Source organism: Anguilla rostrata, chromosome 6, assembly GCF_018555375.3.
Source record: "Anguilla rostrata isolate EN2019 chromosome 6, ASM1855537v3, whole genome shotgun sequence".
Lineage (NCBI taxonomy): Eukaryota > Metazoa > Chordata > Actinopteri > Anguilliformes > Anguillidae > Anguilla > Anguilla rostrata.
The window spans coordinates 43,381,499-43,525,677 of record NC_057938.1 but is presented as its reverse complement, the minus strand read 5'-3'; the positions used below and the strand labels follow the sequence as shown (position 1 = coordinate 43,525,677).

Below are 144,179 nucleotides of genomic sequence, written 5' to 3'. Positions count from 1 at the left end.
TGCATGCTGTTAATTGCTATAGCAGGACTACAACAATGGCTTGCCTGCATCTGTTTGTAGTTCATTAACAAGAACCGCAAACATCCACCACAAGTTACCATGCATAAGTCACCTATACAGTACAGAACATTACTTATTGATTTCATTTCATTTTCTTCTACTTCAGCACTGCAGGACCACATAGGTTCTGTCAGCATTACCAACCAAAAACAGCAGGGGAAAAATGAATGATGAATTATCGAGTCAACCATCTGTTATTCCTCAATAAACCACCACAAACAACATACTGTACAAATCCCATTTCTCTTCTCTGCCTGTAACTGATGAGCACTGATTGCAATCATTTATCATCATTTATCATCATACACTCATATATCATCAATTTACAGACATGTCATCCGGTAAATTGCATTTCGCAAAGAACTGTGGTGAGAAACCGTGGACACTGTACTGTAAGTCTCTGTGTATCAAGTTTGAAATTGAGCACTGCTTTATTAGCATAATCATTTGCTGTTTTGGAAGCCTTGGATTTATTGGTAAGCAGCACATACTGAGCAGCATAACATGAAATGAACTGCTGCTATTTGGTACACTGAAAATAGAATAGGAATGTGTTCCAAGAAGTGCCAGTCGCATAAAATGTACACCAAATGTGAGAGTGTGTGTTTTGGCAGATCTTTAAAGAGAAGCCAAATGCTTGTTAATTTATTAAATCACTCTGTTGTGTTTCCTTGTTTGTTCTTATAAAATTAGATGTTTAGCCACTCCGGACTGAACGTAGTAGCGTCTGCACACTAGGGCCTAACACCGGGAAACAGGTTCCCGGGAATTCCAACCCCAACTATTTCTCATTTCCCGAGAAATATAAAAACAGGCGAATGGGAAAACATTCTTATTCATTGGCTTACTCCAATGCTGTTATTTTACGAAATATATGCAATTTAATTCCATTTAAACATCTGCAACACCTGATAGCTCATGCCTTAAGAGAGCAGCTTATGCCTTATGCCTATGCCTTTCCAGGTATTCCCAGGACAACGTGTGTATATTCCTAGGAGAGAAGATGTTTTATTTTTGGGAAAAAATATTAATACTTAAAGCACAGTTGCAAATAATATATATAATATGCCCTTTTCGTTTGATGTGATCACCGATGGAGTTACTTCCTTTCCAGTTATTTATATAAAGGACTTTTAGGTATGGAATAAACTCATAAATATGCTCATAGGGTTAACCTTTTATTTGTGGAAGAGTGGCTATCCGCCTGATAAAGATGAGCTTTCAACCAACTCTCTACCGTTAGCTGAGTGCTGAGATCTATCCTCAAACTACTGCGTGTGCTGCAGGTACCTGCTTTATGAAAGACTACAACGGGCAGGCGCTTAAAGTCTATGGGCAACCGTTCGACATCATCAGTCACAGGTTGCCACTCCTAGTGAAAACAAACGTAGGGGCTCAGCATTACTACCTGGCCTGGAGCTGTTCTTCTAGAGGAGGAATGTCACTCGCTAGCAAGCTAGCCACTAAAGAAAGAGAATCTAGGTTTATGTGTTCAGGTTACTTTCCTAGATTCTACTAAAATGAAAATGCCCCTTCACTGTAGTTTGGCTACTTGCAAGGGCACAGCCTATCAATATGTATGCTAAATTAATGCTTAGTCTTTTAATATAATTTTAATATTTCAATCTCCCATTACGCTAGAACGCTTGATGCAGCCTAAATAGGCTTTTTCATAGATAACCACACTCTTATAATCATATTGAAAAAAACATTCCCGGAAATTTATGACATGGCTTTCAAAAATCGTAAACTAGATAAATAGGTCATGTAGCTCTGTGGACGGATTATTCTCAGGAATTGTCTAAAAGCAACACATCTTCCGGACCCAAGGATCTTTTCAGCTCTTCATCCCTCTTATTTTCCATATTGTGTTCCGAGACGTTCGGCAACCAGACAGGCATTTCCGTGTTGTGGCGTGTGCCATTATACCATGCCCAATTTGAGGGAAGAAATATGAAATTATGAAAGCACACACAAACAACAAATAGTAAGCAAGTACGTACAAACAGCATGCTTTTATTTCTCGAATCAGTTTCATATAATTCATGAAATATGTTCACATTTGTTCATAACATGCCATGTGTTTCGTGTTTTTATGGATATAGATATAATTACAATGATTCCTCAGACTTTCATAAATAATATTTCTGCAATTGCTTAAATCAGCATGAAACTGGAAATTGATTATATTGTTGTACAGGTTACAGAGACCAGCTAGATTGACTTGCCATGTTATGCAGATCCCTGTAAACTTTATACAACACAATCAGCCAATGCGTGCATTGAATATAGGGCTATGGGGCTCTCAATGATGGTGACGTCACAGTTAAATAGGTTATTGTGGAAATGTTTACTCCAGTATGTGAATTATAGTTAACTCTGGCATCATCATTAGAAAACAAACCATTCTTTGTTACTTGAGTAGTTCCAGATTCAACATGTTAAACTGGGAGACACGTTCCAAATACCACATCATACTTCCATATTGATTTCCTCCTCATCATCACTGTGGATATAGTAGTCACTGAGAGCAATGTTTTGATGGTGCAATATATTGGCACGAGGAATAAATGCAAAAAATAAAACAAAACAAAAAAAAAGCTGGCACAGTCTTCGCACTGAAGGTCATAAGAATATAAGAATGTTTAACCAAAACAAGTTCAAGACCTTTAGTCAATGCACTAACAAACCCATCCCACCACCCATCCATGCATGCACACACAATTGAGCTCAACTGTATATTCACACACACACACACACACACACACACACACGGTGCACAATGAGTAAGCAGGGCAGATCCGTCTCTTCTGCACCAGCCCCAGCAGTGCTGCATGAACGCTCTGCAGCGCTCAGCGCCTGCCCTAGGGTCCCGCCACTTCCTGTACAGCTGGCCCTGGTGCAGCGTCAGGCAGTCCCACTGGCTCACCAGTACTTTCGCCCCTGTAGAGAAAGCAGACAGACAAAACACAACTGGCCGCCACCCCTCCCACACCCACTGGAGCACTGGACCCGCTTCCAGGTTCTCTCTCTGAGCCTGCAGAACCAGAGAGGTCTGCTTCTCTTCCAGAGTGAAGGCAGCGCTGGCTGGAGCTACTCGGTTGTGGGCGTTATCAGGCTCTGGGGCGTTATTAGGTTCGGGCCCGGGGATGGTCTCAGGCTTAAGAGCAGTCTCGGGTTAAGGGGCAGTCTCCTGTTCTCTTCCTCAGTCCTCCCTCCACTCTGTACATTTTCAGGGGCGGCTCTGACTACTGGCACAGGGACAGCGTGACAGGCTATCAGCACAGTTCCGCTTCTTACCCGGGCAGTGCTCAGAGTTAAAGAGGTAGTTCTGTAGTAGCTCAATCCAGCGAGCTGTCTGCCCCTCCGGCTCTTTGAACCTCAACATGCATTGCAGGCTGCGTGGAGCTGTACTGCTGCTACCACGGCCAAAATAGTTGCGCTCCTCTTTGCTAATCACAGGACTAAAATACGCTGCCATTTTCTCCCCTTCCTCTGTGAGCTGCGATAGCACCCCCGCAATGCGTACTTTTCTAGCATCAGTTCCTAGAATGAATGGTTTGTCAGGGGCCCAGGCAACAAAAGGACTGGTGGCAAGACGGAGACCACTGAAATCTCTCAAACGTTTCAGTAATAGCATAGCAGAGGAGCCTAGCCGTTAGACCACTGCTAGCCGCCATAGGGCTATGGAACAGCAGGAATCGCTGCCTTGGACTGAGAGTGGAAATTAGTAGAAGTACTATCTGCATTGCTTCAGTAAATATTCAGCTGTATGGATTTTATGTAAAAAATAATGTCAGCTGCGTTTTTACTCTGTGACCTGATGGTGAGGTCATTAGGATGTCAATTTAGGCATCCTTGAAATGATACAGCATTACTATCTGCCCTAGTGCAGGATATTCTTCTGTTTCATATTTGAATGTCATGATCTAAGGAGGAAAAACTGTACCACAAAAATCTGCTTTCCATTGTTGTTGTTTTTTTATATATCAAAGTATATTCTTATCAAATTATTTTAATAGAATTAGGCGAAAATATGAAATATCTTGTGTTACTCATATGAAAATTGTTGAAAGCATAAACATATATTAGTTGTTGTTTAGTCTGAATCCCTTCAGTTTGACCAGCCAATTTTTTTCAACACAGCACTGGATTACAGTAGTTTTGCCAAGTATAGATAAATGCTAAACTGTTAGCAATCACATTTTGATGTTCAAGTTCAATACCCAAAATATTTTGTGTTAAAACATAGTTAAAGGTGTGGCTTTAAGTACAATATTTGATTAGAGGAAGGATTTAGCACTTAACTGTATACTATGCTTAATTACAAAGCTACCCTAGAGTTGACCAATTCAACTCATTATACGTCATTAACAACTTTTTACTCAGAAAATCCAGAGGCCTTGAACTCTCATCACCATCGTTGTATTCACAAGCTTTCTGGGTTGCCTCAAGTCAAGTACCCTTTATATAGGCCCAATGGGAGGGGTAGGAGGAATAGCAGTAGCACTGGTCACAGTAATTGCACATATGCTGAGAAGTAAATGGACGTGCCAGGTGCAAAACACATGCAGCACATGTAGACTACCACGGGCGTATTTCATATTTAACAAACATCAGTCATATGAGAGGCCGCCGATCTTGCCTACAGAATGTGAATGATGGCCTCTGTTACCCCAGAATAATTTGGATTAAATAACGGATCAGAACCACTAACTGGTCATCTCGTGTGCCCTTTGACACCACTATGTATGGCATGAAGATGTTAGGTGGATCATGATTGAAACTCTGTGTGGAAATGTGGAATTCTGGTCCGGAAAAGCTGAATGTATTTATCAAAACCCCACAAGTATGCTGAGGATTGAAATGTAAGTTTCAGAAAGGTTCATTTTCAGCAGAGGTGAATATAATATCTTGCTATATCTACATACCGTCTCTATAATGCAAGACAATAAACTGTATCTAAATATTAGAGGGGTTAAATGAGAACCTATTGTGTGGTCAACATTAAGTTTTATAGAGCACCCTTGCAATGATGCTTTTTTTGTATGGTACCCTACTTGGAGGGTGGGCAATGGGTGAGACTGACAACCAGAGGCCTACAGGAAGAGTAACGATCTGCTGTCTCCATTTCAGCGAGTTAACTCGCTGGAGTTTGAATCTAACAAACAACAGCTCACGAGCGGGTTCGTAATTTACATCTGCAATAAAAAAATATCTAACTAGACATTGGTTCACTTCCAGTAAGACAGCACATCTTTTCATTAGTATGGTTTTAATCTTCACTACGATTAAAAAGTATCTGTCATCTGTATGATGGGTTACTTTTCATAAGATGTTCCACATTACCTTCAGACGGGAGCACAGTGACATGCCACATTGTCTCTCCTACAACTCTGGTCAGGGCAACCTTAATGCAGTCTATCAAACCAGTCACCGCACAGCAAGTTTTCCCGGTACAATACAAGCCTTGAGCACTGTAATTATGTGGAAACACACATAGGCCAAAATATTTCCTACAGTTGAAATTGGTTGAAACCATATACTAACTGCTAGTGGAGGTACAGATAACTCACGCAAAGATGAACACCCATCACCACTAACACCCCTCACCACTATCTGAAATGATCCATTCAATTCTCACATTACTTATAAAAATGGCTCCTCTGGTGCTTAGTTTGAGTCTCAGGTTTTCATCCAGTTCTCCATCATGTACTTAAAGACACACCTCCGCCTTTGGCCAGTCCAGCTTATTCTCATCCAAGGTAAATCACGGAAAGAGAGCTGGAAGCCAGGGTGATGGATTTAACAGACGAGGCTCTGTTTGCTCTCTGAGGATAATCTTGTTTTTCCTCTCTCTCTTTTTAATAAAGTCCCGAATTTTAATATTTGATTGATTGGGTATATACTAAAAAAATAATAATAGCATTTGTTAAAATGTCATTTTCTGGTTCTGTTTCATTAAGACTAAAAATATTTAGCCGTATTAGATTTATTTTTTTATTTTTTTATTTTTTGTAGTTTGGAACATTGTGTGAACGTGTTTGAAGTATAAATTATACTGAGGGACAATAAACAGTGTATGTTTGTAAGAATTTTCCAGAGGCAAAGTGCCCAAATAGAATCTGCATTTGCTGTGTGTGTGTGTGTGTGTGTGTGTGTGTGTGTGTGTTTTCCATAACCAATATATATATTTATAGATTATGGTTACATTTCATGTGATATTTGTGCTTAATCTCACAGTAAAACACTTACTGGTAAATTATATAGATGTACAATATTAGAAGCTGTGGCACAGAAGCGTCTGCTTGCCATTTCTGTACTGTGAAATCTTTATGCCACACAAACGCAGGATGGACTGTAGAATAATGACAGAACACCACAGTGACAGTAAGTAAATTATGATGCATGAAGTAGGAATTTGACCAGGCATTGACCCAGCACTGAATTGTTTACTTTTTCAGCTAGACTAAATTACTATTGAAACATGCCTTGAACTCTGAAAATTACAAGTGTGGTATCAGTAATTGTATTTTAAAAATGTTGAAGGGCTGGTTGGTTTTATTCCACTTTTTAACACCTGTTGGCATGAGCTTGTCCTTAGGAATCAATGGCCTTGTGTCGTGGCTCCTGGAGGCCAGAGAACTTCTGGTTCCCCATCCTAGCCCTGTCCTTGTTTCCCCTGCTTAGCTTCCCTTTCATTATTATGCCCCTACCTGCTTTGCTTGTGCCTGGTTGGTTCACTTGTTTCCTTGTTAGTCTTTCTATTATTGTTTTATTGGTTGATTATGTTTCCTCACCTGTGTGTCATTAATCATTAATTGCACCTGATTGTTCTGTGTATGTAAGCTTGCTGTGTTTGTTCAGTCTTTGCTCAGTTTTCATGACTTTCTTCCTTTTTCAGTATGTAGTCTTTATTCTAGGCTTTTGATTGCCTTTGGAGTCTTGTTATTGGCATTTGTCAACATAAGGGCCAGAGGTGTGCTATTGAAAGGAAGGAAGCCATTGACCTATAAAATAAACTGACCCAAAAAAAAAAAACCAAGACATTGACCTATAAAATAAAATCAATTGTTTGGAACACCATTATGAAAAAAAAGAGCACCTATGAGCTTCGTAATCGCAAAAAAACAACCTGGTAAGCCAAGGCAAACCTCTACAGTTTATGACAAAAGGATTCTCACCATAATGAAGAAAAAACCCCAAACACCTACACAGATCAGAAACATTAATCAAGGGGCAGGTGTGGATGTGTTAGTGACTGCTGTCCACAGAAAACTTTGCAAACAGTACTCCAGAGGCTAAACTGCAATATGCAAACTATTTAGCTGCAAAAACAGGGTGGCCAGGTTAGTTTTCTTAGAATTACCTTAACATTCTGGAAAAAGGTTGTGTGGACAGATGAGAGTCATTTGTGTCAGAGTTATGGCAAGGGCTAAGTGTAGATTCCAAGAAGAACTGCTCAAGATCCAAAACTATCATGGGCAAGATCCCCCTCATCTGTGAAACGTGGTGGTTGAGTTTAAGTGAACAGGACCATTGATTTATTGTCTAAGGCAAATGATTGGTCACTATCCAGTACATGACATTTAAGCTTGTACCTCCTCATCCTATAGACTGTGTATTGCTTTGCAGCTGGTCTTTACAGTGTAATACCATAACCAAATTTAAACCTCAAACAGAAGCATGTTTTTCACAAAGGTCCAATGTCACAGTCCCATGACTGAGCAATTCTGTAGACGCCGCAGCGGTGGGATAATAAAACCAGGTATGTAATCTAACTGGTAAAACCATCAAACCCATCACAGTAAAAACTTGCAAAGAGCAAGTCAGTGCATTGCTCTAGTACCTTCCTAGACCTGGAACATGTGCAATGGGCCAGGTTCCAATCTCCCTACAGATATCCCCCCCAGAAAACCAACACAATAAAAAAAGATCTCAATTCATACAAATGCCTTCTTTCCCCTGTTAAAATGTCAGCGCATTTATTTATTGAACACAATGAGACTGCCAATTCCTTCGGTTAAGGCCAAGTAACAAGTCAGTCAGTTCCCCTCATTCCTCCGCTGTTTCTGATTAAAAACAGTAGTCATGCCTGAAAAGGAAAAATAAATAAATCAAATTTTTTTTAAATTTTGCAATGGGAGGAGAGCATGGCCAAGGAAGAGTTCAAGATACTGAAGAAGCAGTGGTTGGGGAATCTGCCACGTTTGGAGCGACTGCATTGTGCAAAGTCAATGTAAAGGTCTATCAGAATAAGTTTAGTTGCCAACAGTTTTTAAGCTTCAGGTACAAAATTGCACAACCAATAGGTTCCCGAACACTATTGTGTTTCTAGTATATTCAGTGCTATTCTTTATTGCATTACATTTAAAACTTTAATGTAAAATCTCCAATGACTTTCATTAGGAACTTGTGGCCATATATTCAACAATTAACATGGTAATTGCAAATATTGATGACTGTCCTGGGCCAAGTATTGACTAGCTAGATAGCTACAGAACTAATATTTCTCTCTTCCTGTGGATAGGGTAACTATGTTATCTTGATGACAAACTGCATTTACTTTCTGAGATGAACTGCCTTTATTACCAGACATTGTAGTTGGTAATATTGACTACTGCTTGCTATAAATTTGTGTTTATCCATATCTATTCATCAATACATTTTCTGTATACCAATCATTTCATAATTAATTATTAAATAATTATTTTAATAATTATTTCATAATCAATTATTACAATTAATATAATACATTTCAGCATCATAATTAATTATCATAAATTATGCAAAATGATGGTACTGAACAGAGAGGCGAAGCAGAGATTTGAATTAAACTCAAATGGCTGGCTGAAAGTGTCTCCCAAATGCTGGAACAATTGAATCAAGCTGCTCTCGATGTCTATCTTTTACAAAAGTGACTGGGCTTGACTGGGCTTGAAATCGTAGCACCATGGGGAACAAACGGACCATAAAATCGAACATTTTCATCACATTTGAAAATGAGAAATATCTAAAATCCTGGGTTCGATAAGAGTGTAGGAAATCGTCAGCACGTGCACGCAAACAGAAGGCAGGACATGCCAGAAGGCAAGGGGGAAAGTTCTTTCTGAAACAGTTCAATAGAGCACGGAGGAAAGGGTGACATAAAACAAGTTTGAGAACAAGGGTTTGCTTGACATTGAAAAGACCTTTTAGTGCACCAGGACAACTATGCGATATGTATTTACCGAGAATGATAATGTGGAATTCAAGATATGCTTTCCAGTGCCTTAAATGCTGTTTTGGCAAAATTTTACCAAATATTCTCATAGCCTTAAGGATATTTGATATGGCGGGCTAGCCTCCCATCACAACTAGGCCGTTTTTACTGAATGTTCAGATTTGGTGACCAGAACTCCCTTAAATTTGGTATGCCAGATAGCCTGCTCTGGTATAGTACTTGCTAATCAGATATGCATTGAGACATGTATCACATGTTGGATCTACAGTGGCTTAGCATCAATTCATGTTTCCAGCATACAGTACCTTCATGTTTTTAATTTTTTAATTTTTTAAATATAATGGCCAGCTAAACTAAACTGCCAGCAATGTGCAAATATATTTTTTAATTTTTTAAATGAACCTGTTCAGTCTCTGACAAGTTACAAATAATTTTAGCGATGAGCATACTTGCGCAATATACTGTATCTGGTCAAATCAAATCTCTAACATGTTTGAGATAATGAGGACTGATAGTTCTTCATTAAATATTCTGTCGAGCAATGATTTAATGACAGGGAAGATAAAATCTTTGATTCCTTGACAACTTCACCTTTAGGCAATATGTCTGTTCATTTACTTTCATGCCATTCATACTGATCAAATAAAATGTATTTTTCTTATTTTGGGCATCTCCACTGAGTGAATACATAGCTATATTGTTTTACATTTTTGATCTTATCGTGCATGCATCTGTGGTTACATTCACACCTGTAAAAGACACAAAGACAGCATAGTTTTTCATTGGAAAGGAATATGAGTCCATCCTTGCCATGGTTGTGCTTGCAAGAACTGACTCACATCCAGTGTTAGAAAATTTGCTGTTTATGGCTAATATCAGTGTCACAAACTAGCTTCTAGGGGGAGCCTGTTCTTAAACAATTTACATCAGAGGAATGAAAGTTTACAATCTCAGATTATATCAATTTAAATTAGAGTGAACTTTATTTTTTAATTTTTTTTTAAAATTGCGGTTTTGTAGATATATTCATATTGAAAAGCCTGCAGTCAGTTTACGGAGGAATATGCATATCCTTCCAAGATTTCTTGATGCTGTTTCTGTGTGGAATTTCCTCTTTTCTAATGCTTGAGCGATTCAAGGGAAATGGGAGGTAGTGAATTTATGACTCCATACAACGTTTTTTTTAGTCTCTATATGAACCTTCAATGCAAAGCATGCATAGGTGACTCTTCTGAAAGATTTAAGACAGTTGAATTTTCTAGTAAGCATGTCAGTGATGAACTTCAATGTATCCAGTATTTTTCTTTTTCATTCATATCAACATTTTTTCTCAATGAGCGTCATTGTTTCAAATGGCTCCCCTCTCACAAGAACAGGCGGAAACCTACACATGGGAGAGAATTCATCCCATTGTATTTCGGGTGTCCTGTTTTGACTCAATAACATTTTTTTTTTTTTGTGAGAAATGCACTGGTCGTTACATCAGCAGCAAGTATTGTTTTGCGTGTAGAATAACAGGGAAAACTTTTTTTGCGATCTTTAGTATCCTGATTATTTGTTCGTTCCTTATTGAGCAGGTGTTCACGGCTGAAAGCGATAAATAGTAGTATGGGCAACGCGTAAGCAGTGTGGGGAAGACGTCGCCGTAACTCCTGGGATCGCTGAACCCCCACTGGACCCTATAGTAAAGAGAGAGAGCAAGATAAACGGAGAGAGAGGGGGAGAGAGCGGGGAGAGAGGGGGGAGACAGAGGGGCGGGAGTGTGGGGCACGTAAACGAAAGAGGACAGGTGCGGTGGGCGGGAAGGTTTCTTACAGGGAATACGCGGAAGGGGATTGTTTGAGGTGTGGTGCCTCCCCTTAACCTCAGCTATTCTAGCTCCATATGTCGTGGAGCACCGTGGACAGCTGTTACATAAACAGAGCCCAGCATCTCCTAGGAGAGAAAACGCTCAGGGAAAAAGTTTTTGTAATTGCGGCTTAACAACTGTAAAAATAATCTGAGGTGAAATTCCATTGTATCCAATAAATTACATGCTGGACTGAAGCAAGGAAGGTTAACACCTGTACTGTAGGTTGCTTCTGAATTGAATATTTACTGCGGTGAGCTGGGCAGCCACCTAACCTTTAGAAACAGTCATGGGCTGGGTTAAGTGTAGCTCGCATTCGAGTAAATGTGACCCTCGTCTGCCTGCCTTTAGAACCCTTCGTTTAAAAAAAACATTTTTGGTAATAGCGCCGCGGAGGAATCTGCTCTTTGATCCAGCAATGACGTCATCCCTGTCGTCCGCTTTTGGTGGAGATAGATACCCTGTTGACGGGGGAGATCTGGTCCTTAACAAATGGCTACCGCGTGTACCTTGTTGTGGCAAATTGCCTTTTTGGAAATATTGTGTTTCCAGATGTAGTCACCCACAAGGTGAAATGCAGTAGTGGAAAAAGCGCATCCCGTCGAGGGATGTGCCTGTTGGAATGTTTTGCAACGTGGAAGGAGGGAGAAGGTCACCTGGGAGGCGGGAAACACAACTGAGGAAAAAATGCGATATGATATCACTGAGCTGATACTGCACGAAAGGCCAATCCAGTTGCTCGGTCTCATCCTTTCCACTGCGAGGCTCTTCCCTGCAAAGCAACAGTGACATCTAGTGGCTGCCCAAGCCATTGGGAGCCTGAAGGAGATAGAATCTGCAATGCCACTTAATGCTTCCTGAGTCTAATACATCATACCAAACAATCAGTGCCCCACTTTAAAATGAGAGCTAAAAATTGTACATGTACTAAGACTTGCATCACACACATTATTGATAATGATGTTATATCAGTTGGACTCACATTGTTTGTGGGATTGAATTTGTCATTGGCATTCTACCCAGTACCTTACCCAACCCAAGGGTTTATTGTTGAATGTGTCTATTTTACATATAAATCAAGTAACAAACCCTTATGTAACATAAATTTTATCTGAATCAATGAATGTTTGCATGGATAGATTGATGAATAATTTATTTATATTTAATTAGTTTAGCATCAGAGGCCTTTGGTGTTTGTAACCTATTATTAACATTGGTTTTTACCTTACATGTACACGGAGGTGGCTTAATTGTGAAGTATAACTCAATGAACATTTTACAAAAAGTTACACTGCCGTTCATTTCCTCTAACCAGATGTCCACTATAATCACCACTGCCACAGAATGAAAAAGCAAGCTTTGGAACCACACTTTGAATCACCTGTATGCATGTACTCATGTGTCTCTCTGGATAAGAGCATTTAATAAATATGAATCCACATAACATTTGCCATTTAGTTAGACTACTTCCTCCCTGAAGTTGCTTTATAGATAACTTGAAACACTTAAAAAAGGGGAACAATAAAGAAGTAATACAAATAATAAACAAGGAAACACACAAAAATCCATTTCCCCATTGAAGACAGGGAAGGTGGTCTCATTGGGTTTCATGTTGAAATTGGTGCTCCAGTCTATTGCCTGTTCCAGTTCAGCAGGGGCTTATTTATTTAAAAATTACTTTTAGGGCTGCCGTGACTAGTACATTTGCATGTTTAGTCATTGAAGAGTTTTTATTTTGGTTCCAGCTGGCATACTTACATTCAGGCTCCCTCTCTTTGAGTCTTTCCTTTTGGCCAGCTAGTATAAAAATGACCAAACAGACATTCCAATCTTTACACAACAGATGAGGAAGTGCAGTTTGTGAGACATTTTACCAGATATATTTAATTTGATTTGTCATCAATCAAAGAAAGTGATTATTTGCAACAGATTTTTATTTTTACATTTTGTATGTGGGTTTCCTTACTCTCTTTAAGATTATTTTCCCTTTGTGGACAATGCTTTCCTGTATGATAATTACTTCCTTTGTGAAGGATTTAGGTCAGTTATGAAATGACTTTTCCTTCATGAATGATTCAAGAATCTAAAAGATACAGATTTGATCCCTTTCTTGTGATCCTGGAAGGGTTTACACACATATTCCTTCTAAAATCATCTGATCTTAATTTCATTCGTTCCCTTAGAGATTCAAAAGCAAGTCTGGCTGTTTATGATGAACACGTAATTCTTTTCTCGCCGCAAACATAGTAAATAAACAAGGTCTTAAGATTCACGTTTCCCTGAATGTGTCTTGTGTATCACACAGTAGACGGGGGTTTTGAATCAGAGTTTAAAGGAGTCAAAGAAGTCTTTCTGAGATGAGTCAATCGATTGAATTGGCGGTTTCTCTTCTCTTATTTTCCATCCCTTTCGTGTCTGGTGCCATGTGTGAGTGAAAGAGTCGCTCTTAGCAACTGACATAACAGCCAGCGATTCTCTGTGACCTATGAATTCTTCAATAGGATGTAGGAGTGAAAAAAAATGAATTGAAAAGCCTACAAGTTCTGGAGAAGTATGTAATCGAATTGCCTTGAGGTCAATGCTATTTGTGTGTTCATTCAAGGAGATGAAATTTTAGAATATTATCTTTCGTGTCAGTCAGATTGTGTGTTCCACATTCCTAAAGTCTTGCACACAATCTTCGAAATACCTCCGTGTTTCCTGTCACGTAGGAGCTGTATCAGATGGCTGCAGAGGCAATCCAACAAATATTTTTGACAGAAATAATAATAATAATAAAAATCTATTCACAATTTCATTTCGAAAAATATCCATGACTTTGTTAATTGTGAAACTAATGTCATTGTACACTTCGATTTGGCCACCCATTGTCCTTTTTGAAGCATTTATAAAGTTGCGTTTTCTCAGTTTTCCCTTTAGTCGGACGAAATGAACATCTGTGTGCCGGCCTTGTGAATTATGCCAGAAAAACACTTCCAAGCTGTCTCTTTGTCTGGTTTGACCTCAAGCTTTTGCAAGTTTTTTGACATGCTGTTGAAAATACGGAACATTGCTTCAGCTTTCTACAGCTAGGAAAGACAAATCCGATTTATACAGCTTCTTAATTGCTCTTAAAATTTAAGCTAAACTGAAAAGTCATTATTTTGCTAATTAATGATTTGCTAAAATGTTAAAAAGATTATGAGGGTAAGCCTGTCAATACAATGACCTTGTGTAGTTCATAGGCCAAATATGAGCTCATATATAAGATCAGACTGGCATTGTGACTGAGATATTTAGTGGAGAGATTTAGCTGAGCTGTAGCATTTGAATATTAATTTGACTGCTGGAGCTGTTTTGCTCCCTGGTCCTGTAAGCTAGTACCACCAAGCTGTAACAGGTGATCAGTAAAGTGAGCTGAGGAGGGGTGTGACATGAGCACACTTGGAAAGATCATTGACAAACCAAGTGAGCATTACTGGGCCTGATGATAAAATATAGCATTGGGTCCCACCAACCCAGACCACCCCATCCCTGCACAAATACAACGGTGGTTGGCTAACTAGCTAGCTGTCGCATGTGCGTGTAGTTTAATGATCAAGAGTGAATTCTTTGTTTTGATGTAACTACTGTGAGAAAGCCAGTTAGGATATCGATGTTGTGTGCTTGGATTTGAACTTGTGCATTTTTAATAATAACACAATAGCTCAATAATGTCCGCTGCCTGGCTTGTCTTTCACTGAAATCCTTACTTTTAAATATTTTAAGGGCCCCTGTCAGTCAAGGCCCTTGAAATTATCCTTACTAACATAATTGTAGATTATGATTCCCTTATGTACATGGTTCTCCGGGAATCTGGATTAATAGATTAAAATTGGTGTGTTGGTTTATTTGAAAGGGTCAAGCATAGATAACATTGACACCAATGCAATTAAAGCTCATCTTCAGTACCAGTTCCTTGATGGATATTGATTGATCATCTTAAACAAAAAAATTGACACATTGTCTCAGTTAAGATCAGTACACATTCAGAAAATACTGCAAAAAATGTTGCAATATGTTGATAATACAAATTCAGCATCACTGCAGCTTGTGATTAGAGCTCTGGTTCTGTTTAAGCAAAGCTTTAAAGAGCAGTAAGTGGTTAAGGCATACATTTGTTTAATGCTGCCAGGTAGAGACTTCCAATGTCATGTGCTTTTAAATTAATTATATAAATATCATTCATCTATTTATTTACATTGCATTACAGATTCACTTCTGCCAATACAAAAACATGCAAATGAGCTTTCCAGTCAGAAATTAAACTACATGTCCCATTACAGAAAATATAGCAGGGTCTTTGGAATCGTTGACTTATACCTCACCACAAACTGTGCAGGGCTTTTCTTCCCAAATACTTTCCAAAGACATAAATACAGTGTATGGTTGTTTTTTCCACTCATTAAAAATAAAGTACTCACATGCTGAAAATTCTGTGTCATCACTATTTTGCCCAGAAACAAAACTACTAAAACAAGTGTTTTTATTGGGGTGTTTTATCGACCACAAAAAAAGAGTTCAAAATTTCAAACTAAGTGGCAGCTCATAGAGAGGGTGGGTCTGCATGTGGGACTGCATGTGTACAAGACATTTTCATGGGGGGTATGTTTATTTCAGCCTGGGTATTGAAGGCTATCAGGTGTGGAAATCTATTCCATGACCTGGAGTTATTTGTTTTCCTAGAACCTGCTTATATAATTATAAACCATGTGACCCTGTTGAGCCAGTGAGGTGAAGCACAAACATAAAGCCCTAACGGACACAATCTAGTTCACCAACAATGCTTTACTCGATATTTAGCCCCAGTTTTAACAAGATAGGTTTGACTGCCTGGAGCTTATTCTGGGAAATACTTCATATGAAAGTGTTTAGCCATAAAGAAACCAAGTAAATAGATATTCATTGTTCTCTAAGATGTTTTAACTTCTTTTAAATCCACAAGCTTAAACAAAAGTAGGATCAAAGGACAGTCACACTCTGACCATGGAAATGGTTGGATTGCACTTTTATTTGTAATACTTGTGGCATATGTTATGTAGAAAAACAACTTAGCAATGAATATGCCATAGGCCAGAATTCCATACAATTTTCAGTGATAATATTTCATGGTGGTCTGGTGGATATCTATATTTAAAATTTTTAACTCATGTCATATTCATGTTCTGTATGCTGTGCTTTGTTGGATTGGTGCTCTGTGGAAGCTTTGTTGACAGAAGCACCACCTGACCTTACACCACATTGTCTGAAACATGTTTCTGCATGCTGCAATTGTTCATTCCATGGACATATGTTTTTTTTCTCTTTCTTTCTTCAAAAGGATAGTGGGGCTGCCTGCTTTCCTTATGTAGCTATTTCTATTTCATTCCAACTGGGCTAAAGCAGACAGGGTTACAGATAGAGATGACGTCACAGTTCACATAGGGATAGCAATGGCAGTGAACTAAACCCTGTGTGCATGGGGGATTTGTATAGGGTTTGAGATTTGGTCATCTTTCAGTTAACCCAATCTGATGTCCCGTTGCACAGTTTTTAAAGTGTTGCATGTATATTTATGCCATGCATAGTACTGCATAATAACTGGAGGAAACTTTCACCTCATATGGGTTGCTGGCCTATATTGCTGATATATAAATGAATGTTGGTTTCCTATATTGCAATTATAAGACGCTGCTAAATGTACAGTTTTGTTTTAACTCAAACAAACACCCCTGTGAGTACATAAAAATTATAGATCGCTGAAAAACAGTGGTAGGCTATAGCATTTGGTAAAATAAATCAACAAATTTAGTGTTCCCATGCCTGATCATGCATCGCAGACTCACTCAGTGGTTTGCACATTTGAAATAATCTGCACGAGTTGTAGCGATTAAGTTAGAAAGTGCATTTAACAAAACAAATATCTCTTTTTACATCATGGAAGCTGACCATAACATTTGTACTGAGCACGGCCTGTTGGCTTTGGCGAGATCTGTCAGCAAATGTTTTATGTTTTCACATTATTCACGGCAGACAGACAGCAATTAGCCACGGCTATTAGCATGCCTCCAGGACCGCGGTACCGCATGACATCCAATGGCCGAATCTGAAGAACGAGTGGGCGGGCCCAGAGTCGCACAAACCAGCCTATGCCTCGCTGCTCAGAATTCTGCAGAGGCCTGTGATTGTCATTCTTTCCCCCGACGAGCTCGTATAATGACTGTAAATGAGCCACTGAGGTACTTTCATCCTTTCCGTTCTGTTTTCAGGGATTGTGATTTACGGTGGGGTTTTGTGCCTCTTGTGGTGGGGAGGAGGTGGGGTCTGGGGTGGGGGTGGGGGGGGGGGTGCAGGGAGCACTCAAAACCCCACCAGACAGACCATCTTCTCCTCTCACAAAAAATGTTCAGCGAGCATCAGCGCAGCAGACCCGACAGGGTCGCCTAACAGGAGCCACTGACAGAAAGATGGCTCCCTTCAGATTATTACTCGCACAGCGAGCACAGGGATGCCTTCAGGTCGGAGATGAGTGTGGGCCGCATGTTTGAGGAACGGCACGTCCTTGAGTTACCCAGCACACTGCCGCAGCTGTGGAGTGAGGCTGCTTTAGCTTAGCGCGCAACACGGTCAGATAGGCAAAAGCCTTGAGAGGACCGTGCGTGCCATGCCACGAACCACTTAAATCTTGCCACTCCAAGAAGCCAAACTGCAAACTGGATAAAGCACCTTCGGCTTATTTTAGCCGTGTTGGGTTTCCATACTCCGACTGCTGTTTCAATATTGACTTTGGATTGTGTGTCTTTCTGTCATCATTTCCCATCAGTAAACACATCTGACTTAGCTTTGCTGGGAAAACAAAAAAAAATTTCCCTATTACTGTTTTTTCCTAATAGAATGGAGACACGTCAAAGGAGGTCTAGAGCTATGACAAATCAGAATGACATTAAAAGTATCTTTAGAGGTCTTCTTCTTTGTAATAACTTGTTAGTAACTAAAGTATATAATTTGTGTAGGGCATGTAGAGGCATGTAGTGGAAGCACAAGGACTTGCTAAGATAAGCTGATTTGAATAAGAGTCACAGTCGTAGTTGAGGGTGTTTGATTATTGTATGAATATTGTAACTTTAGAAAATGATGAATGCATGCTTTCATTTAACACCTGTAGCCCCGAGTCATGGGATATTCTCTGATATACCCTGACACATGGAGTCTTCCATTCTGCTCCACGACACATGCAAATGCTACGACAGCCTTAGTTAATTCATACCTTTCATACCTTAACGCAAAATACAACCCAGTATTCCGCATTTCAGAATAGTTGGATGAATATGAAGGCTTTAAGTCAAAACAATTATACTCATCCCACAAAAAATATCAGGGTGTGCCCTTGAAATAACCTGCACCCAGTATATAAATTATATCATCTCATAAATCATTTGATAGTCATTCAAAACCCTGTAGGACCATTGGACCACTAAAGCAACAGCATTTTGAAATGGCGTGATCATGCTATCTAATTGATAACTCGTCAGCACTATTGGATATTTTGTTCAGAGACTGCAGAAGCAAGGGTAGGGTAGGCTAGCAGACAATTAGCTTCATGAATAGACTGCCGGAGCCTTCTTTTCAGCAGATGGCTCGGGTCATGTGGAGCTCAGATGTCTGAAGTGAGCCATCGAAGGGAAATTCCACAGAGCACATAATTCTGCAGGATCTGAAAACCCTCGGAACGGGGCACGTCATAGGAGAGAGTTGGGAGGTATCTCCCTGGAAACCTCTGCCCAATAGCCTGTCAACAAGGAGTTCGTCCCCTTCCCATTAAACCACACGAGTGACAGAACACTACTCTGGGTCACATTACTTCTAGAACGCAAACCATCATTCACAGGAACATCAAAGTGCAGGATGGGGGTAAGTCAGTGCAAAGAAGACTGTCCAGAGCAAGCCAGTGGGGTATTATACACGTGAAGCCTAATAGATTGAACATAGTCTACAGACATGGCCTTGTGGTCAGAAGTGATCGCATTCTGATTCCTAACTCAGTTTCGGTTGCCATTGTAATGCACTGTGTACATTTGCCCACAGTTGTCTGTAAACTTTCTCTGAAAATCATTCCATCACTTCAACATTTACCAGCCACTGGAAACTATCTGGGTATGTTTATTCACTCCTGCCAGTGTAGTCCTGCCTCGAATTTATGTTTTTCTTGCCTTTTTTTTTTTTTTTAAACAAGATACAACTAAAATAAATAAATAAAATAGTTGTGCTTATTTGAATGTCTTTGTCTGTCCATCTGTTTGTTCGGTTTTCCAGAGCCAGAAATGACTTTGCAAGTTTAAGGCTTCTCAGCTGGTCCCCATCACCACTGCAACAACCATCACCATTATGTCTCTAAGGTCTGAGTAGATGTTTCCTCTCCCCTCTATGCTGAATGTACCTCCAAGGGCAGTTTAGCTTCAATTTGTTCAAGATGGAGAATTTTCTAAGAGGCACCACCATTAATTTTATGGCCACACCTGAGGCAGTCAGGAAAGAATACACAGGTGAGTGTAGTTAAAAGCAATTGGTTTTTTTTCCTTGGAAACCAAACTGTATCATAAACTCTAACATCAAAAGGACCGAGTGAATGATTACTGAGGCGTCAGTTCAATCAAACTCGTTGCATCTGCACTTGATTAGATGAATCAGGACAAACACAGTTTAACTCTTTAGTACTAAACATTTTTAAGCAACATTTTTATTGATATATATTGTGAGATTATTTGTTATTTTATTTGAAAGAAGCAATCAAATAGCCTACTTCTATCTGGAAAAAAAACAAGCTACAATGGTAATGTCTGGCCACTAATAAAGCCAGTATGTATGCCCTTGATATTGGATATACCAGAATATGGATACCCACATCTGGCTCTTAAATGCCATCGCCGTACCCAAGATGCATTGCTTGATATATGCCACAACTGACCACGAATGTCTATTTTAACACGTTCGACAGCACCCCCAGAAATCTCATCCCCCTTCATTAATGGTTAGCATCTGCCAAACAATGTGACCGAACCGTCAGGAGATGCATCACCCGGATTGAAACCACATTGCACGCTGTCTTCCGTATATTCTAATGTGTAAGACGACCCCGGGAATGCGATTGGGAAAGTTATTGTTTAGCTGCCACCGCTCGAATGCCTCCAGCACTGGGTCAGCACATCTGTCATATTGCTTCATTAAAGAAAATAATTTTCCATATTTTCAGTCCTCATATTTTTCTGAAAGAGTATGAACCCTCAGGACTTCATTTGTTCCCAGACTGTCAAACGCACATACATACATGCCCACGCACATATTTGCACACGTATACATATAGTATACGTATGCGCACACACACACACACACACACACACACACATATACACATTCAGTATCTGGCAGGTTTATTACTCTTGTAATGGTCATTTTCTAGAGAAATGTCAGGCCTATCCAACAATTATGTGTAAATCTGTGTATGAATTTGTCATAAAATTTAGATTTTTCCATCTCACTGATGATGCATGCCACAATCACATTCTTTATTTCTTCACCATTAGTTGCTTAATTGTATTCCTTAGTGTGCCTTAATTGGTCAACCTAGAAATTAAATTGCAATCGAGTCTGTAAAAAGCTGCTGAACAGAGAAGGACAGCTTTACTGTACGATAACAGTATAAGCTTCGTTCTCTTAAAAATCAGATTCATGTGGTAAGATCTACACAAAGTCAACCCTAACATGGGTAGTAATACAAGAAACATTAGGCCAGTTTCACAAACACAGATTAAGCCTAGTCTAATAACAAAGCTTCAGCAAGAGGTGCTTTCTATGAATATTTGCTTGCAAGCAGATCTAGAAAGTCATTCAATTATGAATTAATGGCTATTGCAGAAATTTTTCAAATATCTATGATGAGTAAAGTCACACCCAATCTAGCACTAGGGTCATTGCTGTTTAGCCCACTTTAGATTCCACAGTGCAAGAACATAACTTTCCATTGAATAGTGTCTCATTTGTTACTACTAATAAAGTACCACTGGCAATTCCAAAAGTTGTAAATATGGTTCCAAGTACCTCTTTGCTTGGCACACAACATGTGGGCGTATTAAGATAATTGCCCTGTGAAGAACTAGGAGTCACACCCAGGGGGTGAGCATATCTGCTTGGCTGCTTCATATTTGAAGGAGTGGCTTCTCTGACTCCCAAGCCCCCAGAGGCGGCTTACATAACACAGTAACATGGGTTGCCAGGTTGCATTTATGAGTGCTCAGGAGACGCATCTCGGTGGAGTCATTTTTCCCTCTCTGCGGGATTCCGGGCCCTCACACCAGTTCCAAAAAGCAGAGAAAAACAGTGGTTCTCCCAGTGTTTATATTGTTCATATCGTCATAGTGTTCCACATAGTGCAGCGAGCTAAGACCACTGCCCCCCACAGTAAATAAATCAGTAACATCAGGCAATGGGTGTTTCAATGGAAACTCAATTGCCAGAGCCACGTAGTACACTATTCAACAAGACAACTGTATAGGCCTGACACTTCCTTTCTGGAATCAGGATCCATGAAAGCAGGTTTCTTTCATGTTTTAGAGACCCTGATGTATCAAGTAGAGTGCATGACTTGTTCCGGATGAATCCAGCACTAGGGCCCTTGGACTGTCCAAAGTGGCTTTCTCGGTATTCACGCGGTGTAGCCGGGGAGCATGGCACATGGGAGAGATGGCATCACCTGTATTGGATTAGGCTAATTGGCCAGTGTGATAAAGAAAATGTATGGCTGCTATCAAATTTGTACTAGCAAAAGCAAAAAAAAAAAAAAGAGTTAAAAAAAAGAAGAAAAAAGTTCTTCTGCTAATGAGCCCTAATGGGTGAATGGCTTCCTGACAGCTAGCGCTGAACGGCTACAATTAGGTACCAGCACTGGAGTCACTCTCTGCTTTGGTGGTGTCAAATGTGTGGGAGCTCAGATGATCTCAGATTCACTTACATCTGGGGATAAAAGCTATGCCAAACTCACATTCCTCAACAACCAACAAAAAAGTATTTTGCAGTATCTTAAGTTCAGAGATAAGATTTAGGTTCGTTTTAAGTTGGGCTTTTTATCCATTGAGCTTACAAATAGTATTACATTTAATGGAATATGTCACATTGAGATTTCCGTTAGAGCGCAATGGATGGAACTTAATTCTTGAGCCAGGATTGGAAAGAGTGAAGGGAGGTCGATCAGAGTGCCTGTTTGTTCCTGAAAGAAAATTCCAGAGCAAGAAATCATGGTAACAAAAATATGTGTACTCAGCTGTTTCAGGTGTGGTTTCAGATGGTTAAACAACATTTTTTTCATGAAAGCAAAATGATCAGGCTAGGATTTGAAAGATCAACAAATGCCATTTTGGGTCAAAAGGCATTTGGATTCATAGCAAAAAAATTTTGTATGTTCTGAGAGCAATTAAATTTAACTCTGTAGGTAACTGGAAGTCATGCTGTAAAATTCTGAGTTCCTTACATGCTCTCGGTAGTGAAAGTGTGATTGTGGCCAGCAACAAAGCAGGGAATTGTACTGTTGTCCAGATATGAAAAGCGAAACACTAGAACTGTCACAATGGAAAAATAACTTGAAAATGAGAAATATTACAGTGTGTGTTCGATTAGAAGGAAGTAGAAATTAGATAAAGTTATGGCCTGCTCAAAAATGACCAGCAAGTACTAATGTCGGAAGTCCAGAATTTCCCTTTCTCCTAACCCCCTCGCCCCAGACTCACAAACTGGAGTGTGAGCATCTGTGTTTCACACATATACACTCACAAACTAACACCTGGAGGATCCCTACTGCAGTTTGGTTTGGTGCAAAAGTGTTACACTGTTGCAACATGTCATGCAAGCACTGGCAAGAGGCACACTTAGAGGTCATAAACAATTCAGTGTCACAGGAAGACTCACAGAGGTCAGAGGTCAAAGGTGATGCTGTCAATGATTGCAAGATTCTTCAGGCTTTGTTAGTCCGGTGAGGAGGGTTCTCTTTCAGTGGGGGTTTCCCTTAGTCACTTTTCTTGGATGTGATTATTGTGCCCTACCAGACAGATAAGTCGTCATCATCATCATCATCATCATCATCATCATCATCCAGGCCAAAAATGGTTTTTGAAGTTGTTTATTTTCATATGTTTCTAATTCTCATTCTGAGAATCTGTCTAAGTCTGGTGGACGCTGTTATCTGAAAAAGATATTTCACTGGAACAGTATAAATGGACACCGTTTGAAATTTAATCTTGGCAAGATGTCCGGGGTCTCGCAGACTGAAGATGATGGCTGAAATATGAGACCTCCCTAAGAACTGGACACCTTGCAAATCCTGGCAAAGCATTATCCATTTACACAGTTCAGGTGAAATACTTTTCTTTGAGATAACAACAGTGCCTAGCAGGTTTTTGACAGTTGTTTATTTTCATAAGCGTATTCATTTTCGTTCCTAGAAGCTGTTAAAAAATGGCGGTCACTGTTTTTATCTCAAAGAAAGGCATTTCACCTGAACTGTACAAATGGATAATGTTTGAAATTAAGCTGTTCAAGATCTCCAGTTCCAGGGTTGCCAAAGAATGAAGATTTTGTGTTGCAGACCTTGCCATTTGTTTATGATTTGATGTTAATACCTAATGTGGAAAAACAACAAGTGTTGGTAGCAGACGGTGGTCAGATTTGAGGTGATCGTTCCTGGAAACTTGTTCTTAAGGAGGTCTCAAAGTTCAACCATCATCTTCATTTTGGATTTTTATTTATCTGTCTTGTTTTGTTACAAGTGAAAAATATTGACAATCTGTGTTTTGTTAAATAAGCCTGGAGTACAGTACCATGCTGTACTTTTGTCTATGATTATGGCAAAGTAAATATATCCTCAAGTTATATTGAGAAGATTTGTAACAAACAGGTCGACTTAATCTTTAAGTTATTCGATATTAGTTCAATATGAGAATGCTTCTATAAAAGTGAATGCATCTGTTCCCTTGGAGGCTGAAGGAGTCATAATAAAGCATTTCATAACCCAATAAAAACGCATTTCCTCTTCTGTAATGTCATGTTCCATCCAATTAGAATGTTCCAAAAGCAGGTCAGATTTTTCTTTTTTTTTTTTAAGAAAACCTCTGTTTAGGTTATAGACAATGAGATTTTTCACAAACACCTCTGTTTAGGGTTCAGTCAATGAGGCCTTTATGTTTGTATGTTCCTCTTTGTCCCCACGGTAACAAGTCTGACAATATTTCATTTTGTTGTGAGGACATGGACATGACAGAGACTCAGTGAATTTCACTGGGGACACTAGAACACTACAACTGAGTGGCTTCACACTGATTGTGGACTGTAAATAACACTGAAACATGGTGAAGAGGAACAAGTTGGATTTGTGTGTGTGTGTGTGTGTGTGTGTGCATGTGCGTGGGTGCACGCGTTTGCATAGAAAACAGACAACCTTTGTTTACTTATTACTAAGATGTGGGGAGTTATGCTGGCCCTTGGAGACATTTCTAATGAAAAATGTTTCCTTGTTCATTTTTGTGATGCCAGGCTATGAGTAAACAATATATCACAGAACTGTGTGGGCTGGTCCAGTTACCATAGCTTGTTCATTGGATTATAAAAGGAGTGTCCCCTTGGCAGACGCTTGTTTTTGTGACTAGTGACTTCCTTTACCAAATCCTGGGAAAGACTTGATAATCTGTTAATAATACTTTTCATATTTATCAAAATTCCAATGACCTGAAAACTTAGGATGAATGTGCGCATGTGTGTGTGTGTGTGAGAGAGAGAGAGAGAGAGAGAGAGAGAGAGACCTTGCGGCTTCTAAAATTTTTACTTGGGATGAAAAAGTCAGTTTTTCCAAGGAACTCCTTTTGAATTTACAGACTGAGATATATTATTACAGCCCCTGGGGGGAGAAGACCCATACTGCCCCTAATACATCAGACATATCGTCTCTCACACTCTTGGCTGTGATTGTGTGCACTGTTACTTCTCTGGGCTTCAATCCTTTAACACTTGTCACATAACGTCCACTCCCTTCCAAACTATCTGTGAATATTTTTTGTCATTTTTTTTTACTTTTAACCCAAGTCATCAATATGAATAGTCCATACAGTGCATTATTAATCATTATCAGGGCATTCAGTTGAAATATATTATGAAGAAATATATTAAAAAGAAAATGTAATGGTAATGTCTGGTTCTGATCGGTCTTGCACCCCAGTGTATGGAGCAACTCCATTCCAGATCAGGTCACGTAATATCTCTTTGTGGAAACTGGAGCCCTTAAAGGCAAAACTAATTCTCTTCCTGCTTTCCCCTTTGCATCATACTTCTGTTTGAAATTTAGGAAACACCAATCATGTGTGAATTGTTTTCTCCAGCTGTGTATTTTCCACATTCTCTGTGAGTCTATAAAGATTCTTCAACTTCGTTGTCCAGCATTAATAGATAGGCTTGTCTTCAAACCCAACAATCCCATCTATGTGCATATGATTTTTTTCATAGCATACAATAAATTTAATTAAAAAAGAACAATAATAATTAAATAATGTAAAAAATCTCTGGGTACAGTACATGAATTCTCACCTTTCATTTTAGTACTTTGAACCAAGATGGAACAAATAGCAGTTACTGTAAGCAACATATAATATCTATCTCCCGTATTATATATGTGTGATATCTATGGGAGTTAGATACAGAACTGTTAATTAATTATTCAACTCCATAATTGAATATAAAACATTCTAATTTTGACATCAGTCTGATCACTCACTGGCTATGCATGTTCCTTCCAAACATGTCAGAAGGACCTGAACACTTGCATAAAAGTGTGATAATATGATAATCGCCGGTGGCAACAATCATACACACTACAAATATCTTGGAACGCTGGCTTATAAATAGAAGGCTAGATACATAGTGGTATATTCACATTAGCTAAATGGGAGGCTACCTAACCACCACTAAAGCTACATTGTTGTTTTTTCATAAAACTGACTGCATGTCAGTTTCAAACATACAGTATTTTTATTTTAGTTTTTATTTTTGATTGCATTAGCAACCATTGTATTTTGCTCTCATCTACTTTAATAACTAAAAGGCCAAAGAGGTTATCAATCAACAAAACAAACACACTAAAGGTGAAATCTATGGGTAGAAGACTATGTATTGCGATGCAAAGGCGGGAACACTTGGTAATTATAACAAATCAGTCAAATAGACTTTGTTGTACTTCATTTCAACACTGGAGCCGTTGTGAATCTGCAGGCGATGCTCTGCGTATCAAGCCTCTGCAGACACGCCTTTGTGGACTTAAGTCCTGTTTTTATAAGAGAACATTGATTAAAGCAACGTAGATGGATGTATTTGTACATAATGCACCATACTTAAATCCAATAATGCTTTTTCACTTATTGAACTTTTGTTGAATGCGGCGAAGGGCAGACATCCAGTCATCTGTGTGAAATCAATGGTAAGACTCCAAACAGTTTTGCTTTTCATCCCTCATTTCTCTAGAGCTTATTTCTTTGACAAGGTTACTGTCCCGTTGCCAGGAATCACAGTGCATTCAACAATTGTTCATTTCTGACTTCAATTAGCAACAGCTTGCATGTGTACACATACTGTACGTAAGAGGTTCCCTGAATATATTTTTCTCTTGCTTTTATCACAAACTTCTCACAATATTTGAACTGTTAAAGGGACAGTTTTCACTCGGTCCATACAGATTTTATGTGTGATGAAAGATGTTTTTGATATTTTAAGAAGTTGCCACTTGCCCGAATGTGACCTGTCCTGTTAATTTTAATCAACAAGACTTAATCAAGTCTGCCACCTGGTGGTGGGCTTTCAAAAATTAAAGGTAGACCACAAATATGAGGATACAATCCCCAGTACAGAAACAGAAGTACATATCATCAACATCACAGCTGGACCTGTGTCCAGACTAACCCATTCAGTGAAAATATCAAACTGAGCAAGGTCTAAACTAATCTAAACTAAGTTTAGATTGTTGCACAGGGTAGCAATACAACTCGGCCAAATAGACACAAATCCCTGATGGAATGCGGCAATTATAACCTTGAATATGATAAATAAATAAATAAATAAATAAATAATGCAAATGATCTTTGACTACAGCACATGCCAGTCAAGAGAAAAATCTACTAAAATGGAATGGACAGGTGGAATGACATGTCTTTCTGCATTGTTCAGAAAGCACAAAATGATTCATAAAGGCAAGCATGTCTGCATTAGCATTCTTCTAGAGAAGGTTCATTTCCAGAAAGCTTTAAGTACTATATGAAGCATATGTACTCAACAAATGCATGTAGGTCTGAAACATATGGTCTGGGTAATTATATTTGCTACACTTTCTTGAATTGGAGGCTTTACGTAAGAACAACATTTGTCTTCTTTATTTTAATTTATATTCTGGGTTCTGTACATTGTCATAGCCAAGCATTTTCAGTCAAGGGGACATCTTTGTTGAATTATTATGGTCGTAATATTAACAACATAGAATCAAGTGGTCTTTTTTTACTGACTGGTAGTTTTTTATGTGAAGTGACTATGACTTTGAGACATAAAACTGAATTGTGGCCTGTGTAGATAGACTGGTCTCTGCTCTGTAAGCTCCATTTAATGCACACTCATAATATATTCTTATTATCATGAAAAGGTTTCATATCAAGTCAAAAAGTACAGTTGACAGAAAATGTACATTAAAGTGCCTTGCATGCAGTACAATGTGCACAGTGCTGGATCAAGACCTGACAGTGTGGCCAGTGCGGATAAATGGGTCTGTGCACTGCCTCATTGTGCACAAGCACGCAAGCTTTCTCTTGCTGGACAATCTCATAGAACATTCTGCTGGCAAATTAATACATCCCCTCTGGTTCAAATGAGGATTAGAATGCTCTTTAGCATTAGAAGTTGACTTACAGAGTTCTAGCTTCGTACTGCTTGGCCCATCCTTCTTGTCAGAAGAAATAGCTTCACGATGCGCAGACATCGGGAGACTGGAGACTGTCCAGAGTGTTGAACCCATCACAGACCCGAAATCAATCTAGAATGGATACAATTCACAGCACGGCACCCTGGAGACTCCTCAAAGCATGGAACCTGTCACAGATCTGAGTTCAGTCTGCTGGTGTGGTTAACTCTTTCAAGGCCCCAAAGGACAAAAGTTTCCAGGTTCAAGAAGTCAGCTTTCTAGGTCTGAGGAGATAAATGAACCATCCGCTGCAATGCACTTGCTGTACAGTTCCAGTTTCCACAGGAAAATCAAGATTTCCTGGAGGCAAACTAACAACACTCAAAGCTCCAAATTTAACCATCCAGTAACTCCATGAAACCCCACCCCGTTGTCTACACAATTCTTGTGGGGTAATGCGGCACTCTACATGTTGAATAAACATCAGAACCTTTGCCACTGGATCAGAATAATGTTTCAGACAATGCATTGCAGAAATACTGATTTGGAACTCCTTGAAGCAAAACAGTATTTCACATTTTTTGTCCTTGTTTTGTTTGTGAATTGGAACAAATGGTAATGCTAACAGTTCAAAGTGATAATATTAATGCCTGGAACCATGGAGCAGATCTAAAGCAGACAGACTCATCTCCATTGCCTGCTTCAGCTGGCTCTTGAGCTGACACGTAAGAGACTGCAGCTGGCAGCTACGGTAGTGTGCCAAGTCATCACTGATACACAATGGACAGACAATAATGCATGGAACATTGAATTCAATAACAACCACAATAATCCTAAAGCTGGGAGTCTTTCCAGGATGCAAGGATTTACCAATACCAAGATGAAAAAATTCCTTAAAAAATAAACATTTTCTGTGATGAATCTATAGTAATGAGACAATGTTATGGAAGGAACAAACTGTGCTTTTCTACTTGTCTTTTGCTAGACAGACATACTCCAGACCACTGGGGGGCACTCATGTGTAACAGTCCTTATGGCCCTGTTACTTAAATCACAGTCCTCGAGGGCTGAGAACTGCTGGTTTTCCACCCTCCCTTTACCTGGAAGTTAGGTGTGAAGACAGTCTGGCCAATCAGTAGCTCTAACTGTCCAGTTGATGACAGGGGAAACAGAAATCCAGGGCCAGATTTGACTCTCCATGTCCAATGGAGGCATCTTCAATTAACAAACAAGGCCAGATCTGGCAGGTACAATAAAATTACCTTCAAAAAGAACACTCCCTTCTTTAGTATAGTGTTTGTTTGCATTTCTGCACCAGCACAAAATTCACACAGTGATAGGATTCTTTGTAAATATTAGGCCATAATTGCTGCACCTTCACTCTCTCTATTCCACAGCTTTGTTCAAAATTATGATTGATGGGATGACACCATATTTCCAGTTGAAGGTCTATAAGGTTAAAGGTTAATTTCCGGTTATGGGTCTACAAGGAAGGCAATGATATTGAGGGCTCTATCCTTGGACCAATCACGCACATCACTTGTGACACCACTTCAGCTTGTTGAACCTTCATCATCAGTATATACAAAAATACTGACTTTGTGTAATTTCTAGAGAGAATGTGGCTCATACTGTATATATACCTGTTAAGTGTTGCTTTGTGTTACCTATCAAATCATGCTAGCAGGCCAATGGTGAAGATTTACAGAATGAATGTATTGAAGAATGCAAGCCGAGGCAATCGATCATAGATGGCTATAAATGTGTTGTCACAATTTACTACTGCAATAAGTCACCATCTCTCTATTTGTTTTACAATAACTGTAAATCATGCCGTTTTGATATGTTGGAAAAATGTAGCAAAAAATAATGGCACACAGTGATGGTATGCAACCAGGTTGTGTGTAAAAAAAAAAACTGGGCAACTTTTCATTATGGGATATACTGTAGAACAAATAGAGGAACGTTTCCATGCACTGTTTCCATGGTGATACATGCATAAGAACAGCGGACCATGGGTCCAAACGAAGCTCCACACGGGATGGGCAGGATCTCTGTTCTTCTGCCGCTGAAGCAGGCATAAGCTCCCCATAATCACCACAGCTTTGAAGTCGTAAAGGAGTTTTCACTCTCTTCCTGTCTCTTCCTTGCTTGAGTCTCATTCACTTTGCCAGTTGAAGCTTTGATACTTTTGCAATAAAACCAAAAGGACGGCACTGGCATGATTTATGCAAGCCCTTAAAAGTGATTCAAACGGCGCTGCATCCAGATCGACCTTCTGCTCAGGACGGAAAAGAGCCAGGAGAGGGTTCGCCCCACGGGCTGCACGTGTCACAGCAGACTGATAAACGTTGGACAACGTGAACCGCTTTGGCAGTTGGGTTTATAGCACACGCAGAATAAATCAAATTTCATTGTTTACCACCTCTGGGAACCACGCCTGGCAGATATTGTAAAAAAAAAAAGAAGAAAAAAAGAAGCTTTGCTGACAGTCAGAGTCTACTGCTACGTGGCCAAACGTTTAAACCTGGATTCCATAGCAAGCCCGCTGCTCAAAAAAAACAATTCTGACAGAAGGAAGCTTTCATGTGGTGTGTTTATCTTCATAAAGCCACATTGTTTTTCCCCCCATTACATTCAACATTACATATTCTTCACATTCGCAATAAGGGAGAAAGCTTCAGGTACCTTTCAAAGATCTTTTCCCTGCCTTGACATATTTTTATCCAACAAGAGTCTTTTAGATTAGGTTTTACTTCCTATCTGTTTATTTATTGTGCTAGTCAAGATGTTAACATGCTTCATTCATTGTTCCGAAGAATATTCATTGCAATATACATTTAATGAAAGTGCTGAGGTCTCAACAATAAATCATGAAATAAATCATAAAATCCAATAAATCATAAAATCTGTGCAAAAGCAGTTATCTAACGCTGGCTCTTAATGATCACCAATAAATGTAAAAAGAACAAAAAACAACCCTAATTAGAAAAATTAAAATTTTTAAAGTATAAACATGTAAATGTGTATTTCCACTGAAAAAAAATGATATGCAAATTATTTAGACATAAATGTATGTGTATAAAATGACCTTCTATATTACATCTTACAAACAAATCTGATCACAAAATTTACAAATATCTCCAGTGCAAGTAATTGAAACAGCTACAAAAACCAAACAGACTATATAAACATACATAGTCGACCGATTGAACAAATGTTAGACCTAAGCTGTTCTCCGTTCTGTAAAATCACAGGTACCACTCACACAGTAAAAGGTATATAAATACCGCCCTCCTTCCCATTAAAAGGCAGAGACGAGGGAGAGGAGAAGCAATGCTGCGCTGACGTAGGCCGCGCCCTGTGTGAGGGAGGGGCCGCCCGACACTTGGGCGCCCCGCCCGCCGCACTGACTGCAGTCGGCCCCGCAGAAGGAGCAGGCGGCCATCTTCCGCAGGGCCTCGGAGTTGTACGTCCTCTCAGCCTTCCTAACTGGAACGGGAAATGGGAGAAAGCGTCACAGGATCGCAGGCTACAATTGTCTGCTTTGCTTTGAGCGACCGTGCCCCAGAAAAATGAATAACACCAACAACAACAAAAAAAGTTAAACGATCACCCTGGAAACATGATAGTTCATTGAAAGAAAAACATTCTGTCCCAACTGGCTCCTTGGCCTAGAAAAGCTGGCTCCTTGGCCTTGAAAAGCATTAAAACCAAAGACAGAGGTGTATAGATAAAAGAATAGGCCACAACAGAGATAACAGCTGTATAGGCTATGTTAAATGGCAACTGTCAAAAAGGAAGATGAGAAAAATTCCTCTATTGTTATATGTTAACAATGGAATTTTCTGCTCTGTTGTGCGTCAGCACAAATACAGAACAGACAACGTTATAATGCCTTCCATGTTCAGCTAGCTGGTAACATGTCTCCACTCCTGTGATCTTTCTTTGGCAACGTTTGATGCAGCTTGTTACCGTTATGGTGTTTTTTGAAACGATAGGGAACAGAGCATTTTACGGAACTTACGAGGCTCGTAGTAGTCATAAACGAGGACCACAGCATCCTGAACATGTGCCACTTTGAAGTCCCTCATCGTTGGGATGTGGACACACACTGGCGAATGGCTCATCTATGAATGGTTAACACAAAGGGTCATTAGGCAGACCGAAGGCTTTCAGCGGTCATCAGAACCGTTTGACCCGATCTCAAATCTCTGAAGAACGTGTTGAAATGCACATCATATACACATCACAGCACATCATATAGCACAGTGTTACATATTATCCAGTCTATAGGTAATCAGAGCACTAGATACAATTTAGTTAGGAAAATGGCGACCATTCTTGGGCTGAACAGCCTGTTCTCTTCATTAGAAGAGGTGGCACTGCAGTATAATGGGTAAGGAGCTGGTCTTGTAACTTAAAGGTCACAGTTTTGTTTCCTGGGGAGGACACTGCTGTTGTACCCTCGAGCAAGGCATTTATCATGCATTGCTTCAGTATATACCCAGCTGTATATATAGATGCAATGTAAATGCTACTGTATGAATAATTTGTGGAAGTTGCTCTGGATAAAAGCGTCTGCTAAATGCCTGTAATGTAATGTAATGTTATGTATGTTATTTTGTGTTATATAAATTGAGTACTTCATCAGAGTATCTTGCTTCTGCACCTCTACTGTGCACCCTACACTGTACCAAGACACAGCATGTCTCACTGCTTCAGATCCATAAGAACTCAAGCAAGGAAAAAAAGAGGACGCGATCTGCTCGGAAGGGAAACACGTTCACGTACTGAATCCAAGTAAAGCAGGACGCTTCCTGCGGATGTTTCCACTTTCTTAACGAGGTCGCCGGTCTTGACTCCCTCCTGAGCGAGGACAAACCCACTGAGCAGCCCCACATCCATCAAAACCATGCCCGTCCGATTAATGCCAGCGTTTTCCAACAGCCTGAAAGAGAAGAGAAACGCGTTTGCGAATGTAGCCACAGAGATACAAGGCACCAGTTGATTAAACAAATGGAAGAGCAGCCTGTTCACAGATTGATCAGAAGAGAACTTGCTAGAAAAGTTTTTTTTTATTATTTTTTTATTTATTTTTTTTTTATTGTCTCTGTATGGGGGCCAGATGATGAAAGTATTTTTAATGTCAGCATAAGTCAGCGTGTAGAGGCACCTCGTGCACACGACGATGGTGAAGTGGTCCATGTTCCCCGCATCGGCGGTGATATCCACGGAAAGATCAAAAGCTTCCTGTCCTGCAATTTCTCTGGGTCTCCGTGACAACCATTCGCTCTCCAAGTTGTAGAAGACGTTCAGCTGTTTTTCAAAGGAGTAATTAAATGCCACGCTTCACAGCAGTAGCTTTCTGGAGAAGACTGCATCAACATGACTAACATGCAACTGTTAAAGGGATATACAACAATATCCACAAAGGAAAGGGTATAAGGATATCGCAGAGAGAAAGACAGAGTAGAGAGACACAGAGAGACTGAGAGAGAGAGATTGGGGGGGGGCTCAACCTGGACACCAACCAAAAATTCAACCATAGTGCATCACAGGAGAAACTGAAAACAGGATGTTTAAGGCCATTTATAAGAGACTACAACGGTTCAATTAAGATTTAAGATATACTTTTTATTGAACCCCGTGGGGTAATTTGTCCTCTGCATTTGACCCATCCTAGTTACTTAGTAGCAGGAAGGTAGTAGTAAAAGAAGTAGAAGTTATTATGAGACCCTTTAGTAAGATGTATCCAAACAATATGGAGACAATGGTGACTGTATTCCAAACATTAATGGCTTAGCTTAACTTGAAAGAGCAAACATTTTTCCCGTTAGGGTGTGTTTTTGCATACTTTGTTTTGTCCTGAGTGAGTTTTCTGTAGCACACAGGAAGCAAACTTATCATGCACACATGCAGAATGTTGGTTTTTATACACAAAATTGACAATTAAAATCTCTTTGGCAATGGTTATTTCAGAGGTGCTCAATTACAGAACAGTTGCTTATGGGAAGTACCTGAAAAAGGGCAAATCCTCGTCCCTCAGCAAAGACCTGAATGTGGATATCTCCCTCTGCTTCAATCTGAAAAGTACAAAACTCTGTTAAACCTGATTTGGAATGGGAAATCACTACTATTACATTAGATTTGATTGTATTTGAACAGCTTCAGCCTTCCCAGATGCGGCTTTGGCATCATATACGCAACTACAAAACTCATGGTGTATACAAACTGCACTTCACTGCACAATGCAGTGATACAACATTCCAGTTATACGGGTACTGCCATAGTCTGGATGTCATCATGGTCATAAATTGATGGCGTGGGTACAACTCAACAGCCCCACATTGTCACCTTCTTTTCAAGAAACTATAAGTAAATGTCCCATAATTCATTGTGCTTTCATTTTTCACAACAGAGGTTAATGGCAGGGATGGGTTTGATTCAAAGAAAAACTGAAATATTCCTCCTTAAGGCATAATAAAAATCTGCGGTTCGACACATTTTTGTGAACGGCGCAAGGTTTTCGGGGAGAAGTCACCTCCTTGTTCTGGCTGAGCAGGTAATTGGTGGAGTCGACCCGAAATCTGGCCTCCGTGCCGGACGGTGTGCGGACCACTTCCACGGCCAGGTCGATGGCTGCTGAGCCGCTCATGCCGGCATACCAGGACAGGGCCTCCAGAGCGACGATCGTGTCCTGGAAAGGGGGAGGGAGTTCGGCGGGAGAAAAACCACCGGCGCGGTTTGAAAAAAGGCAACGCTCCAAACCAACAGCTGCAAGGAATTACAAAAGGTGGAAGACCACACAAAAAGGACTCGGGATTCAGACAGACCGTGAAGAACGAGGCACGACCCCTTTCTCAACCTCAGGCAAAGTCAACAACGCGAGCCACGTCGGTTCCCTGTATTACGAAGAAACCATCGGCGATCCCAAAGCAACAATTTGATTGAAGACTGAACGCTTAGAACAGACAGCTAAGCCGGACATGGTGACGATTAGCTTAGGGTGAGGCAATGTATTGCGAGCAGGTGGACATGTCGGCGATGGTGGCGCGCCACATGCATCCAGCTGCATGCTTTTACCGCGTCGCATGGAAGGGATTAGCCCTTCCGGACGCATGCAATGGGCTGGAATCGCATCCATGTCTGTCGCAGCAGATGCAACCCTCAAAAATAAAAGGGCTTTAATCCGCGTCTCTGCCCAGCGCGGTCCGTCACGGAACTGCACCAGAGACAGCAGCTGTTCCGTCTCTGACCGCCGCTGTTCCCCCCCCCCCAAGAGCACGGGTCCAGGAGAAAACATCCACAGTGAGTTAGTCGACCTGGAATCTGGAGCGCAGCTTTGAATTTCTGAGTCATATCAGTTCGTATCATACCGCATTAGTTTTTCCCCCTCGTTCGGTTTTATTAACGGGAACTGAGAGCAAGATCTGAACTTCATTTCTGATTTGATAAGTTTTTTTCGTGTACGCGCCAAAGATTTTCTCCATTAGATTAGAGCTTAAGGACAACAATACAGGACTCAATACAGCTGGACACAGAGCCAAGCCAGCTAACACCACCATGATAAAAGTACAGAAGTAAAACAGGGACAAAGTTCTAGCCAAGCCAAAGGCAGGGTATGCCCTACACCAAAGCTTCTCAGACGCAGCTCCTAGGTCCATGAAAGACTCCCAAACAAAATTCAGTAATTATTTTTCCTCTTAACAATATTTGTTTGTTGTACATTTTCAGATTCAATCTGCATCTGATGTTGATATAAAAATACTGTACTCGTACAGGAGTGCCCAATCTCATCTGACAAGGGCTGGTGTGGGTTTAGGGTTTTGTGTTCGCTCAGCACTTAGGTCTTGACTGAAGACCATGATTAGTTAATTAGGTGTGGTAGTGCTGGGCTAAATCAAAAACTCAACATCAGCTTTTTTCGGATAAGATTGGTGACCCCTGTATTGGCATATTAAATTTCCACTGTGGTCTGCCATGGGTGTTGGATACCAGTTTGAAATGCTACCCATTTTATTGAGGTCCCTAGTCACCAGCTCCACCAACTGAAAAACGAATAGTAACCTAACTGACTGGATCTGGTCTAAAACTCTGAGATGGAACCCTGAGCTATCTCCTGCTCCGTATAAGTACACTGCATAGCACAGTCACACATGTACCACAACAGACTGATAGCCTTTTCATAAGACAGAAAATGACAGCCATACCTGTGTGGAGCCGTAACCTCCCAGATGGTTTCTCTGTACGATCAGCCACTTCATCAGCGGGATGGCCTGATCCACCATGGCCAGTTTGAACAGGGTGAGCAGCACGTAGGCGGCCATCTCGATGCCCGAGGAGCGCGGCTGCCACGACTCCGACAGCCCGGAGCTCGAGGACCTCCAGGACATCACGTTATCTGGAGGGGTAAAAATGTGGAAAGTTCCTCATATAATCTGCTAAATAAAAGCTCCTAAGATTTATATAGTAGTCATGTCCCTAGATTGGGCCAGTACCGTGTATATCGGCTCTGTTAATCAGCTCAGTCAGGGCTGTGTTGGCGCTGGAGTGGTTTGTCAGAGACAGAGCGTACGCCACCAGACACAGGCTGTAGTTACTGGAGATTCCAGACGCCAGCTTGACCTCCAGAAAAGCTAACGCTTTGGACACCGTGTCTTGGTACTGGTTCTGAAAGAAAACAACAGGATGTTGGAGGAACCGGTCCAGCGGTCCTCTGAGACTGGACAGACGAAACGGCGACCGCGGACTCCCACCGTGAAGGTCTGCTCCTCCAGCAGGGCGGTCAGCACGTAGGCTGTCAGCGCGACGGGGCCGTCCAGACCGCCCTGGAGCTCCGTGTGAATGACGCTGCCCGGCTCCAGGAAGGCCCCGTCCGGCCTCTGCTGGTCCGCCAGCCAGGCCGCCGTCCGGGACAGCACGCCCGGGTCGATGGAGATGAACGGACGGGCCTGCAGGAAGCACCTCAGCACGAACGCGGACAGCCTTCGGAGAGGGGTGATAAGAGCGCAAACAGACCGTCGCTGGAGGCCCACTTATGGAAGCTTATCCCCTACGGCGAAACGGGCAAGGATCGAGCGGAGCTACGCACCAAGTGCTCCCAGAGTTATCAAAATCTCCAAAAGCGCTGAAGGAGCCATCTCTTCTCTGGTACGAGAGCTCCTGCTGGTAACCTGCACGGCAACAAGGGCCCGATGTTAATAATAAGTTAATAACATTACCCACTGAATACACTGAATGTCCGTAGGGAAAGGAAATCATATTAGAAAGAACTGCAAGCCTCTTAATATGTCAAAGGGTGCAACTAATAAACAGTGAATTTGAGACAGCACCTATGGCAAAGTCTTCAATGAGAGACAGACCTGTGCATTTTACTAATAGAAAGGTAAAAAGGGATAAAACAGAAAAGTTAAGGCAGATGTTAAGGCAGTAACTTGGTGTTCTTCCTGTGGTTGCTCAGTGCAGGCTTAGCACAGTCTACCTTGCCTCATGAAGGATATGGCCTTGCTGCGGATGTCCTCTGCGGCTTGTCGTATTTTGGTCAGGTACTGAAGTACGTAAATGTTGGGGGCAAAGTGGATCATGTTCTGCTCCCCGCAGCCATAGGGCATCTGAATTAAAGACTCCAGACCTGCGATGGACGGGCCCAGGATGTCACCTACAGGGCCACAGTGCAGAGACAGGAAGCAGCGGCCATGAAAAACAAAATTTCAGACTAAGGCTACTAAGGCTACTACTGAAATGAATGGCTAAATGTGCCCCGGAGCTCAACCACAAAGCCCTTAATAGAGCTTTTTACCCAGCCTAGCCTTTTCAAGAGATCTTCCATTTAGTCCAGTGGTCTTCAGTGATCTACTCATGAGTTCAAACCACTGCTAAGGCATTCGAAAGTGATCTACGATGATTTACTCTGGTGAAACAGATGTCAAACATCTCCCTTAAGTACAGTCGTGTCAGAATTAGTGAGAGCTGCCACCTAAAATAACAAACATGTTTACCAGAGGAGAAACTTCAAACAGCCAGGAGAGGCAGCAAAATGGATGAGCACAACAAACACAACATACTGTATCACTTTACGGCTGGAAGAGTCCTAAGCAAACAACCACACAAGTGTTTGTCATTAAACAGCTATCTGACTGATTACCAAAGCTGTCCCTTTCCATGGGAGTGAATGACTTTAGCATCGCTAAAGGCCAGCATAAATTTTCACATCTGTGTTACAAACCAAAGGGCTCTCACTTCCGCAGTTAGAAAAATGAAATGAATGCTCGGATTCACACAAACACATACATACAAATACAAATACACACACATGCACACACAGGCATTCAAACACTCTCCTGACCGCATGCCTTTTAACAGTGTGTGACGGTCGATTTATACATGAAAAAATAAGACGAATGGTCTCACGTACCGACCACAGCCACTTCAGCCCGCTTGCTGCCATGCACCACATTTGGGGGGAAGGTGAAGACGATCTCCTTGGAGAGGCGATGCTCGGTTGGGGCCAGCTCCAAAAATAAAGATTTTGAGAAGGACCGCGGAATTCCTTCAGGCTGAAGCAAACAAACAGTAAATTTGCAAACCTTGGATTGGACACGTGAATCTGTACACAAGTCCTTTTAAGTTGCAATTTATAAATCACAGACTAACTATAAGATATAAATCACGGATTAACTACATGACAAATAAAAGGTCATTTGATGAAGAAGACATATTTCTCAAGAATTAGTCAGAGAAATTAAAGCTAACACTGGGGTAGTCATTACCAATCATTTTCAGGTTCAAATGTGTAGTGGGGCACTGCTCTTGTACTTAATCAGGATCACAACTGATATATGCCACTGTAGAAGGAGTCTTTTTTAATTCAATCTTTATTTTACCAAAAAGTCCCACTAAGATAAGGAATCTTCTTTGCAAATGAGGCCTGGTCAAAATATGCATTGTGTCATCTTCGACAAGGGCAGCTATTGGCTATTAATATTATTGAATCTATTAATTTTCAAAGTTGCATTTCGCCATCTGATTATAAATCTGCACAGTACCTTGACCAGAACTTTCTGAATAACGGCGTCGGAAGAGATGGAGGAGACGGCTTTCACATAGATGGGCATCTCCCCAAGAATTCTGGGTTTTATGGGAAAGAGAACTGTGGTGCTATCCTGGCTCCTGACGATCACTCTCTGTGTACTGGGCATTGACAGGTCATTGTCAAGGAAGACAAACTCAAAGGACTCACTCTCTGCAACAATCACCATGACCTGTGAGCCGAGATAGAGAGAGGGGAAGACAGAGAATCTGGTGTATGTGTATACAGTATGTGTGTGTGTGTGTGTGTGTGTGTGTGTGTGTGCTCTTTACATTGCTACGATTCATGCTCATGTTTCAAAATAAGTGCATAAACACATGCATTCATCATAAATGAAAAGCCTATGTCCTGAAATACATCAAGTGCAATAGGATCACAATTGGATAAAGTCTCAGGAACGGTTCCCATAAAACACAGAGAGTACATGTGCTGAGTAGAAACCCATCATGTAGCCTGAATCTTAACTGAAGTGCACACAAGCTCGTCTGGATTCCAGTCTCCTGACCCGATGGGCAATGGGACTTAGAACAGCTATAAAGCACAAAGTGATGTCTGATGTAACATGGATAGCATTGGAAAACAAGTGAGCTCCTCAGTTTTTCCACTCAAGTAGGAAGTTACACAGACAAACTAAAAAGCATGTCACAATAAACAAAGCAAAACAAGAGTACTGTCTGTTGCTCCTAAGGTCACGGAATAAAGTTACGAACAGAACAGAATCAGTGCATGAGACATCTGAGTGTCAGAGGACAGAGTCATATGGTGCTTGAAGGGAATGAGTCACAGAAAGGAACTGGTAGGCATCATTAAATATCATTTAAAAAGCCTGTGCCAGTGCGTAGCACATGCATTCCTCATAAATTGAAAGCCTTTTTCCTGAAATATTCAAGTGTGATTCAGGATTTCCTTCAAACGCATTTCTCAGGAGTGGCCACACAGAACGGTGGGATTGGGTCACCTCGAGCTCCTGCGGCAGGTAGTTGAAGAGGTTGACCTCCAGTATCAGCAGCTCCCCTCGGATGATGTAAGGGGGCACATTCAGCGACAGGAAGAAGTCCTGGAAGACGGTAAGCTGAAGAGACACCGGGATTTAGCTCACTCTCCTGGCAGCACGGTCGGACCACACATGACCTTCATACGAGCGCATCATTTCCTGCTCTAGACAAACTCCCTCAGACTCAACACAGGGAACCACATTTTCTGAACAATTGAATATATTTTTCAAACATCGTGAACCGTCAGGCTACAAATAAAATCCCACCGAGCGTTTTTTGGAAAAGATGTGCACAACAGATTGGATTGTTTTGGCTTTCCTCATGTCACCCTGTGGCATATGAGACATCAATCTAACAGGTTTTTATTGTTTAGAATTTTGCTGTTTTTCTTATTTCTGAAGACTTTTAAGGACATCATCCTCACAGTACATCTGTGCTAAAACGCAGTAATGGGTCCTGTTGGCTTTCCATTCCTGACATTTTTTTGCATGTTGACTGCCATGACAAAATTCTAGTACAAACCAGAGCCAAGCACTGAAAGGTTGAATATGAAGGGACAATATGGACAATTTAGGGGAAGATCCAGGTAGGCAGGTGTAATCTCCTGAACATCTCTGGCAACATGCTGCTGAACTTATATACAGTAAAATGCTCAGTGTTAAATCAACTCTTAGAGTACATTTGGTCTATTGCACTTATAGCCGATGTACTCTGTTAGTGTTAGAGTAGAATTAACAATGGATATTTTACTGTGTAGATATTTCTCATTTAACTCTTGCGGGAGGTTCCTGGTACTGTATCTCTGCTGTGCCGAGCCACTTTTACACATTCACCGGCTGGGCACGTAACTCAAATCTGGAAACCCAAAGCAGACGACATGGCTATGCCCTGTTTATCTGCCTGGAAAGCTGTCAACATTAAATGGGCTGTTTGGAAGAGGTGAAAAAGAGGCTGCACCTTTGGTGGGGCACTAACGAGCCCCAGGCCTAGATTGTCTGACATCACGAAAGCTGTAGCAGTCCAGGAAGTAATGCTGTCTGGCACCGTGACAGGGAGACTTGCTGTGGTTGAAGCACTGTGAAATATGAAACGAGAATGTGATTACCCTTTATGTTATAGCCATTATAATACAATAAGACTATTAGATATACTGTACATGGTACAGGTTCTACTGGGCACGTTTGCTCCATAATGTTTGGGACAAAGACATTTATTTCTAGATTTAGCTCTGTACTCAACAAATTAGGACTTGTAATCCAACAATTCACAAGTGGTTGAAGTTCAGATTCTCATCTTTTATTAAAGGTTATTTTTATACAGTTTTCTTTCACCATGCAAATATAAATTACAGCACTTTTCAAACATATTCCCCGCTGCTTCAGGGCACCATAATGTTTGGGACAATCAGGCTTCACAGGTGTTTCAGATTAATCAGGAAACCAAAAAGAAAACAAAAAAAAAACCATAAATACACACAGTAACAAGCCAAAAACAGCATCAAATAAATAATAATAAATAAAAAAGTAATAAATAAAAATAAACCCTAGTCGCAAATCATGAACACATTTTTTTTTACCTATTGTGCATGTGTAAAAGAAAGAGAGATAGATAGATAGAGAGAGAGATAGATAGAGAGAGAAAGAGAGAATATATGACTCATAGTGTGCTTGTGTCTGTATTCCTCTGGCAAGTTTCCTAAACTTCACCTAATGTTAGCGTCAAGCCACAACCAGGTCTCTGGGAATTCCTTTCGCACCCGCGGCTGCTGGCCTGCCACTTCTTCATACTGAAAGGTACTGGGTCCCTCCCCTGCTGTGGAACACACAAGGATCAGCTGTCAGATCTGTTCAGAAAACAGGCTTCAGCTGGGCCTGGATTCACCGAGCAAGGGAACGGAACATAAATCTTCTGGCCGCTCAGCCAAGGTAATTTCCCTTATAAAGATAACCAATCAATTTCATTTGTATAGACTTATACTGGCTTGACTGCCAGATACATTCAGCCGCCAGAGAAAAAAAATGCAATCAGTTCAATCATTTAAGATTCAACACAAGAAGAGGCAATAAAATCATTTAATTATGGATTCAATTATCCCAAATAATTTGTAATAACTGATTGAGTACAGCAAATAACACAAATACAAATATTTAAAAGGTTATCTTCCTTTAAAAACATATTTTTTCTCAATTTTCCAGTGTATTAGAAAAACAAATTAAATTGTGAGTCAGCGTTCTAGACAAATTATGAAAAACTAATTGAATCCGTCAATTACAAGAATTACAATATTTTTTTAAATTATTAGACTGATTTAGATGAATGTGGCAATAAGTGTTTCACTGAGCTAACATAATGAGGAAGGGAGTGATTCAAGGCTATAATAAAAAACTTATACTTGATATGAATGGAAGATAAAAGATACTTACGGAACATGGGTATGTATTGCATGTCGTCCTTCACTTCAACTAGCAAGGCATCTGTTAAAACCATCAGGTTACAGGCCTGGGGATTGAAAACCAAATCCCAATGCCAATCCACAAAACAAACAAATCAGTTGATTGTCCAGATAAGCTGTTCCGCTCTGTGTGTCACCCTTACCTTGAAAACGGAGTATGGGTCACTCCTCATAATTGTCCTCTCAGGAATGCTGACCTTGTCCGTGTTGTATTTAGTCAGTTCATCCAGAACCTGAGACGGCCACACCCCCCAAGAATGCTTTTGTTACCGCTTCTAATGTTACTGGCTAAAACAACCCTGAACAGCACAAAGAAGCCAGCTATGTTTCAACCTGTTAGCTCAGGTTTGAAAACCATATTTTATAGGGCTTCTATAGACACCTAACTGATACTAGGGCAGAAATCTGAGGTTTGTATTTCACGGATGTTACAGTTCATGTTTTCATATCCCAAGAAACATACACTTCTATCCATTTAGTAAAAAGAAAAAAAGGCTAACACAAGTGAAATTAAATCACATAAATGCTATCTGAAGTGTGCATAATCACCTTATTAAAACACATAATGAAAATGATTTTTTAATGAAAGCGAGTTTTAGGGCATTCATAGTGACAGATAGTTTAGAATACATGTTAAGCAGTTAGATTTCACAGTATTTGCATCTTATATTTCGCTCCTTCATTAGAAAGATTTTGGTCTTTATTCACCGCTTCCAATGTGATGTCATTCTCCTGCTTCAGCCACTTGGTGGCCTGGTCAACCACCAGAATTCCCACCAGAGATTCGGGCTCCGTCACGGACACCCCGAGGGTCACCGCTTCTCCCGGCTTCGCTGACGCCTGACTCCAGCTCAGAGACACCTGTCAAACAAAGCCCATCAACGGCGCCACAGTTCAGTTCACGGGCAGGGACTAAAAAAACTGCAATTTACTGGCATCATAACATAGTGAGCGTTTACTCACTGAGCAAAGCGAAACCCATCTCAAGCTAGTAAATAACAGACAGGATTTATCATGCCTTTACCTTGTACATTGATTTATCTATTTACCTATTGATTCACTTTATGTCCCTAAAAGCCAGTATTCCACAGGCAGGGATTAATGTGATAAATGTATCAGATAAATAGCCACGGATAATTACGTTGTTCCTCAGCACTTGGGCGATGGGAATGAGCATTGCGTCATTGACGATCTCTCCATTGGTAAGGACAGTGTACACAACCAGGCAGGCCTGAGGGGCCCAGGACTCATCGGGGGTCAGAGTGAGGGAGGCGGAACTCTTCCCCGCAGCCACCACCTGCCCTTTTGACATAACCTGGGGAAAAACGACATTACCGGTCACTACAGGACAAGGTCATGGAAATGAAGAGGCAGGTGGCTATTGGGCAGAACATGTATGTTATACCTTTCAGCAACCCTATTGTAAAATCTAAAACTTAATCAATAAAAATAAAAATGTTTATTTACATATAAAACTTCTTCTGTATGAATGGGTCATTTAACATTTGATGTATAAAACTGTAGAATTCCTAGATTTTTTTTTTCTTTTTTGTTTTTGTAGAGCAAATAATATAATTGCGGCAGGCTGTGAGCAAGTGTTTGAAAAGCCATGTTTAAAAACACTGCAGAAAATTCCAGAATTGGACTCCAAGTCCAATTTTACAATATTGAATTCCACTAGTCCAAATATACAAAAAAGTTAACTACAAACACATTCAAGGCTTCAAAGAAATTTATTTATAAAAATGTTTTTTTTAAATTAAGGCTCTGGTTCACTTAGCACAATTATCAATTGAATCTATGAGAAAAGTTAAATATTTGATAGAAAATGTCAATATCCATCCCATTAAATTTTTTGTTGTAATAATAAATTATTCAAAATGTCTCATAAAGTGCATGTGGGGTGGGATAGCTGGAAAGTGTGGTTTAGATTCAATCAGATGTGTCTGAACTAATTAGCTGACTGTGTGGGATTATACACAGAGGGCTGTGAATTCATATCCTGGAACACATCTGCCGGTGTAAAATATTAGCTTCTACATGTGTGGGACTCCACAAATAATCTTCTTGTAAATAATTCAGACCATGTGGGCCTTTGAGGATTGTGTCAATTCAACATCAGTAAAAGCATCTGGTGAGCAAAGGGAAAAACAGAACGGACATCCTGTCCAGCACCTACCAAATAGTGCACTTCCGTTAATGGAAAATTGCTCTGTGCAGTCAGCCGCAAAGGGACTCCAACCTAAAACGAATCGATATTAATCAACACAATATGCATTTACTCACATCAGGTGCTTTGCGCAATGTGCGCTTTACACAATGTGGTTTCTGCAATGCAAGGCACTTCGTGATTTCCTAGGGTGTCTTGCTATAGCAGAGATTTACTAAAAGCTTTTGGAAGAACACAAGCCTTGTGAAAAACCCTTGCATGTGTTGGGATTCCCAGAGGCTTTCCTTGACTAATGCCATGACAAAAGAAAAGACAGTGCTTTTCACACGCATTTTGTAAGCATGATTTATTGCAATGTAGTCCACACATGGTGATTTTCTCTCTGGGTAGAGGGAAGTTTGGAGATTACAAAAGTTTTTTGATGTCATTTCCACAGTTACAGTGAGGAAACAGCGTTTTTTTTCATATGGGACAGTAAGTTTGAGAAATCACACATAGTTTACGTGCTCAACCACAATTAATGTACCTTGAGGATATCCTTCTCACCCACACCTGATTTACTTTCTTACCCATACCTAATTTAAGGACATGCTTCACAACACACCTCATTTAACCGTTCATCGACACCTGATGTACCTGCTAAATCACACCTGACTTACCTGTGTAGGAGAATGGTCCCTGCGGATCTGGATGTATGATTTACTGGGAGAAAAGTAGCTGCCATACAGCGCCAAGGATGCTGTGTTGTCCTGGAACCTTGCCTGAAATCACCCCAAATAACCATAATTGAGAACAGAGTTATCTACAAACTTAGAATGAGAGGTTACATTACTAAGAGTCCAATAATAATTGAGTCTGAAGTAAGACACAGAATACATAGACCCCGTAGAATTATATAAATATGTTAATACTATAATGCTGGTAGAAAATTAGAGTCGGCAAAAATTCCCAGAAATATTTTGAAAATGCCACAGAGTAATGTTACATTGTGAAGGCGAGTGACCATGTGACATAGCTTCTGGCACCAGTCCACGGTTCATACCTCAATGTGGAGCGTAGCCACGTCATCTGAAAGCTGAATGTGGATGGGAACGACTCCGCTAGCAGGCACAGGGAGGGTCAGGGTCTTGACCACAGGCCCATCTTTCCCTCCGGGCAGAGGGCGTGGATAGACCCGGGCTGGTTTAGTGGGGTCCACGTGGGAGGAGTTTGGGCCCCGGGGCTGGAGCTGGTCCCAGACGTCTTGCCTCCAGCTCCAGGGGCTGTACTTGTGCTGCGTCACGGTCAGGGTCACACTCTGCTTCTGACCCGCCGGGGACAGGGGCTTCATGTCGTATGAGCAGACTTTCAGCTGCAACAGCAAGATACTGTGTTTCTTTGTATTCCCAAGACACTGATGTTCTCTGCTTTTTTAAAGGCACTCTGCACAGGAGAGTCTGCTAAATGGATGTAATGTAATGTCATGCAGACTCGTTCTAAGCAGGACAGAAATTCCGTGGGGATTATTTTTAGTATGGGAAGCCTGGTTTGGGGTCAGTTCCCTTTCAGTTCAGTCAATTGATGAATTGAATTGAAATTCTATTCATGAATTGACAAATATCTACAATATTCCATGAGGATTTTGCAATTAATGAGTTGAATTTCAATGAATTACTGAAGTGTCTGAAGGAAATTGAGCATGACCCTATAGGTAGCACATGCTCAATATCAGATACTTAGTGGGCTCTGCTTCACCAGTAACTCATCTAGGTGGCTTTTTCTCCTGGCAATAGAAACCATTTTCATGGTACCCCTACTCACCAAACACCAAATATACATACTTAATGGCATGTGATTTACCAGCAGTATATCGTCATTTATCCACACATAGCCCATGTGAAAAAAATAGCATTCTGAAGTAGCTATTTTAATGGGATTCTACATAGCAAGCAGTTTATAATGGCTTTTATCGTATGATACACCGACAGATTTCGATAAAGAAAAACAGGGTTTTTTTGCTTGTTTATGTACATGTCGCTATGTTTTAGTACTATGCTTTAGCACTAGCACTATGGAGCCCATGTGTATAGCGCAAAATATAGTTCAGAAATCTAGCATGTGGCAACATACATCTAGCAACCTAGTATCGGAAACCTGATAACCATCAAAAACAACTGAACCAGTAGTGGGAGCATTTGCAAACTTTTCCTTCTCTCTGTTTTACCAAATTAAAAGAATCAAACAAAAATTACCTGCATGACAAACAATTGATGAAACAACTGCAGTAAGCTAGCTAAGCTATATAGCTAACTGTAAGAATCCTTTTTTAGATAGATAACCAGAATTCTCACCTTCCTCTTTGACATTATAATAAGAACTGGTAGATTCTTGTGAGGAAAAATAGGTTCATTATTGTGTCCAAACAAATTGTCTAAATATTTCAGCCTAAATGCAGTTCAGAGGTATGTACTCACTTGTGTTGAGAAATTTAAAGATGGCTTTAATGTGCTGGAATATTCTTGAAATGTTAGCCGAAATTTATTTCTTACAACAGTTACTTCAGTGGTTGTGTTGTACTTCAATCCTTAAACAAAGAAAAAGAACTAATCACTATTTAAATGGAGCAAAATCAACAAGTCGTTCAGGTTATAGTAAATATCAAGAATTGTAAATATCATACTTCCACATAAATACTAAATACTCTTTCAAAGGTATTTTTATATTTTTACATCATCACCACTTTCATTCAGCTAGGTGGAACAAACAACAAATAACAAAAAATTTAAAAAGGATATGAAATTTTGAGTAGTCCACATAAATATGACCAAGCAATTCATTTAGTTTACCTGTCAAGGACTCTGTTACACAGGCTGTGATGGAAATCACTTCCTCGTGTACATTATGCAACGAATACTCATGAAAGTCATCTTTGCTGAAGGTGAAATCGGCGGAGCCATCAATCTGAGAGATCATGTCAATATTATATATTATACAACATTAAATTAGACTATTTCAGATTTCACAATGTCACACTGGGGCTGATTGAAATCAAAACTTTTATCAGAAAATGAAATGAACTCTACATCATTCTATAATGTCACTCTGAAAAGATTATTGTGTGAATAGCAGTCAGATTCAAATGTCAATAACGTGTGTCAAGAGGCGTCACAAAATAGTTCAAATTCAAAAGGCAAGAGCCAAGGGCTCTGTGAAAAATACTCAGTAGTTTCAATGATAAGCACAGGCAGTGGTTGTTTGGTATTCCACAGTGTACTTTAAGAAAGGCCAAGCCACATGTATTTCCTTTCACTGTTTCACAAAGCAAACACTCACCTTCATGGTTTTATTCACACGCATGGGCATACTGTAAATCTCAAATGCAGCTATCACTGTCAACAATCCCTTCACTGGCTTCCCATAAGTGTAGCTGAAAGAGAGGATTGTTTATTTATTTTTAATCATACCCTTTTATTTTCCTGTGCAGCATTTATGCATAAATTCTCATCCAACCAAGAAACAGGTAAAATGTGTGCCATTTAATCAGCCTCATCAAAGCTCCACTCTCCCTTACCTGATTAGAAGTTGTGTCTTGCTATTGTTAAATGTTAAATATCGCATGGTATACCAAAAGCATCACAGGGCATGGGAAAGTACGCATAAATATGTGTGTGTATTAACAATACTGCAGCAGGCGTCATTCACATAATAAAGTCATGAAATATTACTCACTGGGTAAGGACAGTGCCTGTTAGGTCATCTTTATAATAGATTGTCTTGGGAGCTTTGATCTGCACCTCAAACCTGGGAAGCACTAAAGTGGAAAACAGGAAACACAATACGGTATTGACCTCTGTTTATTCTTCCCATAACAACAACTTCTCATATAATGGAACCCGCACAAATTTTATACTGTGTTATCTGATTTGAGGAGAATAGGCTAGAACTCTAGGTGCCAGAATGACAGTATTACCTTTTATAACTTTTCTTTGAATTTAAGAACACAATGAGCTTGCTTATTTAAATTGGTGTAAAAGGTTTTTATTTTGTATCTACCCGAGCCATCGGTTACACCCGTTTTTTGTTGTCTGTCTTTGTTGTGGACAATGCAAGAAGAGCAAGCACTCTGTGCCAATTTTCACATTGAAAACAATCTTACCATAGTAATCCACTGTGAACGTCTTCTCACTCACCACTTCCTGCATGAGGACAGACAGGAAGACAGACATTGCAGACACAGGTTGTTCAGGCACAGTGAAGACCAGAGTCAAGGCCACGCATTTCTGACTTTTATTCCCGCTAATTACAATGAAAAACTGGCTTTGTAGCAGGTTTAAGTCTTCCAGGGAAACACTACATTAGTTCCTCCCGACAAGTAACAAGGACACCATAGGCCCAAATGCCAGTTTTCATTGTTGAGAAATCTAACTTTGAAAGCTGGTGCCAGCTCTCCTGTAGTGCTGTTTGATATGACACAGAAAATGATCACTTTCTTGCATTGGAGGACAGCACAGACTTCAGCTGCAGTGTTCCTTGCACAAGGCGTGAATGGTATTGTGGAACAATTTGGGATCAAATAATAAAGCAAAATAAATCTTCTACTTAAATAAGAATATGCTCAGTTAAAAATCAGCTGGTATGACAAAGTCATCTTGCAAATTGAAGAATAACATAAACCAAACAGGTATTGGCAACAACTAAGTATGTTACATTTAGGAAATGAACACTTAACTTACATCGACTGAAGCTACAATCGTCCACACCCCCAGAGGAGGGTTTTCAGACAGCTGAAACTCTCTGGAAACAACGCCCAAAAAGCCGTCCAATGCCCGCCACTGAAGGATCATGTTTCTCTTCGGATCCTGGCTCGCACAATGCAAAGAAGAGCAGCGTATCAGTCGAGCTTTATGAGAACACAATCCCTGCTCCAGATTCTACATCCCCATTCATCTCTGCTGCTGGTGCAGTCTCGTTATATCCTGTTCACACACCCACCTTAATGACAATATCGACCGGGCTTTTGCAAGGTTTGCCGTCTGGCAAAATGGACACGGTGCGGATTTTCACCGCCTGGCCCGGGCTGTAGATGGACTTGTCTGTCTGGATGAAGGTGGAGGTGCTCTTGGGGTTGAAGAGCAGAAAGCTTGTATTGGTGAACACCAAGCTGTCGCCGACATAACCCTTAACCACCAGCTGGTAGGGGGAGGAATAATGTATGGCGCTGTCCGGAATCTGAGGAATTGCAAGAAACAAATTTTTAAAAAACAAAAGTGCCAGGATAAAAATGTACAGCACTGCTGTAGGTACAGTAACTGCCCCTTGCTCACATTAGTTACCCAGGCAACCGCGGGGCTATCGGGTTCAGTGCTGTGTTGTTGACTTTGTGATATTCACATGAGACCTGCTACTTTGTGCTGTCCACGCTCTAACCTACAATAGAATAATTTGATCTAAGGAGGTCAGGAGGATGATATGTTTCTGGATTTAAGCTAAAATATGCCACCTGATCCAGACCTGTGACTACGTATGAACAAGTGTTTATGATCCAGTCCCGAGCATTCTGGTGCACACTCATTACTGCTTCCTGCCATTTCTGCCAGGAAGGGGGATTGCTTAAGGGTCTCAAACATGTGACCTCCCTGCCCCGGACCTCATAAGCGACCTCACGCATCTTCTCTTTAGCAAAACCACCTAATTCAGTTACCAAATTTCTCAACAGTTCACAAACACAGCAAGCTGTTAAACTATAGACGAATACTTGATGTTATAAGAGCAGATTAGATTGTAAATTGTGATTATTTACACACTGATGGCATGCCTGTTCATGAATACTACTTTACATTATGGGCAGACCCTATCAACCCTTATCAACCCATCTGAATGGAAAAGGAGCAGACACATTATGAGGCCAAAACAGACATCTGTGGCAGAGAATCTCCATGTTTTACAGTGAGGTTTTCATTCATGTTCATTTCTAGAATGTATAATGTGCAGTTTATTATTCCCTCTGACATTAAGCATTTAAAATGCCACATACCAAATATTGTGCCAATTTGGTTTTAACTACTGAACAGTCACTGTCCTATTTATATAAAACTCTTGACAGTTAAGCACGTTTAGCTTTTGGAAGATGGCAACTGCTGGATTTATGTGGTAAACATAAAATTGGTTGTAAGCTGATTTAGAAGGTAGTGACCACCAATGACCATACATAATAGCATTCATAATACGTATAACATAGCAATACATCTCCTGTTGGTATATTTCAGCATAGATTCATCATTTTAAGTTGATCCAGACTGCAGTGAATGAAATTAAATTCCTGAGGAATCCTAAAAAAAAAAAAAATTTTAAATGAATTGTCATCACTGTTGTGGAGAGTCACAATTTGCATACCTTTGTTCATAGGATACAAATCATACTTACAGGAGGGAGAACCTGACGGCCAGTTGAACCTTTAAACAAAACAATGAAATAGCATATGAGAAATAAATGGAGTTTTTTTTTTTTGTTTTTAAAAACTGATTCTGATTAACCAGCTTAACATCTTAAAAAATACAAATGAAATGTTTTCACAGCAACAATTCGGTGATATTAGAACTGTTACAGTGAGAATGATTATCACTGTAATTGTGTCTGGACAGCCCATTGTAGTCCAAATTATCGGAACCTACTATTGGCTAACACTAAAGGTTATTAAAAAAAGAACACATGGCAAAAGTAACCCCCAGCCTTTGACTCAGCCCCAGTTTACCTCCTTGAAAAAGACTTTCCGCACTGACCACACTGGTGTTGCCATTGACAATTTCTGAGGTGACCCTGACCGGAGATTTGGTAAGGACAGTGACTGACAGGGAGGTGGGAATTCTGGGCCGCAGAACTCTTGGAGCTGAGATCAGATAGGAAGGGTTTTGCTTGGGACTAAGTGTAAATGAGAGAAAGAGAGACAGATAGCAGGAGACATAGAAGGAAATACGAAAGGTATTGAAATATTTAACATACAAATTGCTCAGGAATTTGCTTTACCAAGATACATATTTGAGAATTCTGTCTGACACAATATTGCCTCAGGAACAACATGAATTTGATTTCAAGTTTACCCTCACATAATTTAGCCAGCCATTTTAATATTGGTTACGTCTATCAAATATAGTCAACATATGATAACTTTTTCTGAACACAATGTTGGTGAACACAGGTATTGTAATCAATCACTGCATACTTCACAAATATGAGCCCTTCTTGATAATTCATATAATAAAGACATTTGGCTCTTTCATACTACCTATGGATACATATTATATAAAGCAAGACAATGACTGAGCAAAAGACATCTTACAATACCTTGACGTTTGTGCTCCGCAATAAACAAAAAGAATCCCGCAAATGGCAATAACCTGAAGCCACTCCATATCTACAGCTATACAACTCCAAACTACGGAGCGAGGGAAATCCTGGTGAAGGTCTTTACACCCATTCTATTATAACTCCACCTACAGAGCCCCAAGAGACCACAGCATTTCCTACAAACTTCCAGGCATATCAAATTCAATCCAGTCATAAGGATCCATGACATGTGCCCCAATCCACATTTCTGCTTAAATAACCTTGAATTTAAAAAAAATGTATTGTGCACTTTCTCTGAAATGAGAAAACAATGCAGAAATATGCACATGGTAAGTATATTGTGATAAAGTATCACAATACTAGTACTACAGTGATGCACAAACCAGTGTAGCAATGGTAACATGTTCATAGGCGCAATACAATAGTATAATTACTACTGTATATTAATATACTGACACAATATTTCAGTGGAAAAATTGTACAAATAAAAATAAGGGGAGGAACTTCAAAGGCTATATGGGCCTGAAATCCAAGTGAGGATCATGGGATTTAAATGCAAGTGAGGGTCATGTCTTTTACAGTCTCTCCACTAGATGGCAGAAAACAATATTTTATAGAAGACTCCCAACAGAGGTCCAGACAGATGTAAAACTCATTCCACCATCCAAATGGATTGAGCACCTTTAACAGGATGATTGAGCACCAGAATTGCCAACTAGGAACTTCATTCCAGATTACAAACATATACAAAGGCCTCTACTAACAACAAATGGAAGATATCCTACGTTCATACACAGGCAGATTTGATTTTTACGTTGGAACTAACAATACCCTTTTCCATACTTGCATAAACAACAACTGTTATTTTGGGAAAAAGATATATGCGTAAGTGTGTCTTTCCTTGGGAGAAAATCATATCTGCCTATGGGACGAAGCACTTGTTCAGAAAGTTTTCCAAGAGCATGAAATGATGATATTGTGACCGATCGTGCTAAAGAGGGTAAAAGCTTTGGCAAGAGTTCATTCTATAGTTATGTGAAACCGGACTCCTGGGTAGCATATTTTACAAATCTGAAATTTGACAGGTAGTATGCACTTCCTTCACACTCCGATCCTTGCAAATATTGGACATTTTATTTTTTTCTCCTGTAAATGTATACAAGAAAAATACTGTTAACTGCCACACAAATGTTGACAACATGAAAAAACAAGCTGACATTCAATTTACTTTCTCACTGTAGCTTTTACTCAAGTACTCAGCTTTTTATTTCTGAAACATCTAGCCAACAGTTTCAGTGGTGAATAAACACACACACAGATATGGCTTCTTGATATCCAAAGATGTATTTACAGGTGTTGAGGGAAAATCTGGAAGCAATAAAAGAAACCCTGGCAAATGCTCGATGACAAGATCACAAAAGGGATTTATTTATTATTTTTTTGTATAAAAAAGCAGAAAGAAACCAGAATGAAGCCCTGACAAAGAGTGGAGGCCAACACAGTCACTTTGAGAGAAGAATTCTTCGGACATTAGTCCTCATCTTTTTTGTCTTTATTGTCTTTTCCGCCTTTGACTTTCTTGGCTTTGTCATTGGCGTCGCTGTCGCTGTCACTTCCGCTATCGCTGCCGCTGCTGCTGCCGCTACCGCTACCGCTACCACTACGGCTACGGCTACCGCTGCTGCTGCTACTGCTGCTGCTTTCGTCGTCGTCATCCCGGTCATCATTCGCTGCCTCCTTGGGGTCTTTATCCTGCTGGTGATCGCCATTCTTCCCTGGCCGTACGGAGCCGCCCTCTCCCTCCTCCTCCTCCTCCTCCTCCTCTTCCTCGTCGTCCTCCTCCCCCTCCTTCTCCCTCTCTCCCTCTTCCTCTTCCTCCCTCTGTTTCGCCATCTTCTCCAACTCCAGCTCCCTCTCCCTGGCCAGCTCCTCCTCCTCATCCTCGTCCACCTCGTCTTGTAGCTGCTGCTTCTTCCACATCTTGGCCATGGCCAGCAGCTTGAGGTTGGGCTGGTTGGCCGCGTCCTCGGGGAAGATGTAATCGTAGTACTCCTCCCAGCCAGCGTCCGACTAATGGGAGGAAGAGTAACGGTGTTACACGCAACTGAGCACCCAAATTCCTTGGCACAAATAAACAGTAAACGTAATCAATCACGATATCAAAAGCTTGAATCAGGAGCTAGAACATAATGATATGACAAATATGTGGACTTTTGGGGGGAAATTAATGAACTTGCATATTAGTCATATATTGTAAAGTACTGTAATTTATTTTTATACAGTGGAGTATATTTGGATGATCAGAGCATTAAGGAAGCATTAAGTTGTAGTTTCAACCCTTTGAACAGTATATTCTTTGGAATGTTTATATTTTCAAAATTCTAAATCAGTGTTCTAGAACTCCATTGCTTCAAATATCAGTAGTGATTGTTACATCAGCATTAGAATGTTCAGTTAAGAAGATTCTAATCACATATTTCTGATCTTACACCTTAAAATGGTTAAAGAGAGGATGCTGAGCAGTGGGGGGAAACGTAAGGAATTTGGACTTTATCAAGTAAACAGGATGCAGCATGTCAGGTTTTTAAACTCTGCTCCTCTACTCTATGCTACTAAAAAAATAAAAAACACCACCCCCGAGTACTTTTGGCAATAGCTCCCCCTGCTGACAGAGCCCTGAAACGGCGGGCGTTTCCTCACCCCGTCCTCGGCGGTCAGCTTCCTCCTCTTCTTGACCTTCTCGGGCAGCAGCTTGCTGACGCGGTCGCGCGTGGCGTCGCCGCCGAACTCGGCCTCGAAGTCGCGCCAGGACTCCAGCAGCATGAGGCGCTCCTCCTTCTCCTCGCAGCCGCGCATGCCCTTGTTGGCCTCCTCGTAGATCTGCCGGCACCGGGCCAGCCGCTCCGGGCCCTCCACCGACAGCTCGAAGTGAGCGTAGCTGATCCAGACCTGCGGGACGCCGTGCGCATCATCGTCAACACTCTACTGGTAACCGCAACCGTGGTTAAACCGTTCATTTGATTGTTGTTTCTATTTTGTACTGTTGCTAGGTAGCATTTTTAGCTTCACTGCTGTCTTGATGTATGTTTTCCTGCTGTGTCTGAAAACATATGTACTGCTACTCTTCTTGGCCAAGTCGTTCATTTGACTCTATTTATCCTTCGCACTGTTGTTATGAAGCATTTTTAGCTTGACTGTCGTCATGACGATATGAGTTTTGTTGTTGTCTAAAAATGTATGCACTATTGCCCTTCTTGGCCATGTAAGGTAACATGAAAACAGGCCCATATTGTAAATAAGGAATGTTTGGCAACAAGAAAGCAAGTGGACATAAAACAAGACTACAAAGGATCAAGTTACACAAGTTGAAAAACATGTTAAAACCATGCAGTAATATACACACAGGCATTATATTCTACAGGAAAAGAGGACAACTTGTAAGAGCAGATGATGGACGTGACTTGTTGAAACTTTAGCCCCAGTGCCCCTTATGATCTGGCTGTAGGTGGGTGGGAAAGCACAGGCGTCAGAGGTGCTCACCTTCACGTGCTGAGTGCGCTGAAGCAGCCTCTTGTAAAGCTCTCGCGTGTTAGCGTACTCCTCCTGCTCGATCTCAAAGTCGATGTACGACTTCCACAGCACCTACAAATGAGGTTAACGCAGAATTGAACAGCTGAACCAAATGCTTCCATTACACAAACATGCTCATATCCCAATCACTGCCAAACAGGGGTACATAAAAACTTGAAAAACCAAAGAGAAAGTATCAATTGCGGTAAAGAACCGTGGCCTGTGACCGTCGAGCACGGCTGAAGAGTTACAGTACAGGGGGACTGTGGGAAGGGCAGTCTCAAGCAGGGCGGCCGCACCTCGGGCATGTCCAGGCGAGGCTGCCCGATGGCCAGCTCGAAGATGGCGCGCGCCCTCTCCGTGTCTCCCAGGATGGTCTCCAGCTCGGCGAACTTGATCCAGGTGGTGCAGTTCTCCGGGGCGAACTCCAGGTACTTCTCGTACAGCTTCCGGCAGCGGTCGAACTCTCTCAGCTGGAGCTCCAGCTCGATGTAACCCTTGAAAAGCTTGTTCTTCGGGCACTTGCCTATACCCGTACCCTGGATAAATGGGAGTTAAAAAGAAGCGAAGCAATATGCCAGGTCATTTAGATGCACTATAAGGAAATCCAGAAAAGAGTCTTTATATGGCAATGAATCGTTATTCTAAACCTTCGGACTGAAACGTATAGACCTACATAACAGTGCTAGTTTCAATTAAGTGTAGTTTCAAGTAAGTTCTACTTACCAGACCTCGTCTGGCGAACACAAGATTCTTCTGCCGTATTTCAAACTGGCCATACAACAACCAGATTTTGGCAAATGTGAACTGGGGAGGGGTGAAATATCCCATTAGTACAGAGTAACAATCCACCAATCCAAATAAAATTTTGTATAAATGCGAGCACAGAAAAATCACTAGAACTCTGCTCTGTCAGAAGATTAGTTACCATTTGTCACATGCAAAGCAAGAACATAAATAAAAAACAAGAACGCATACCAAATAACAGGAGCAATAACTGAGTTCTCTCCAGTACTGCATAACAACAATAAGAAAGGGGCACAGCCCAGTCTAAGTGGACATATCAACACACTGTAAGCACATACCTTCTTATGAGGGATGAGGTCAAGACAGGCCTGATAGACTTGCCTCGTTCTCTCAGGATCCTGTTATTAAGCAGAACCAAGGTTACAATTCCAGTTTAAGAATACAGCCATAAGCACCGATTCCAACAATAACCTGAAAAAAATTCATATTCAGGGCCTACCTTGACTTCCAGCTCCTCATAAAGGGCGTAGTTGATCCAAAGGTAGATGTACCTCCTCCAGTGTCTCTTCTCTTGGATCGGGGGCATATTGGCGATGGCCCTCTCATAAACCTCCCTGACAGTGTCGGGATCTGCATCACTCTCCACCAGGCGGAGGTAATCAAACCAGGCATCGTAATTGTGGGGATTCGCCTGCAAAGGGAGAGGTTGATTAAAAGGGCTGGGGTGGAGACTTCGGTAGGAATGCAGATCCATCTTACACCTGTGTTAAACAACCCACAATTTCTGAGAAATTCTCAATGCCGCAGGCGCAGTGGACTCACCTTGACCTCCTCCTCGTACTGAAACCTCCTCTTGTTGACAATGACGTCTTCGATGCCCCTCCTGTCTCCGAACTTCTTCTCAAAGACGGTGTAGCTCTTGAAGAGCTCCTGCGCCTTCTGCTTGGGGATCCGGTCCAGAGCGTATTTGTAGACGACGCGAACCCGCTCAAACTGGAAAAAGACCAGACCCCGGCCAATGATTAACCAGCACAGCTGAGACCAAGAGATGAGCTCCAAAAAACGCGAGTCTGAAGGAAAAGAAATCCTTGGTAGCTGCGGGGAACCTTACCTCTTTCTGCTTCTCTTCGAATCTGGCGAAGGCCACGTAGAGGTTTTCGTTGATGTTCTCCTCCCCGAAGAACTCCACCGCCCTCTCGTACACCTTCCTGCTGTGCGCGATGTAGCCGTGCTTCTCCTCAAAATGAGCGTATTTGATCCAGTTCTTCACCTCAGGGTGGACGATCACAAGTTCACCGGAGTTAAGCAACATAACTGAAGTAATCAAAGACTGGGGGGCAATGACATGGGACTTCCAAAGATGAGGAAAAAGACAGGTCAACAACCAATTTATACCCACCATTTACCAGCCCCTGGGGAGCACGGTTAAGAGACAGGAGTGAGCACTAGAACATCCGCCACATAAGGTGACGTCGCCCCCCGGAGTTTGACCCGGGCCAGCTAACCGTGCCCATTATCGTGCCACGAAAGATGGAAGGGGGTGAAGCTCTAAACCCGCAGCAGACCTGCCCCCATGCCCCTCCAGATGTGAAAGAACGAAGGACAGCGTGATCAGGGGGGTAAGGATATATCTCTCGTAGGTGGAGCGGGCCTTCTCCACCTCCTTGTAGCGCAGCTCAAAGTTGATGTAGGAGTGCCAGGCCTGCTCCTCCGGCTCCCACTCCATCCAGCGCTCAAACACCTGCCGGCAGCCGGCCACGTTGCCCAGCATCTCCTCCATGTAGGTGTACTTGTACCTGCGCGGCGGGGAGGGCGCCAGAAACCGCATGAGTGAGACAGGGCGGAAAGGACTGCCAATGGCCCATATACAGTACTGACACTGTTCAGTGCAGAGCCTTGCCTGGTGATAGTTTCTAACAGTTATTTTATTTGCGCATTAACATATACAGTTATGCAACGGTTCATTTGTATGAAAGCGGAGATGATCGGCAATTTAGCTTGAGCTGGTGTTGTCCTAAATGACTGAAAAGCACACATGATAAAATGGCTACACTGAAACCATTTTGGAGGACAGGAATGATACCAGTTCAGTTCGTCAAGGAAACTGTTAGGGGTAACTGACATGAGATTTCAAGTCGATATTTCACTAATCGGGGTGCCCGATTGCCATTGAAAGTGGACCAGGTCCCGGAAAACCCAGGTAAAAGACATCCAGTTAACTCTGGTGGGTCAGGCAACAAAACTTCATTGCAGCTTTATGTGCAATGAAGTATTTTTACAGTCCTTTTCCAAACATTTTGTGTAATTGGAACATATTGTAACACTTTCACAAAACTTTTAATTCCATCAAAATGTATGTTCACACTTCAGCTTAATCTCAACAGGGAACGCCAATTACATCCCAGATTAAACAAAGGCAGCTGATGCTTACCAGAACTGGTTAACCCGGGGCAGGATGGTGATGGCTCTGTCCCAGATGTTCCGCGCGTGGTTCACCTGGCGGTTCTTCATCTCCATCTCGGCGTATTTCAGCCACAGAGCGATGTTCCGGTGGTCCACGTCCAGAGCTCGCTCGTAGATGGAGCGCGCTCTACGGGGACAGAAAATAAAACAGGCAAACGTGAAATCTGAGATTCGCTCCATTTCACGATTACCACAACGGTGGTGAATTCTAGAACCGTAAATGCTTGGTGCAACTCGCATTAACCATTGGTGCCATGGCGCAGTACCTCTGGACCTCCTTGAGGCTCTCCTCCCATTGTGCGTACTTTATCCAGTTGCTGATAACGGTACGATTCTTCCTGATATTGTCTTCAAATCCCTGTCAAAGCAGAAAATCCATTGGATTATGAATCAGTGAAGAAATCAAACAGTTGCTCTTTCAGGAAAAATCACAAAGAAGCACAAGAGGAAAACACAAGTAAAACTGTACTTTCTGAGACTGAATCAAAATGATATCTACAGAAATGAGTGGAAAGCAACATAGATGTTTCGACATAGCTGCTTAAACACAAGGAGAGGAGTGTACACTTCCACCTCCTCGCAGTATTTAACCACCTAGTCCATGCATATTCAGATAGGGAGAAATCCATGATGAAAACCTTGGGGTGAACACCGCTAAAGATTGTTGATGGCTATAGCCTATAATGTGGGTATTATTTTCTTTTTGAAAATAACAGTGTCACTTTTCCTTTTGAAAGAAAACCTGTGAAAACCTGTTTGTTCTCAAGCATTTTCTAATGCGTCGATTATATTTTGATAACCATTTTTTTTTTTAATTTGTCAAATAAATGAAAATCTGATCAATTGCTCTCTTTTTCGCTGCTTTCCCAAAAATGTACAGAGCTGAACCGAAACTGTGACACGAAAACTATGAACCGAACAGAGCCATTAATCTTGCAAATTGTTGCACCCATAGTTTGATATTATACAAGGGACTCAGCTCAGCTCACCTGCTCAAGAATAAAATGCCCTAACGTAGGAATAAAATCTACACTCGTTTGTCAAATGTCTGCCTCAAATAGACAACAATAGTGCAAACTGAAGTTTCCAATATAAGTTATTAACATCCCTTTACTGAATTCCCTTCAATTAGTATGCTTCCGAATGTATGTTTTTACTCTGTTCAATTTCTGCCTTTTTACAGTGCACCCACCTTGATGTAATTGTATCCATCTTGGTATTCATGAGCAAAGGAAAAAACTGTACCTTATTAGTGCTAATAAGAAAAGCAGGAGCCATGTGCTCCATTAGTATTATTTCTCACACATATTCAATTAAATGACAAGCTCTCTCCCTGAAACATAGCTGCGCATGTATGCCCAGAGACTGCCTAACAGAAACAGGGGAACAGATCGGAGAATTTGACAAGCAACCTTTTGGTTACGAGTCCAGGCACTAAGATGCACACGAAGTCAGTTTGAATATTCCTATCAGCTCATTTAGACTTATCTGGCCACAACTTACTAACATTATACAAAGCATATTCTAAGGGGATATGTCAACTGTCGAACCAGAAAAGGAACCCGCTTTCACAGTCGAAGATATGCTGCTTACTTATGCCGGTTTTGAATATCACTTACTTTCCTCTTCTTTAACTTGTAATCATTCAGCTCTTCTTCATCTGTGATCTTCTGTTTGGGTGGCGGTGGTAGAAGCTCTAGTTCCCTCTCTTTAGCCTCTCTGAGCAACTGTTCGGCAGTGATCTGAACTTCGGCCGGAGCTTTGTTTTTCACCTGCAAAAACCGTAAACATATCACGCTCATCTCAAATCACATGCAAATGGTTACCTCGGTTAAAGTAATGAAAAAATATCAATACACATTCGGATGTAAATGTTACAGAATCACAAACCAAAAACGTTACAACAAATATCTTGAAGGCCTTTTCATCCGGTATAGCTAAACGTTTACTACCTTCGCCACTTTCGGTATTCTCTGTTTTCCTGCCGCTGTGGAAGCCATGTTTCCTGATAGTTTCTCCAAATACACGAACGTAAAACAAAATTCAAAAGATGAATTCAGTTAAGTGCAGAAAATATGACAATCGATAACAACGATGGCGCCCTCAGCCATCACACACGCCTCACGCACGTACGTAACCTCTACACTCTGACCTTTCACACCATGACATCACGAGCGTTCCGTTTCTATGGTTACGGTTCCATTCTTGTTTTCTTGAAGCACTGTGTATTTTTTACAGACATTGACGCTACATGAGAGGTAAGAAACTAAAATTCTGTCCCGTTAGCAATCTATTTTAAAGTGTATTATAGCATTGATTCGAGTATGCGCACACATTAGAGTGAACGAGAAATTAATAACGACAGGACGAAATGTATATAAGTTATAGAGCTAGACTACTGTAAGTTAGTTGGTCACTCAGTCTTGTTGGTCCGAACAGATTGGTGATGACAGATAAAAGTAAACAAATATGACTGTGCAGAAATCGGCAGTATGAGACATAATTCGCTCTTTTATTTATTTGTCTCTTTTCCAATTCGCTCAGGATAAATATGAGGACTACCAACTGGGGCGATGAGGTTGAGACAATAACCGTGAGAAGAACGGAGTCGTCCGATGCTCGCGAAATCAATGAGCTCATAGCACCTGTAACCGAAGCGGTGTTTGGAAGAGTGAATGTCATTTACCTGTTGTAAGTCCTGTTGTGATTATTTATTAAAAAGACAAAACAATGTAATACAGATTTTTTTTCCCATAATTTCTGTATTAATTTCTGTATGGTACTTAGGTGTCATTCATTTCTTGATATTCTCCACGACCATTGTCTGATAATCATGCTATTCATAACTTATTTTATAAGTGTTTTTCACACCATAGAAATGCCTGTTTCATATGAGAAATAGTATGCAGGCTGAAGGACAGTATTAAACTGCAATGGGATTCTTTTTTCAGGGAGAGGGCTAATCTTGCAGTGACTGTGACCAATTCCACAAATCAAGTTCTTGCCCATGCTGCTTTCCTTGACCACCCCAATGGTGACGTGGTTGATCCCGCTGACTGGGAACCGTGGTTGCACAATCACTTCAATTCTGACAAATGCACTGTGAGTATCGGTTTCAGAAAAAGACTAACTAAATGTAAAAGTGAACTTCATGACCTGAGTAAGGACATCAGTAATGCTGACTAAATCGTGTCATTTTGTATTTTGTGCGTGTGTATAATGTCACAGCCCCTGAACACACTCTTCTTGCACCTATTTGTGGCTCAGCCAGACTTCTCTCTTGGTAGCGCTAAAGAGATTATAAGGTAAGGAAATGAGAAAAGAAAACTTTGCACATCACTGACACTGATTTATAACCAGAAATAATGTTATTGTATAAAGCTGAGCTGTCTTTTCATGCTTGTTAAAAACTAGCATTAGTGTTGTATTGTTTATGTCGTCAGTGTCGTTTTGTATCCACTTGTCTGGCCGCTCCTCTCTGTGGTTGTCATATACTCAAATTTAATTTGCTCCCTGTCTCTGTGTTGTAATGTAATACCTAGTGTCTGCACATGCACCTTATTTAAGCATGTTGGCTTAGCCGAAGCTTTGGGTAATGTGCTGTTGCTACCATCTCTATTGGGTCATTAGTACCACAAGTATTGATTGCGTATTGAAATGCATTTCAGCAGCAGCAGTAGTGTGAATTGATAGTTGCTTGAAAATGTAACAAAACTGTACGTTATTGTTTACTCTTCAATCTATGACAGAACATACTTTTTGGTAGATCCATAGTTTAGCACGTTTTATATTTTATTGATTGAGCCGTAGTTTCTAAGTTTTAATTGATAGTATAGTGCTGTTGAGTAAGATACCCTATTGAGCAAGATAACTCAGTTACCACAATGGGGCTTGAGTTGCAGGTCTAGTTTGCAGAATGGAATAATTACTGTATTTTGAAACAGTAATGATTTCTTTAAAGATATAAAAAGCATGTACTAATATCAATATGACCCCTTACAGAACAGCCTTCAATGCCATCACTGAGCTGCACTACGTCTTTCTAGTTATTGCAAACAGCGTTTGCCTGGGTGAGAGATATACATCAAACATCACAATCATGATATCTATGGAAACAAAATTAAATAATCATGTCCTTCTATCAATCACTGCTGTGCTAAAACTAATGCAATTACAGCAATTACTGTAAGAGTACTTTATTACAATTGTATCGTACACTGCCCAAACACATGCATTACTTTAACGGGGTGCTTCAATCCAATGTTTTCAGAGCCAGCATTGCTGGAGGTCTTCGAGCCTCTGAAGTGCCTCCAGGATTCTCAGTGTCAGTGGTCAGCGTTTGTGTGCCACAGACACAACTACTGCCCAGTACTGCACGTCCGAAGAGCCAGGTCGCTTTTACAACCGTCACTCAATTTACAGTGCTTGGGTTATGTGTGTTTCTCAGCCGCTTAAACTGAACCAATACAGTAGGAACATAGACGTGGCTGATGTGGGCAAGGTACTGTGTATTAGCACTCATATTAGCATACTGTATATTGAAACTATCATTGTATTTATGAAGATATGTTTAAGTGGCGCTCACTAGAAATACGCATTTAGCAACACAATGGGAGTACTCTTATGAACTGGGTGTGCTTTGGTCTTAGGACACAATTCCATTGAATCGTTTGTGCTTATGTGAATCTGATCTTTATCTGCCTGCCATTATGAATTGAAATGAACAGTGCATTACAATAAAGAAAGGTACTCATTTTTTATAAAATGATAATTAGACCTTACATTGTGTTCTTGGCCACAGAGTATACATATACAGTATGATTGTTAAAAAATGGCTTATCACATTTGAAAATTAAAACTGTGGGAAGTGTTTGGCAAGCTTATCAAGTGGACACCAAGAAGACTGCCATGTGCTGACTTCAGATAATAACCCAACATTAGGTACATTTAAATGGCTGTGGGTGTGTCCTGTATTCTGACCCGCCTCCTTTCTGTGATAGGGTGGAAGACCATGATGACCTCACGCATATATTAACAGAGCAGACCAAGGTGTGCTGTGTGTCCTATGGCCCTTACTTCCTGGCTGAGCTGATTGAAGCTCAGAATGATGACCTCCACGCTGCTGTTTGTGAGGTTAATGCTTTTTTTATTCATTTCTTCTTTTTTTCCCAGAAAAATACATACATACATTAATTATGTACATTAATCCAAACTAGATGCATAAGCAAGCACAGATGGAGAAATACACCTGAAATTAATAACAAAGAACAATTAATAATGTAGTCTCCCTGTTGAAGTTTATAAATTGCACAATAGGAAGGGAGGTTTTCTGAAATAACGAGCAATAGCACACCATACTAACCTTTACTCAGATCTTTCTAAAACTTAAAATAATGTCAAAATTAGAAATAATAAGGTAGGGATACAGTCACAACCTTCCATACAGTTTGTTGAAGTACAATGAGTTATAGGTTTGGCATGTGATTACAGTATAAATCCTGTGTTGCAAAGTGCTCCATGCATTTTGGTTGTCTGCATGACTGTGGACAGTCCACTAGAGTAACTAACCTTTTTGTCCATATATAAGAAAACCACACAATTTTTTTAAAGTGTATAATTACTATTTTTACTGTGGTACGCCCATGCCCAAAAGCTGGTTATTCAATCTTGCTGTTTAAAGTTATTCATATTATATATTTTTTTTATGTGAATGTTATTGTTAGCCCCGTTTTAGCATGTAGGTTAGCACTCATGTTCACCAAAAGGTGAAATGTTGTTTCATCTACAAATTAGAGAGCCACAAGGCATATAACAGAGCTCTCAGTCAAATACGCATTCCAGTTTAATTAAAGGTTGGCAGATGTTTCCATCTAGTTTCAGTACATTATTTATTGCTTAATACACACCCTCACCTGGGGTGGCTCAGTACAATGGCTTACATTTTTACATAGCATTACTTATACAGCTGGATGTGTTTGCTGAAACAATTCATGTTAAGAACTTTGCTCAGGGCTACATCGACAATGGCCCACCTGCAGTTTATCCCTTTGACAGTCTGGCTCCGAGTCTTGACACACTGCACTCCCCGTAACTGGAGAGATGACAGATCTCTGTTCCTCTTTTTTGGAAGTTAAGCCAGCCATGTTTTTTAATCTCCATATGGCAGATGAGATCTGAGTCCGAGCCAAAACTCGCCCACACACGAAACACGCTGTCTGCAGACAGCTGGAGCATGTATTTATTTATTTATTTTTTACTTTTTTGATGAAAAGATGACGATATTTTGGACAGAAGACTCGTGGAAAGATTCAGGGCTGTTGTTGCTTTGTCAATGCCATTAATCATTCACTGAATCATTTGCTTTGTCTTTTTTCAACATTGCAGACTTTACATAATGGCAGTTACTGATAAATAGTTAATGTGCTGTTAGCAAACAACTTTTAGGTGAAAGCTATTGTTGTCAAATCAACTACTATAAATAGACACATTAAATGTTGTTAGAATGCTGATTATTATACATTTCTGTTAGTATCCGGTAAGGTTCTATTACTGAAAATAATTGACCATTTTTAAATGTTGATATGAAATTCATGCTTGTGCGTGTCCGTGTGTGTCCGCACAGAATGAAGGCGCAGCAGTGGGGTTCATGAGCCTGAGCGGCGATGTCAATTTGAAGCTGTTGAACGAGTGCTTTGAGCTCGGGCCTTTCAATGGCCTCTACAAGACGAGCCCGGCCCTCCCGTCCAAGCCTGCGCCCGAGACCGAAGAATCAGAGGCTCCTGAAGAGTCATGTGACGGTCCTGAGGAACCAGAGGTAGCATTTGACGTGAATATCATAATAGTGGAATTGTAGCATTTGACAAAAGTATCATCATGTTGGAATTGTAGCATTTGACATAAATATCATAATGGTGGAATTGTAGCATTTGACATGAATACCATAACAATGGAAAGGTAGCATTTGACATGAATATCATAGAAATGTGAAGGTAGCATTTGACATGAATATCATAAAAATGAAAAGGTAGCATTTGACACGAATATCATAAAAATGAAAAGGTAGCATTTGACATGAATATCATAAAAGTGGAAAGGTAGAATTTGACATAAATATCATTCCAGTGCATTCATTGGTTTGGAGCTTTGAAAAGCTAATAAAATGTGGGGTTCAGAAAGAGAGTAAGCGCATGAAAAAAAATGTTTGGAAAGCGGCTTCGTGAAAAATGGTTGGAGCGATGAAAGACTGCGTTTAGATTAATCGTTAGATCTCTGAGTCTTGATGGCGCTAAAGCTGCTGTTAACGGTTTCCCCGTTTGTCTGCTGTTGTCTCAGGGCCCCGGAGAACCGGAGCAGAGCGGCCTGAACGCTTTCTGCATCCAGCTGTTTTTTATAGACAAGAAGTATGACATGAGGTAAGCTGGAAAAGAGGGACGGGAGTAGCGTCGGAGCACACCGGGCCAAGCAATTACGCGCCGAGAACGCGGCTCTGCAGGCTCGTAAAAAAACCTCTGTTGTTCTGCCAGTGCTCCTCGTTGTAGTGTTTCCTTAGAGCCGAACACCTTCAGGCGCTTCGCTTTCCATCTGGCGCGTTCGTCTAGCCATTGTTTTGCAGTGGATCGCCGCCAAAGCGGATTTTTTTAAAGTCATATTGTCAGCTTCAAAGAAGTCATCTGAAAAATTTTGTGTTGTGGTAACACTGCACATACGTAGCCTAAAATTGGGCGGCAGATCTCCGGGAACACGGTCAGGCAGCCCTGACCTGACCCTAATGTCACTGGTCCTCCATACTGTTTTCCTTTGTTACTGAAAATATGAATAGGATTGCCTTGTTTCATGACACGTATACTACATTGAAATGAATGCCTTATTTGTCCTGGTTCCAAAAGTATGTATAGTGTAGTATAGTATAATATAGTATAGTTTTGGAACCAGGAAAAAATAAGTCATTCATAGTATACTGTACTGTACTACTATACTATACTATACTAAAGAAACTTCTAATGTAAGTAAGAGCTCTATCAGATGAAGTCTAGCATTTCATTCGAAATCAAAAAACCATTTATTAGCTAGCTGTAGTCTGATGGGTCGATTTGGCAGGCATTCCCAGACTGGAGTTAGTCTGTCTACACCTTCTCATCTTTTCTCCTCATAGATCTGTGGACTTCCTGCCTCACATCTTCAAACTTTTTCCGGTGAGCAAACCCAAACGCCTGCTGTAGATAAGGTCTTCTCTAGACCAGAAATAACTCATGCACACTGTATAAGGACCGTACAATACTATGGAAATACCCCCTCTCCCTGAACGGTCGCTATGACCGCAGAGCATTGTGTGTTGATAAACTGTGTATGTTCCAACCGCAGGACCGGGACTTCTGCGTGGTCTTAGTGCCCAAGCTGGGCCCGGAGTTCCCCCTCCTGCAGTCCTTCCTCCGTGTGGTCCCCCAGAGCAACAGCACCCTGCCCAACGAGCTCTACATCTACCACCGCTCCGGCCTGCTGAAGTGCGCAGCCTCACACCACACAACTGCCTGCCTTAATAATAATATAATATAATATAATATAATATAATATAATATAATATAATATAATATAATATCATATCATATCATATCATATCATATAATATCATATAATATCATATAATGATAATACGTTACTGTTGACTGCGCATGCTTCAGAGGAGATGCTTATCTACGCTCTCCCACCGCATCAGTGGAGAATGAATCGTGAGCGTGGCTGTGTGCAATTGGCCATTCCAAACTGGGGCAGAAAATGGGGGAGGAAGCAGGAAGGCAGTGTCTTAAATCGGTTTTAAATCCTGAGCTTTGCACTGCATGGCAGCCATTCATTTTATAATAAATTAATTTTTAAATTCATTTTCTTGCAGGAACTTTGAGGTAAGGGTGGCTGTTTCCAGTGACCAGCCAGCTGTGGAGGCGCTGGTAAAGGAGCTCAGCTTGCACGAGTCCATGCTGGAGGATCTGGAATTATTCTACCAGGCCCGAAAGGACAAGGTTAGCCAGCCACCGCTGCTGCCACCCAGCAAAGTGTCCAGTGTTCATTCATCTTTAACAGAGTGCATGAGTCCAGTATGGGCTCGCATGTACCCTTGGTTTCTTTTGTTGTACTGTGCAAACAAAATAGGCCAAAATGACCGAGAAACCAAAGATTTAAAAGTTTTGTGTTTATTTCTGATGTTCGCGAGAACAATTGAACAATTTATATAATAGTTACAGTATTTTGTCTTTTTTACTTTCATGCCACATTTTTAAATTCTCTTTCCCTGTCTCTCTTTTGTAGGATTGGATTCCTATGCAGGCATTTGTGGCCCAGGTCATGGAACAGGTTGTAGGGATTGCGATGATCAAAAATGAGGAGGTGATCATCCTTTATTTCCAGCTTGCTGTGTTTTCTCTCATCATTACTATAAATATATCTGTCGGAGCTCAGCCCTCAGTTGCAAGTTGTTTTTATCAAATCACTACTTTTCAGTTGTAGTTGGACAACTTGTGATTTAAATGAAATATACACGATTTTTTAAATTGAAGGTACACAGTGTAATTCAGATTTCGAAGTTTATCCTCATCAATAGGAAGTTATCCTCTCTCTCTCTCTCTCTCTCTCCAGGACATTGATTACATTCGGGCTCATTACAACATCGAGAGCTTCATCTACTTCAGCCACCACCGGCCCGAGGAGCACGGGCAGCTGTGCCAGTTTGCCCTCAACCCCGTCTTCCACCACTACGCCAAGCACTTCCTGAAGGAGGCGCTGCGCCTGGGCCACAAGTCCTGCCTCTACTACCCCGTCTACCCCTCCTACCACACGCAGAAGGTGGGGAAACGCGCTCCTTCGCGGGCCTCCGTCCAGGAGGAGAACATCCTCTAGATTAGCCGTGGCTTTATCCGGTATTTGATCCGGCTTTATCCGGTATTTCATCCAAACTCCCTTTTGGCGCATATCCAATCCGTGAGCAAAACGGATCACCTATTACATCAGCTCCTCCAGCTTCCTTATTTCTCAAGGGAGGAAGCTATCGCAAGCCGTCTGCGTGAAATGAATGTTTTTTTTGTTGCCTCTGAAGGGAACAGGCAGTCTCCATTTTGTAATTTTCTTTTTTCCAGACACAGTCGTCTGGGTCTCTCTGTGAACAGGGGACCAGGTGCAGAAATAGGCAGTTGCCATAGAACACCACCTCCCTCCCTCCCTCCTTCTCGCCTTCCCTCCCTCTCTCCCTTGTTCACCATGATGTAATGAGACATTTCCTTGCGAGCGTTCTTCCTGCTGCTAATTACCGTGTACAAACATGAGTCAGATTGGGAGATGAGACGCAAATAGAATTACTGGGGAGCTAACAAGGAGAGAGGATCCGCGGTGGGGGAATGGATGGGCCGGGGCCCGGTCTGTCAGCCAGGGTTCTTAATGGGGAGACGGATTCGGAATCGCGGCGAATCGCGGTTACCGTGCGTCCCAACTCGTTCTCCCGGAGAGGAAAGCCCCCGCACGGAGAAAAATCCCCTAAATCCGACCGCTCGTTTCCCCATAAGGCGGTCGCCGTGGCGAACACGGTCGTCGGGGCCAGCTGATGAAGACGTCTCGTTAGCCCCGGAAGGCTGAGGGGTGTTCACGCTGCAAATAAAGTGCTTTTGTCTTGTAATGAGACTTAAAATCTTGAGAGGAAAAAAAAAGATTTTTTGTCACATTACAAGCCATTTTTTTCTTGTCCAGTGAAATTGTCTTGCCCCATTGGCAAATGAAATGAGTCAAACTGTCTCACCTCATTGGCAATCTTTCTGTTTTATTTAGCAAAAAAACGTAATAGAAATACAATGTTAAAAATCTAAATATAAGGCTAAAATAGTATGTTTGACTTTTTTTTGGTTTTTGCAGTGCAGAGCTCATATTAGGTCCCTTTCTCTCCCTCTCCCTGTCCCTCTCCATCTCTCTCTCCCTCTCCCTCTATCGCTCCCTCTCCATATCCCTGTCCCCTTCTTCATTTCTCCCCCTCTCTCTTCCCCTGTCCCTCTCTCTCTCGCTCTCTCGCTCTCTCTCTCTCCCCCTCTGTCTCTCTCTCCCCCTCTCCCTCTCCTTCTATCACTCCCCGCCCATATCCCTGTCCCGTTCTTCATTTCTCCCCCTCTCTCTCTTCCCCTGTCCCTCTCTCTCTCGCTCTCTCGCTCTCTCCCCCTCTGTCTCTCTCTCCCCCTCTCCCTCTCCTTCCCGCAGAATGCCTGTGCCCACTCTCTCACCTCCGCGCTCAGCTGCATGGTGCCCGTGTGCCCGCGGCGGCAGATCGTCTACCCGCTGGAGGAGCTGGGCCTCAACGCGCCCTCCATGCGGGTCACCGCGCAGCAGGTGGGTACGGGGGGGCAGCGCCACACAGAATGCCACAACCTGCAAGTGGACAAATGACAGACAGGGGGCGACAAACGCGGGGAGAAAAAGTGAGACAGAGGCCTCCCTAACTTATGCCACAATATTTCACTTTTATGATTCGTAAGTTGATCAATCAATCAATCTTTATTCCGGACTGAATGTCCGTATGTGTACAAACAGGTTAAAAAGACAAACAGACAAAATAGTCAGTTAAATGTGAATAATGTGATTTCTCAGAACAATGGTGTGACTGGACATCTGAACTGCCCTCAAACATCTTGGGCTATTTGTTTCACTATTTAATCTTTATATTGTAAAACACCAGCTAACCTGATGTAAACTGAGCTAAACAATAACTGCTTGTAAATGCTGATAAACTCCATATTAAGTATAGAAATACTTACATAGAGTCAGAAACAGAGCAGTACCATACAGAGCTACACCTTCAACTTACAACTTGTTATAGACAGCTTAAGTGTTTATTTCATGATTTACTCAAAAGTTAATTACATTTTGAATGGTATTTGCCATGTCACCATTTTATGTGAAATACCTTGGCTAAGTATAAATCTGAGAACTTGGAGCAGTAAAGACTTTTTTTAATGTACTCAAAGCCAGTAACACATGCTATTTACAACATTTTTTCACATTTTTATAGTTTGGGACACTGTTGCCCACAAGGGGGCACTGCATTGTAAAGTAGAACCAGTGGTGTCCTGTTATTTATTTATTTATTTGTTTGCTTCCTTACTTGTTTGTTTATTGACGAGTAACACTTAAAATGCATACAACAACACAAAACAGGTTATTTTATTTGTTTAATGTATAGCAAGCTATATTGCTGTAGCGCCCTGTGTCTGCTTTCTACAGTTGAAAAAGCAAAGAACTTAAAAAAATAAATACATAAATAAATAAACATGTATTTCTCAGTATATTGTGGGGGATTCATTAGTTTATATACCTGTTGCTTTTGCAGTGTTGCAGAAATTATTGTCTTTTGCTATTTAGCAAATATTTTGTTTTGTAATTATATATATATTAATTTGTTTTGATCAGTAAGCACAAAGCATAACTTGAACATCTTTTTTAAAGAAAACTTCAAGCGTAAACGTGCCAATCAACATTATAAGCCAGGACAAAGACAACTGCAACAATAGCAACAACACTACTGACAACTGCTAAAAACAAACGTGCATAAGAGAACAAAAATACTATTTGCAGATATGTATAAAGTAAAGTAAAAACAGATAAATGAGATAAACTAGCAAATGAAAAATCAAAAGCAAAATTTAGCAAAAGTCAAAATACAAAAAGAAAAAGCAGCAACTTGTAAACAAAGAAGACAGGCATCTTAAAAAAGGGGTACATGATGAATCATTCATTCTTAAAGTTAATTATTGGTCATTTGGAAATTTTGTATCAATTTATTAGTTTTCCCACATTTATAATCTCTAAATATGCACATTTAAAATTATAATCCTTTTTTTCTTTTTTACAGGTTTCCAAATAGGTTTTTGCCATTGTTATATGCAAAATAATCAGGTAGCAAATTCCCAGTGTATACAGTATATACTATATGTGCCATGTTGTTGTGGCTGTTTTGACAAACCTTGTTGCCTCTAATCTTTTGTCATTTCTGAATTTGAAATCTGTTTTAGATATGCATTGTGTATTCTCCTTACTCCATACATTATATACATGTGCTCTCTGTGTGGTATTTGTAACAAATAGAACCATTTGTAAATAAGACGGGCTCATACAATAACAAGAGCTGGTTCTGTTTTATAAAGATGAGCCGTTGACAGGGAGGAAAAAGCTGGCCTCGGTCAGGCCTTGTTTTCCGAGGTAAAATTCATGCATCGCTTGTCTTTATTAGGCTCGGCGATGCAGGCTGCCCTTTGCGCCGGCTTCAACTTATTGTTAAATCGGCTCATTTTAATGTGAGGCAGCAGATGGCCTCTCAAACAGGTGGATGGAGGATGTTTACCGCGGGCGTTTAACAGGTGAAAATAGCACGCCCCCGCTCAACCAATCAGGAGCCGGCAGATGTCACGCCGGGGCCTTTAAAGGTTTATGAGGCACTTTTGTGCGGTCGCATTGACTTATTGTGAGACTTTTTGGTCCTTAATAGTCTTGCGGCGATGGGAGAGCTACTCGTTTTATTTGCCTATGGAGTCATGCCTGGATTAAACGCGTTTTGATTATTGTGAAATTGACCAAACTTAAAGGGCATGGAAATTCAGTTTTAAAATGCTGGTGTTCACATCTGCTCAAAATTCAAACCTTATTCAGTGCCTAGTTAATTGAGAAAATATTAAGATAAGTGTTCAAGCTCCAGTAAACGAAAGCCCTAGATTTGTCATAGCAAATCCATGGACATGATGTGCACAATTGCGAAAGAGGTTATTCTACCTCAGCAATGTTATCCACCTGTATTTCTGTTTTTGTATTTCACATTTTCTGAAGGGCAAAAGCAGCCCTGTGTAAGCCTATATATGACAAATCTTTTTTCCCGTTGAATGCTTGAATGGGTTACATCACTGCCATAGCAGTTGTGAAATACATGCTCACATAATCCGTCCTTGTACATTGTGATCCATAAAACCAGTTTGTAAACAATACGCCGAATATCTTTCTACCTCAGTGAAAAGCAATGGCGCTGTTGCGTAAAACGGCATGTTGGCGATGCCGCGGACATGGCAGAGAGCGTGCCTTGTTTTTCCCCGCGAGTGCCATTTCGGCTCTCCCGTTTCCCACATTAACGCGCGCGTCTTTCGCGTTTCTCCGCCGCTCCGCTCAAACCACTTCCATTCGGTATCTGGGCAACAGGCGTTTGGAGGATGCGGGGTAGATAAGACCCGGCCTTGCATAGATGTATTAAATGGGTTTAAAGCACCTGTCCCCGTTCGCTCAATAACATATCGTATTACAGAGTGCATTAGCTACGGTGCGGCTATGGCCCATTGCGTCCTATTTAAGCCTACCTCTAAGAAAATGTAATGTATGGCTTCTGCTCAATCTGACTGTAGAGTGATTAAATCTGAATAAAGAATGCAAGCCTGTCAGAATGCAAGGAAAAAACATTGGCTTTTTTTCTGCTTATAAAAAAACAAAATACAAACCTCAGTGTTGTGTTTATGAAAATTCTTATTACAGCTATGTTCTCTCATATGCATTATGTATTTCGACATGTTTATGTCTATGTTTCATTTGTAATATGTTCCTTCTGTAATCCAGGGGTCTTTTTTCTGCCTTCTGTCGGGGTTTAAGACATTTTCAAATTTACACTTGGAGCAGGTGTAATTAGATGTTTCAGTTCCTTTGTAGAGCTGTGTTAGATCTTTACACAACCGTACTGTTAGATATATTGCATTTATGGGTGTTGTCCTCCTTGTTTCCTAACTAAGAGGTTACTAAGGAAACCCAGACAGATTACTAAAATGTAACCTGTCTGGGTAAATGTGTCCATCAATAGCAAGCATTCTTGTTTGGTAGTACAATCAGTACAATCTTTAACATGAGAGGCTTAATGAACAATCAGGGAGGATTGTAAGAGATATTGTCCAGACTCTTTGTTCTCATCAAATCTCTCTCTCTCTTTTGCTAGATACCTTACGCTCTCAACCACATCAACAGAAAGCTGACCATGGAACCAAAGGTCACGGTCAACGTCAGAATCGTGGTTGTGGGAGCCTCGGACACGGGCATATCGTTTCTGCAGATGCTTGCTTTCTGGTGGGTACTCGGTCCGGCTTTGTTTGGACGGTCTCGGTCGCGCAGTGATTTGACGCTAGAACACAGCATTCGGGGCAGCGGGGACGCGATGTGATTAGGTAGCTAGGGAACTGCGCTTGTAACCCGAGCTTCAGATCCCAGGTGTGCCACCGCGACTGACCTTTGGAAAAAAAACACTTAACTTGAAAAAACACTTGAATCGCTCCAGTAAATTTCCAATGGCCTAAATAGATAACGTGTGTGTCACTATGTATCTACTAAGAAATTTAATAAAAAATAATAATACATGATTATGCTACTACTACTACTAATACTACTATAGTAATATGACCAAAAGTATGTGACGACCTCTTGGTCTGGGGATGTTTTTCATGTTTCTTTTTTCATAAAGGAAAATCTTAATCCAATGACATTCTAGATGATTCTGTGCTTCCAACTTTGTGGCTACAGTTTGGGGAAGACCCTTTCCTGTTTCAGTATGACAATGCCCCCGGGCGGACAGGCAGGTCTATATAGAAAGGGTTTTGTCGAGATCGGTGTGGAAGAACTCGACTGGCCTGCACAGAGCCCTGACCTCAACCCCATCCAACACCTTTGGGATCAGTTGGAAAGCCAACTGCAAGCCAGGCCTAATCACCCAATCAGTGCCTGACCTCACTAATGATCTTCTGGCTGAATGGAAGCAAATCCCTGCAGCAATGCTCCAACGTGTAGCATAAAGCCTTCCCAGGAGAGTGGAGGTTGTCATAGCAGCAAAGAGTGGTCTAACTCCATATTAATGCCCATAATTTTGGATGAGATGTTGGATGTCAGGCGTCCACATACTTTTGGACATGTAGTCTACTACTACTACTACTACCAATAATACTAATAATCAAAGATAGCATGTAAATTTAGGAGCAATTCTTCATTTGAATCAGCTTCCACAGTGGTAGACTCAGACTTTACCACCGTGGTTTGGTTGGCTGAAGCTCAGGTTAGCTTCAGCAGCATGTGAGCAGCACAAAGGACTTTGGTCCTGTGCCGTTGTCCCTGTACCAACAGGCACTGATAGGTGACATCAGACGTGACAGAATGCTTTAAGGTAGCGTGTCCTTTTCATCGCTGAAAACACCTTCGCACCGCCCTCCACCGAAGCCAGTAATGAGAAAACTGATGGAAGTGCAAAATCTGCTTTAATGGATTCTTTTTTTTTTCTCATTTGTTCTTCAAAAGCCACAATTACTGTCTCACAGCGAGTGTCCAAGACCATAACTCTAACACTGCTGTTACATTTGCTTGCGCCTAAATTAATGTAATGTAATGCCAAATACATTTTGGGTTGAGGCACGGCCTTTTTATTATGGGTCTTCTACTCGACAAATTCCGAGCTGGAAAAATTAGAGGTTAGGTCCTAAAAGGTTTTGTGGAAAAATGAAACAGTGGCTTACTTTTGAGCGGTCGTGAAAAATTGACCAATGAGAACGGGTTTTCCGCTTTCCCGCCTTCGGCCGAATGAAGTCCGCCCGACGACCGGTCGGCGGTTGGCTGAAGTGGAAGTAAAGTGCAAGAACATGGTGGAGAGGAGGGGGATCGAGGGGTTTGGCAGGCGCAGGCTAGCGCACAGCTGCCCGGGGGTTGGAATTCGGGAGAGGAGCGCCGCCGTCCCTTTAATTAGCCCCGCGCCGCGCGCTCCTGTCAGGACCGCCCAGAGGCGCCCTGTGTTTACTGTCACTAACGAGCTGACTAATGAGACGCTTAGCGTCCGCCGAACTGATCACAGGGCGGGCCCGTGCCGGACAGGGCGAGTGATGGATCACGATGGGCGTGTGTGCCCCCCTACACACCCCCCACCATCCCCCACCCCCTCCCCAGGCTGGCTTTCCTCCGGCTTCTGCACGTGCTCGGTGTCAATGGGTCTTCCCCCTCATCACTCACCGGGCTGGAGACGGGTTTAAAACCCTGTGAGAGATGGGCTTGGACGCGGTAACGACCGACACACAATGGCCGCCTGTCATTGACGTATAACAGGAGAGACCCCACCGCCGATAGCGGCCCCGAGAAGGCGTCGTTGCCTTCCCGCCCCACCCCCTGCCTCTCTGCCAATAGAGAGGAAGACATTTTAGAATAGGCCGTTGGGTTAAACCTGGTTTACTATTCCAAAACAAATGAATGGTCCCCCGTTAATGGCCAAATGCTGTGCAAAGTACAAAGCATTGCTGTTAAAATGCATACTTACTAGCTTCCATTACTAACTGCTGACTGTCACCTGAAATGTGCAAACCTTTATTGTTTATGAAAAGGAAAATTGGAAAAACTAACCACAACTGAGTAACAAAAACCTTCATTTTTATGACTTTTTTGTCCTTGCAAAATTAAACCAGTGATGAAGAAGATGAACCAGAAGGATCCACAATTTAGAAAACACCTTTAAAAGATTTAAGGATGACTGTTGAGGGAACATTAAAATAGTTAATGCGTCTTCCCTGAGACTTGTTTTCATTATCGGTGAATTATTTTGTTCTGGCGTTCTCATTTCGCTCATTCAGAACGGTAAATGTGCGTGTCAGCATTAGCGAGCTGAGTGATAATCTTTTAATACCCAGAATCAATCACTTATAACCACAGGCAAGTGGACCTGCCGGCTGCTGGAAGCAGGAAATGTCATCGCTCAGCTGAATGTATGCGGGCCCTTCCTGACAGCACAATGAACGTGTCCGCTCGGAACATCCAAATAGATAATGTCATTTAAGCCGAACAAAAGGGGTCATTTACATCACAAGGGTTTTTCTTTTTCTTTTTTTTTAAAACATTATTAAGGAGGCAATGATGTGGGGGGTGGGTGGGACAGCAGGAAGGGGACAAAAAGATTTTTTTTAAAAAAGGAAGAATAATTGCCTGGGATGCGAGATGCAGCCAGGATTTAGGTGTAAACCGGTACAGGGTGTAGGGGGTAGGGAAGTGGGGGGGGGGGGGGGGGGGGGGGGTGGTGGAAGTTGGCATGAGAGAGCATCGGTCCCTTTAGCGATGCACTCTGTCCAGCTTTCGCTAATCCCCACTCCTCCGCGCCCGCCCCCCGCTCCTCTCTGAAGTGCGTCTGTATCCACGGCAACCCCAAATCCCCTCCGTCACTCGCCCCGCGCCGAGAGTTCCTCCGCTCCCGGCTCATCCCCCCCCCCATCGCCCACCCCCCACCCTCCACCCTCGCGGCGCTCCGTTAGAAAGCGGCCCGCACTTCCGCCCCTCCCCTCCCAGCGAAACGTCGTTTGAACGCCCCGCTGTTCTTCTTCTCTTCATCCGCCGTCGAAATCGGCCCGCAGTCACGGCCGTGCAGGCCAAAAGCGACCCTCGGTTGTTCTGCACCGCGCCGGTCGCCCTCGCCGATGTCGCTCCGCGCGGTCGCTTAACGCTGCTTAGAGACACCGAGAAATGATGCAACTCCTGAGTCATCCGCTCTGAGGAGCGGCTTTGGGAGCGCGAGCAGGATTTCCCAGAAGGGAGGTGACTCATTTGGGCAGCGCTGTTAAGCTGGCTTAATGTTACCCAGAATCCTATGCCGAAAATGGATTGTTGCGTTTGCGCTCTGGGAAATGCGGTCCTCTTGGGGTTCCGCCGAGCCGTTCGGATTGACATGCTCTGTATGATGTCACCCCCCACCCCCTTCGCCCCCCACCCACAACCCTACCCCCCCAGCCCTCATCTGAGGTTCAACAACCTGACGCTGATTTCCCCTCATGGACTTCCTGGCTCGGCCGACAGCGAGGAGATCAGTTTCCTGGCTACAAGGTGAGACACCACGCAAGCTTCTGTGCTTGTGTTTGTATTTTCCAAGAAGGACCAAAATATAGGCATCCTCCGATCTGCCTGCACAATAAACATTCTGTGAGGCCCCCATTCTCAGTATTTACGTTTTACCACTTATCTCTGACGTTCACTGTGTCTCTCTGCTATCTGGACTCTGGTTGGTCAAGCACACAGCTTGGAGAGGAGTTAGGGGGGTGGGTAGACGGGGGGGTTGGTGGACGGTCTAACGACTCACTGCTCACTGTGCCCGCCCCGTAGCCACGGCTACAGCGACCGAGACCACGCCCAGCTCTCGCTGCGCTCCTGGGTCAACGTCATAGCCGGCAAGATGACGGGCATCAACAGGGCCGACAAGCACGTGCTGGTGTCCGGAAACAGGAAGGTGCCCTACGACCATCTGATCCTCTGCACCGGGCAGCAGTACCAGGTGACACCTGTGCACACACAGAACACACACACGCACACACACACACACACACACACACACACGTTTGTATTGCTTTACTTGTGAGGACTTCCCATTGACTTACATTCATTCCGTAACCTCTAACCCTAACCCTAACCCTAACCCCAACTACTACATGCCTAACCCTTAATTTTCCTCATCTTTCTATCCTTGTGGGGACATTTGGTTCTCACAAAGATAGTAATACATGCCCACACATACACATACATACACACACACACCTACGACTATCTGATCCTCTGCACCGGGCAGCAGTACCAGGTGTGACCTGCGCGCACACACACACACACATACACACACACACACAGTAAGAGCTGCAGTACTAGATGAGGCAGACACACAGGAACACACACCCATATACAGGCCTACGTGTTACCAGGTGAAACACACTCGTTTCCATGGCAGCAGTGTGTGCTTGGGACAAAACAAAACCAATTGCTTGCTTGTTTTTTCTTAATCCCCCTTCCATGGAGAGACAGGGGCTCACTGGTTTCAACTTACTGATTGCCTGTTTGCTGAAGTTAGTTCAAGGGATATTAGACCAGCATAATACATTGCATTACTGGCAATTAGCAGACAGTCTTAACCAGAGTGACTTTTTTCCATTTTTTACATAGTATCCATTGATACAGCTGTATATATACTGAAGCAATGCAGGTTAGATAACTAAACAGCAGTGCCCTACCTGGGAATCAAGCCTGCTACCATTTAGGTTTATAAGCCCATTTCCTTACACACTATGCTCCTCGCTAGGACACTGCCGTTGTACCCTTGAGCAAGGTACTTAACCGGCATTGCTTCAGTATATATCCAGCTGTATGAATGGATACAATGTAAATGCTATGTGAAAATGTTGTGTAAGTCGCTCTGGCCTGCATGTAATGTAATGTAATGAGTTTAGGCTGGCAGAGAATACTGGCAGCTGTGAACGGTGACACACATCTGCGCTAGACATCGATTCGGAAGGACGAGCCGTTGCGACTCGAGGGGCGTCTGTCGAACCCTCGGCAAGCGGGCGCGCGGCCTCGAGCGCGTCCCCTCAACACAAGGAGGCGCTCTTAAACGCGCAGCGGCAATATAACCGCTTAACTCCGTTTCTCCGTTTGCCTCCTCCTCCTCCTCCCCGCAGCCGCTGATCCTCGCGGACGAGCAGCCGTCGTCGCCGCGGCGGCGGCCCGAGCGGAGGTCCGCCGGCCCCGCCCCCTCCAACCACTTCACCCTGAACGACGAGCGCGGCTGCCGCAGGGCCCGCCGCTGGCTGCTGGAGAACTTCGTCGGCGGGGAGGGTACGCCCGGCGCCCGTCGCCCCCGGCAACGGGCTCTGTTTGATGTTGCCTCGTCGCGCTCCCGCGGAATAATTAGAACTTAATTAATCTGAGTGAAATCTTTCATCTGTCTGGTGAGGGCCTACGCTTCCCCTCCTATTCGCAGGATGATATTAATTTCGGGAGGGAGCTGTACCCCGCTGATGAAAAGCCTGATATCCTTAATTACGTGTAATTCGTTTTTTTTTTTTTCCGTTTTTTTTCCGAGGGACAATAATAATTGCGGGGAGCAGAGCCTGATTAACCCCATTATATTAACTAATTAGAGGATCATTTAATAATCAGGGAAGTAGCACAATCATCAGAGAATGCAAATTATACCATCCGACGAGTGCCATTTCAATTTGGGTTCGGCTTTGTCTGGAAAGTATGACGCTCCGAAGTCTGACGGGCGCCCCTCCTGTGTGTTTCGTGTGTTCGTTCACGTGCTGGCTAGGCACCATCTTGAGCACTGTTTCCACCAGGAACTTTAACGATAAGGTATAGATTCTTTGTTGGCATCCATACCAGAGAATCTTTTATCTTTGCACGCACTTGCCAATCAACACACGCACACTTCCTGAGGGTACTGATAGTACATGGCAGTGATTGTAATTAGAGATGTGTGCACACTTTCATTTGAATTGGAATTATACTTATACTTATCGTTCCGAATGTAAACAAGCCTCTAACAGGGCTGCCCAGCCCTATTCCTGGAGATCTACCGTCCTGTAGGTTTTCTCTCCAACCCTAACAAAGCACACCTCATTCTACAGCTAGAGACCTCGTTAAACGGCTAGTTAGTTGAATCAAGTGCGCCAAATTAGTATTGAAATGGAAAAACTACAGGAAGGTAGATCTCCAGGAAGAAGGTTGGGCAGTCCTGTTTTACAGCTTAGCTGTAGGACATTTTGATTCACTTGGCTTCACCTCATGAATATTAATTTGTCCAATGAAATCCTTCTTCCTCAAGGCAGATGGATTACATTATTAATGTTTCTTCTTTCGAGTAAAACACGTGCAAAGAGAACTGGGCCACAGATGTTCTGTATACTGACTAGATAGTCAACTCTGTACTTAAAACAGAGTTCTGTCTCTTCCATTGTTGGTGCTCAAAGGATTCTGAATAAAGGGGTTAAATAGCATACATACTGTAGCTACCAGAGCAACACAGACAACACAGGAAACTCCTAGATAAGGAGGGTTGAAAGGCATGCTGACTACCATGGGAAATCCAGTTTCCGAAAGCAAAAGTCCTTTCCAGTATTTTGTTCCTGGATTTGCTAATTAGCACAATTCTTCAGCCAGGAGGTAGAACTAATTAGTTAAATCAGCTGGCTGAGTTCATGGGTGGAAGAAACAAATGGACAGAAACATGGAAATTTCTTTTGAATTTTATGTTTACCTTTTAAAACCAATGGAAAATGATTGTTTAGAAAAATGAAACATGGAGATTTTGCATTGTGTGTGTTCTGCTATGCAGTTCTTTTTAATATGGTGTGTCCGGAGCACAGCATTAACAGTATTAGCACAGCATTAACTATGCAACCTTATCTTTTGAACATTTATTTGTGTGTGTGTTTGTCGGGGGGGTCAGTAACTCATTATGCCAAATGTATTCTAAATCAAAGGGATATGCAGGGAAACATAATCAGAAACCAAGAAAGGGTACTTCAGCATAATATATTATTGTATGAATATTCTATTAAGAGCAGTATAGTATAAATATTATATAAAGAGCAGTGTAGCATAAATATATTAAAAGCAGTTTAGCATAAATATTATATTAAGAGCAAGAGTGTGCATTCATGTTGTGTGGTGCACCATTGTGAGTGTTTCAGAAGCAAGGAGAGGAAAGGTCTGTATGGGAATGAAAGCAGACAGATACCAGGTCAGAGAATCTCAGCTCTTCCTCCTGTGTCTGTTTCTGTGCTATGCTTTTTTTTTTACGGTGACCTTTAAATAATGTACTTATCCTCGAATTTGATAAAGCGCTCGGAATGATAAACCGCCCTCATCTGCCTCTGCGAGCGCGCCCCCTCTCTGATTGAAACAGCGTCGGCCGACTGTCGGCAAACGCGAAAACGTCCGCGCTGATTATGATGTAGCGCGCGGAAACCCGAGTGAGAGCAGGAATCTGTTTACGGGTCGTGATTCTTTAAAGGGCCCTCCAGCGTAGAGAGAATCAGGAAATGCTTCGCGGTTGGACGGGTCTGACTTCCGAAGGACTGTTCCTGTGAGCGTGCGCTGGGCTTCAGCACCACGGACAGCGCTCACTCCAGGTCCCGGTACAGGGACTGCGGAGAAGCAGGCGTGTGCATTTGTTAAGCCCATCGTCTTCTGCTACAGTACACTTGGTAATCTACTATAAATACTTGTGCTGGTAGTGAAGTGGATTTTATTTTTATAATACTGTGGATATAATTGGCTTGAGCTCATTGAAACCTGGGAGGAGGCTTCTATTTCCAGCTCTGTTGTTGCTGTAGTTACCATATCATTGTTGTATTTCCAATGCTTTTGAAAAAGTTTGATAAAGAAAATTAATTCTGAACATAAACTTTATTGGAAACATAAACCATAGTAGTATACGTCTGTATCTAATCAGGCTGCTTGGACTAAATAAAATTGGCCGGTACATTGTTGCTGCAAAGGCCGATGTTTGTCCATATACAAAGTGAACCAGGATTTATAAGGCTGTGAATGTCTTTTAGCATGTGCAGTAGAGACACTTAACAGGGTTTTTTTTGCCATTGATGGTTACAGCACCTGCTCTTATTTTAGGATTGTTATAGAACATTTCTATAATGTTATAGAACAATGTTATAGAACATTTCTATTGGCATTGGAGCTCAGTGGATTCTTATCCCTAATTTCCCCCTATTGTAAATGCGGTTGGCACTTGTACTAATGGCATGCCTACAGTCGGCTTATTAATCTAGATGTGCAACACGGGTCGAGTTTTCAGAGGCATATCAAGTTGCTGCCCGTCAGCTGGCTAGAATTCCTGTCACAGTGACGCTCCACTCCCACACTGTAGACCTATCAGGGCACCACAGTGCAGGAACTAGTTTCATAATAAAGCATTTGCAATAAATAAGGCAGGCCACCTATGGGATGAGCTCACTTCCAATATGAGATCATCATTTTTTATAATGCCAGTCTCATGGACAGGAACTGTATACACCAGCATCCCTCCCCCTCTCTCTTGTCTCTCTGTCTGTCTCTCTCTCTGTCTCTGTCTGGTTCTCTCTGAATGTCTCTTGCTCTCTCTGTCTGCCTGTTTCTCTCTTTATCTCTGTATATCTCTCTCTCTCTCTCTCTCCCTCCTCCTATCCATCTCGCAGCACACTAGCACAGCAGTGCTATAGAAAGCAGTGCTCTTGTCATATAATCAAATGTTCTCCCGTTAAAACTAAAAGTACAAGGGGAACACGGTTCCTGGCTTCCTCGTTGCCTTTGATAAACTGACATTCTGTACTCGTGAATGGCCAGGGCGTACCCATAGCACAAAGGTGGGCCTTGAAACGGGAAAGCATTTTAAACATACACATAACATTCAGAAGCTTGCTAATGGACGCTCATTTAGCAAAGAGGGAGCAGGATAACTCCACTTTGAAACTTCAGTCTGCTGTGGTGCTGTGGTTAAGGAACTTGGCTTCTATCCAACGGGTGGTTGGCTTGATTGCTTGCTGAGTGAGGTACCTTTAAAATATCTAATGACATAAACTGGATAGTAAATAATGAATCATTTTTTTTAATGAAACCCATTTTTGGCTAGTTTACAAAATGTTCTGCTCGTTCTCCCCGCTCAGGTGACGCCGTCGTCTACGGTGACACCGTGGACGCGTACACCTGCGTGGCCAATCTGCTGGACCTGGGCGTCGCGGGCTCGCGGATCCGGCTGGTTCACCCGCCGGCGGACCCCGCCGCCCCGCCCCGCTTGGGCGGCCCCGAGGCGGAGAGGGCCGCGCGCGAGGCCCTGAGGCGGAGCGAGGTCCGCGTGCACCCCGACTGCCTCCTCCTCGCCTGGACCCCCGGCGGGGAGGCCCCCGAGCCCCTCTCCTCCGTCACCTTCACCCGCGACGGCGGGCCCGTCACCCTGTCGTGCTCAGTGAGTCCCCGTCCGGTCCGTTAGCCGTTTGTGCTAATGTTTCGCCTGTCCTTGGTCCAGACCCGGGTCAAATACGCATTTGTTTTTGGATTCAAATGCTTTTCTACGCTTTACTGATCTTGTCTGGTGTATTGGAACCAGTGAAATACTCCCAATAAGTGCAAACCCTGCATTCATATTGGTCATATTGGCAGGCTCAATTACACCAGGCAAGATCAAGAGAGCACAGAAAAGTATTTGAATCCAGAACAAATACGTATTTGACCCAGGTCTGCCTTGGTCGCATGATCTGATTAAACAGTCTCATTCGCTCTGTATCACTGTCCGCCTTCAACATTATTTGGAATTTCAGAAGCGGATTGATTGAGAGGCTGTTTTGGCCCCCGCAGGCCTGAGGTAATGGTGGAACTTTTCGGTCCGACATTATTCAGCATCAGAATAAACGCTCCAGATGGACGACCTGAGGGGACAGATAATTTAAAGGAAGAAGAGCCAGCAGCTAGGCTTTGTCACAGACGAGCCAGAGATCGCTATTCAGCATTAGGGGTGTGGCACCAGTTACCCTCTGGGCGTGTATGTGTGTGTGCGTGCGTGCGTGTGTGTGTGTGTGTGTGTGTGTGTGTGTGTGTGCGTGCAAGCATGTGTGTGTTTCTATGCGTGTGTCTAAGCATGTGTGTGTGTGTGTATGTGTATATATATGTGTGTGTGTGTTTCATCTCCTGAATACCGCCTGAAATTTATTGATAGTTTACCAAGGCTGTACAGTTTCACTTACCTCCTAAGTGCTTCTAAGTATGAAGTCTCATGTGTATTTATCATGTTTATGCCTCTGACATGACCCAACTACTTAACCAAGTTAAATAAATGGATCCTCTCAGAACTGCACATTGAGACATTTTAATGTGTCTCCATTATTTATGGGCTTGTCAACTGAACTGCACTGATTTGGGTGTCTAAGGTTCACTATTAAAATCATATGATCCTATGATTAACAGATCATATGCTGTCATATCAAGAGGAATGTTATATTTAAGAACAGCTAGTAATAAAGTTGCTTTATCCTCCGTCGGCTGAAGTCATGAAAGGTTATGGTTTCCTCAGTAAGAGACCATTTCCTTGACATTGATTGCTCCTGCAAAAGATGGTGATTGAATCTCCAGCCATACTCCTCTCCTGGGTGGTAACTTAATCCCAGCTTTCATCAGTTAGAGCAGCAGTGGAAAAAACCCACCAGGGCTTCTCTGTAGCATTAACCTGGGGGTGGTGCAAATGGTCCTTATTTACCCTCACGGCCTTCGCTCTCTGTCGCTCTTTGGTGTAGTGTAATGGGTAAGGAGTTGGTTTTGTGACCTAAAGGTCGCAGGTTCGAGTCCTCACTAGGACACTGCCGTTGTAACCTTGAGCAAGGTGCTTAAGCTGTATATATCCATTGCTTCATTGCTTCAGTATATATCCAGCTGTATAAATGGATGTAATGTAAATGCTATGTAAAAAAAAGTCGCTCTGGATACGAGCGTCTGCTAAATGCTAATTTAATGCTCATTCATCCTGCAGGTCTTCTTCAACTTTTACATGAAAGGCGTGGACCGCGACGCCTTCGCGGCCGTCAACGACGCCTGCCTGGTGTACGACGGCGGGCTGGTCATCGACACCGCCTTCCACACCAACGACTCGGCCATCCGCGCCGCCGGGCCGCTCACCAAGTTCGCCCGCTCGTACCACGCCGACGGGCGGGGCCACGAGCGCTTCTGCTCCCGGGAGGTCGGCGTGGAGCTGGCCGCCGTGCTGCTGCCCCTGTTCGACCCCACGCTGGAGGCGGAGGAAGAGGAGGAGGACCTCGACCCGAGCGCGGATCGGCTCGTCCCCATCTACTCCCAGGCGAAGATACAAGGTCAGGCAGCGTGTGCTCTTCGACGGCCTGGCTCACCGTTTCGGTTCTCCATTATAACATTCGGCTGCGTTATAATATTGCGTTTTCTCTTGGCTTGTTGCCGTGTTCGGTTTAACCGGTGGCATACGGTATACGAGCCTGCACCAATGTAATTATCTCTATTCTATCAATAGCAGTGCTTTGTAATTGCTTTGGTTCACGTCCAAAGGGCTGAATCACTATTGTTCTCCTGTGAGTTTATTATCAATGTCGTTGTGTTCGAGTTTGCACAATTTCCCGTGAAATGGTACATGCCAAAGATTTCAAACTTGGAAGCAACGTAAATAAAAGTAAATGTATATTTGCGCAGCTTCAACTTTAATATTAAATGAATATAAGCACATTATGTAGCCTACATGTCCCTATCACTGTTCAGTGACACCATTAAAAGAGACTATTGTGAGTAATCATTTTGCATTGTCGTAGATGGGTTACAGTGTTGTAACTCATCGTTTTCTTTTGTTTATTTTATATTTATGTTATGTTTTTTTGCAATGCTGAGGCCACGTTGTTTACGTTGTTTGTTATGTCTCTGTGTCAGGGAAGTTAAATTTAGGCTATTTATTACCAAAATTAATTTGCCTTGTATTTATTATACTTTACCCCCCTAGTGGCGAAGGTTGGTAATACAGGTGTCACCGGTCTTTTAGAGGGAAGTAACACTTGTGTCAAAATAGTAACACCATGACAAGCCTACTGTTTAATGCTTTACACAGTCACAATATGAACAAGGTCATAATGAAGACAAATTAACACCATTCATCTTCTGTTGTTAGGATCGATAAATATGAACAAGTGTTAAATACATGCTTAAATATATCATCACTTGTGCAGTAAAGAGATCAGAGACTACAGGGAAAATGTGCAGGTTGTGATTATAGATAATGTTTTACATGCAAGAATATTACACAACTGTTTGCACTGGTGGATTGAACCAATACATTTCATTATTAAAAAAATAAGAATCAGTATATTTAGCGAAAAACATAAATATATTAAAAACAATATATTTTTTGTTTTTATTTCATTATGAAAATGTTCAAGAATCATTTGAAAACATTCTTTATAATTATTATATATTTGCATATATTCTGATATTAAAATCCTAACTGTATTGACTCTCTCTCTCTCTCTACATATATATTTTTATTTTTTATTTATTTTTTTTATACTTATTCGTATACACACAGGTGGGAGGTTGCCAGGCGGATACAACTATCTCCATGCCGCAAAACCTGCCATAAATCCCTCCGTGACATCATCCACGGTATCTACCAAATATGCACCTCAGTGATATCATCTTCAGACGCCCCTTTGAGACCCTTTTCCTGTTTGAGCTGTTTACAAGACAGCTGTACATTCTGAGCCAGTGTACGCTAGCTAGCTGGATTTTGTTACCTCGTGCGCACCTTGGCAGCGCTTATCACGTAATGATAATTGACCTCTATGGTTCCCTCCAGGGTAGAGAGATTGTGACCGGGAAGATCGAGGAAGGCAACTACTTCCGGCTGTTTCTGAATCAGTACGGCCTCGTGGAATCCATAACCTGCCTCTCCACGGAGCCCATCCCGGTCTCCAACTACCTGTGCCTGTACGGGAGGCACGAGCTGCTCTTGAACCGACTGTGTGCCCGCTTTGACCAGGGACTCGTCCCTGACCTTTACAGGTACAACGCACCTCTCTTTTCTTCAGTTTTACCTTTACTCAACACAATCAACAGATCTACAATCTGAGACTGGATTGTGTTCTACGAAACGTTTTAAGCTCAGAAAAAAGTGAAAAGCCTAAACTAACTGACATGCAAGCTTCTGTACTGCTGCTCTATAACACAAATCCATAACACAAGAATAACACAATAGAATAACACAAATCCATAACACAAGAATAACACAATAGAATAACACAAATCCATAACCCAAGTATAACACAATAGAATAACACAAATCCATAACATAAGAATAACACAGTAGAATAACACAAATCCATAACACAAGACTAACACAATATAATAACACAAATCCATACTACCTGCTCCATGACTTCGGCCTCGAGAGGAGTCCCATTCTGCCAGAGAGGGAAAAATAGAGCTTACTGTTGTTATTTGTAATGTTTTACTTGGTAGTAATATATCTACTACATCAGTAAAGTTGAATTAGGGGGAGTTAGCAAGAAAGAAAGAGAGAATAACTTGCTTGGAATTGACTTAATCAATGACAAGCCTTAGGCTTACCACAGTCAACCATCTGTTACATCATTAAGAGAGTACTGGTGAGCACTGGTGAACAGCAATCGCAAAGGGGCTTGTAGGCTAAGGAAGAACTCTACAGTTTATGACTGAAGAATTCTCGCCACCATTCAATATACACAACAGAGCAAAAAATACTACATGTTCTTTTTTTTTTGCATTATACAGCTATTTTAAGGAGAGGTGGTGCTTGGCTATATATCATGATCGCTTTGTGGATTTTGAAGAGGAAGTGCGCCAGATTATGGAGTCTGCCAAAATACAGGTCTGTCTATGTGCTTCTCCCATACTCCCACACACAAATATGAATGAAATAAGATAAGCAATATCTCTGTTGTACTGTATTTGTACTATAGTGTATGTGAACATTATATGGCATAAAATCAACACCAAATTTTTGTTTTATTTTCTTTTTTAAAAACTACATAGATCAATTTGACCCGTTTACTGTAAAATTATACAGTTAAGTGGCCTGTGGTGTGTCTCAATGGCCTGCCTTGAGTAAATAAAGGTTAAATAAATAAATAGTAAAGATTTAAAAATCCACTTTAAGAGTAATATCATGTTGTCTTCTTTCAGGGTGAAGACAACTTGCTGTCGATTCCCGAGGTCATCCAGAAGATGGTGGAAGGAGAGCTGGTAGTTTCAGAGGATCCGAATCAGTATCTGGAGAAGGTATTCACGAAAAGTGATGGATTGACCCCCCTGAAGAGAGGTGTGCTTAACTACCTGAAGTACAATCGCTACCACCTGACCATGTACGCGCAACCACAGTTTATATAGCAGCACCAAGTCTATGTGTATATTTACATTTTTCCAGAGGTATCTGAGATGCTCACGTCTCCTTTATGAACATGCCGTGCACATGTTTTTGCCTTTTTCAAAATTCCATTGCATATTACTTATTTTATTGCTAAATGCTAGAATTTTTCATCTTAGTACATAATTTATAATCAATATAAAAGATGTGCATATTAAATGTATCCAACAACAATGTTAACATATGGCACCCATTCATATTTAAATAAATAAAATCGTAGTTCCCCAAATCTGTAAAAAAAAAAATTAAAGAACACTGTTACCTGTATTTTATCAACAACATGAGGTATTTGACTATTTCCTGTTCGTTTACCTGCCCTTACTGTGAAGCCTTCACTAAAGTGATGAGTCTTGGAAATGCAAATGTATTAGTAGTGTGCAGTATTCAAGGACAGGCCTTAGATTGCATCTGCTTGACCTCTAACGTTTCGCAAGTTGGTCTGTATTTCGTTTCTTTCCTATATTCACGTGTAGGCCCCATGTTCAACCAAAATATAGTCGAAAAGAAAGCCTAGCACAAAAAAATCTTTGTGTTTTGTCCTTGGATTGTTGACTAAATCAGTGTGGACCTTCAACAAACATATTTTAAAATATATAAATGCAGTTTATCTGTTGCATGTTACAAGCTATGTATCAAATAAATAAAAGAGCAAATTATAGATTTTATAATTATTACGGGTCATTACTTATGTGGTGGGGGCCTTTAAAACTTGATTTTATTCAACCCATTATCCGTTTACTGTATAGAGCTGTATATTTACTGAGGCCGTTTGTCTTGCTCGGTTGGCCCACCTTTTATCCAAAACTGCAAGATTCGGAGAGAAAGCGTTGGCAATAAACCGGTGTTTATTGCTGATTGGAGTAACGCCAAGCCTGAACCATTCGGGTGATACGCTTGTATTGTGTAAGGTGCGTTGCATTTCAGAGTAACTGCACGCCACACAGATAACACACAGATGAAAGCAAGCAGTGTGTACATTAGAGTGGTAAAGGAGGGGGAGGTGTGGGAGGCGGGGGGCAGCTGTATGCTAATGAGTTGCGAATCTTCGGTGGGGCTTTGCTGTGCAGCACGCGCCACTGAACAAACACGAACACGCGCCTCTGAAATAGTACCAGTCAAACTGTGATAGAACTGTGCAGAGAATTTAGAGTTAATTCTGTTTAACTTCTAAAAACACTAGAGAATACAAAATGAATTTATTTTATATCTGCGTTGTTACGTAATTTTACAAAGGTAATTTAATTTGTAGTTACATGCGATTCCTAAAACGTAATTAGTTGTGTGTGCGTGTGCGCGTGTCTTTATCGGTGTATGTGCGCGCGCACGGAACAGTGAATAAGCTGAAAGGAGAAAGGACATATCCTTTGGTTGTGAATTATCTTACTTGGTCATACAGCAGCTTTATGCTAATACAGAGAACAATAAGAGATGATAACCGGGTTTTCAAGTGTCATGAAAAGATACCCAATTCCAACGCGCCATTGAACGTGTGTCCAATGAAATTGGAAAGGTCGTCAGCGCATAGCTACCATCACCAGCTACACGCAAACCAGTTAATAGTGCTTCCTACATGCTAGTATAACTTCAGTTTAGATATTTTGATTTACTTTTTTAATAAACAATTGAGCCAAAGTCAACAGTTAAATCCAAGAGTTTAGTGGCGGAATAGCTACAGGCTATTAGCGACATGTCTGAATTCATTTTGATTGTTAATCTACATCTGCCTTCAATTTGAGTATTCACCACTTCCTTGTTTGATCGCAATCGGAAGGTTCAAGATTTTTAAAAACTTATGCATATGATAATTTTAAATAGGTGAAACGTATTCCCCAGTTATATTTGTGCTAAAATTAGACTTGCTCAATGACACGTGTAAACTTGTAAATGTTGACAGGTTTTCCGTTTGTGTACCATGGCTGTAATACTTATGAACAAATAAATCAGGCTACATAAGGTTTACCACATTTTTTAAAATGAATATTAATAAGCATATATGTTGTAATGGCGAAATGATTGAGGAAAAGACAATGACAAATTTATATTTTCACATGGACAATATAATTAAACTCTGTTATAAAATATATTGATAATTCTTCGCATAGAAAAAAAATTTAAAAGTGGACGTACTAAGAAATGCGCAATATTCGCAAGAAAGGAAATGTTAGACAGGCTAATACAGGGAAACTTCAGTATTGGGAGAAAATAAAACGAACAAAAAAATGGTTAAACTTGAAATACTCTTATCCATCCCTTGTCATGCACGATTTAGGCCAGTGAAATCTTGTGGCTTTAATGGAGAGATAATTGTTGAATGGCCTTTTTGGATGGCCTGCTTTGTTCGAAGCAGTGATTACACTCAGCACGCGTCTATATTTTGACCAGATTTCCTGCGAGTCCTATATTTCACCGTGGTCAATTTCCTTTTCAAACGCAAACGAGTTACAGCTTGGACAAGCATGACTATTGTGATGTTAAACAATGCGTCCTAATAATTATTTATGTATGCGTAAGATGACTGATTTATAACTGCACGGTTAAACTGCCAAATCAGACACGTCTTTCTATAGCCTATACCTTATTCTACCAATCTGTTTGTTTGTGGGTATGACTTTGCAATATTACGCAAACCGCGTAGTCTATTTAAAAAATATATATTTAATTGATGATGGATTAAATTTATTTGTATAGCCTAGTTGTTAGCGGAATAAACAACATTTTGGTTTGATTTGAACGCCGTTATAGTAAAGGGACATTTCAGTTCAGTCAGTGCTTAACATCTTTGTTTCTGCGTCCATTTGATAGGCACACTGTAGCCTCCATTTTTATTTTAAATTCTGATGATCGTTGTAGTGACTGACATTTCCTTTAGACCGAACACTGAGCATCCCCCTCCCCTCCCCTCCCCTTCCAAAAAAGCGGAGGAGACGCACAAAGCCGTGGCACGTGCGCATTTGTATAGAAACCCACCAGACCGTAAAAAGGAGGAGTGTCCAGGCTTCTGCCTTCATCAGGGAGAGCTGCATAAACCCTCAGTAATATAATAAACCACATGTACATCTGCCAGGCAATCACGAAATCCTGTATTTCCCCTCGAAATCCAAGTCCTTCCCACTCGCTAATCCACTGGGAACTCGGTTCAATCTGATTGGTCGGGGATGTGGCAACAAGGGGCGAGAACAATAGCATCATTTCTACTTAAAAACAGTGCAGCTATGCCTTGAAGACGAAAACATTTCATGAAGAGGACGAATGGTAAAGGAGAAACACGTCGTGAATCAAAGTTTGTTGTCCATCAGCAATCTCCTAAACCTGGATTTTATTTAAACCTACAACGATCCATTTTAAGTGCCTTATTCACTATCTGCAAGGATGCCAAAAGGTTTTCTCGTAAAAAGGAACAAAAAAGCGACACCTGTGTCTTACAGGATTCGCTCTGAAGAGGAAGGTCAGGATCAGATTCAAGAGTTTCAAAATCAAAACGAAGCATCGCCTCCCGCTTCTCCCTTATCCAGCTCTAAATACAATGCGAGAGCATCACCAAATAATGAGGCAGACACTGCAATCTCAAGGCAGGATGCTAAACCAGTTCAGTTTGGCATTCCGGAGGCAGTGTACCAAGCGCTGTACAGCCCCACCCGGCCCGTCAGCAAAGACCATGGGAGGACGTATTTTGAGAGACATTTCAATCTTGGCTCACCAATTTCTGCTGAATCTTTTCCGACACCTGCAGCGCAGACGAATTTGGATCAACTTTTGTTTGCTCCGGTGGATTTGAAAATAGGTACCAGCAACAGCAACCGGAACGGCACCGCCAGCACCGTACCGCCCGCTGCTATCAGGAACACAACCAAAAGGCCGTTTTCCGATCCTGAACGCAAGGGCAAACATGTATCAAAGAAACCCAAAGCTATCAGGAAACTTCATTTTGAAGACGAGGTTACCACTTCCCCTGTGCTTGGCCTGAGAATAAAAGAAGGACCGGTAGATCAAAAACCTAGGCAACCGTCAACAGGGGGTAACAAGCCTTTAGGGGAATTCATCTGTCAGCTGTGCAGAGAGGAATACGGCGACCCGTTCGCTTTAGCTCAGCACAAATGCTCCAGAATTGTTAGGGTTGAATACAGATGCCCCGAGTGTGACAAGGTTTTTAGCTGCCCGGCTAACCTAGCCTCTCACAGGCGCTGGCACAAACCCAGACCCCCAAGTGCAACTGCGATGACGGCTACACAAGTTACCAAATCTGAAATCGTTAATGTCTATTCTGGTGATAAGTCTCTGTCACAGGACATCAAGGACATTAGATCCGAAGTCGGGAGTGACAGAGACACACCCAGTCCCGGTTCGTCCGAGTCAGGGTCAGAAGATGGTTTGTTCGATTGTCACCTTTGCAGAAAGAAATTTAAACGCCAGACGCACCTGAGAAAGCACCTTCTGGGACACAACGCCTCGCAGAATAAAACGCACGATGACGTTATTTCTCCATCGGTGCAAAATGCAGAAAACGGGGAGGCACCCAAAGAAGTACTCTCTTCAGACGAAAGCCAAAGCCCATCCCCTCTTAATTTAAGTTCCACTGAGTGCCATCTGTGCCCTGTGTGTGGAGAAAACTTTCCCAGCAGGGTGAACCAGGAGAGACACCTCCGCCTCCTGCACTCCTCCCAGGTTTTCCCCTGCAAGTATTGCCCCGCGACGTTCTACAGCTCACCGGGACTCACGCGGCACATCAACAAATGTCACCCCTCGGAAAACAGGCAAGTCATCCTTCTTCAAATGCCCGTGCGACCAGCTTGCTAAACTACGAGAAAAAGTCGTGCCTTCCCGTTGAAAAAAAATGTATCATGAAGGGATCTCTTTCCACCAAACCGAGGTCACGTCGTTGGCATGGCAATGCAAGACATGTCTCCTGCAAACTATACAATGGACAATGAAATGTGTGAAAATGTATGGGACTATACATTTAATTATATATTTTCGAATTCATTTTAGTTTATCAAAAGAAAACAAAACGGTAGACTATCTGAAATATTTTTCTAGGACCTCTGCACAAGTGATAATGTAATAGCTTTTAGACCTAAGAGAGGGATACTGTAGTTGTTTTAAAATTTATCTTAATTCACAGGCTGTGAACTGTCCTACCACTTCAGCTTTATTATAGCTTGTGAATTGATGGGCATTGAATTTTAGCTTTGCCTTTAAACAACAGACACTTCTTTAAACTTGCCCCTCTAGCGTAGCCATAACTGCCTTGAATTAGAATGTCTCATACATCAATACCCCCCGGCTGTGTAACTGCCTTAAAAAGTTAAATTTGAAGTAATGACTGATGATTATTTATTATTTATCTTCAGCGACTTAGGGTATATATTATATGATTGTTATTTTTAATACTGCAATATATGTAACTTCATGATTATTTATTTATTTATTCACACTATTGTATGTAATTTATTAATCTGCGTGGTCCGTCATTTTGACATTCTACATGCCGTAGCCAAATGTTTCCGTTGTCGAATGTATCTGTTGAGTTTTATTGCCCTGCCACATTTTGGGGACGGTGCACAAATGTAATACAATCGATACAGATCTTGTAAAACATAGCTCTTAGATGCAATCCTTTTCTAAAAATAAGTTATTTTCTTAAGCTTTAGCTTTTTATAGCGCTTCAGTCGTATGTTTCAATCGTGTTTGTAAAGTCAAATAAAAAATTAAAAAATGAAATGGAACAGGTTTCTTTTTGTGTAAAAGTAATTTGCATTCGTGGTCTCTAATACGTGAAATCAGGAGTTGATATGTTTACATGTGTGTAACAAAAGGCCTAATGTGTACTGAATAGCTGCTCAAATTTAGAGTTTACATCTAAGACGCAGACAAAGAAAGTATGACACGTTTCCTCAAAAAATTTTGAACACATTAGGGTTAGAATTTTTTGCATATTATGATAATTATTTTGTACACTTAAAGTAATTGTTTTGTAAACTTGTACACTTAGGCAAAATAAAATAAAATAAAATAAACAATTTCAACGGTTAAATTTCAACAGTTTTCTTTAATCTCTCCTGTTGATTGTTGATTCTGAATTTCCCATTAGAGTCTTAATAGTTCAAAAAAGTAATTTTGATATCATGTCATGTATTCAGCCTAACATAACAGGTAAAACAATCTCACTTTCACAATAAAAATGAACATCCCTATTGTTGCTGTATCCATAGGCTGCATGTACTTTGACCGGTGATTTATCTGAGTTGATTACAGAGACAAGGTTTAGCACCCCACAGAATTTATGGTACATGAATTCAATAATTGGTATAATTGATTATCTTTAATCTTTTATCACGTTTAATTATAAAATGAAAGAAAGAAGCAACCCATTTATAAATGTGGCAGTTATTTCAGAACAACAGAACACTTAATAACTCATTTTGTGTTGAACACCTATAAAATACAGATATGCAAATAATTGTAGTTGCTTATAACCCCATGCTCGTCGTCGTTATTAGCATTATCGACTGCATGCTAGAAGGAGGAGCTTTTTTTCCTTGAGTCCATTATCGTCAGTGCATCTCCAAACATTGTTGAACACAGCAGGGGAACAGATGGGAGAAGGCTCAGGTTACCCCCTGTTGCTCCTGGTTCTCTGGCTAAAACTGAATCAACACCACCATCCCCTCACCTCACTAATGTGTCCAGCGGGGAGCATTATGGCTCCTTGCCAGAGAGAGTCTTTGAGATGTGAATGAATCGAGTCAGCACCAACCGCAGGAAATGATGAGAGTTATTGTAAATGCAATGAAGTTTCAACAACGTTCAACTACTGAAAGATGGTAAATTTGGTTATTTATTCAAAAAATCTGTTTGTGTGACAGAGGAATGAATATTCTGGCATTAATAAACCATGCAAGTTATTTCATTTAACTCATTTGAAGGGTTTGGTTTCCTATGAATTACAACAAAGAACATTTTCTTAAGTAAAACAATAAAAATGGCTGGTGTGTAATAAAGATGGCAGTTTCAAGAATTTATTTATTAATGAAGATTAAGCTACAGGAGGGGTATATGCACATCAGGTTATGAAACCATATATACCACAATGCAGACTGCTAACTTATCGTGCTACAGTGTGCACACATTATGAAATTGAAGGAGATATTCCTCGAAGAAGTTATCGAAGAAATTGAAAATGCAGGTTAAGCAATAAACATGGCTGATGTGTAATAAAGATGGCAGTTTCAAGAATTTATTTATTAATGAAGATTAAGCTACAGGAGGGGTATATGCACATCAGGTTATGAAACCATATATACCACAATGCAGACTGCTAACTTATCATGCTACAGTGTGCGCACATTATGAAACTGAAGGAGATATTCCTCGAAGAAGTTATCGAAGAAGATTGAAAATGCAGGTTAAGCAAAGTATAAATTAGGTAAAAGTCATGCCTTTCATGGAAACTGATTTGTGGAAGGAGTGGTTGTATGATGGTCAGCCTAGTCTCCGTGTTGTTCTATGAATGATAATTTATATATGATCAATTATAAACAGCCTGTTAAAACTGCACATACATGTTGAATAGTTATGCTAACATTGCATATAGTCATACTGTAGGCATTAACCTTTCGGTGTTGACTCAGTTCTGAGTCTGTGGTGAACAGATTGTGCTCAGCCCCTCTGCTCTCTGTGGCCTTGTGGGACGCACAGGGTCAGCGGTGTCCGTTCCTACGGCAACACTGAGCTCAGCACCCGCGTTGCCCCCCCCCCCGAGTGTTTCCGAAAACCACATAAAATCACTGTTAGATACTGACCTGTGCTCCTGCAAGCGCAGGGCTTTTACTGTTGTCTGACAAACGCCGCTCTAACTACTGTATGTGCTGCAGAAACCCTGCTCTCTGCGTGGGCTGACTGTGAACCACAAACACTGCACTTCTGCTGTGCCTCAAAAACCACAGCACTCTCTCTGAGCCCGAAGAAACATCACATTCACCGAGCTCTCATAAACCCCGAGCTCCTATTGCACTCACACTACTGCGTGTCTTTGTAAACACTGCATCCTCATTGCACTGTCACTATAGCCAGATAAACACTATTCTCTCACGGTGCTCTGACAAACTGTACCTCTCTGTCGCTTGTTTTTTATGAACAGAACCCTGCAGTCTTCCACAAACAGCGTTTTCACTGGTGTCTGCCGAATTAGAGGCTCCCGTGAAGCTTTAAAATCCGCCACAGTTCATTTTGCATGCACCTGACATTTTTATATTTGATCAACAGATTAAAAGCCAGACATGCCATATACAATGCGCTAATATATAAGATATCCTCTACTCATTCATTTGTTTTAGCAGAAAAATGTATGTACAGATTTTGGGTATTTGTTGAATGTTTTTTTTTTATTGTAAAAGTTTTATAAATTGATGATTCACAACTGTCTAATATACGCAAGTGACCTTTGAGTGTAACATAAGTACTAAATTACCTCAATAATCAGGTGATTAGGCACTGTTGAGTTGATTTAACCTGCTGAGTGCAAATCTAGTGGAAACCAGGGGAGAAAACCATAGAAAGAAATGAGTACATCCATCTTAAGAGAGCAGTTTCATCATGCTATTGATACAAGAGTATAATCTTCTGACACAGTATCTTTCACCATTTATATTGAATATTTTGTGACACTAGTTGCAGTCAATTTCCCTGTTCATTTTCTTTCCAGCATGTGACAATTGCAGCACATATTGCAATAATGCACCAGTTAATTGCGCCTTGTTTACAATTCGGAACAATGGAAGAATCACCAAGAGAGATTGACAGGTACATAAACATGCGAAGCGGACAACTTTCATGTCAAGCGATTAGAGACAGCAAGCTTTCTCAGGTGGAAAATGCTCGCTGGCGTGTTCGTCGAATGCGTTTTAAAGGCCCGCTATCCCTACCTCGGGCTCTTGATCTGTACAGGGGCCTCCAGTTCAGACATGTTCTATGTGCTTTGTCAGGGTGCCATCTGTTTGCCTTTCTTTTCTGAAGTGTCTCAAGTTCCTGCACCGAAAAGGAACATGACAGATGGCCTGGAGGAACATGCGTTCGGCTGAGAGGACAGGAGCTCTGCCGATTTCCACGCAAAAGGGCAAAAACAATTTAATGAGGAAGTGTCCTTAACGGCTGGGAGGCATATGGAAGGAAGGATGGGGATGAGAGATTGGGGGGTGTGGGGGTTGGGCCTCGCCCTGGCACCTCTCCACCCGGTATCACCCCAACGCCCCCCCCCCACGCTGCTGTCCCACATTCCGCGAACCGCCGTGCTCCGCGCATTCCATCACTCAAACTTTCCTCCTCCTGCCCGGCTCGCCGTCGCTGGCAAGCCCCGCCTCCCGCGCCACTCCCCTGTTTGACTGACAGCGAGAGAGCAGCTGCGGAGCGGGGCAGAGATAACCGCAGCAGATAAAGCTTCCGCAGACAAATATTATCGCAGCTCCGTATGGAGGTAGCCTTGGCGTGGAGCCATTGAGGCCAACCTCCTCACACTGCCAAAGTTACAGAGAGAGAGAGAGAAAGACAGAGGGAGAGGGGGAGAGAGAGAGAGAGAGAGAGAGAGAGAGAGAGAGAAGAGAGAGAGAGAGAGAGAGAGATCCGAAAGGCATGGTCAAAGGTACAAAAACATGTAATCTCCATAAATGCGTTGTGGTTCTGGTTATGGGTTCAGAGCAGCTGTAGCATATCCTTCTGTGCGGCATATCTTACTTCTGTGAGATGCTTTACGTTCAATATGCATTAACAGCCCCTGTGACCTCCAGCGGAAGTTGGTCAATAAAGAAATGCTTTCTAGAAAAATGAACTGAAGTGATCAATGGAAGCACTTTTCCCTGCCGTACCCTGGTCTTGACCTCTTTGAGTTTGATCTTTGTGTTTGGAGGAGAAGAACGGAGAGTGAAGTGAAGAGAGAGAGAGAGAATGGCACATCATAGTCTTGTTTGTGTACACTTGTGTACAGGTCCTGCAGCTAACATCCTCCAACAGCACCGGTGTAGCCCTGTGTGTGTGTTGTGGCATGCTTAAGCAGTTTGCCTGCCAACCCAAGCACCCCCACCCCACCCCCGGGCCCCCCCTACTCCCCACTGGTCTATGACAGGACGCATTGTGCCCCAGACACTTGCTGTGCTGCCCTGCCCAAACCACCCTCACCCCCCTAAGTGCGTCCGTGCCCACTGCCCTTAACAACACAATGGCAATGTCTCCTTTCGCCCGCGTGCTGATGCATTAAACAAGAAATCGCACCTCAGCGCCGTAAATTCAGTTATTCTTCCTGAATTCTGTGGGCTATAAAATCACAACAATTTCTAAAGATGTTTTGTTAGACGTAAGACATTTTGTGGTTGTGTGAGTTTATGTACAGTATGTATGTAAGAATGTACAGTATGTGAGTATATTTTATGTTCACCAGAATCTTTTATGTTCATGTTCTATAATAAGTGTGGTGAATGCTTGGGAGCCTTTCATAATAAAAGTGTTAAATTATTTAATGGTTACCTTATATTGCCATGATAAAAACCACAATTATTAAAGCGCAATAAAGGCACCATAAATCATTGTTTTAGTGCCTTTGGGATTTAGATGCATGTTGGTACACAGTAGCAGGTAGGTTTCTAGGCAAGTCACAATGAGACTATATCCATAGTACATGTGGGGTATTATAATAAAAAATAATTTCACTAAACTATCCTTGCCTTATAGATGTAATGTTTGTGCAGAGTGCTCAGCTTCCCCAAGCACACACACACACACACACACACACACACGCACACACACACACACGCAATCACTCTTATGCACACACAAAGTAAATGCCTGCTGCTTGCATTCACCCTGTCTGAGATCGAGCAGACCAACTGTAAGACTCACACCTGCCCTGTTCTTGCAAAGTCCTCACACGCTCCTCTAGGTCCCCCGTCACTCACGTTTTCTTCCTTTTGTCCTCCCTCCGCTCCTCCTCCCCTCCACTAAACCCCGCTCCCCCCACAGGTCCCCAAAAGCAAAACAAAATTGGCCGGCTGACTGGAGAGTGCCTCTCCGCGCGTGCCTCCCCTTATCTTTGCCATTTCAAGATTGCTCCACTCCGTGCTCAGACAAAGCAAGAGCAGAAAAAAAAAGGAAATGGCCTTTCATTCGTTCCCATTGGCTCCTTGCAACAATTCAAACAGAACCTTAAGACACTGTCAGTATGGCAGGTGTGTCAGATTCTGCCTAAGGCTAATAAACAAACATGAAAAAAGGAAAATAAAAAAACTGTAAAAATAAGTATTTATTTTAAAAAATAAAACCAGGTATTTGCATAGGCAGTAAGATATTAATACTGTAAACCTGAATTGTTGTTGGATATTTAGCTAGCTTTAAATACCACATTTGCTTCGACTTAGCTTTAAGTGATTAGACTAAGCGTACAAAGACCCCCGTGACATTTTAAAGCATTCCCTCCCTTAAACAGTATGCTAGGGAAAAAAATGGATAAGATTAGCGAGAGGTGGTTGTCAGCAGCAAACATGTGACAAGTAAAGGGCATACCGTTATCAATTAGCGTAATCAGACCTTTTACCCAGTGTCACCCACAAGAGCAGAAGCACAATAGGTCCTGATTTAAGACATGGCAACAGCACCTGCCAGAGTGACCCTAAAAGATAGCGTGTCACCTGGTGTTTGTGTTTGTGTGTGTGTGTGTGTGTGTGTGTGTGTGTGTGTGTGTGTGTGTGTGTGTGTGTGTTCTGGACATGGAACCGGAACGATGTATAAATTCATGAGTGTGTGTGTGTGTGTGTTCTGGCCATGAAACCCAAACAATGTATAAATTCATGAGTGTGTGCGTGTGTGTGTGCGTGTGTGTGTCAGTGTGTGTGTGTGTGTGCTGTGTGGCCACTCACTTGATTAGAGCACCAGGGGTGAAGTGAGCACGAGGCCATTGTGTGCTCCCATATCCTGTGGCACATGTCCCTTTTCCAAACCCAAACAGTTTTGGTGTGGGGGGGGCAGGGGGTGGGGGGGGGCAGCTGATTCCAAACCCACAGCATACAAAAGACCAAGACCCCCTCCACGCCAGCCTCAACAATGCTCCTGCCGTAATGCTTGTAAATCTATTCAAAGACCAAGAGTCCAAGATAATAACAAGCTGTTAGAAATGAATTCCCAATGAAGCAAAAGAGACTGTTCACAATAAATCTTGATTATGCTGTGAACATGTTCAAATTGGGATAGGTGGTTTTGCGTTGCAAAGCAATTCCCTATTTAGGAAGGATAAAAATGCTTTTTTTCTGTGGTCTAACTTAATGATGTACAACACACACACACACGCACGCACACACACACACGCACAAAGAGGATAAATAAATGCCACAACTCTTAATTACAAGCCTGTCTAATTTCTTTCGCTCCTTCTGTCCCTGGGCTGTTTAGTATTCTGGTTAGTGAAAGGTCAATAGAGGCCAGTGCAGTATTTCTCAATGTCTCTCCAGGAAACATACGCATAATTATGCAAATGCAGCAGGCTCCCCTCTGCTTCTGACAGCCTGCTTATCTGGTCTGCCTTCTGCAAACTGCTACTGAAGATCTACACCCTCTCTCTCTCTCTCTCTCTCTCTCACTCTCTCTCTCTCTGTCTCTCACACACACAAACACAAACTCTGAGTGCCACAACGCCATGAAATGCTGTGTTAAGTTGACCAATTTTTTTCTTTTTTTTTGCTTCGATACCAGGTGTTTGTGAAGAAACTACAGTTCTAGTGGTATTCAGGGCAGAGGACACTGATACACTGGGAATTATGGGGGAAATGCAGAGGGGCCGGGGTGCAGTGCATCTTGGGAAGGACCATGTACAGAGAGTCAGAGGAAACTTCACAGAAACGTTAGTCAGAATCGGCAGTTTAATATAACATAATCTGTCACTGATTCCATCCTATGCGTTATATGACAGTCTTTTCAATTTTTTACTGTCACAGTAGAACATGTGGAGGGCTATGGGATGTATTGCGTACTGTTATGAAAGGAAAATAAGCTACTCATCAAATATATATTTTATTGGACATAAAAAAAATTCTGTTGCAGAACTGATCTTATGAGACTGAGGTGAACGTATGAGCTGATCAGTGTTTGGCTCCAGGGGAACTGATGATGATGATGATGATGATGATGATGATGCTGATGATGAATAAGCTTTCTCTGCTTTTCTTTTCCGATAACTGAGCACTAAGCATCAGAAAAGAAAGAAAATATAAAAAAGAGAGCAAGTGAGGTAAAAGAAGCGTAAGGTCTGAACTAACTGATGCTCATTAGCACATGGGGAGATGGAGAAGTGAGAAAAGGCAATATACAGGTGTCTGGCATGTGGAAATATGAAATTACAAAAAGATTTTGAGGGTGCCAAAAACTTGCTGAAGCAAGTGAGATATTTCTTTTATAAGTCAGCCAGCTTTTTCGACACACTGACAGGTCACCAACAAAAGGCTTTAATGGACAGTATGGGTTATGTTCTAATTAGCCTGGCCTTCCTCAGGATCCATGTAGTCTCTGCATACACGCTCTACACTCTGAGCACTGGCAAAGTTGCACTACGGCTTCCATTCTTGCTCTTTGTCCGAATTCACGCATAATTACTCAAACAAGTGCAATTTACAGATAAAATGAGTGAGAAAAAATGGAGTGAACTCTTTGACCAAATGAAAATTCTGTGTTTTGCAGCCCCTTCCTGTGATCCTGTGTTAAGCGTGTGGTCCTATGGTGTTCAGCTCTCCCTCCTGCGCTGTCCACAGTACCGTGGATGAGGGACGGCTGTGATGTCAGAATGACCGCAGGGCGCTTTTGGGGGGGGGGGGCTCCGTTCGCCCTCGTCTGTTCCGGGCTGAACTCCCGATGACTCGGCCTAATGAACAGCCCGCCGCACCGCTCCGGAGCGGAGAGAGCCGCGCAGGCGACCCCGCGGGGACCCGCCGACGCCGTTTCTGCCCGTTCTGGTCCCGGGAGGACGCCAGGCGGTCGCCAGGGCCCTCCGACTCGGCCGCCGCGGCGACCCTCCGGCTGGCTCCGTCAAACGGCAGGCTGTCGGGTCTGAGAGGGGCCGTCTGGCAAACAGGCGCGGTGACACCGAGCCAGCACGCGCTGCCGCAGCGGGGGTGAGGGGGCGGGGGTGAGGGGGCGGGCAAGGGGGAGTCAGAGGCAGGCGTGACAAATTGTTGAAAGAGGGGCCTGGCTGAACCGGGGTTTGGAGGGCGGGGGGGGGAGGGGCGGGGGTGACTGCACCTGAACCCGGGAGTAAGGGCTGGCACGGGGGGGGGGCCGCGGTCCAAGGCCCGCCTAAAACAAGGCCCGGGACACCGGAGAAAGGCCGGTCACGCTCCTGCTAAAGCTAACGCCTCCCCCGCTGTTTAACGAGGGAAAGGGCCTGCTGCACTCCACACATCGGCGCACAATAGTGAATGCCGCCGGCCCCGAAACGGAGAGCTTCGTTAGCGCTCGAATCAACACGACACGGAGGAGGCGGCGTCAACGGCCTGACGAAACGCGCGCTGACGGGGGCACGGAGTCCCTCGTCCTCGCGGCGAGGCGGCTTTCTCCAAAAACGTATCACACAGGGCCAGGGGCGCGCGCAAAGCTATCCTAATATCGCTCCAGCTACGCTGGATTTTATCAATAAGAAACTGGCTCCGCCGAAAAATATCTGATAAAAATACACGAGCTAAACGGCATGCTGGGATGGGTTAGGGTGAAATGAATATTAAAATACAACAGAAATAATGACAGGTGCTGCGGTGGAAACTACCTAGATTTCCCCCGGTCGGTGAGAAGAGTCCAACAGACTCCAACAGACTTACACACAATATTCCGTTTCACGTGTGTAAAAAAACAGCAGAATTTAAATGCTACCAGAATTTTGCTCTTAGGTTTACAATATAGATTTTTTTTTTTAAATGTGCACCAATAAGCATCAAGCACACAATACATGTCCCTGCGGGTATAAATTGCTTGACTCATTACTGCATACCTGGATGATCAGGTCCTTACGCAACACAGTTTATACCAAGGTCACAGCGACCTTGCGGTAGTTTTGTTATCTCCCTGCTCTGAGTTTCACCGCCTCAGTCAGAGCACCAAAAGAACATCACCGGCTTTGCCATGGCAACAACACGGGTAACAGGTCATCTCAAGGTAGTGGGTTTATTCAAAGAGAGAGAAGTGTTATTTCTCACAGTGGCTCTTATTCTTTCTATAACTGCAGAAAAAAAAAAAATGATTCCATTGAATTGTGCTTTTTCCCTGCGCTTTTAGTGTTAGGGGCTTTGGCCTCGCGCTAAGTCATCTGCCCCGAGAAAGGAAATGATCACGAACAAAGAAAATCAGCAAGATCCCAAGTGGGTCCATGGAGCCATATGGTCATCCGTTATCTGAAATGCAGATGACTCTTAGCCCGGCTGTCATTGAGATTCCTTGAACAAATATTGACTCCAGCTGGGGGTTTCCGTTATTCCTCTGAAACCACGTTGCCACCCCCCCCACACACCCCCCAAACACCCGCCTCCCCCCCCCCACCCTACATTCTGCTGTTTCCTGTTTCACCCAGACCCCTGTCTGAACCAGTCTACTGACTGTTAAACAAGAGGGAAGTGCTGCTGAAGCAAGCAATGCCCAGAGGGTCTGTCGGTTCTTGTGCTGCAATCTCCTCCCTTTGGCTTCTGGTTACCGCGCGACCATTGTCAGGCTTTTCCCAGCTGGAATTTTTCTTCTCCTTTTTTTGTCTTTTGCTTGTTGGTTTTTCACCCAGGTACTGTAAAGCAGTAGGGACAGATGGTTAAATGCATCGTATTTCCCTCCACAGACGGAGGCAGAGTTATATCACTATAACAAAGGAAAATGGAAGCGCGCACTTTCGATTGCAATCCTTGATCGTGTTCCGTGAATTACGTCGACCATGCTGGTGACAGGAATTTGCAAACATCCTCAGTCTGTGTGGGTAATTTAAAGTGTTGTCCTCACTGTTTTAGCTCCAAATATAACTGTTTGAACTGATTTTGTGCAACTCTGCTGAAATTGCGAACATAAAGCAGTGTTTTACAAGCATTAAGTGGCTTCCAAAATCATATAGAAATAAACAATTCAGTTTATGTGAAATAAAAACTGCTTTCTGTAATTATTTTCAAGTTACACTGTTTCAAATTACAGTAAAATGAATGGGGTAGACATGATAAACTAATTGTAAGTTCAATCATTTGCACTTTAGGTAAAACTAATTCAGAAAATTATTAATTTTACTCGAATTAAGTATTGTCCAAATATAATTTGACATTCAGTTTTTAATACTCCCCTTTCAACTGCCTTTTAATCTATTTATGCTGCAAAGGCGAGTTAATTCTATGGCAAGGATACTGCAGAGGTTCACAGAAAACATTACAGGTTAAAACCTTATTCATATTTGTTATATTTTACCACCAGAAAATAATACATAATGCATAGGAAGTAAGTTTGGTACTTCAGACCATGTGGTATACTGCTAGCTTACTGATATTGATGTGCAGTAGGAAAACATTTTGCTCTTTCTGAAAGAATACCAAAAAGTATCAATTCACCATCTTGACAGCATCAGACGGTAGCACTTCAATACAATGAGTCAGCTGAATGAAAAGTCCACCACTAAACCACGTCACGTCTCCGAAGCAATTGATTTCGATTTTCTAGACAAGAAAATAGAAAATGGAGGCACGGTCAAAATTTCCATTCACTCGCAGATTTCATTGCTTTTCACTGGCTACTTGGTACAGTTTTACACACTGGAGATAATGACAGCCATTTTCGAAATGCAGTTCTGCAAAAAGAAGGATGACACCGACATTCTATCCCTGCTTCACGGGTCACCAGGACAAAGTCAGAAATGAATGAGAATGATGGAGAACGGATAGCACAGCTATCTTTGTGTTGTAATATGACAATTACTTAAATGGTTGCCCTTGGAGACGTTGCCAAGAGGCCCCCATCACCAAACATTCAACTTTACAGCTGCTTGAGCTCTTGACATCTCAGTCATTGATATGTTAATGAGCTTATTTTGAAAATGCATTATAGGGTACTTACTTATTTATCTGACAGGGACAGTACGCAACTTTCAGTGTGGATATAAGTGCGTGTAGTGCATTATACCAGAGGTAGCCCACAGATCATTTTCATTTGGAGTCCCTGGCCAGAAATATGAAACTAAATTATCTTAAATGATTAAATGGCTTCATTAGCACAGAGGATATAGGGAACATATAATATAAATGAAAGTATTTATAAGCGAGCATCTCAGGCCAATGGTGAAAATCACAGCTCATTCCAATGTGAAAACATAGAGCTATAGTGTGCCCTTGTAACTAAAAGCTTAGAGGTTTGATTTCTGGGATGTGCTCGACTTCTCCAGTACACATTTTCTCTGTGGAGTTCATATGGATTTCTTCCATAGGCATCTTGTTGCATCACTGGATAATATAAGATTTAATATGTTCAAGTTATCCCTGACATAAGAATATGTAGGCACAGGAGAGAGATATTGAAAATAAACTCTTTAAGTTTAGGTGGGCTCAAGGTAACCGGGCATATGTGAGCATGGAAGACAATCGAGCGACGACGTTCGCAAAAAACATTATTCCAGGCTAAAAATCCATTCTCGCAACAATTACGCGTCCCTGAACGGGGAGCGGCCGGAGGACTGAAAAACGTTCCGACGGAGAGGACGGAGTCAGTGAGGGCACTCTCAGCCCGCTCTCGACCGAAGGTCGGCTCATTAACCTCTGCCAATCAGGTCGACCTTCCAGCGGACCGCCGCGCGGCGCGGCGCGGCGTGGCCACGGCAACCTGCCCCGGCCTTGTGAAATCACCGGCGATCACCGGGGGGGGGGTTTAAAAGGTGCGCAGGTACTGCGCGTGTCCTTCTTCTTCCCGCATAAACTGCTTCCCCTGAAAGGGGGTTCTGTAAAACTCTTAATTGACTTCATCAGCTCCCAGGTCTTAACGAGGTGCTAAAAGTCATTTGTACAGACTTTCACGCTGGGCTGCTTTCGGTGTGAAAGCCTGGGCTCATGTTTGTGTCTGGCGGTACGCTGTGAGCTGATTAATCGTCTACAGGTCCTATTAACGGTAAGATATCAAAGATGGAGAAGGAACTGGATAGAAAAGTTATAACAGAACTGAAGAGAAAGCAAACTGCAAGTTGTAGTCAGATTGTAGTCCAATGAGGAAGCTAATGGACATGAACATATATGAGCATTTAAGCTGAATATGAGCATCGTGATCTTGAGTGATATCTTGAATAAGGTTTGACAAAACACTGCTCAAAAGCAATGCTACTCTGTATAATGTAGTTTGCACAGGCAGAACGTTGAACAACCCAGCCCTCTCGTAGCTCTCATCCTCTCTGATGTACATCGATATTAATGCAAATGTGTTTTATCTAGCTTAAAAACATTTCACTGAGGCAACATCCATCATTCTTGGCTATTATTTGATTATATGAGTCATATGCATTCACGGTATTTCACAATGCATAAAAAATGTAATATCTGCGGAAAAAAAATTCCCTTCTATATTATATTATATTATATTATATTATATTATATTATATTATATTATATTATATTATATTATATTATACACATAACATGGATAACATTTGACATGTTGCAAGAACTAGAAACCTAAGAACGACATGGACCTGAAAAAGCCATTGATGGACAGTGTCAGAGATACCTGTTGTAGCACTTCTGTGAAATTGCCCAGAACAGGAGTAGGCAGCGCTGACTTATTAATAGAGGGACAGGTCCTCGAGGAGACATGGGTAATAATGGGTCTTTTCAAGCTCACCTGTGCTGCACCCGCTCCCTGGAGTTCTGCCGTCCTATCAGACGGCCTCCTTGATGATGAGAGAGCGAGAGCGGCATTGATTGGAGGCCCTCCCCTTTCTTTATTACAGTACACAATAGGAATGTTTCTGGAAGCTCAATCTTCAGCAATTTCTCTTCAGGTAAGAGAAATTAGAGGGGAAGAGAAAGAGCAAAAAGGAGGAAAGTAAACAGAGAGATTGATCACAGGGGTGAGATTTAGAAAGAATGAAAGGAAATTAGTCTAAGAGGGAATGAGAGTAATGGTGCTGTGGTGTACACCTTGCACCACTCAAACATAGAAGAACACTACAATGCTGAGGCCACAAGGTAAGGGCAGGCAAATTGACTGTTTGGATGCGTTCTTTCTGTTGTGCAATGGAACTCCGTGTTAATTTCATATTTGTGCACATTTGTGAGCATGCAAGAGCAAGCCTTAAACCAGGGAGACTCATTCAGAATGTGCACTTAACATGAGAAAAGACAGTGAGAAAGTCATTGTGTCTGCTGCTATAGCAGGTTCAGGGGAGTCCTGAAAGAAAGAGAAAAAACAGTTGTCCACCCTCAGCGTGAGGGGAGGGTGCTACGCAGTGACATCATCATCACAACGGCAGCACCTGAAGAAGGAAGCTGCTCCCAGGGCTCAAAGGGACCCCGCTGGCTTTGATGCCCCCACCGGAACAATCCGGTCATCGGGATCCGCCGTGGAGGGCGGGGTGGGGTGGGGAGGGGGGCGGGGAAACGTCTTCTCTGGGAGTGCATTCGGGGCTCGGGGGGGTCACCGTCTCTCTGATAAGGTCCACGGGGATCTGTTCTGTCTGCTGAGCAGATGGTTTACGCCCTGTCCCCCTTCCAGCGCCCCAGTGGGCTCGGCCCAGACCGCAGGGCGGGTGGAGGGTGTCCAGATGACCAGACCATGGCCGGCGATCCTGGCGCCAACGCCTGTGCCCCTTCTAACACAACTCATCCAACCGGCTCTACAAATAAATTAATCAGCGCTGCGAATAAAGAGCGCCAGAAATACACCGACGGAAGCATGTCGGCCGCATCGGGGGTTCCACTGGTCACTGGACGGTGTTTAGCAATACATGACCACAGGTGTCTATCTACTTTAACATTTCTGCCATCGTCAAACGCCAACCTCCCTGTGAATTTTTAACAGGGTCTTCAAAACAAAAGCTCTTTTTTTCAGAACTGGTTGCTTGTTTTACTGCTGGAGAAAGCGCATATGCGTAACACATAAGGGAAACAATTAGCTGACAGAGATCAAAATGTAGGCAGAGGCCGCTATTGCGTTAAGAGAACGTTTTGGAGAAGTGATGCGTTCCAAGTCAGGGGACATGTCATGTTTCACACGTGAATTTCCTTGGTGCCTGATGTAGGCCCATTTAAGATAAAATAACATGTACCTTGGTACTTTGTGTCATAACATAATAGTGGATTATCACTGCAGGGAACATTCTGCATAGCTAATGTATTATATTTTAAGTAGAGCAGGGCAATTTTTGAGAGGACACATCTGAAAGCATGTAAAAAATGGCAGAGGAGAAAAATGATAGGAAGGCAGAGATCAACACCCAATGTGTTTTATATAAATTCAATCATTGCCTGCATCTTTCCAAATTAAGTACATGAGCAATATTGACTGGTTAATGTGTGCCATTCACAAAGACATGCATATCATGAGACACTTAATGCAAACAGTTGTAAGTTGTGGACAGATAGTACAAAATATAGTATACAGTATACAGGGAAAAGTATACAGGGCGAGATAGAGATCAGCATTTTAGTCGCAGGGAAAGTCATATCCCTACAGGGGGCAGTGAAGTCCTTTTTCCCAAATGAAAATGGTTTGAGTAGATAGCTAAAGGTTAATAACAGGAAACTGCCATGTTTTCCAGTTTGACAAGTATCTCTTATATTGTGTTCATGGACTGTAAAGCTACTGAACTCTGAGAAAACATGTTACTCCAAGTGCTCAGGGTTGATATAGATGCTTACAAAATAGCCACCACTCCTCCAGTTAACCTTCCCTCCAGAGAAAGCACATGGAGAGTGTGCATTATTTTGGCAGATGATAAAGCAGTCTTTGGGGAAAGGTTTTTAATGCTAAAGGCTGTGCTTTGAGCACTGCATCCAAATAGTAACCTGTTACTTGGCAACATGTTATATAGGTGAGCCTTTCCAATCCATGACTGGAAAAAATTACCCATTTTTATTCACCGAACACAGAAATTGCCTTGCATTCAATGCATCATGAGCAAAATGGACATCTATACTCATACAGACAGACAGAGAGAGAGAGAGAGAGAGAGAGTTGAGAGGCTCTGGCAATGTAGAGTAGGTCAATGACAGCTGGCTGAAGGCCAGACCTCAGCCATCTGCAATGTTCTATTTTCCCAATGCTTCAGAACACTAGGCCTGGCATGCCGCAGAGTGGCTCAGCCCTGATTGGCCAAGAACTGGCACCAGCATTCTCCATGACCGGTGTTCAGAACTGTCAAAGGGTAGGCTGCTTCTGGGCTGTCATAATTAGCCTGTGGCTCGTAAACTAGACTCCGTTCAATAGAGGTAACTAAGAGTCAGACCCTATCCATTCAAGGTCGCATTAACATATTCAGATTCACACATTGAGATAGGAAGTAATTAGAACATGGCATTTTCAAAGTTGCATCTGCTTAAATCAAACTGGAACAGGAAAAAAAGATTTTACGGGAGATTGTAAGGATTTAGTAGAGTGACAGTTGATATTTAAGTCCGTAAGGCCTGAAGGCTTTCTTCAACAATACAGACTCTTACTAAACCAAGAACACCTATGGACTGACAAACAATACTGCAGAAAAGTAGTACCTTTTGACAAACAATGTATTCACACACCGTTCATTCGGTATGGAGACTTCTCTTTACACTGAAGCTGAGGTTTCATTGCCTTTGAGAGTGCTACCCCTTGACCTGGAATGAATAGGCAAGGTTATTGCTGACTTGATGTTCTTAAGCCAAATGACATGATAGCACATGGCAGAACATGTGATGTTTCAATATGCATTACTTATAGTAGATAGAGTGCCCTCATAAAATTGTATGCACAATGTTTTACAACAGGGATTTTCATTTGTTGCAGTCTTAGTGTCCTTCAGATAGGTTATTGTATGTCTAACCATATTTTGTTACTCAAGTGAATATAGAGTGAATATAACTTAAAGCGGAAACAAAACTAGCCCAAGCTAGAGCTATTGCATTTCTCTGCAAAACACTGAAACAGGCCTACGTAAAACATACAACTATAGTAAAGTATTTTCAGTTAATTTAATGTAAAAATACAGAGACTAGAATTTCTTTCCACTTGAAACTGCCCAATTATTTCATCAGTCAAAAAACCTTTAAATTAGAATTTACGTAAGATGGATTAATTAAGGAGTAGATTTCCTTTGAATGCAGGTTTGCACTTGAATTGATTGTAACAATTGATTAACTGATTCAATTATGTAACTAAACCAGTTATACGCAGGTGCAACTTTCTTTGTCCGCTCATGATGTCTGAAATATAACTTTATTCAACTAGATTAGGGCTGTCCAATCTTATCTAGAGAGGGCCAATGTGGGTGCAGGTTTTTGTTTTAGCCCAGAACCACGACAACTGATTCAACTTATCAAGGCCTTAATTGAATATCATGATTAGCTGATTAGTTGAATTGGGTGTCATAGTGCTTGGCTAAAACAGAAACCTGTACTCACAATAGCTCTTTCTGGATAAGATTAGACTCCACTGAACTAGACTAATGTTCCGTCTCCACTCAAGAGTTAACAGTCCACTTTCTCCACTGAATCAAATTATCATAAATAATCATTACTAGGGGAGAGCAAGGATATAACAGAATTCTGAAAATATTACTAGCGATAGATGAATCATTTTTAATACAGACAGCCTACATCCCTTGTCTATGATTATACACCACAATGAAATTTCTGGGACGTACCATTCACGAGAGACCAGACCGAAAGGACTGAGAGTGAAATATTACATTTAATCCTAAAGTTGGGGTAAAAGCTACTGCGGCACAGGGTACGCCTAACAGCTTTAAAAGTTAAGACTAAGTAAGGCAATTAAATTCCACATTGTATGATACAATTATACAATGTGTCTTTAATTAATTTTTTGATTACATTTATACAGTATTTTTTTTCGTGGTGTACCTACGGTGAACAACTATCACAAGACTGTACATTATTCTCTAGTTCCCATCTATTGTCTTTTCAATCCAAACAGCTGTATGTCAAAGTCAATGATAACAATATTATTATTATTAAGAAGAAGAAGAACAGGAAGAAGAAGAAGAACCATAATCTGTCAAAATATGTTTAATTATGTAGTTTTTAAAACCCTGGTGTCAAATAAAGTGTGGGAGAATGTTTCTTTGTTGGTGTTGCCTGTGAACAGACATGTGGAAATCTTCCTCCAATCAATATGGCCCTTTCTCTCTCTTGAAAAAACAATGCCAGGATGGAGTGGGTGAGGCTGAGCAGGCTGTACCAGCCCTACCTGGAATGAAATGGTAAGATGGCATTGAAGGGTTGGGGAGCGGGGGTGGGGTTGTGGGGCTTTGGGGCTGGGGCTGGGGATGGGGATGAGGCTGGGGCTTGGGCTGAGAAGAAAGAAAATGGACTTCTGTGTCGGTAACAGCTTTTTAATCCTACCCCCAAGCTATGCTGTGCACTCAAGCGGGCTATTACACGGCAACAATTAGGGGGCCAGAGCCCAGCACCTGGTCCTCCCCATTTGAGGCCTTCAGCGGCAGCTGACTGTCCGATCTCCCCGCCAGGTGGTCCCACTTCAATCACATTAGCTAGTCATTCTAGGGTTAATAAAGAGCCCAACCTCCCTCGGTCTGTCCGCGTGGAGCCTATTCACTCTCCGCAGACAGTATGTCTTTTATGGGTCCGGAGACAATGTACTTTAAAACTCGTTAAAATTAAGATCTCTCCATTCAGCCAGATGATTAAACTATGGGCAGGGCTCCTTGGAATCCAGCTAATGTTCAGCGCCTGCCCCCGTCAGTGGCCTATTTGTACAGAAAGCAGCGGATTATAAAAGACCTTTTCACCGACGCACAAAACAGATGGAGGAAGACTGAAATGAGACTGGCAGAATATATGCCTCCGTTCTCACAATATGGGGAGATGGGATTTCCAGCAAAGGCCAGAAACAGAAAAAACAAGTGGGTGTAGCGGTGGCAGCCCCCAGGATGCCTGCTCTGTTCTTTTTGTCAGCTATTTACAACCGAGCTAAGGGATCTGAGCAAATAACACAAATTAAAATAACAATACATATAGATTTGCACATAAATCTGCCAGGAATCTAATCAATGGTAATTAGTGCCTATACAAATTGCTTGACAAATGACGGCATACACAGGACGCTAAATTTAAATATTGAGAGTCAATACAGTTTTCTGCTGCGTGCAATTTGTAAATTGGCTGTCTGCGCTTTGTTTAATCCTGGAAGGCCTTGAGCAAGGGGAGTTAATCTGTTTTATTTGTTTTTATTTTTATGACTTAGTCATTTTTTTTTTTTCATTTGCAATTTTAACTATTTTAATGTTTTAATTTGAATGATTTTTTGAAGTAAAAATGTCAAAAAACTGCACAAAAAGGTACTACATAAATAGCTATACCTGACAGTTTGTGATTTCACTGAAGAATACATATTTTGATCGTTCACATTCTAAACTATCACCATCACACTTATGGCTGTCATTTTTATCAAGATATATTCTCTGCACAGACATTTGATAAAAAAAATCGTTTCCATCTTGTAAAAACAAATCAGAGAAGTTCATCATTTGACTCTGATCAGTGCTTTATTCACATGTGATATAAAAGAAAATATTTCCATTCAAAGATTCAGATTTTAATTAGAGAGCTGTTTTAACTTATTTTGAGACAACAACAGGGGCTCTATAGGCATTACAAGGATTTTTGGCTTTGGTCATTCCACATTAATTTAACCGGGTTTGTATTTAATTGTCAAACAAGCCTTCATTTAAACATTCTTGTCTGTTGGCCTTGTTACAAACACATTTTTTGACTTGGTGTGAGCCAAAAGTTATTCAGTTTGGTTTGGCAAATCAGCCATGGAATTGTTTGTTCACTTCACCGTGTAGCACCAGTATTCAATTTATTCTGTGGTTGTGGAAGTAGACATTTGGCTTGAGGCCCTGTGAAATATCTGTTTACTTCACAGTCGCTCTTGCTTGGTTGGTTAGCTAGCTAGCTACTGTGCATTAAAGTAAATGTGAAGGAAAATAATAATAATTATTCTCAGGCTATTTTAATAAGTTTGTGCTTCACAAACCAGACCCAATACACCAGCAACAGCATCCCAGTTATAGGGCTGAGAAGAGAGTATGACATTATGATTAGGATCAACATTGACAGAGAATTTCAGTATATAGCTAATAGGTAATTGGAACTATTTTGATTCAGCAACAAATTAAAATAGAGAGTTTGTGTATCTAGCTAAGCTAGCTAAATACGTAGGCCTACATATCACAATCTAGCATTCGTGAGGAATCTGAACGCAGACTAGGCAGGGCTAAATAGAACCCAAAGCCTGATGCCAGCATAAATATCTTTACATGGCAGAATGTACGTTATACTTGCAATATTGTGCTTTATTAAACATCTATGTCAGTGCATATATAAGAATGTCCCTTAGTTCTGGAATACTTTCATTCGTTTCCAGGCATTCGCAGGACATTTCCAGCTTAACAGGACTACATCAGTGAGGAAAAGTTTCTGGAGCACTGGGCATTTTCTTCTGGACCGCTGCACCTCACACTTACATGGGACTTTTTATCTGAGAGACAACACCACTGGAACAAATTCAGTAGATGCTCTTTAACACCTCACACGTTCACCGGGCTGCATAGCTGACAACTGACACTGCCGGAAAGTTCAATAGCTTCTCCTCCAGATGCACACACAGGAGCGTACATCCGTGTGGGCGCACTGCCGTAAAGTTCAACAGATCCTCCGTCAGGGGAGAGACAATGAGCAACACCTCGGGATGTTGGGTCACGGTGCCCTCATTTGCACATTAAAGATGGTCTTCTGTCAGGAAGAGAGGGGAGGAAAAAAACACAACAGAAACACTTTAATCTCTTTTATTTGGTCTTGTATGCCTCGATGATGCCGAATTCCATTTTTCAAAAGATGCTAATGCCCAGCATGAGGACGTCCTTTACACCAGAACAAACAGACACGCCGAGCAGAGCCATCGCACAGCCTTTTGAACTGTTTAAAGTGTTATTAATGCGCAGCTCATAAATAATCAATGATTCGTACTTTAAAATAACACTGCAAACAGCGCATCAACCGCCGCTAATATTTAAACAAACAGCAACGCCGTTGCCATTTTGCTGAGGAATAGAAACGGGTTCATCAACTCGGCCAGCTCTCCTTTCAGAGTTGAGTCCTCTGTCAGCTTTCTGGCTATTGAGGACAACCAAAATCGCTAAAGCGTAGTATGGTCTGACATACGATAGATCACATAATCAAACCAACAATAAAATATTATTTTTGTAACCAACGTCAGTACACACCAATGTCAGTACACAGTTTATATATGCAAAATACCTGCACAAATGGAGTAATGTATAAATATTGCTTTGTAAATAAAAAAATGTAACACATTTCTGTATTATATCCTCGAAAGTGGCAAGTGAACTTTTGAGTGATGGTAAATTCAGCTGATGATGATGAACACAACAAACTGTGCGATTGGACGGCTGTAGATACAGATAATGCCCAGCTGAAGGCAGCTTCGTGGAGGTCACCGGGAAGGCACTTGGAAAGCTCAGATGCTGGGATCCTTATCAGCACTGGCTCCATGACAACAGGAGTCGCAGGCATGACACACGGGGAGTAAGAGTGGATGTGAAGATTAACAGAACCAGAGAGGCTAGAGCAATCAGTCTTACGGACAATGGTTGTCCAGTGCCTCTACTACTTCTTTCAGTGAGGAGAAATCTGTCCAATCAGACTCCTACTGACTTATCTATTCCCCCCCGCCCACCCTCCATACCACCACCACCACCAACACAGTACCACCACAACCATGTCTGTGCTCATTCAGGCCCAGACAGTCTGTGTCCCTCTTCAAGATGAAAATGAATCCAATTTATGTGATAAAAGGTTGTAAGTTTTGTTTCACAGAGGTCATTGTCTTCACAGAAATCATCATTACAACATTCCAAATGATATTATATCACGAATCATCACTTAATAGCAAATTATCACCATTCCACCATTCATATAATCTGTGACCACTCTCCCATCAATCACCAAATCACTAATCATCACCATTCTGCTAATTGTAATCATAACACCAATGGTGACCATATTGCTAATTATCACCATATCACTATTCATCAAATATGACTAATTATCACCGTATTGCTAATGATCATCACATTTCGAATCATCACCTGAGACACGAAGCAAGCATAAAACGATTAATCTTGAGTTTGATCACAAATTGTAGCTTGTTTACAGTACATCTCAGTCACATTAGGAGAACACTGACAACGTCCAATGACCAGAGGAGAAGCTATTTCATTAAAAATGGGTCTTTATGTGCAAACGAGAATGGACAGCGGACAGAAAGGTTGGCTTTACATTCTCAGTGAAGCTGTCCTGAGATTGCACACAGCAAACAAAGTGAGGTCACTTCCTTTTTCCTGTGCGCATCTTTGTGGCACAGCTGTAATGCAGCTGTTTTGGACTCCAGAAAGATCAGTACAGCACCAAGCCAGCACTGTGCGCAGGCATTCAGGTGCAAGTCCTTTTTTGCTAGTCATGCAGATGCAGATTTCACGTCATACAGACACGCCATTGACCTCTGTGGACAACTGCAGAAATGCAAAGGCAGTTCCAGCCATGTGCCAGCTGAGCACCTGGCTCTAAATAATGCTATAGTGATACTGGGCATAGGTTAAAAGACTCTGTGAGGAGGCTTAAATCTGGGAACAGAGGATCCCTGAAACAGACACACCAAGTTCCAAAAACACCACCTCTCCCAGGATCTGGAAAATGACAATGCTGTGTGAGGAAAGTAGACACTCACTCACCTGTTTCCAGAAATTACCAGAGGAAGATTTTAGATTTTGAGGAGTAAGCTCAAACAAACATACAGAAAATTTCCCATTGATGTTAATTGTTCAATAAACTACACTAAATTAATCAATTCGCCATTGGTAAATTTGTTTATTGAGCAATTAAACATGCATGAATCAAAGACACATACAAAACAAAGTTGTCAAGAATAAACACAGTAAAGTCCATATGGTCCATGTTGTTTAAAGATGGTTGTAGTCATCAGTGTTATGGTAAACTATTCACAATACAATACACTTTAAATAACCACATGATGTTTATTTATGATATTTTTGACCAATTCCACTGTTAACTCGAGAAATTGCAAATACGGTTTCATCACAACCAGAAAACGCTGTGAAACCTAACACCTTCCACAGTTGCTAAAACAGAATTGACTTTATTTCACACATCCCTTGGGCCAGGTCAGGTGATTGGGGAGTGAATAGCTGGTTAAGCGGGCAAAGGTGCTGGCGATGGCTTCGAAATGCAGGAAGCTGGCTTGATTACATGCAGATTGTTTCTATCTCTCCCTTTTAGACAAGCCTTGTGTCTCTGGGTATATAAGCAAATGGGGCGGGGGGGGTGGGGGGGGGGGTGGATCCATCTCAGCCGGTCAGTTGTGACAGATACCCCCCCCCCTCCTCATGGGCCCATCTGACCATGTCAAATGCACTGCCCCTCCCACACAGAAGCCCCAGCACCCTCCACAGTCACAGATGCAGCTCCGACACACTGGATGCAGCGCTTCCCCTTGGTTGTGACAATGGTACGAGAGCGCGGCTCCATTTCAAATGAACACGGCCGGTAGATACAGAGTGATTAATAGTTTTTTTTTCTGTAATAAATAAACTCAATTTGCTACATTCTAGCAGTGATTCGGAAAAAACTTGCATATTACAAGAAAAAAGTAGTACTCATTGCACCCACTATTCGAAAACCACACACCATACTCTGTGGTGGGAGAATACAGACCTTCCACTCCACACTGTGGCATTTGTGCACACTGTAACAGACAGGAAGTGGGTTTTTCGGCAAGCTGTAATGGCATGAACTATGATTTAGTAGCAAGTAAGGTATTAAGATGAATACCATTTCTGGAGACAGTAAAAGGTCTGAAGTGCATGTTTTTTATCAGGCCAAAGTGCCCGACGGAGCAGAGTAAGAGGCAGCACACCCTTTTCCTTATTTCCCATAATGCCCCCTAAAAGCCCTGGGCCTCCAAGCCTGGCCATGGGCAAGAGTAGGTTATGGCTATTGATTGCTGCCTGTAGATGGATCTGTGATGTGGGGTGGAGTGGAGGTACCGAGCTGAGTGTGTGTACAGCCATTGATTCTGACCAACAGGGGAGGAGTGTAGGGGTGGGAGGCACGTTACAAAATGAAGGTCAGCAATTTCATAAGTATGTCATCCTAATTATATTATTTGAGATATTTAGTCACCCTACCCATTATATTTTTCTTGGACCGTCTAAGTCTATGATGCATAGTAATACAGCGTGTTTTTAGATCCTCCAAACAAACTCCCTTCTGTCACAAAGAAAGTCAAAATTGGATTACACTGAAAGAAAGGGCAGAAGGAAAGCTAAGCTAAGCTAAACGAAGCTAAGATAAGTCCTCCTGCGGAGCACAAAAGTTGCCTGTTTCTGACAGAAGCATTGGCCTTCACTTCAGAGCAGGTCTTTTCGCGGTGCCAGCGGCCCTCATGGTAATCTCGTCCCCGCACCGGGTTTCGACGCTTCTCTTCCAGAGGAATGGCAGGTGGGGTTTTAGTCCGAGTCTGTTTGTTGCGAGCGCAGAGGGGTCTCGGAGAAGGGGCCCGAGACAGACTCCGCTGAGCGTTCGCCCGCTGAGAAATCACTTGGCACCGAGTGACTGGCATCTGTCACCCTGCAAAATTCACCGGCTCCTCGAGAGACCAGAGGACACGGGCGAGACAAATGAAACAAGCACGACTCACACGCATCCAGAGCAAGGAGAAATACAAGCGTACACACACAACACAAATGGCTGTTCCCCTCAGTAGCTAAGGTTTCTTCTTATGTATTGTACTGTGCCGTACCAAACCACTTTTATTGTTTACCATGTCAATAAAGCTAGACCACAATGGTAATAAAGTTTAATGCTGTAATGACAGCGATTAAGACAAAATTGAAATGTTTCGGTTTTTTTTAAATAAAAAGTTTTGTTTTGTTACTTCTCTCTAGCAAACAAATATATTTTGGCGTTCACTCCAAAATCAAAGATGTGTTCCCAGACTTTCTTCAAATCATGTCTCTGGAAATTCATTCTGGAAAAGACTTTATGCAATCTACTGCAATTTTTCTGAATGTCTTAGTTACAAAGTTATTTTATTCTTTTTGCGGTTTCCTGAATGGGATTTGATACAAAGTATGTTCACCTTGCGGAATGAAACACCTCGTTGGGCAAAACCATGGACAATTATGTGCCACCTGCAATGAGAGTGGCTTTTTGTGTGATGAAATGAATAAATAAACAAATAAACAAATAAATAAATACATTTTTTTAAGGTTCTGTGCTATGTTAGCATTCAAAAATGTAATCTTTGGAATTTTACACAAACATTGTAATTCAATTACTTTTTCAATTATTATAATTTTTTTTTAGAACACACTCCCTTTTGACAAGGCTGCAAGCTTTTAAATTGCGCCGATGCAGAGTCGGCTGCGCCGCGCGCTTGGACGGAAACGCCGACCCCCCGGCCCGGTGACAGACGTCCATTAGCGGCGCGGGCCCGGCACCGCGGGGGTTTTTTAACAGGTCTGCGCGCGAACCGTCGGGCCCCCCCCCGCGGCGGGCCGTCACGCTTGGCGGCGCTCCGATGACACGTCGGAGGCGGACGGACGCAAGCTGCCGCTCGGGCTGGTCCCGCTTTGCGCTCTCCCCCCCCCCCCCACCCTCCCCCGCTCTCATTCGCTCGCGGTCGGCACCCGTCGGACCATCGGCGGGGCTCCATTGTCTGGAGCGTCCGCGCGCATATGTGACACATGGCCAGCCCCGCACGCTGAAAGCTCCCCCCACCCCGTCCGTCCCCCCTGGTGTTTTCACTGAACATTTCTCTGTTTGAGGGCAGCGGCAGCCACACTTCGGCATAAATAATTAGCCAAATTAACCGAGCGCTAGACGCACAGAAATGCACGCGCGAGCAGTCACGCGTTTATACACACGCACACAAATACACACACACATGCACGCACACACACATTCTTGTAAATGTCCTTTAAACGTGATGTAACGGGCTTCTCCTCGACAAAAAAAAAACAAAAATAGGCAAGAGGCCATATGTTGCCGTAGCCTCTGTGGGCTAACAGCTGAAACAGACGTTTTCCTCTCTGAGGGGACACAATCAAGAGCACCGTGGGCCTCCAGAACACACAAGCGCCACAGCGGCCAACCTGAGTCACAGTGTCTGGGATTAAGGATTAGACCGAGGAATTAATGATAATGAACAGCAATACGGGGGTGAGCTAAAAAAAAACGACGAGAGGAGCTTTGCGAAGTTCGGAGGTTAAAGGGATGGGAGCTGGGAGGCCAAGCCATTAAAAAATCATGACGAGCAAGCAATTCACGGACACCTTCAGGAAAGGCGATGCAGAAATGATCAGGTCGAAAAGGTTGGAAAAATCAGACCGCTATTCGGTGGGAAACATTTTCAACCTCCTCTTCTGTCTGAACAATACACACAAATTACAGCAAAATCAGGCATCTACAAATCTAAATATATCAAGAACACTGAATTTCTGTGTGTTTTAAGTGCCTGCCTCGTGTGGAATTACACCCAACTGCAAATAGATATGTTTTTTTTTTCCAAAACAATAATCTTGTTAAATCAACTTAACCATCGAACATGATGGAACCTCTGTAAAACCACTCTTTATTCATAATCGGTTTCTAAATATACACACGCACGCCAAATAAATACACCATATGCACAAAAATGACAGGAAATACACCCCCCTCAAGCTATAAAGTGTTGTTTTGCTGGCCTGGTAGCTGGATGCGTGAGGCGTAGCATGGACAGGCGTGCACAGACAATAAACACGTATAAACCGAGACGTGCCCGTAATTTAGACCTTGACACCGGACTCAAAGGGGATAAAAGGGATCCCACATACAGCCTCTTCTGCATAAAGAGGGGAGGCGGCCTCCGCTCCCTCCACACACAGGATCACATCTGCCGAAGTGACGGGGCTAATTTGCCGCAGAGCAAACGTGCCCTTTCCACCACAAGCATCATTAATGCAGTCTATGATAAACCCTTAATTATGTTAATCGGCTAATGTTAAACAAAGTCACAACATGCTAATGACGGCGTTGGGTTCATGAGCACATCTATTCTGCAGCAGGATCAGCGACTCACATGGGCAGCCATTTAAAAAGGAATCATATTTAGTTGGTTAACAATGTAACGTGGGCAAATAATAATTTAATTAGCGTACAGTTTTGGACATATACTGTACGCACATACAATGGTGGCCTCCAAATATGCTTATGCCCTTTAAAAAAATGTTAATCCTAACCATTTTTATTTCTTAAAATCACATATAAATTATGACCAGAATTTTAGCATAACCTGTTGATGATGAAAAGTAAGTAAATGAAAGGAACGTGCCAGCCTTAATTACTGCGTGTACAGTTTAATGATTTCTTGCTCGGGGTGTTGAAATACTTTGGTTCCTGTTGTAAAGATCCTCTCTTCGAGTGCATCTTCTAGGCCAATACCTCTGTCTCTGTCTTGCTTGCACCTTGATTTATGCCTCCTCTTTAGAGGCGGAGAAATTCCATTCATTGACTCTCAGTAATTGTGTGAACTTCAATAGAATACATAATCAGATAGACTATATAATATAATATAATAGCCAGACTGTAAAATATCTTATAATATCTCTGCCTGTCATTTGCACAATCCTCCTTTGAATGCATATACATTAAGGAGAGATGCGCGCCTTGCAATGACTAGTAGTTGACACGCATGCTGTGCTTCCAGCCCTGTGAGGCTGTTTGATACATAAGACACTTGTTTCTGGGGTAGAATGCATCCTATCTGCACCTGAAACCTAGTCAGAAATGGCTTAGTACACATGGCCCCTAATGTTTTGAGAAAGTTCTAAGAAGTAAAAATTGTTGTCTGGGTGTACTGCATCCTTACACAGTGCCTTGGCCCTTGTTAGATGAAAGCCTTATTTTCAGACAAGGCTCTTACCTCTGCCAGTGCTGTTGACTGTTAATCTGAAGCTTGATTGAAGGAGTGGAGGAGAGGGCCATTTCAAAGATAACTTTCAGTGTCACAGCCGAGATGCCCAGCTTTCAGCAGGATAGAGAGGAGCTCTATCTGAAACATCAATTCACATTTTGCAATGTACAACTGACACAGTAAATTAAAACCAGTTACATTAGGTAAAATGACTGACCAAACAGCTGGCGTTAAGTCAAATGGACTGCAATCCATCACCTCAGGTCTTTGTTTCTCACCCCTTTCCTCTTTTCCTGTTTTTGTCTATCCATTCAGCGATACATTTCAGCTATGATTAACAGTGAGGCTTCCCAGACTTCAGCCTTTCGCATTGCTGATGTGATCAACGGTCACCATGTCAGACACCAGAGCGTATTATTGTGTTATCTGTCATGCTCACATCTCACATTTTAATTGAATTGTAACATTGTATGGCAGGACTGATGCATTCAGCATTCTGCTCGTGCCCTTTTACATTCCAAAACAAAAATGTCACACTTCCTAAAGGGTTGTTTTTGAGAAGCTATTCCAGCAGCGTACACCACTCTTACACCGTATCTAGCGTCTTCTCTTTGAAATGACCTTTCAGAGTGGACAATAGCAAAAACATTCCTATAACTCAATGACAACCACCTCTTCCCAGCGCTCTAAACAGACGCATATTTTGATCAGGCAAGGGATGCTGTCAACATAATAGGTAACAAAATGTAAAAAATAAATCATATGAAAATCCGGCAGTTGTGAATGCAGTACTAGATGCATGAGGGTAGCAAAGGACTGTGAAGTAGGTGGGTTTGAACCATAGAGACCTTTCTAAATGCACATTATCATTCATATTCTAACCAGTCATTATTTTTTTCGAGAGTGTTTCTGATGTTTCTGTAAGATTAAGATCACTGAGAGGGTCTGTGCTTCCTAGGGCATAATAGGGGCTGTATCCGATCCTAAATACCTGTTTCATAAATGCACTATAGACATTTTCTTGACCAATGATATGAAGATATCTTATTTTTTCGCTCCTTGGTAAATCGTGGAAACCCCATGTTTCTAAAGAAAATAACTGGTGATTTGGATAAAATGAACATTAAATAGAAAACAGACACACTTGTCAATGGTTTCAAAAAAATTTAAAAACTGAAATACATGTCTCGATGTGTGTTAGAGCAATCTAAAATGAACTAGCTCTGAAGGTGCAACACAATGAAAACAAAGGTCATTTCTTGTGCCCAAAAAGCCAGGTATTTTAACTATTTCTTAACACATTGACAGATGCATTTGTTAACAGTGCGTAGAGCAGTTTAAGTTGAGCTGGAGTGTTGGAAAAAACGGACTTCCAAACAGTCCCACTTCACACTGGACTCGTATCTCTGAGGTTCTAAGTGACTATAGTGGGGAGCTAAGGAGCAGGTCTGCCACACAGATGCAAACAAACACATTTCTCAGCTCTGGCTGAAAAAATGGACACTAATGGATATTGCTTCAACTATTTCCCATGTAATGTTAACAAATATTTCTGCAGCCATTTAAGGTATTCATTTTAATGCATCGATTGCTGGACTGAGATAAATAAATACACTGATAAACAGAAAATGGAGCACTAGGTGAACTTCATGATTACTGACTAATGATGCAGAACATAACAACCGTAATGTAAAATTAAGCCTGTTTTAGTAGGGTAACGTATGATGTTGCTTTCCCCTACACTCATCTGGTTTGCAGTCAATAATAATAAAAAGTGAATAAAGGGTTTTAATAGGGGACTTATGGGAGCTGCAGTGCAGAGCTTATTAAATATATCCACCCTCCTCCGCGAAGCATTTGAGGGTGAACGCAGCCAGAAGAAGTGCCCTGTCCTTATAAAAGCCTTTCTCAACATTGTTTGTACACTATAATTAAGCTTGCATTTACTTGGCATTGCATGTGTGGATATTAAATCCGAGGCTGTGAACGGTGCTTCCTTGAGCTAATTGAGATTTAAGAAAATTACCCCTGCTGGGTCGTCTCTCTTCTGTACTAAGGGTTGTAAATAATCCACACTCCCTGAGGTTATTCGTGCGAATGCCATATGCAGAGAAAATTAACCGAAGGGATCGGCATTGTTCAAGTTCGCGTTCTACCGGACGGCGCTGGTAATAGCGCGCGGCTGCGAGGACTCTCGGTCTCAGCACCAAACTCCCATTGCATCTGTCGGACTGGCACCGGCTCGGCACTACCATTAAGGAACACAGCAGAGGGGCGAGGTGACTCTTCATCTCCCGTAATGAGCCGTCCCTGGGGTGCGTGCTGCAGCACAATGTTCGCCCCCCGCATAAACAACACGAGCTCGCCGTGGATTATGGAGGAATCTCTAATGAGGTCTCTGCTGCACGCCTAGCCCTGCGTCCCTGCGTTGACTCCCTCATAGCGATGTCTCCTATTGTGCGCTCCATTATGATATTCGTTTGAACAGACTGTCATGTCGGCCAGTGGCTTTTGCTCCAAAACTATTTTTTTTTATTTATTTTTTTTTTATTATTATTTTTTTGGAAGTCAGGTAAGATTGATCTAGGTCTGGTGGTGGAAAGGAGTAGGCCGAATCAGTCAGGACTGCGCGAATTGTTTTCTGTGTGATGATCTACCTCTGAAGACAAACCTGCCAGATCTAGGCACTCCAAGTCACAGCAGTGTTGAAACTCAAGTTCAGCATTCCCACCACAATTACTGAAATGTCATTCTTTGTCATTTAAGCTTCTTCATTCTCTTACTGTAATCAGACCTGGGTGAAATACATTTTTATTTTGGATTCAAATACTTTTCTGTGCTCTATTGATCTTGCCTGGTGTAATTAAGCCTGCCAATATGACCATAAGGCAGGGTTTGAACTTTTTGAGAGTATTACATTGGTTACAATACACCAGACAAGATCAGTAAAGCATATAAAATTATTTGAATACAAAACATATATGTATTTTACCCAGGTCTGACTATAATATACTATGGACATCATGTCAGTATCTGCATACTTAATGCTTAATATTGTTGACTCAGGCAATGGGCAAATTTAATCAGCTTTGCACCAAATATCTGTGGCATGTCTGATTATTTGGTCTGATGATTGTAGTCCTTGTGATTTGCACTTGCCATTGTTTGCTATTGTGGCCATAGAAGTCAGCTTGGACCCGAGTTTCCGTTAAACGAAAAATATAATGAAAATACATGACAAATAATAAAATGGCCAGTATTGGGCGACCTCAACCCTTGGCAGCTGTACAGTATGCATTGTATTGAATATTCCTGCAGCACACATAATGATGACAAGCCTTCCAGGTGGCAGCTGTGAAGTATGCTGTCATTTGAATTCAGGGCCCTGCTCTTATAAATGACTTTCTTTTACTCGGCGGACAATGGCATATTTAAATAAATTGCCCATCTTTCCCACTTGAAATGACATCCTTACAAAGCTCTGTCCTCTTTGACTGTCTCACCCAATAACAGATGACTTATTCCCCGCTCATTGCGTGCCTTCCTAATTTGTGTTAAAGGAGTACCATGGTGGTTGAACGTGACACTTCCCAGTTGTCTTCAGGCAACAACAAAACAAATGTGCATAATTTTTTTATTCTTCAGTCATTTCAATGCACTTTAAAACGTATTTTTCTAAGCCTAAATTTCCCACTATAAAAATTCACCCGAACCGTCTGGGCGTGGTAATGAGAACTGTCAGTTAGCTATGATTGACAGACCGTGCCCCATTACCATAGCTACCCCATGATACGCGCTCTCTTTGGGAGACTGAATTTTCACAAGCTAGCTAGCTTAGTAGTATATCAAGCATCGATAGATAGCTAAGGTAAGGACGTTGACTTATATCCAATTATAATTTTTGCTATCTAGCTAGCCAAGTTAAGATAAAAGCACAACTAAAACGTCCTCATAAAAGCAAACTAGCAAGCTAACGTTATCGATAACATTGCCTTATGAAAGCAAACCTCCTAGCTAGCTAACGTTAGCTAGCTAGCTAAATGAATATAACCAGAAAGAATCTAAAGGCACTCTAATTTAAGTGAACCTAACGTTAGTCAAATATTTGCATTGTCTGAACAGCAGGACGGTGTGTCCTGTCAGATTTCTTTACGGGGCGTGGAAATGGGAGTGGTTACTGTATTCGTGACGTAGAAAAATGACAACTTTCTCAACCGGTTGAAAATAGGACGATGAATTTAAAACGCATATTTCTCCAAAAATACAAAACGGACATATTTAATACTTTTCTCATTGTGTTTCTTCAATGCCTCTTGTGCAAATAGTACATAAAACTGAGAAAGTGTGAAAATCACCATGGTACTCCTTTAAGCCATTTAATAAGGCTCAGAAATGATGACATCGAAAGAGCAGAAACAAAAATGAACTTGATGTTTGTCCCGGATTGAATGCAATTTACTGTATAAGAAAATAAGTTACCTTTGTCTGTGTTCATCGCAAAAGTGTTTCAAAATATATAACTTTTTAAAGAAAAAGGTGTCAAATTCTCTCTCTCTCCCTCTCTCTCTCTCTCCCTCTATATATATATATATATATATATATATATATATATATAAATTAATATATATATATATATATATATATATAATATATATATATATATATATATATATAGGGAGCTATATATATCAGGCAGCCAGATGCAATTTGTTCTGTTGTGTTGAGCGCTGTGGTACCAACTCATCTCTCATTTGGAGGTTTCTCAGCGTGTAACCAGCACCCGCCGCAACACGAAATAAATGGGTTTTAAAAACAGAGTTTGGATCCCATCAGAAACAAAAAAAGCTCTTTAGATTCCCTTCCTGCTTTCAGAACGAGACCTCCGCCCCGCGCTGCTCTTTTTTTGGGGTCATAAGATTCGGAGCCGCGTGCTAAGTTCCACAGAGGGACAGATTAGGCTTCCATTAGAGGGGGGAATTGCTGTTGCCGGAGGACGGGAGATGAAACTGTACAAATTGGCCCCCGTCCGCAGGGAGAGGGCGACCAGGAAATAATGGCGCTGCACACACACACTTATTTAGGCCACGAGAGACCACAGATTCCCCATAAATGAGGAGAAAGGGGGAAAAAAGTGTCCCCCTAAAATATGTGTGTACCTGATGGAAAAGACAAGAGGTCAGCAAGCACAAAAGACTGAAGTAGAGCAGTGTGAATTTACTGTGGTGGAGGTTTACTATTGTTTTTCTTTACTTTTTTTGTTTTACATTTATGACATTATTTACTTGCTTGTCTTACACAGGGACAGTTACATAGATGAAATTTGAAGATATTAGTGATACAAAACAATGGGATATTCATCAACTAGCTTTCAGGTACAGAAACATTTGAACAATTTATTACAGTCTCAATAACCCTCCATAGTCATCGGGTACGTAGTTCCGAAGCCAGTTTCCCCATTTGACGATTAGTTCATGATGTTGGGGATTTTATGTGCTATATTGTGTGTGGATAACAAAGTACTAATTTTGTAAGGATTTCTGATGGAATTTTATCCTAGACGATTGCTTGGGAGGTCCAGGCAAGCACTTCACCAGAGGGTCTTGTTGGTGCTGCATTTGGCCTCTTGTCCTCTCCACTACATTTCTAATTGCTATCCTTTAAAAAACTTCCATGAGAGAGCTAATCTGCTGCTGGAGGTTCAGAATACAAGGACACTGGGGTCCTCAGGACAGTCAAGGCTTTGGCAGGCCTTGACATCAAGAATGAGTATCACTACCCTCACAACAACATAATGGAAGGCGATATTACATCGCACAATGACACAGTGATATTCAGTTTTGTACATAGGTATTTCAGATTTGTGTATTTTGGAAATAATCACTTATAATCACACAGTGATTTTGATAAAGGATCCACATTTGAAGTTTTTTTTTTAAGTTAAAAGCAAAAAGTTTAAATCACTTGCATTTTTTGATAGAGATAGTGATACCATTTTCACAGCATCTTCATCAATATCATATTTGTTCACATATGAGAATCATTCAGACTTCCCCCTTCTCCAAGAAGCAACTCTCTATAATGTGCTTCTGAAGGGACCCTTCTACAAACCGCTCCCACAGCATTGCATGTGTGGGCCTGTGGTAAAAATCTCACCGATCGCAAAGACGAAAGGGTGCTTCCCAGAGGTTTAAAACAGAAGGTGGAGTCCCGGTTTGGGCTTGAAGCGACAGCACCGCCGGCAGGTGATTATTTTAAAACCGGCCTATCGGAGCAGTCCGACCCCCGCGTAGAAAATCTGGTGTGAGGTGGTGACCAGATGGGCCCCGCTCCGGGCCAGGCAGGCTGGGCGTGGCGGTGCGGCGGGGCCGCGGAATGAAAAGGCCCCATGTTTCCGTCGGGAGGGGAGCGATTAAGGCGCAGCTATCCCACCGTACACCTGTAATTACGCCCGCGAATCCCAGGTACGGTGCCCGCCCACGCCCCCCCTGCTCCCGCGCCGCGGCAGATGGAGGCCCTCTCTTTGTGGACATATGTCGCGCTAAGGAGGGATTTGACGAAATCCCTGCGCTGTCGAGGGGCACAACCGAGCATATTTCCCAAAATTATCATGAACAGCCACGATGTGAACTGAGCCGTTGTATCAAAGGGACATCTGCAGTAGTTTTCGATTCAGAAATGACAGTGTAGTTGGAATAACTATTCTACACATAAGTAACTACATCATTATCTTTATATAGTATTGTGTATGTATATACTATACAATATTTTTATATGGTTGTGCATTCTGAAGTGTTAACTGCATATATATATATATATATATATATATATATATATATATATATATAGTGCAATTGTTTACTTACTTGTGATTATTGTTCTTCTGTAGTGTGACTATACTGTAAATTCTTGTGTGGTGTGGAAGGAATATTCAAGATCTGACATGGCAGACTTTCATAACTAAGGGTGCTTTATTGTTTATGTAAATGCAGAGGCGATTGTTATGGTACATGCAAATTTATTCATAGGTAGTTTCACATGATCTCATGACCATTTTGGACCATTGTTCATACAGCATTAGAATAATTTTCCATTAATCAAAGAGTTGTGGCAAAATAATTTTTTAAAAAGGTGGTTCAACAGGTAACTCTCCACATAATTCCAGCATAGATCCACTCAACAGATTCCCATTTGTTGGGCAGAACATACTAATTTCTTCATCAAGAAGGCACAAAAGTTCTATTGCTGCAAAAATCAGGTATTTGAAGCAAAGATTTCTACCTGAATTTGGAAAATGGCTACATCTGGGTGGGTGCAGTGTGAGCATTATGTAGATAAGCTTAGACTACCTACTCCCATTAAATCACTTAAAGCCAATGATTTTTAATCAGGAAAACAATGAAGAAGGTAAAAACGTGCGGCAACAGAAATGGCTTTAGCAAAATGGCCATTTGGCTGGATTTTAGTTCTTGTTTTTTTTTTCCTCTGTGGTAATTGACCTTAGGAAAATAGCAAGGGCAAAACAGCGTATGGTAATTAAAAAGCTTTGAAGCCCACAATTAATGCAAAAAAGAGCATTTCAATAGAAGCTGTCCATTCTGCTGAACATTTTCTTGAACACATAAAGAAAAACTCAGTTGTAGATGTATTTGTGGATAGATTTGTACCCCTACGTTCACCCCTTGATGACAACAGGTCAGGAAACTGCAACAAAAGATGCATTAAAGTCATAACTTCATGCAGGAGCAACCTTTTTACAACCATTATTACACTGTATGGCTGAATATATATATTTATTGCTTATTTCTTTGAATATTTTCATATTTATAAAGTGGAATATGTTATTTATTTCTTGCATTACAATCAGAAAATAATGTTGTTTTATAACAAATAACTTAATGTGAGACCAATATGAAATCTAAGTTCCTACCATAAATCATTATAATTTGGTCAGCTCTAAATTTATGCTATAAATTTGCAATTGTTGCAAAGAGGCATCCTGAAAATCCAAATTTTTCAAAAATATAATAATTATTGCTGAATCCCAGAGCATGCAAATATGTTCACACATATTGTCTCTTGTGATGTCCTTTTCCAGTATATTGCTAAAATGGTAAATGGATTCATTAAAACGCGTGACATCTGAACGTACTATAGCAGTTCGAAATTGCAAATCACAAACTAGCTGTGGGCCTTAATGTTCAGGAAGGATCCCGCTCACCTCCGTTTGATTTATTACACACATTATTCTCTTGGCGGGCTTTGCTGACAAAGGAAGGAAATAAGAAACCTTAATGGTAAGAAATGTGAACGAGGGCCTTAATTACGTTCTTCTCCGAGCTTCTTTCTCGGAGGCCGATCGCCGTATCTGCGTTTGTGTGATAAGACCCTGCGGGGTGGTGCTGCTCCAACTGCGGTGTCCTTTCAGGAATTTCAACAAAGAGAGCTACTGGCTTGTTCGAGTAAAATACAAATGATGTTTGTAGTGCATAGCTAAGATTCTCCAGGCATCTATTTCTGCTTGAACTACTATAATTTTCATCAGCAGCGTAATAGTTCCATTTGCTTTACCTAAGAACTTCAGGGTCACCGTAATTCAAGAATGTGTTTTCCGACCTGGGTCAAATACCTATTTGCTCTGGATTCAAATACTTTTCTATGCTTCATTGACGTTACCTGGTGTATTGGAACCAATTAAATACTCTCAGAAAGTGCAAACCCCGCCTTCTGGTCATATTGGCAGGCTCAGTTACACCAGGCAAGATCAACAGAGAACAGAAAAGTATTTTAATCCAGAACAAATGCGTATTTGACCCAGGTCTGTGTGTTTTCTGTTTCTTTTCTTGCTGTTTCTGTTTCTTCAGTCGCTTTGTGCTTATTTTATTGGAGTATTGCTTTTTTCCAGATAAGATTTTGAGAGAGGCCACACCTCACAGGAGACTCACTGAGAGGCCACACCCCGCAGCAGACTTGATGATGAGCGTTAATCCTTAATGAATAGGTGTCACCTGTTTCCACAGACCGTGACAGAGAGGGTTCACACAGTGCTCACAGGGTCTAGTTTTCCATCCTGCAGTTTGTGGAGAAACAGTGAATTAATTATGCTAGGTATGGAAGCATGCGCATAGAATTAATTTATATGTTAGGCCTGCACCATTCATGAGAAATTGAATTTATGGACATGCTTTCATCATCATGGGGGACATTAAGGGGGGTGATATTATTTGGAATGTAGGAGGATTTTATGTTTATTTAAATATGCTAAACCATTTTTCTATGCAGTTATTCATGCTGCAGAGTTCCACGTCTGTATCGCTAGTGGTATGTAATGAATTATATATATTTCTTAAAAACTAGAGAAACCCCTTACTATCCAGTGATATATTGATACATTGATATATTTTTGATATGAAGTTCAAATTAAGACAATTATGGCAATTTCACTAACGCAGAGATATTGAATATAGTGAATCAGGAACATTTTCGCACATAGCTAAAAAAAAAAGAAAATTCCAAACACGTTCAAAAACATATTCAAAGACAATTGACCCAAGAGACTGGATTTTACTTTTGCTGCATCAGAATACACTTGGCTCAGCGACACCATTGGCAGATACTCATTACTATTCTTCCATTCCTATGGTCAGACTAAAAGAATTGAATGTAGCCCATCATAAACGACAAAGCACAGCTTAACTAACGTGTGATTGACAGAGCCTAAATGTTCTACTGGCCAAGGAGGGTGTGTTTTACCTCTGAGGATATTCAGAGGGTGTGTCCCATCAATATTTGACATTCAGGTGATATTGGGTGTGACTTAAGTTGCGCTCAAGTCTGAATTAGGATATGGTTTTGAGTCACTGTGCATAAAATGTGCTTAAGTGTGCACTTATTCTCAGCACTTAAGTCTGGATTCTTCCTGTATTATGAAATTTTATGGCACAACACTGTTTTTTTTAACAATTCTGGCAACTGAAAATGTGTGGGGTGAACATAATAGTAGAAAAATACACCTTACCCTCTTTACACACATGCATGCACACACACACATATGCACACACACACACACGCACACGCACGCACACACATACACACACACACGCATGCACGCACAGATGCACGCGCACACACACACCCACGCGCCCTCTGTCAGCCATCACTGCTTTGTGACTTGGTATCTTGGAAGTCTACAGCAGTAGCTGCAGTACTTCCTTCCAGGTCAAACTGCTCATAAAACTCAGTCTTTGATTAATCATATATAAAGTGCAGGTGTTCAAGCATTATGCATTGGCATTGAGGCATCTTACTGTCTTCTTGCCAAGTTTACATACCAGTCCCAAGCAAGAAGCGTTCTCATTACAAAGGAGTGCAATCATAACCGCACTTTCTGTATGCTGTTTTTAATGGAAGGGTTCCATTATTTTCTGTCAGTGCTTGCAGTGACACTCAGCCAAATGCACATGGAGATGGAGAAATTATTTTAATTATGAGATGCAAGAATGACAACTTAAACAGATCAACAAGCAAGAGAGAACCGGCATAAAACAGCCATTTGCTATAGTAACCATACAGTATTAAATCAACTGTGCCAGAGTGCATATTGGTTTATGTATTCTTTCAGAGTCAAATTAACACTAGACATTTTACCATTAAGGAAGTGGTAATGTTAAAATCTGTATAAAGCTAACAGGGTTTAAGGGCAATCATAATGATTCATTTTATAACCCTAATCCCATCTACAGTTACTTTTTCTGTGAAAAAAAAGTAACTGATCAAGTCTAAAAACCTATCAAGACCATTTCAGTGAGCACACTTTCCTAACCCAGATCAGCCATGTTGAATTTGAGAAAGGACCTGTTGTGCTCCTGTTCGCACATTTTCCTCGGTCACATTACTTCCTCTGTGGCTGGCATCCTACCCCAGTGTGTTGTGGATTATAGCAGGGGGGGTTACGCACCCTAACTTGACAAAGTATCAATAAGTAATTGACGGCTCGCTATCACCTGTCATTTGTAACGAAGCCTTGTGAACGCGTTGGCTTAAAAACACCATCTACAGCCTGTTACAATAAAACAAAGATATTCTCCATTGTCCGCAGGCAAAATGCATGCCTTTGAACATCAAAGACAGGCAGTAAAACTCATACATAGAGATAACAGGCAAGCCATTGGTGTGTAAATTTTGTGGGTGACAGGGGTCTGGTTTACACTGCCATCTGGGCAGTGGAGATAGAGTAGCAGGGCCGGGGGGTATGGATAAGTGTGGGGGCAGTGTCTCTCGCTTCCTCTTACGCAGTGTGGCTTAGGCTTTGAAATCATTCTGCAGTAGCAGGTCTGTAACTACTGATTCCTCTTGACTTCCGCTTCACACAGGGTAGTGTTAAGGCATAATCAGCCAATAGGAGAGCAAGACAAACTAGTTTTAAAGATCACCAGTATTGTTTCGCATGGCTGAGCTGACCCTCAGTATATGGCTCCCTGTTTATTAGGGCATACATGACCCTTGTACTCAGCAGTAAATTTCATGAAATCACCGCAGTAGTTTCGTTCCCACTGGACATAGTCCTCCATAAAACAAATCAAAAATGTAATTAAAAAAGATAAACTAGATGTCTAATATCCTAAAATGAATTTCAAGGTCATAAAAGATATATGTCAGGTGAAAATTAAATTTCAGATCTTTATACACCCCTGGGTCAGGGCTGTCAGTGGCATACACCTTTTACCACAGCGCCATCTACTGAACACAAAAAGAAAGACAGCATTCATTGTCCCGGTTCAGATTCTCCGAAGCTGGAAAATACAAAACACACCACCAGCCTTTCACAGGTTTTGAAATTATAATAATCTAATAATAATGTATGTACAGCTCTGCACAAAAGATCCAAAAAAAAAATGTAATGCTTGTGTGAAGCACAGATACTATGAAAAATGTATTACTGAGATCTTCAAAACCAGTTTCATTGCACCATGTTTCATTGGTCCTCTATACCTGAAGTACTTCAGAGGGTTACATTGTACAATTGCCTCACATTCGCACAGAATATATTACTTTCCTAAGAATATGATATTCTATTTTATCAGCATAATAGATTTCAAAACTGTCAGTTATGTGTTATGATAATGATACTGCTCATGCCATTACATTCATTTATATATTCTCTGTGATCATATACACTTCCAAGAGACCATTCAAACACAATTACGGAAGTGATGGGTCTTCTTTTCTCGGTGCCATAGAATTAAAATGTACTAATCCAGCTTGTTATTGAGTGCCATCTAGTGGTAGCTACATTGTGGAACAGCAGATCTCCACTGATGTACGTCATTCATTGTATTAGAATAAACTTGTTTTACCTTTCTGAAACAGGAAAGACATTTTTCACAATTTCCATGATATGTAAGTTTCTTGTATGCAGATGTTAATCTGGTCTATAAAAGTTTGCATGTCACACCAGCAGCATTTTAGAGTGTACCAGGGATTTTCAGAGACAGTGGTCAGTTTTTTATTACATTACATTACATTTATTTGGCAGACGCTTTTATCCAAAGCGACGTACAAAAAGTGCATTTCATGGCCATAGACAACTACTAAACACAGGTTCAGTAAGATACAATACTTATTTTGTACAGATATTTCTAGCCAAGAACACAGTTTAGTTCACACAGTGAACACTATTCAGACCTAACCTCTGCAAAGCCAACTAGGCATAAGAATAAGCTACAGTATTAGGACAAATACAAATTACCAAAAAGTGCTTGGATGGGGCAACATGTAACAAGTGTCATGAAAAAGGGGTGGGGGGGTGGGATTTAGAGTGAAATATACAGCGTGGTGGTGGTTAGTCTAGGTATAGTCTGAAGAGATGAGTCTTCAGGCCACGGCGGAAGATGGGTAGTGAGGGGGAGGTTCGGAGAGGGACGGGGAGTTCGTTCCACCACTGGGGAGCTAGGGTGGAGAAGCTCTGTGATCCCTTTGGTTGGGTGGGAGGGGTTACAAGGCGCCCCGCTGCAGCAGAGCGGAGTGGTCGAGCAGGGACATAGGATCGAATCATGTCCTGCAAGTAGATGGGGGCTGTCCTGTTGGCTGCAGTGTAGGCAAGGGTCACTGCATGTCTATGCAGTAGGAAAACTACAATATGCAAACAGCTTCATACAATTTTGACAACTTACTTTCATGAAACCTATAATGTAAATGGAAGCTGAGTGTATCTTTAATGAAAGTTGCCTTGGAATGAAAAAATATATATGTAATAATAATGCCTATAGCAACAGCTTTCTTCTATCAACTAGCTGCTGAAGTGGGTTATTTAATATGACAGACTTTAATATGATTGCTGAACTCGCAAAACTGAGTTGGTGAAGGAAAGGCGTAACACTGGATTTAAGGGCAAATGTTGATTTCATACTGACCATAGTGCAGTACGGGCATCACCTTCTAATGCTTTCTAAAGACTTGCCTGTCATAGCTAATCCAACATTGTAACGACTCTTTATGCTTTTAGGGCGCTAATTGGTTTTGACATACTCCCACTTGTTTGTTCTCTACAGGACAATTAAACAATCAACTAATTGCGAATGTAATTTGCTGTGGAAAAGAGCATCAGATAAATTTATGTAATTCGATTTTCTATACAGTAACTTTAAAATGAGATTACCCATCTTGCTCATACGTCTACTTGCATTCAATGTTTCATCAAGCATTTGAAATCCCATCTCTTAACTGAACTTGCTCTTTTAAATTAGTAGTTGCACGAAGGGGATGTGCCAATAAATCAGTGATTTATAGTGTGATCTGGCATCTTTGTCACCAGACTAAAAAAGTGCAGGGTCCAGGATTTGATTGACAGGTTGCTGTTGTTTGCTATGTTCCCATAGCCTATCAGCTATCATTTAGTTTTCGAAACTCTTGCTAAAAAACATTGATTGTACGGACACTCTTAACCTTCATTTGAATTAACATAATTGATCATTAACATGTGTGCATTCTGGAATTAAAAAGAAGAGAAGAAGAAACTTATTAATTTGAACTCTAGAACAGTTATAATAAATGACAAATTACTGATATAAAAATGATGCCTGGTTATAACAAATATATTCCAAAGAAAACACAAACATTTTCGTGGACAGGCTTTCACCGGCATCCATAATGCATCAAATCTTCCTACTTGCCTGTACCATTCTTCTATGAATATGAATATGAATATTATGGAAGTATAAAATAATATATAAAATGTAAAGGGTGCTAACCACACTAAATGTCAATTATTTTATTTACTAATGACCAATTCACACTTTGAGTTATATATGCTACTTTACCTATTCATTTTTAATAGTTGTGTGGCTAGTTATTAGCCAGTGAATTACTGATATGCTTCCAATTTTAAATGGAAAAAACTATTACTGGGATATTAAAATGCATTATCAAGTTTTCTCATTGATAGTGTAGTCATTTTCTAAAGTGATATACCAGCAACAAAAATTGTTAAATATTTTTGCATGGATATCTTCTTTATAAAAAGCTTATTCACAATGAAGTCATACTTATTTACATTTTATGCAAAAAATGTATAACACATTTTCTAAGACCAGATTCTTTCTTTTGTGTTGAGTCCTTGAAATAAACCATGACCACATCTCCTACTGCAGTCTTTATTCTGCGGAGAATTCCTGGCAAATACTATTGAAGTAGCCTCTTCACAGTTTAAAGTCTCAGCTGAAGATTAGGCCTTGAGATTCCTGATAGCAGAAATTTTAAATTGAGGTCAACACACAAAAAAGTATGCTCGTGGGGGACAATATGCTTTTGGGGAGATGCTTTTCATGGCTGAAATTTCAACATTTCACAGATTCAGCTCTTGAACAGGTTCCAGGTGATGAGGCCAAAGAAGGGCAATACAAATCGATCATTTGTTTGGTGAAATTCATACCATTTAAAGGGACAGGTTCCAGGTTCCTGAAAGCATATAACCTGTAACATGTTTGGAATAATCTTGATTGCACCATTACTGTTTAGAAAGGTGTGGTGTGCATGTCTGTGCATGCTTGCGTCTATGTGTGTGTACGTGTGTGCGTGAGTGTGTGGGCGTGTTTACTGTATCTTTGACCAACTCTGTGAATCTGTGGCATTTAACATCAGTTTTTCAATGTGAGATTTTCAACACAATTCAACACAATTTCCAGTCTATTATCAACAGAGTCTTTGAACATCAAAATAAACTGCATTTACTTGAATAAATGTGATTTGTACTGAGAGAATAATCTCTGGACAAATGCCAAGAGATCTCAACACAAATTAAAGAAAACACTAGAGCCCCGAACTCGCATAATAAATAAGTCATCCAAATTTATAACGAGTTGACTTTCTTTACTGCATGGTGTCCTGGCGCACATAACGTAATGGACGACAGGTGGCAGTATAAACCAACAAATGTAGGTTTTTTTGCGACAGCCTTGATTGAATGTCTTACATTGCATTTAAACTCTAATTCTTGGATATTGTTGAATTCTTCACAATTGACGTTTAACATCTGACGTTAGCATTTCTTTCTTCCCATTTCATCAACATTATATAGACCGCTTTAACGTAAAATAGGCCTATATAAAGTAAAATGAGATGAATCTCGGCCCATGCATTTCCAGTACCGTGGTTATGAACCACACGTCAGACTGAGAGGATAAATTGTAACTTTACAGGCAGAGTGAGACGTGAATTTGTCTTTGGCAGAACATATACCTAATCGTGTTATAGGAAAATTATGCACGTTTTCTGAGGGCAAATAATAACGGAACTGATCATTCAAAATCAATTGCATTTCCAGGTGCAATACATTCCCTATTTATGCAAACTTTTCATACATACAGCCTATCGATGTATTCATATGTAATTGGAAGTTCGCGTGTGATTCTTACGTATCATAGATAAAGAGAAAATGATCAAGAGTGTCCTTTAGTTAATCACTTCAACCCAATTCTAACCGAAAAATAAATAAATAAACGCATAAAAAACAGAAGAGCCGCAAACAAGAATACGAATATATCCTACACCACCTTATACGAAGGAAACATTTCTCGTCATTTTCGGATTGTTTGAGAAGTAGGCGAATGCAACTTTAAATTTTACATTTGTCATTCGCTCCTAGAAGACATCTAGGCAACTATACATATATCTAGGCGATAGTTATGACATTCTTAAATGATACCACCATCAGCAATATGTAATAGGGGCCTATCCAGACAGAATTTAAATTGTTAAAATTCCTGCGGTAAAAGGTGTGTGGCCAACCGAAGACAACAAATTGGTCTCTATTTTGTTATGTAATGATAGCACGCGGGTCAGATGGTGACGAAATCAAGAAAATCAACCTTTAGTCTCTTTAAAAAAATGCTCACGTGGCCTCAGACGGGAAATCTGGAATTACTCTGGTTTAAAGTAGTCTTCATATAGCCTGCAAAACATGGTAAGTATGTTAAGCTTCAATACACTCTATATATAATATTTTATATTTTTCAAGATATAACTGTGATTCCTATGCACAAGCTCTTCCTGCTGTTGAACAAACAAAAGCATTTAACGTGTACTCTGTGCAATGTAGAAAAGAACAAGCGATGTGACAACATATCTCTGGTAAATCGACGCACTTTCAAGTTCCAGAACTTGGTGCTACTACTCTAATTTATCAGTTACTATGAGGCACAGGACAATTTTTACCGTCCAAAGTTGAATTACGAGTTGTAACTGAGAAAAAATTCTATGATTATCATAGTCTGAACCAGCCCAGGTGTAGCCGACTCTAAATGGCTGCAGTTTAAGGACGTGGAACAGGATAACTTTGCTGTGCTTGAAACTGGTGCTTAGGTTTTATTTTGAAGAGTATACATTTATTTAAAATACATTTACGGTGTAATACATTTAAAGACATTTAAAAGACAACCCTTAATTTATACTGCCACCAGGGGTCATCGTGAATGCATATCTCGAAAATTCTTTATCGTCTGAGAATTAACGCTGATATTAGGCTACAATTATGTTATATATTATCTTTAATATGTATCATGTGCAAACCAATGCATTGGTGAAAATTTGCCTCAAAATTATTATTTTGTTCGTAAGGTGATTACTATATCTATATCTGATGTACTGGATCCCAGTTGGACATTGTTCAAATTGCCATGCACTAGTGAATTCCAGCCACATTCTACATTTAAAAGATTTTCATAGATAAATCATTGATAATCTTCAAGCATTTCCAAAAAAAACCAAAACAAAAAAAAAAACAGCACAAGACTGTCAGTCTCCAAAATAATATTCTGGGACTTCAGTTGCTTGTCATTTTCACCATTGCCATTTCTGAGCCAAGTTCATCAATTCTCAGCAAGTCATCGAGGGGTCACCTCCACGGAATTTGTTTTAAAACACGTACGCCTTCACTACTGGTTGATAAAGTGATGTTTGAGCTCAGAGATCAATCGGAGCAGTCTAACTGAAGAGGGCATGGCATATTATGTGAAAGTAGACGTGTTAGGTTCTCATAGTCAGCCTACATGCATTAGGCCTAATGTTTGCCATTATTTTCCTTGCACAGCTGATAATATAATTTTGCACAACAACCAGTCACACACAAAACGCAATGGCAGCTGAGTAAATGGAAGAAACTGTTGTCCGTGACTGAAAGCCAACAGCCCTGTTAGCCTACTTTCTACAGACTACCTCTCTTTAGTGGTTTAACTCTTCTCCTGCAAATGCTCTGGAGCAAATGCTCGGGGATCTGAGCCGGCACGCCCCAGAGAGATACACCAAGGCTCCAGGGGTGTAGTTACACTTGTTTAGTGTCGGATTGTCTGCACTGAATTTATACAGCGTTGTCACAGCGGCTGCGTCCTGCTTGTATCATGGCACAGGCAGCAGTGCTGGATTATAAATGATTGACTATGCATTCATTAACCCCCCCCCGCCTCCCGTCCCCCGCCCCTCCGTCCCTCCACCTTCCCTCCCCATCCACCTCCACCCACCTCCCACCCCGCCTCCTATGATCCGTACTCACTGTGGACACCTCCAGCCTGTCCTTCTGTTTGATTGCTTTTATCTGTGTTTTTCTTCTCTACCTGGTCCCCCCGGCTGTTATCAGCCCTTTCTCATCACGCTTGGCTGGGAAAGCAAGCATCGGCGGTCCTCTCCCAGGATCCCCGCTGACAGGAAATCGATGGCCGCGTTCCCACGGGGGGACAATTAAGGGGGCCGGATCCGTGCGCCTTGTCGATTGCGCGGGGTGAAAAGAGCCAATGATAAAATGCCGGCCGGGAGGTGTGGAATAAATGCACAAAGTGACACTTTGGGTGTATGTCTGTGGACCTTGCCCACATGCCTCAGAGTGTCAGATAGGGCCTGTATTTCTCTGGCACATTTTCAGTAATAACCAGAGAAGAGGCTGGTCTGAACTCAGTTTTTAAAAGGTATTACTTAAACAGGTTTTAAAAGAATGCTATTACTAACCTGTAGGATGGGCCGATTAATCAAACAGTGGCTTATACACTAAGATAGTTAGCAGTGTATGCAGAAGAGTTGGCACAGATGCAACTGATTGTGTCTAATTTAGTCTCAGACACACAGAAAACCGCTTTGCCAAAAAAATGAAATCTAATTAAAACGGCACCTTGCCTTAATCCCTAAAACAAATAATTTCAAGCAATGGCCCGCAACAACACAAAAGCACCCTTCATGCGGAGATATGCAAGCAGTCTGAATATGGTCATGTGTGGATCATCATGCAGAAAACACTGAAGAGCCTCATGTACACGGTGCACTTCGCTTTCAGACATGATGGGATTCAGAAATTATGCCACGGTTAGATTAAAGTGCAATTATGCATGCCTCAAAATTCCAGTAAAAAAGCACAAGTTTTGTGGTAATGTCAGTTCACATTTAACAGGAAAATATGAGTCCAAGAAGTTTTTTCTTTGTTGTGTTGTGTGGGATGCAATGCAGTGTAGATGAAGGTCATGGTTTGCTCTGTGGAGGCAATAGGTTGCACCATAGAGGCAATATACTTTATTTTGCACAAAATACTGCCCCCTGTAATGGAAAGATGGGTATTCGAGGAAAAGAGAGCTTTCTGCTTGTCTTGGGATACAGTCAGCTGGTCCAGCTACCTCCCAAAACCTAGGAGTCCTACAGGACCCTGGACAGCAGCAGCCTTACATAGAGGCGTACGCATCAGAGATTTATTAGTAACATTCCACCAATTGCCTTTTTGAGGTCTAGCCAGCTGGTCTCTTTCAGGTGTGAAGTTTTCACTGACATACACACTGCTCGTGCAGTCTACCTACAATCCTCCAAATGATCTCAAACGAAGTGGGAAATTTGCCCACTCCCGGCTGTCTGGGGAGGAAGTAGTTTAGCACAGCCTTTTGGTCTTTGGAAAACACCTTTTGCCTTTGACATGCCTGTGCGGTCCTGTCTTTTATCCCATCTGGAGGAATAAAGATTGTCGATCCTTTTACATGCATCTGTATTGTCCTATCAGCGGATGTGGTACCAAACGCGCAGCTACATGTTTACGCGTGGCGCGGCTGCGCATACTGCAGTTCGCATTTGCTGCCGTCTAATTGGTCATCCTGCTCAACTGAACCGAACCCAATAAAGCCCCTTCGTGATGCCCTGGATCCGCTGCAAGTATCCTTGTTGAGTCATGTGCTGCTCTTCTCTCTGTGTAAAGCAGGCACTCTGTGTTCCACAGAGAAATAATGTACATGCTTTTGTGCTGTTTATGCCACACACGATACCAAACTGTCTATAATTGGATCCCCCTGTTATTTCATGACCTTTCATTCAATAATGGGTTTGAACGATCACACATTTCTAAGGTCACAGCTTTGCATATAGCGTCTTTCTATCTGAGCTGAATAAAAAGCAATATGCTGCTGGTTGATAAAAAAAAAACAATAAGCATTTGTTGGATTTTTAATTCCCCACTCCGTGGTAATTCAAATTATCCACCATAAAAATATCCTGTTTCCCAAGCACCAAATAAGGCAGAGGATCGTAGTGTTGCTCTGTCTGAAGTGGCATGCTGATTTCCTTTCTTAACACGCCAGTAGCACAGTGCTGCTAGCTTCCTTGGCAGCACTGTGAATCAGTTGTTATTGAACTTAATTGTGAGACTCATCCGTGAGGTGATACGTTGCATTCAGGGTGTATGAAAACATGGACAAAATGGCCAAGATCGAACGAACGCGCCACTGTAATTCTTTTCGGGTGGGTTAGATCGGAGTCAATTACCAGCACATGTGCATGGTGCGCAGGGCGGGCCCTGCATTACATTCAATTACACCTTATTCTCATTTAATTACCTCTAATTTAAATTCAATTTGACCTGATTTCATTCACTTATGGCACATTTTAATTCAATTATACCTTCTCAAGGTCAAGGACAGCAGTGTCATGTCGGAAACATGCAGGAGATATGCTTCTGTATGTGAGGTAGTCAAGTTATATCCTCCAGAAAATGAATGATGTTATTTTTTTTCTTTGGAATATTGTGTTTCAAAAGGGATATGATGTGCTGTCCACTCAAGAATACTTTTTTTTTGCCAAACACATATTTGAGAAAAAAGTAATCATCATTATTGCAATAGTCCCACCATGGACTGTAGCATACTGTACAAAAAGGTGATCAACCTTTCTGCGAATTATCGAGGCCCCTTTTTAAATGGCACAGATCAGGATAAATAAATTGCCTTGTGCTGTTTAAGAATAAGCGGACAGAATTCCATTTTTCCTCACAAAGGTCCCGCACCTGTTTTTTATTTGGTTTATACCTCTGCTGCCACTTGTCGAGCAGCCTGTGCTCTCCACTATATTATTGCATTGTATGGTACACCATATACACAATAGTAGCGCGGAAGCTTTTCTCAGTATTTCATATAGTTCATATAATTAGTCCTTTTGTGCAACCTACATGCTCAGATTGGTTATATGGGCAATACATTTCCTTTTTTCAGGAACCTCATTTCCTTCTCTTGATGAACCAGCGAGGGCAGCATCTGGGCGCTGTGGTAATGTTAAAATTAACCGCAGGAGCATCAAAGAAATTTCCAGAAACTTTTTTTTTGAAATGTCAGCTCTCGATACCAGGTTTCAAATTTAGTAAAGTAGGTGGGCATGTCAAAACCGAGCGCTCCCAAGAACCGCCGATCGGCTGTCAATCTCGATCTCTGCCGAATCATTTCACTGCCTGTCCCAGCTCTCTCCTGTTTCGTGTGGAGGAACCTTCAGCTCATACTTTGGGATTGAGTCAGTGGAATTGATCAAAATGGGTGAGCAGGCTGTGAAAAATTATACTTTCACGGTATTGTTACTGTTATTGCCATGGCTGACAGTTTCCTTGCTAGATTATATTTGGTTTGAAAACAGCTTTGACTGACCCTCCAGGACCCTCCCTCGTTGTCATTTTGTTTTGAATGGCCCACAAAGCCCAGGTGTGAAACTGGCTGTGAAGACAGATGAAGGAGCTAGGCTCCTCAGCTCAGAATTTGCCCAGGCAACCGCTTGCAGCTGTGGTGTTTGAGAGCAATTGATTAACTGACATTTCCAATAAGCGGAGTCCGGTAAAGTCTATAAAGACCGTCAGGGAAATACAGCAGAAGGTCTTGAGTGACTGATTATATGAACGTGAACTAGAGAGGGCAGCGATGGGACTCCTGTTGTGTGTTCATCCCTGAGTGGTGAAGTTCACTGGAGCGTTGCGTTTCCCAACAGCCGGCGGCCATCATTGTCAAAACGGCACTTTTTTTCCAGGCCCTCCATCGAGTGGAGATAGTTTTAAAAGGATGAACTGCACGTGTTAACCGGTTCAAAAGCAATATGATCTGGAACTACACAGCACCCTGAGCGTCTCCACAGATTACTGTAAAACACTTTTCACCATCCTCGTGTTAAAGTGTGTTGGTGCTGCTCAGATCTGTGTCCAGTGAGACAGAGATACCTTGAGCCAGGAGTGTAATGCTGTGCTCTTTCATCGCTAAAAGCAAATCATTTTTCTTTTTTTCCTAATTTTGAATAGCCAATAGTGCTTCTTGTGTCAATGCTGTGCTTCCAACACTTGCTTACATGCCAGTGGCTATTTGACGTAATACAGGTCAAACAGTACTACAGGAGAGAGCTATCACTCTGAGTGCAGCTGGAAGCCTGTGGGCATCTGGTGCAAAATTGCGAGGGATTAGCATAGCCGTGGCACAAGGAACAATCCCAGATTTAGTTAATCCCGA

At 41.7% G+C, this 144,179-nt stretch overlaps 5 protein-coding genes across 6 annotated transcripts in view; 3 read left to right on the top strand and 2 right to left on the bottom strand.

The window, feature by feature from the left end:
- Positions 1–30,718: 30,718 nt before the first annotated feature.
- On the bottom strand, positions 30,719–53,389 carry cd109 (CD109 molecule). Its single transcript, XM_064339868.1, has 33 exons — positions 52,128–53,389; positions 51,538–51,704; positions 51,210–51,238; positions 49,779–50,015; positions 49,520–49,645; positions 48,943–48,982; positions 48,516–48,597; positions 48,120–48,213; positions 47,633–47,747; positions 47,261–47,370; positions 45,850–46,158; positions 45,467–45,568; positions 44,817–44,879; positions 43,779–43,952; positions 43,346–43,498; positions 42,781–42,870; positions 42,609–42,684; positions 41,892–41,994; positions 41,143–41,260; positions 40,149–40,262; positions 39,147–39,362; positions 38,516–38,657; positions 37,583–37,759; positions 37,193–37,274; positions 36,858–37,086; positions 36,600–36,771; positions 36,312–36,502; positions 34,643–34,798; positions 34,119–34,184; positions 33,275–33,417; positions 32,893–33,049; positions 32,126–32,228; positions 30,719–31,590 (listed from the first exon to the last, which is right to left on the bottom strand). Exons 1-33 carry the CDS (start codon positions 52,193–52,195, stop codon positions 31,403–31,405), a joined length of 4,392 nt encoding a protein of 1,463 aa, XP_064195938.1. The 5' UTR covers positions 52,196–53,389; the 3' UTR covers positions 30,719–31,402.
- Positions 53,390–53,530: 141 nt separating this feature from the next.
- Positions 53,531–61,006, bottom strand: crnkl1 (crooked neck pre-mRNA splicing factor 1). Of its 2 annotated transcripts, none has more exons than XM_064339872.1 (14): positions 60,863–61,006; positions 60,530–60,682; positions 59,177–59,268; positions 58,879–59,037; positions 58,063–58,243; positions 57,559–57,723; positions 57,270–57,440; positions 56,947–57,138; positions 56,786–56,845; positions 56,427–56,507; positions 56,000–56,239; positions 55,671–55,772; positions 54,831–55,079; positions 53,531–54,200 (listed from the first exon to the last, which is right to left on the bottom strand). In XM_064339872.1, exons 1-14 carry the CDS (start codon positions 60,908–60,910, stop codon positions 53,661–53,663), a joined length of 2,433 nt encoding a protein of 810 aa, XP_064195942.1. In that variant the 5' UTR covers positions 60,911–61,006; the 3' UTR covers positions 53,531–53,660. The 2 variants fall into 2 exon arrangements, with proteins under 2 accessions (XP_064195942.1, XP_064195941.1); XM_064339871.1 differs by having other exon boundaries at positions 57,559–57,737; positions 58,077–58,243.
- Positions 61,007–61,030: 24 nt separating this feature from the next.
- On the top strand, positions 61,031–88,959 carry cfap61 (cilia and flagella associated protein 61). Its single transcript, XM_064339869.1, has 25 exons — positions 61,031–61,168; positions 61,455–61,601; positions 61,862–62,012; positions 62,139–62,215; positions 62,913–62,980; positions 63,181–63,301; positions 63,911–64,043; positions 65,533–65,724; positions 66,243–66,322; positions 67,063–67,102; positions 67,272–67,411; positions 67,798–67,924; positions 68,211–68,288; positions 68,538–68,744; positions 70,137–70,265; positions 73,894–74,021; positions 77,694–77,786; positions 78,063–78,231; positions 79,400–79,556; positions 83,387–83,685; positions 85,240–85,576; positions 86,806–86,882; positions 87,076–87,281; positions 88,029–88,125; positions 88,440–88,959. Exons 2-25 carry the CDS (start codon positions 61,462–61,464, stop codon positions 88,641–88,643), a joined length of 3,450 nt encoding a protein of 1,149 aa, XP_064195939.1. The 5' UTR covers positions 61,031–61,168; positions 61,455–61,461; the 3' UTR covers positions 88,644–88,959.
- A 2,734-nt stretch (positions 88,960–91,693) lies between these two features.
- insm1a (insulinoma-associated 1a) lies at positions 91,694–94,398 on the top strand. Its single transcript, XM_064339873.1, has one exon. The coding sequence runs from the start codon at positions 92,050–92,052 to the stop codon at positions 93,472–93,474; it is 1,425 nt and encodes a 474-aa protein (XP_064195943.1). The 5' UTR covers positions 91,694–92,049; the 3' UTR covers positions 93,475–94,398.
- Positions 94,399–137,802: 43,404 nt separating this feature from the next.
- LOC135257287 (bifunctional protein GlmU-like) overlaps positions 137,803–144,179 on the top strand; it is a 15,296-nt gene continuing 8,919 nt past the window's right edge. Inside the window, exon 1 of the mRNA XM_064339867.1 lies at positions 137,803–138,373. Coding sequence (XP_064195937.1) covers positions 138,371–138,373 — 3 coding nt within the window. The 5' untranslated portion in view covers positions 137,803–138,370. The remainder of the gene's footprint in view (positions 138,374–144,179) is intronic.

Excerpts from the sequence above, each read along its gene's own strand:
- cd109 (XM_064339868.1), bottom strand. The coding sequence starts at position 52,195 with ATGGAGTGGCTTCAGGTTATTGCCATTTGCGGGATTCTTTTTGTTTAT. Across the intron at positions 43,499-43,778 it reads CCCAAGTGCTGAGGAACAAC|GTGTCTCTGAGCTGGAGTCA; the intron begins GTAATTATCCGT and ends TTTGTTTGACAG. Across the intron at positions 40,263-41,142 it reads TCGTTAGTGCCCCACCAAAG|CTTACCGTCTTCCAGGACTT; the intron begins GTGCAGCCTCTT and ends GTGTCTCTTCAG.
- crnkl1 (XM_064339872.1), bottom strand. The coding sequence starts at position 60,910 with ATGGCTTCCACAGCGGCAGGAAAACAGAGAATACCGAAAGTGGCGAAG. Across the intron at positions 58,244-58,878 it reads CCCCGGGTTAACCAGTTCTG|GTACAAGTACACCTACATGG; the intron begins GTAAGCATCAGC and ends CCCGCCGCGCAG. Across the intron at positions 54,201-54,830 it reads AGCTGACCGCCGAGGACGGG|TCGGACGCTGGCTGGGAGGA; the intron begins GTGAGGAAACGC and ends TCCTCCCATTAG.
- cfap61 (XM_064339869.1), top strand. The coding sequence starts at position 61,462 with ATGAGGACTACCAACTGGGGCGATGAGGTTGAGACAATAACCGTGAGA. Across the intron at positions 63,302-63,910 it reads CTGCACGTCCGAAGAGCCAG|GGTGGAAGACCATGATGACC; the intron begins GTCGCTTTTACA and ends TTTCTGTGATAG. Across the intron at positions 68,289-68,537 it reads CGATGATCAAAAATGAGGAG|GACATTGATTACATTCGGGC; the intron begins GTGATCATCCTT and ends CTCTCTCTCCAG.
- insm1a (XM_064339873.1), top strand. The coding sequence starts at position 92,050 with ATGCCAAAAGGTTTTCTCGTAAAAAGGAACAAAAAAGCGACACCTGTG.